Source organism: Phyllostomus hastatus, unplaced genomic scaffold, assembly GCF_019186645.2.
Source record: "Phyllostomus hastatus isolate PE091 unplaced genomic scaffold, TTU_PhHast_1.1 phas_scaffold_78, whole genome shotgun sequence".
NCBI lineage: Eukaryota > Metazoa > Chordata > Mammalia > Chiroptera > Phyllostomidae > Phyllostomus > Phyllostomus hastatus.
In genome coordinates this window covers 84646245-84763024 of record NW_025334041.1, presented here as the reverse complement: position 1 = coordinate 84763024, position 116780 = coordinate 84646245, and the positions used below count along the sequence as shown (strand labels likewise).

At 38.4% G+C, this 116780-nt stretch overlaps 3 protein-coding genes and 2 pseudogenes across 3 annotated transcripts; all 5 read right to left on the bottom strand.

The window, feature by feature from the left end:
- Nucleotides 1-1071: 1071 nt before the first annotated feature.
- Nucleotides 1072-26331, bottom strand: MXD1 (MAX dimerization protein 1). Its single transcript, XM_045827016.1, has 6 exons — nt 26000-26331; nt 25164-25263; nt 20565-20594; nt 7918-8032; nt 6008-6167; nt 1072-5747 (listed from the first exon to the last, which is right to left on the bottom strand). Exons 1-6 carry the CDS (start codon nt 26070-26072, stop codon nt 5560-5562), a joined length of 666 nt encoding a protein of 221 aa, XP_045682972.1. The 5' UTR covers nt 26073-26331; the 3' UTR covers nt 1072-5559.
- A 12064-nt stretch (nt 26332-38395) lies between these two features.
- SNRNP27 (small nuclear ribonucleoprotein U4/U6.U5 subunit 27) lies at nt 38396-49538 on the bottom strand. Its single transcript, XM_045827017.1, has 6 exons — nt 49473-49538; nt 48228-48348; nt 47382-47494; nt 46780-46859; nt 40979-41043; nt 38396-38820 (listed from the first exon to the last, which is right to left on the bottom strand). Exons 1-6 carry the CDS (start codon nt 49504-49506, stop codon nt 38766-38768), a joined length of 468 nt encoding a protein of 155 aa, XP_045682973.1. The 5' UTR covers nt 49507-49538; the 3' UTR covers nt 38396-38765.
- Nucleotides 39816-40298, bottom strand: LOC123811084 (annotated as a pseudogene).
- On the bottom strand, nt 45140-45263 carry LOC123812311 (annotated as a pseudogene).
- Nucleotides 49539-54578: 5040 nt separating the features above from the next.
- Nucleotides 54579-112169, bottom strand: GMCL1 (germ cell-less 1, spermatogenesis associated). Its single transcript, XM_045827001.1, has 14 exons — nt 111687-112169; nt 98005-98128; nt 95957-96053; nt 94705-94802; nt 92498-92610; nt 91812-91877; nt 87336-87420; nt 84460-84550; nt 74926-75063; nt 70496-70565; nt 68144-68219; nt 63891-64036; nt 61940-62027; nt 54579-55911 (listed from the first exon to the last, which is right to left on the bottom strand). Exons 1-14 carry the CDS (start codon nt 111944-111946, stop codon nt 55783-55785), a joined length of 1581 nt encoding a protein of 526 aa, XP_045682957.1. The 5' UTR covers nt 111947-112169; the 3' UTR covers nt 54579-55782.
- Nucleotides 112170-116780: the final 4611 nt, after the last annotated feature.

The window sequence follows — 116780 nt, the reverse complement described above, 5'->3', positions numbered from 1 at the left end:
AGACCCACAGGCTGCATGCCACGTAGGTAACTTTGAGGTGCCATAAAATCTTTTAAAAAACTTTAGCAGTTAAAATAAGTTGTTGCTGGTCAAGAAGGAGAAAGCCACCTTTTTTTCTTCCTCTCAACTCCAAGCAAGTGCTCTCTTGGGGGAGCAAGAGAAGTCAGGTCAGGGTGGTGTGCTCAGCTCAGCAAACTTTGCCAGGCTGAGGGCAGGAGCTCCAATGAGCTCCAGCATGTCAGTTTACACTGGAAAGACAGCTCCAGAGGGCAGAGTTTTATGCTTTGTTCATTGGTTTGTCTTCAGCTGTATGACCAAACCTGGTACAGAGCAGGTGTTCAACCCCTGCTGTTAAATGAATTAATAAATTTAAAATAACTCAAGGGGTCAATATGGAAAAGAACCTGAACTGGGTGCCTTTCCTTCTCTTGATAAATTGTGCCGTACATGAGGTCTTTCACAGTATGGTGTCCTCTCCACACAGGTCCCACTCCCCACTACATGCTCCCAGCCTACAGGCCACACCCAAACCCCAAGGAGCTATTCCTTTCCCCAAACACCTGCCTCATTGTACTGAATGTCTTCTTTCTCTGCAAGTCTCCTCTCCTAGCAAATACCCACTCTTTCTCCGGGGCCCAGCTCAAATGCCACCACCTATGTGATTTCTCATAGCATGTCCCTGTACAACTTTATTCTGCAACTAACTATATTGGTGTCATCTTTCCCATTAAACCATGGGCTGCTGGAAAGAAAAGGAAGTCCTGTTTGTCTTGCAGCCCCAGCATGCTGCCTTCATAGGAGGGGTCACAATGAAGGAGCCAAGAGTGAGTGCAAGAACAGGGGACACTGATGGGAAGTGGAGTGGCCTGTACTGTTACTAGTTCTGATCAACAAACAGGCTCAACCAAAGCCACACAACTGAAATTTTTATCACAGGATCCAAGGGCTAAAAACTTTTGGCTGGTGAATTTTCCATGAAATTGAAAGAAAAAAGGAATCTGATTAATTCAGTTTTGTAAGTAAAAAGCATGAGAAGTTAAACTGGGGTACAAAACATCAGGAGGACCAAGATTTCTTTAATAATGAAATAATTTATTATTTGTTAACAGTTGAACAATACAGAGGTTTACATATACACAGCAAAGATTCTCTAAAACACGTGGTCGTTCTAAAAATGCATGTGCTAACTGTAGTAAAAAGCACCATTCTCTATGTCTTGACACAGGATTTACATTGGCGTATTTACATAAAGAAACATCTGGAAAACAGAACTGCATACTCTCATCTTCTGCCCCCTGTTTAGGCTGTGTTTACCACTAGGAAGATGGCCCCCAACGTTGGTGGTTAACAGCAACATTCCCAGAGCACCAATTCTAGAGACAAGGGGTAAAGGCAAGTTTGGTTCTCAGGTAAAATGAAGAACATCCCCTTCAACCCCTGCCCCCCTAGAGAGAATAGGAAGTCAAAATAAAAAATCTGGATGTTAGAATTGGGTGTCTTACTGATTCTCATTGTATGATTTTTGAGAGGAGACAAAGATACTCGGTTTCTTCAGCCATTCAATAGCTGACTGGTAGTGACAGGCAATTATTTCTTCTTTCAAGAGAATGTAAGAGGATCACCCATGTACTATTAATGAAAAAAAAATGATAAATCACATATTACACCCCTTCCCCCAACTTCCAGGTATCTTCAAAAACAAAGAGATCTGATCATGTAGAATAAATACCACCTCGTCTAAAAGGGCCTTTGGGTTGTCTTCTCTCAGAAAAGATTTTGAAAATCATGAATAGCCAGCTACCTAAACATACTGCATCTAAGAGACATAGAAAAATAATCTGTAGATCACCATGCAGGAAATTGCCTTGCAGCCTTTGACTTCCTGGTGGCTCAACACACAGGGCAGGTGAAGGAGAAGACAAAAACTTGGCGAAACAAGTGAAGATCAAGATTTGGGGGAATAAATAGATTATAAAGCACAATGAAAGTGATACTCTTGCCAATATAGTATAGTATAAAAACCTAAATAATAGTATGTATGTATATACTTTGCAAAAATAAGTTTTCTCTCTAAAGGACGAAGAAAGGCAAGAAGAAAAAAGTCCAAAATCCATTAGCAAGCCCCAAGATGTTGCTAGACAGTCATTTTGAATCCTACCCAGTTGATACTTTGTTTTCCCCATACCCTAAGATTTGCTCTTGGCCACTTCAGAGATGAAGCAGAGAGGCCCGTTGGGAGCCTAGGTAAGGTCCTTTTGTTTCTTTTGAAAAAAGTAGAGGTTAAAGGAAAATGCCCATCTTAAAAAACCCAAAACCACTCAAGTGGCCAATTGCAGGGTCTGGGCCTACTTAGTCCTTAATTCTGAATGGACACTGAAATTATTTTAGTCTTGGGTTGACAGGGAGAAGAATCTAGGTCCTGCTAAAAAAAAATGTGATGTTCTTTGAATCACTACCTAGCATTAGGTCTGTGACTAGAGAAAGGTGCCAGCAGTTGCTATTGGCACCTTGAAAAATTCAAAATCTCTGCTTAGCAATAAAAAACTCAAACAAAAATGCCCCGGGTGCTCGGCCCACGATTCTAAGTCACCAGGCATGGACAGTTATGTTTTCTGGGATGTTAAAAAAAGCACACATATATTTTCTCACTGCATAAAATTAACCTGGACTACATATGCTAATTTTCCATTGCAATGGTATCAGTAAGAATGTAGTTTAGATTTCTTTTAGTTTAAAATCAATTTTCACATAAAAATATGCACATGCCTATATTTATACACACCTCTATTACATACAATTGTCAAAATCTTAAAGGCTGGGGTTTATATCTTTGCCCATCCCCTCCCCCCAACAACCCTAATAAAAGGTTTTTCATTTTGCTGGAAAAAAACCCCAAAACAACCAAAAAGACTGTATAGCTCTTAACAGTCAAGCTGGTGGATCAGTGAATGGGAGGACAGATTGGTGAATCAAGGCTGTCCATCAGCCATGGAGGGAAGGGGATTAGCTGCCTTGGGCTGAGTTTGCTGGTCCTGAAGGCTACAGTTTTGGTCAGAGAGAGTGGCCCATCTAGCATGCTGATTCAGTCTACCCCGAGTTTTGAAAGTAATGTCTAACCCTAGTGTCAGTCTATCACAAGTGCATTAAAAATATAGCGATCTATCAAGTTCCACATTGCTAAGCAGTCAAATTGAAAAGGACCAGACAAACAGTGCAAAGGTCAAATAATTACTGTTTTATATTGGGACAGTACATTTCATATTTCAACCAAAAGACAAAAATGCAGTTTAACTCAAAGGCACAACAATTAAAACACAGAAAATAATGGCATATCTCAGATGCCTTATTTCTAAATTAAACAAGTACACAAATTTTTTCCCTTCCCTCCCCCAATGCAAGCCCACAAGCTTTCCCCAAAGTCTTGAGTTTTTGATGCCATCCAGCATCATTATTGTGGACTTGTGAGGCGCTTGAATGTAGCAATTAAACAAAATGCTTGAGAGGTCTGGCGAACGGCATTCGAAAGGGACCTCAAAGTGCAGATACATCTTTTTCAAACATACTACAGGCTGAACTGGTTCTTTGAACACTATCACTCTGCTTAAATTCTGGAAGCAGGCTTTAAAAATGCAAAGGCATACAAGTTGTATTTCAGTGCAAATCTTCAGCTGGTAATTGGAAAAGGTTCCAATAATGAAAAAAAAAAAAATCCTTCGTGTCTCTTGCCCCTCCCCCACCCCACCCCACCCCACCCAAAGCCCAAATGAAGGAAAAACCAGAACAGAAGCAGAAGAGTTACACATGACTTTGGGATCATTTAGCAATCCCCTACTTCCAATTTAAATTTTTTAAATATATTGAATTATTAAAAACACAAAAGTAATCTTGCTTTGTTTACATTGCTCTTCACATCTAGAATGAGCTTCTGTATAGAGTGTGTTTGAACGTTTAGTTGTGGGGAAGGTGGAGGTGATGGAGGAGGTGTGAGGCTGTGGCATGCTAGAGACCGCAGGCCAGTGGGGGCACAGGGTGGCCGCCCGCTACTGTTTCAGCCCTTGAGCCCTTAGGTTGCAGTGCGTCTGTGGATTTTAGGAATGTTCTCATCACTTTGTGACATACACTCTGTTTCAGCATCACAGATTTTACAAATGGTTTAAATTCAATGAAAAAGATTAGCCAGAGGCTGAAAACATCAAGACCTCAAAAATATGAATGCAAAAATAAGGGGAATGAACCAATTTGGTAGATACTTACATACAAAGTTTCTAGAACATCTATAAAAGCACAAAGTCATAAGAATTTATTTTCCATTACATTAGTTTATATAAAATGAATAAATAGTATTTATAGATTTAATGTGTCTTATGTACATATACATGTGCTCTGTTTTAGCTTAAATAAAAATGCTACAAAGTGGGAGACCACTTAAGGGAGAAATCATAACCAAAAAGAAAAATCAGTCTTTTAAACTATCAACCCAAAAACCTCCATAAAGAAGTTTCTGGGTGCATCCAAAAATAATGAGAGGAATTCTAGTAACACTGTACCAGCCCCTCCTGTTCACCTGCAACACAGAGTAGAAATGTGGACTTTTCCTTTCACTGATGATGGCTACTAGCTCAACTAGTGCCAAAGCTCAGTTATTGCTGAAAGTTAAATAGGAAAATAGATTAGAGTTGGACCAAATGTCACTTATTTGGGGGAAAAAAGAGGCATAATCACTGTTAAGTGGGAAATGGAGATCTCCTTTATCTCTGAGGTAGGAAAAAAAAAATGTTCCAGAGACAAGTAGCATACAAACTTTGAGAAGAAATGAGCCTTGGGGTAGCAGTACACAGCGTGGTCCCAAAAGCATCGCACAAAAATAGTTTGTACCATTTTGTTTGTGAGAACAAACAATATTGGAACTTTTATAAGCTGTGCAACCCCAAAGCCATGCTCTCCAGGTGTCCATTTTAGAGTGAGAAATACTGCTCCCATCCACACGCGAGTCTGGGGAATAAGCACAGGGGTGTGTGAAGGGTGTTTTCTGGAGGTATTCCTGACTCCTCACTCTGGTGAGGTTCATGGTTAAGTGCTCTTAAATGCCCCTTTCAAAGCTTACTTTGGAGTGCTGAGATCAGGATCTCAACTTTAGAAGCTTGTTTCCTTCAGTTTCCTAAGCACAAGACACATTCGTACATTTCTGCTAGGCAAATAACATAGTAAGCCAGAAAACTTTTAAAAGGTCTGGTAGGCTACACATGGGGACAGTAAACAAGAGGGAGAAATTGCTGAGATGTGAAAGTTGCTTATTCGCTCTAAGAATTTTGGGGTGCTTCAAATTGATTGGAATGTACAGTCTCTCAGAGACGAATTTTATGGAGAAAGAGAAGCTAGTGGATGAAATCAGAAACCCACAATCCTAAGCACTTCCTTGAAAATGTTTACAAAACTGGTTTTGGTAAGGGTAGTACACTGAAGTTTACGTGCAAGGGGATTGTGGGCTGGTCCAATACACTACCTAATCAGATCCAATAGGGAGAACCACCTGGGGGCAGCCGAAGTGACCACTCTCTCTTATAGGCTAAGACACGTCTTGCGATTGTCCTGGAGTTTTATTCTCTTGACGCTGGAGCTGGAGTAGCCCTCATCACTGCCGAGGCTCTGCATGCTTCCCCGTTCATCAGAATCACTCACGCTGCTGCTGCTCCAGTCCAACTCGCCTGTGAGATAGTCTGTGCTTTCAACATCCACATCGATTTCTTCTGTGGAAGGACAAAAGACAGAGACTGTGGTGAAGGCACTCTTCAGAAAACTCAGGCTGAAAATCAGAGTGACTCCAGTCAAGCCCTTCTTTGGACACTGGTGTCTAACTGCTAAAAGGAAAGAGGCAGTAGTTACTGAAGGCCACACTACTCAACTTTTCTAAATCACAAGCAGGTTCTTAGCTCCTTCTCTGTGCTGCCCCTGGCAGGTGGGAGAGAAAAAGGGAGAGGGTGGTTGAGGTTTCAGGGAGAGGGCTCACCCCTGTCAGAATCTGAGCGCTCTGAGGAGACCGGGGAGCCGATGCTGTCCATCCGTATCCTCTCAATGCCCAGTTTCTCCAGCTGCCTCTTCAGGTGTCGCTGCTCTCGCTGAAGCTGGTCTATTTGGTGAATGGCTTTTCTGTCACAATCTTCAAGTTTCTGCAAGTCAGAGGGGTAGTTGTTGGAGCTCACAGGGAGATTTCAAAATTAGCAATGACCCTGCATCTTCCTCTCTAGCAGTGAAATCTGCCAATTTTCTCAGAAGCCATTTAGTGTGTCACTTGTCCAGCTTCTCACAGAGACAGGAATTTGACTGGCTAGTGAGTGACTCCTGTCTTCACTAACATCTTCAGCATTGACAGTGCTGTAGCTGTGCTGTCATAGGGATTCTAGGGATAAGCTCCAACACTGTAGCATCTTGGTACCCCTCCATTTTGATACTGAAAAGACTGCAAGCAGGAACCCCTAACCTGGTCCCCCTTGTCTGCAGTGACACCCTGAACACCTCATCTCCGAACTAGAGCACTGCATGTGGTGGGAGCTTAAGAAACAGACCTCCCCTTAAATGTGTGTTTATTCAAGTACATGTCCCCATCACAGAAGCACTTTCTTTGTGTCATGCCAAATCTCAATTAACTTCTGTTTGTTAGCAGGAAATAATAGTCCCTTTTGAAGTCCTGATTCCAAATTGTCCAAAATAAGAGCTTAGAAAATACATTTCCATAGACCACTTGTTTTTACAAATCTGTCCTCTAGCTTCTCATATTCTTCAGATAATTAAGAAGATTGTTTAATTGTGATTGTTTTGTTCTAAAGAGAGAGTCTCCCCGCCCCCAGAACTGTCATGTATGCAGGCTACTAACTATATTTAAAGTGATATTTATCCAATCTTGACTATAAAAACAAGCTACAGAGTGATTCGGGCTGTGCTTCTCAAAAGCCTGAATACAATTCACGCACTCTTTGCTATTTCAGCTACGTGCTAAAGTCACCTCTGTGCCAGACCCTCTGGGAAGTGCTAGGGACACAAGGTGAACACAAAGAACTGGGCCCCTCCCTATGGAGTCTACAATCTCAGGATGGGGACAACCAAACAGTCATGTAAACCACCATTGGATGCCAGCTGTGACAAGTGCTGAAGAGAGAGAGAGACATCCAATATTGGACCACCTGGCACAGGAAGAAGGTAACCAGGTCAGGGAAGGTTTCCCTGCACTAGTAATACCTGTGCTGGCATATGAAGGATGATAAGAGGTTAACTGGGGAAAGAAAGGAGGGGAAGCATGTACAAATACCCTGTAGTCAGAGAGCATGGCAAGTGCTAGGGACTGGAGGAAGGGCTGGGGCAGAGAGGGTAGTGTAATGCCACAGGAGGCTGCTGCACACAGGTGCGGGTCAGGCACAGCAGGGGCAGAGTGTGCCCTGACCACAGCATCGCAAACAGAGTGACATGCAGACTTGAGCTCAGGGAGAACTGTTCTTGGGAAGCATGGGGATAAGCTCAGAGGGAGGCCTTGAGGGGTTTATCACAGCAGATGATGATGGGGTGAAAAGGGAATGAAACAAGGCTGTGAAATATTCCCTTGACTCAGAAGAGAATGAGACAAGGCTATCTTGGAGACAACTTAAGATATATGGCTAGAAGCAAGAGCTAACAAGGATGACCCTGAGTTTCTGGCTTATATAATCAGATGGCAGTTGGATGGACCACTGAACTTCTGGTGCCTAGGGTAAGAAATACTCAGATGGGTCTGGACATGTTGAGTTTGGGGTACTTGTGATTCATCCAAGAGATAGGATGGAAGAGCTCAGAGGAGACTGTCCTGCAGATATATATTTGCTGGCCTCGTAACAAACAAACCCATACTAGATAGGTAAAGATAAAAAGATATCTCAAGGACACACTTACCTTTATGTGCAATTTGGCTTTTGTTAATAAGCTCAATGTAGTATGTCGATTTGATTCAGGCCCAAGTGGCACTAGCCCCTTCAACTTCTCCAGGCACAAGCGAAGATGGGCTCGTCTGTGAAAACAAGATCACAGTAGCATTTGAGAATCTCATGGTGGGCCAGAAGGTTCCCCTAAAGAACAAATTCTAAGAGTATGAAGTTGCCCAGGCCCAGTGGTGGCAAATGCCCCTGGTGACCCCTTACCAAATATATATCTTTTAAAACCAGACAACTCTAGTGAAAACCAGGGAGAAGCAAAATCCATGGTTTTCTATAGTTAAATCTATTTTTAATATATGTGTCAAGATAGGAACTAATATCTGCTATTATTAGGCATGTTATTACGAGATAACCAGGTTATCTCCAGGTTTCTGGATAATGACGTGACCCATACAGAACATCCAAATTCAGAAAATTGTGACACGCCGGGTGAAAATCCTTTGAAGCCATACTTCTCTTTTCCCAGTCAGGACCACTGAGTCACTATAACCGTATCATTGCTGTACACATGTAAATGATGTGTGTGTAGTTATTCATGACAGCTTTATTTGGAACAGCAAAGCCTGAAACAACCTAAAAGTCTATCAGTAGGGAACTGATTAAATAAATTGTGGCACATCTATACAGTGGAATACTATGCAGCTGTAAAAAGAGAGTAAGAATGTGCTCTATGTACTATTAGGAAAGAACTCTCAGATATATCAAGTGAAGAAAAGCAAACTGTGCATATAACATGGAGGAAAACTTATATGTGTTTTCTTGGACACAAAGTCTAGAATGATACATAAGAAACTAGGAACAGTAGCTGGGCGGGGAGAAGTCAGCGAATAGTCAGATTGGGACAAGGAAAGGGGGGTAATTTGTTTACTGAATAATGTATTATACTTTTTGGTTTTTCAACCATGTAAACTACTGCTATTCAAAAGTTAAATATATTTTTCAAAAATAATGAGAAAGTACATCCTTGTATTGCTGTATTCACAAGCATGCTGAGCAGTTGGAGATAACCAGGTGTATCTTGTTGAGTGGCAGACTAGAGCCACGGGACAGAGTGTGAGAGGGAGAAAGGCTGTGTGAGACAGAAGCCACGGTCAACACACTAAACAGAGAGCCTTCAGTCACAGACTGACCAGAAGTATAAAAGTTCCTAAATTTTTGGAAATCAACACTTCACTGAAATCTTGTTTTGGGCATTATTCTAAAACCTGTGAGATTCTATGAATGTGAGAAATGGCCAAGAGTCAGAGTTTTTTCTTCAGCCCACTACTTTCTTAAAGCCTTCATAGGCCATTCCAGCCCAAGGAAATTCCTTTTTAAGAAAAAAATTTTTTTTTAAATTGGTGAGAGAGAGATATCAAATTGTTGTTCCACTTATTTATGCATTCATTGGCTGATTCTTGTATGTGTCCTGACTGGGGACCAAACCCACAATCTTGGTGTATTGGAGACGATGCTCCCACCAACTGAGCTAACCAGCCAGGAAGCAATTCCATTTTCTGAGTACTTATTTGTTCATATTATTCATTGGAAAGTTCACTGTTCTGCCTGAATTTTTTGGCATTGTTACTTAAGCATTCATTGCAAAAATTCCTTAGAAAGTTGGGACTGTGGCTTAATCACTGATGTTCTGCCACAGTGCCTCCTCCTTCCACATGCTTATTAATAAATGTTTGCTGAGTGGATTATGCCATCTAGTCAACTAGACTTTAAGCTTCTCGAGGACAGAGTCCATCTCTACTACATCTTTACACCTTCAGCAGTGCTCAGGATCCTGGGGTTTTAGACACATGGCCACTGCCCACACACAACGACCTGAGCAGAGCCCCTAGGAGCCTGGGAGGCTATCCTCAGCTGAACTTGAAGAAAACCTTAAAAATTAGTTTTTCCCTCTTAAAAATTTTACTGTATTAACAAAAGTTGGGAATGCAGACCAAAAGAAGAAAATTGCTTCAGAAAGCTCTACAGCAGGTCAATGTGCATGGTACTGACCAAGGAAGTCAACTCACACCTTTCAGATCAAGACTTCAGACGCTCCCCCGCAAGGCAGATGAAACAAGTGGTACATTAGACATACTTTGAGCCCCTGCCTCATCTGCTTCTGAGCCTTCTTCCTCTGGATCTTGAAGGAGCTGTCCTAGATATTCCAAGGGCCCCCCTATGTCTTGACAAGCTCAAGACGAACAGCATTCATTCCTGAACTAGGAAGATTTAATGGGACAAATGTCTTACTACAACATAAGACTTCCACTTGCTCTGAAAACCTATCCATGTGTTCTGGTCACAAGCAGAGACTCACATTAGGTGTTTGTTCCTTCCACTACTGCATTGGTCGGGGGGGGCGAGGGGTGGGTAGGGAAAAGCAGAACCTATGTGTAAAATGTACTTGCTCAATGTGGATAATAATATTCTTCCAAAAGAGCAGTGAAAATAGACGTTACTAGAAATGCCATTGGAAACTATAATCAGTCACTTATACAGTTATCCAACTATTCCTTACTACTTAATATAAAGTTTACAGACTAATTGTTGAGTTAGGAAAAAAGCTCAAAAATTAAAATTTGGACATTTTTAGTCTGCTTGGTATTTGCAAAGACTGCATGATTCAGAACAGTGTCATAATTAGTCTTTTTATGATGTGGGTTTATCTACAGATATGAGTATGTAAATTTTTAAGGAAGTTTGTCTACTGATAAAAGTATAATAAAGTCATCTGTCCATGCATCGTCATTTCTAGTTACACAGGGAGCCTAGCCCAGAAAGTATGATTTTCACTACCCAAATGTGGGTTTCTGAGGAACACTCCCAGTTGTGAAACTAGAAATAGGCAATTTGACTAATTTGAGCTGAGGACAATACATGTTCGTTCAGTGTTTTCTGGCCTCGTTTTATGAAAATAGGGCCAAAATGCTCTCTGGATTTTGTAGAGATCCAGAGCCAGCTTCTGGTTGTGGCAGTGCCTGCCTTCACCTCTTCCAGCACCTCACTCCTGCAGCCTGATGGCTGCCCTGCCCACCTGCCACCTGCCTGCAGACACAGCCCCAGTTGGTGTCTGGGCCACACATAGGACAGGAATGAGGTATGTGAAGCAAGCTCAGTTCCATCACATTGTAGTGAAATTCAATTCTTGAACCAGATAAAAGAATAAACAGATTAACAGCTCCCATTGGGGATCCTCAACCCTGAGACACAGACACATACTCATACACTCATTCCACCCTGGGAACTGGACTCCTTGAGCTAGCCCTGAGCACCCATGGAGCTCCCAGATCCAGAGCAAACTGGACAAGCACTTGTCTCAGCTCTTCCTCCTCAGTCCTGACTAGTCTGCCCGGAGCTCTGGTCTTGTAGGAGGGGCCTACTGTCCCATTTTGAACCAGGTCTAACTTCCTTTTGGGGAATAGGCAGGGGTTTTGCCATGCATCCTTCATAGGAAGCCACTAGATATCTTGATCTGACGCTTCCTTGGATCTCCTCCCATCATATCTTCTTTAGACAGGCCTCCTTCTGTTGCCAAGAGCTGCCTCCCAACTCCCTCCCCCAGCAGAAAAGTTTTGCCAAATCCTGGCTCCCTCCTGTCCCCGACTGCCTCTTCTTATTGTAGTGATCCAAATGTTTTGTCCCTAGGTCATGAACTTTGACCAACTTCACCTGCTGACTCTTCAGAAATATTGCTTTAATTATTCTGAATGGGCTGATATACTTTTGGTTTACAGTAGCATGAAAAAAACCCATCTTTGATCTGAGTTATCATTAGTAACAAAGTGTGGCCTATATCTAAATTAGATACAAACTATAATTTTTCTTCAGTAAGTTTTTTTAGTATCTAAAATTTTATTTATTTTTAATTATTTTTAATTCTGAATCTGTCAATCTCTATATAACCAAATGTTAGTAAAGTGATTAAGAGTAAAGATGTGGGATCCCTCATCCCTGTGTGACCTTGAGCGAATTTCTTTACTCCATGTAGCATCCGTTTCCTCAGCAGTAGGAGGAGGATGACAGTGCCCACCTGAGAGGGCTGTTGTATTAACTAAGACAAGGTAGGGAAGCCCCTCAGACAGAGTCTGACATGGGGTGCTCCATATATAGTAGTAGTTATTCTTTCAATCCTAGCTTTCTGTGTAGAAGGATAATTACTGGGGGCAAATACAGATCATCATAGCACTATAATATTCCCTTTAAAATTGGTAGGGAACTCCAAGTGTCTCACTAGGTAAATAGAGGCTATCTGGTAAAATCCAGTCACTAAGCTCTTCCTTAAAATAGACATCTTTTGTCATTAAAAGATTTCATGGAAATTCTAACCCATTTTCTGTGGAAACAAGGTCTTGCTTATGTTAAAGATCCTTTTTTCTTTTTACATTGAAAAGTTAACAAGGAGTTTGTAAAGCTATTGCATGCAAAAGGAAAGACTCCTTTGTGGGCACCCACATCATGTAGAAGCGGGGGAAGGAGGGACATCAGCACTGGGCAGGAAGCATCCAAAATGCCCTGGGCCTCCCTCTTATATCTCTACTGTGATGGCCAAAAGAAACAAAAATAGGGGCAAATAGTCTTGATCTTGGAAATCCAAGCACATCTCCAGATGTGCATCCATATCCAGAGACCCTAAAATATCTCATGTACAATAGCAAGAAGAAAGGATAGTATATTTAAGAACAAACTTAAAACAGTTTGGGAAGGATCCCTGGGAAGAACACTACAAAACTTTGCTGAGACACATAGGAAATTTGAATAAATGGAAAAAATAACACATTCCTAGATATGAATTCTCAAAGTAAAAATGTCAATCTTACCAAGTCTGTACAAATTTAATGTAACTCCAAAAAAATGCCAACAGTACTCTTTTTAATACTGGGAAATTAGTATAAACTTCATGTACAAGAAGAAATTTATGAGTGATTACTAAAATTTTTGAGAAAGAAGAATGAGGAGGAATGTGCTATACTAGATATTAAATTATATTACAAAGCTTCAACAATTAAAAACACTGTATAATAATATAGGACTAGACAGACAAATCAAGTGAACAGAATAAAAAATTACCAGGAAGAAACCTAGGAATAGACATGAGTCTAGCATATAATGGAGATAATAACTGCAAATCCTTGGGGAAAGAATGGATTAGTCAGAAAATGGCAAGGGAGTGGGGAGATTAATATCAAAATAAACTCCAAATACATTAAAGATTTAAATATAAAATGTATTTTGATGCCACACAATTGTGTTGTTAGTTTTCCTTACCTCTTGTCAGCCATGAATCATAAAACTAAACAAGTAAAGGAAATCATTATTAAAGCGGCTCTGGGCTGTTTGAGGCGTACCTCCTAGCAGAGCTCTGGCAGTGACAGAGGCACCTGGGCTAATGGGCGTGCTCTTAGACAATCCTCAATGCTGATCTTTTTATTCTGCCTCCAGACTCAAGCTTCCTTGATTCTACCCATGTCTCTCTCTCAGGCCAGCAGATCTGGTAAGCTGGGGAACAGATGCAACAACAAGAGTAAGTCTATAGGTAGATTGTGCTATATCTGCAGGTAGGCTCCTGAACTTACTGTGTTAAACCTAAAGTTCTTCCTGATGTGGATATAGTCAAGACTGGGAATGATATCAAATCAAGTGTATGCATGTGTGTGTGTGTCTGTGTTGTGAGGGATGTATTATTATCAGAGATTAGTCTTCTTCACTGAAGCTGTAAATGAGTTCTCTCCCTCAGATTTTCATCATAAAGTGAAAAAAGATATAAAAAGAATTATAAGGTCAGGGTGGAACAAACAGGATGGAAGCCTGTGAGTGAAGAAGGTAGATAATTATTAGGTTCACAGGTGGAAATCTTGAAACATACACTGGACTCTTTCATTCATTTACTCCACCAGCATTTCTCAAAGGATTACTATGCGCTGCAACCTTCCTAGGTGCAGGTGATACAATGTTGAGTAAGAAAGACCAAGTCCCTCCCCTGGAGATACTTAAAATCACTTGGAGTGATAGAACATGGAGTAAACAAGTATTGCAGAATTATTTAACTGAGCAACCTTCAGACCATGACAAATATCAGCTCCCACTGGAAGTTCTAGAATGGACTGCCTTTGCCCTCTTTCTTCATTTGCCTCAACTACATCTTGTTTGACTTAACTTCTCCATAAAGGTTTTTAAGCTGTCATAGCCTATAATAAGTTTTTTTTCCTTTCCAAATAGGTCACATCCATTTATTCACATGCTGGAGACCTATGTGTCTAACTGTTCTATTTCTTTCGTTACCAAATAATGGAAGAGACCAAGTCTTCCATTTTGTATTAAAATAGAAATAATAATGTATCTGCTGACCTAAGAGTAGAATCTTGTATCTTTAGTAATTCACATCCCTGCTCTTTGAGGAAAGCCTTATTTAAGGAATATGATACACTGGACCTGAGTTCTAGTTTTTATTAAAATTGGGCCTATGTTTATTAACCAAAGCAGGAAAAAAGTTACATAAACAGTAACCTATTTAACACTAAGGTTTCTCCATTTTATCTCCTACCTTTGTGTGGACTTAGCCAATGAAATAGCTTTATAAATCTTACAGGATAATTGGAGGTGAATAAAAATAATATCAGATATTGGTATATATAAGCTGTATAATGAGAGAAATAAGTTATTTAGTATAAGATAAGAAAAAATCTTACAGATCAAAAATTACTCCCTCAAAGTGATGATAGGTTCTAACCTTACCTAGATTTTGGGTTTAGAACAGAGCCTTAATGGGTTAAACAGAAAATCTTAATGAAGGCTACAAATTATGTTTTGACAAAAAACAGTACTCTCTTCCTTTTTCTAAAATGATCCATTCATATAAAATTGCCAAATGTGTAATTATTACTAACTTAATTAAAACTCTGGAAGGTTTTGAAGATTTTTCAGAATTCTGATAGTAATCTTGGTAAAAAAAAATACAAAGGCTGTTATGTATGCTGGCTATGTGGGAATGACACTCAGTGAACAATGCATAAGTAGCAATTGAGGGTGGCTACATTTAAGTTATAAAATCACTTCTCTATTAAAAGTATGAAATACATAAGTATGTCTCATTAATAGTTCCTTTCTAGAACCCAGTTAAAAAATACAAAATATGTATGATAATTAGCACTAGCTAGCTCCATCTCACCCTTTGACTATTAATGTCTATGGCAAAAAGTCAGGGAATGCCCCCTAATATTCCAGGTAGGGGACTGGAAATTGATTGAATAACCAGTGTATATCTCTTCTCTGAGTTCTTCCAAGGACAGATGCCATCTACCCATGAAGAAAGATGGATTCTAGTGATACAAATCTGAGTGCTCCTCTACACCATCCACATGGGCCATATTAACATACCTATATTTTCCCCTTGTAATAACCAGGCCTTGACCTTAGCCTAATGTGGCAACAAGGCAATGTGGATTTGTTGCAGCATCCTAGAGTGAAATCTGAATGTGCTTAAGGTGTTCAGAAGCAGTAAGAATGGTGCAATGTATACCACAATTCAGGCCTAGTGCAAAGTCAGGCTCCCTATCCCTTTGAGTAAAGGAGCTCAGCTATTTGAAGAGCCAAACCCCAAAAGAAACAAGTACAGGGACCTGCAATAAACTAGAATACCCTGCCAGAAGAGACCTGACTGAAATGGTTTCACATGGCAGACCAGATGCCACTGAAATACTGTTCAACCAAATGAAAATAACAGCTTACGTCAGGCTGCTGATTCCTCCCCACAGAACACACACACAAATCTTTTGTCATGGGGTTCAGAAGACTTTGGCAGAGGTAATCTCTGTAGACCAGCTGCCTAATTCCAGCTAGCACATGTACCATTCCAGAAAAACGAGTGTCTACTATTAAGGGAGGTGCTAGAGTCTTCTTTTGAAAAAGGAGTCCATTCTAGCACCTGACCCCTGAACTACTGGCTGCAGCTTAAATGCATTCACTCAGCCTCCACTTGCTAAAGGCTCATCGAAAGGCACTCAAACCCAGAAGAGTTCCCAGTGAAGAGAAGGAAACAGAGGTATTATCAACAAAGGGCATGTAACTACAATAAAAGATTAAAATTGTTCTTTTTTCCAATAGTAATTAATTAGTAATTATAATGGGAAACCAATAGCAATTTAAAAATATGTAAATCCAGGAATAACTTTTACAAGAAATGTGCAAGATCAACACAAAAACACTACAAAATTTAGAGACAGAAAAGAGATCTGAATAAATGAAGACACACACCAAATCCTGGGTGGAAAGATCTAATGTGTAAATATTAACTTTTTAAGGCTAATTTGTATTGGAATTATTTGATTTTGAAAATCCCAAAACAATTTGGGGGATGAGGAATTGAGCTGATTATAAAAATTATCAGGAAAAACAAACTGAAGAAAATAGCTAATAATATGGTAAAATAAAAAAAAAGAAGGGAGGAGGTATCGAAATTTGCTTTACCAGATCCTGAAGTGCATGATAAAACTTCAGTGATTCAAACAATGTACACTGGCACAGGACGAGCAGACTGATCAGTGGAACAGAAGTCTAGAAACGGACTTAGCCTTAAACAAAAACTTAGTACACAATAGAGGCACTGACTTCAAATAGTGAGAGAAGATTGATTCCATAAAGGTAAATAATAAACTGGACAATTATGTGATACACAAAGGGGCAATCTCTTTCAGATACATCCTTTATAGTGTAGAATATTTTCAAAATAAAGGAAAAGATAAACTGAGCAGAAAACTGGGCAAAGGTTTAACAGGCAATTCTCCCTCCCTCTCTCTCTCTCTCTCTCTCTCTCTCACACACACACACACAGAAAGATGTCAAAATTGTTAAACTGTGCTAGTAATATAAGAAATGCAAATTTAAACAAGTTGTGTGTTTTTGTTTTTTACTTACAAAACTTATAAAAGTCTTAAAATTACAAACTTGTGAATGTATAAGGAAAATAAAGCCTAGAACCTGCTTGGTGGGCAACCCAGCAGTCAACATCAAAACCCAGTAATTCCACAACTATAAATTTATCCTAAGGAAATAATTATGATGTTGGACAGAGGTTTACCTACAAGGTAGACTCAGGAAGCATTGCTTACATTAGCAAAATCCTGGGGAGAACCTTAAGTAGGAAATTGGTTATATGCGTCATGGCACATCCATATGATACAATACTGGGCATTCACTAAAAGTAGTGTTAAAAAAAGATTTAATGACACTGGAAAACACTCATAGTGTAGCTTAAAGAGATTAAAAATTATTTACTATATGATCTGATATTGATTTTAAAAAGTATGCACAAATGTCTAGATAAATAGAGAACTTAGCAGGAATGTTAGCAGTTCACTGTTGCAAGGTCTATTATAGGTGATTTTTTAATATTCTTTGTGCTTTTCTGAACTTTCCAATTTTCTAAGCTAAACTATATTTTTAAAAAGTTATTTTTCCAAAACCAATTGGAAAGATTTCAAAGGTTCCTTGGTTTCCTCTGGTTGCTAGAATTCATGGGTGATTTAATTTTTTAGTATGATTTTAAATATTTCTCAGAAACTTCTACAAGATTAGCTTTTTTAAAAAAGAAACACCATGTACTCACAGAGGGTGTTTCCTTATGAGGCCAGACCCACAAAATTAGTTAAAATGTAGAGAAGCCTAGGTCAATTATCAAGAGTGATAATAAACCAGCTCTTTCACTCTAGGGGCCAGGTCTGTATTGGGCTCTCTATTCCCAGCACCTAATTTCATGGCATCTCTGGTGGTCACGGATACCCAATCTAGTGCCTGGAAAGTACCGCTGCCACCACCACCACCAACTCTCACCTCCACCATTCTGGAAGTATTTTCTCTTCTCACCAATGCCAACATTATTTAAATAGTATTGTTTGTTAAGTATAGTGTCCTCAGAGTGGAGTCCTGATGAATACCAATTATTCAGAATATCTAAAGTGCCACAGAAAAGATTTCTGTGTTAAAAAAACCCCACAAAATCCTAACCCAAGTATAATCAACTCTGTAATATCAAAAAGAAAAAAAAATCCCACTGTTAGTTTTTTCCCCTAAGTTGCTACCTTTTTTTTTTCCCCAGCTGTGCCAATCTTTTTATGTGATGTTAAGGTAAAAAAATAGCTCACATGTAGTAGCATTTAGCAAAGCAGTACTTTTTTATGACATTCAGCTACTAAAACCAGGGAGACTATAAGAGCAACTCTTCCACTGACCTCAAAACCCCCAAATCTTAAGCAAGCACACTAACAAGGGAGAAGTGCCTGACAACTTTAATCTCCTCCCCTGGACTGTGGCAACAATGCCTGGTTAAATTAAGTAAATTTGAGTCCTTACTTCCTTCTCTTCTGTTCACAGGCTCTAGGCTAGAGGAAGAATTATCCAGACCTTAGAAGACCAAATTCCAAAAAAGAAAGGACAATAAGGAAACTAGATAAGTAACCCTTCAATGAGCAGAAGTTGACTAGTCATACAGAAGCAGTCTGAATTATAAGCAGCTTGCCCAGTGGTGACTTCAAGTCCAGTTTTCTAGACCCTTTGCCTCCACAGCCACCTGTAGATACCTTAATCTTAGGACTCAGTATATTAACTGAAACTCTGTGTCCCTCTCATTAACAAACCACATTTCTCAAAGATGGGGACCATGCTGATTTAATACTCCCATACAAACTCTTTGAATGCCCAATGCTGAGCACAAGTTCTTGGGCCACTGTAGGTAGAAAACAAACATCTTTCAACTGCTATAATAAATGATAAAATTGACATTCTGAGGCATTCCTGCAGAGTTGAAAGGTACAAAGCTATAGTAAGCCTAAGAGCCCTTATGTGAAGGGATGAAATTTTAATAATTAAAGTAAATGCCTACCTAAGCAAAATGTTAGAAGGGAGAAGGAGAAATAGAAGAATTTTCAGTGGAAAAACTTCCAGTTTATCCAGTTCACTTCAAAGGCAGGAAGGTGGAAGAGAATCTAAAGGTGAAAAACAGTAGCCACATCTCACTCCCTTTCCACCTTAAGAGATACTTTTCAGTTTCCAGTTCATGATATATATATCCCTAAAGAATAAAGGAAGCTCTGCCTTAAAACACAGCCAGTCACAATCACAGAGAGATTAAAAGGGAAGAAGGGGTGGAGAGCAGCATGTGTGTGGTGAGACACACTCCCTGTCCCTCACTCTCTCACACACAGAATTACATAGTCACACAGTGGGATGATATTAAATGTTTGTCCTGTCTCAAGATGTCCCTTCCTAGTAAGGGTCTGGTCTGCCCTTTTATGATGAAACATGCTATTCAGATCCTGACTTTCAGAGTCAGGCTCCCCTGTCAAAGAGGGAATGTACGATATAACCACATGTATTTACAGAGCCATATTACACGTCACCATCTCATTCGTGCAGGGCATCAACAAAGTCAGTCAATTGGAATAGGTCACCCGTATTTCAAGATGAAGAGAGCTCTGAGATCAGAGTGAGGTTTGTTCAGTGATTCTTGGTCCTGGAAGGACATGACAATCACCTGGGGAGCTTTAAAAAACAAACAAACTGGTATACTGTCTCAACCCAAACCAATTAAATCAGAATTGCTAGGACTGAGGTCTGGGTATTGAGTTTTTTTTTTTTTTCCTTTTAAAGCTCCACAAAGAATTATCATGATTTTTTTTAGTATAGTAAAAGCAAGTGATTTTGTATTTTGTAAACAGTCTACTAGATTTGCTTTAAGATATCCCATGAGAAAGGGTGGTTTTAATTATACATGAGTGGCAAAATGTTGATAATTGTTGAAGCTGGGTGATGGATACATAGGAGTTGATTACATTATTCATTCTATTTTTGTATGTCTGAAAAATTCTGTAATAAAAAGTGTCAGTGTGTATGTATAATGTATTGAACATTAAAAATAATTTTTGAAAACAACAACAAAAGCTTTACAAGTGATTCTAATGTACAAACAGAGTTGAGAACCACCAGGCTACATCATTGAGGAGGGGCAAACTTAATTTGGAAAATAAAGATTTAAATAAGCTGTTATTATATCTTTGGCTTATTAAAAAAAGAGATTTAAATAAGCAGCAAGAGGCACTCCAGGTGAGAGAGATTAAATAAAGCTTGTGGCACGACGGAGCCCAGTGAGGACACAGGGCTCCTCTACTGAGTCAGTATCTCCGATTTCTGCTGTGCATGTATTTACCTGAATTTTGAGAATCTTTATTCACAAGTAAATTGTAACTACACACATACGTGTATGTGGTGTGTATATATACATGTGTGTATGCACACACATGATTTGAGACAGCCCTGCCAATTATATTCATGGCATGTCATTTTTTAAAACACAATGTGCAGAAACTGCTGAGGGCCTAAAATACTCTAGCTTGTGGAACAGTCGCACAGAAAGGCATTCCTCAAGAGACTGCAGGGGTGAGGGTGGGGTCTTTAGAACTGGCAAACCCTTCATGCACCTAAGTGACTTCTGGGCAATGCTGCTTAGAGGGCCTGAAGTGAATTCTTTAATCAGGTGCTACCTGTGAGAGGAATCAAGAGGAGCAAACAATTCTCAATTTAATTAATAGAAAATGCATCAAAAGTCCCCCAGTTCCACCCTCCAAATCCCCAACTCACCGATTCTTCTCCATTTCGTTGTGAGTTGATCTGAAAGAGGGAACAATAAGAAGAGTAAGATTGTTTTTGTCTTAAAGGACTACTTCAATACCAACAGAATTATTTTAATTTCTTCTCTCCAAAGGAGAGAAGACAGAGAAAGGGAGAAAAACCTCAATGGGCTCTAATAAAGAAATCAGTCCCTTTGGGGAGTTAGATAAATGTAAATATCTAAAATAGAGTTCAAGGAGAAGTGACAAACTAAGAGGCATGCATTCCCTAGTGGGAAAGCAATCCATTTTAAGAAAGGAAATAAAAGGAGTGTATTTATACAAAAACAGCTACACAATGTGATGTGAATTGGGGTTATATAATTCCACAAAACTTTCTTTAGGTTGAGAGTACAACAGTGGAAATGGTACCCGCACCTCAGCCCTGCACCTACACCTCAGGTGTAGTATACACCAAGTTTTTATGCTAAGCTGTTTGGCTACAGGATACAGTTTTAAATGGGTAAAAATACCCATCAATCTTTCCTATTCCCTGAAGTAACTATTTTATCATGTACAACCTCCTGAAAGACACTACTATTGAACAGCTACAAAATGATTTCAGGAAGGGGCTTCCAAAACTCATTTCAATATAAAGATAATAGCCAGGTTAAAGCAGCAGTAAGGGTGAAATCTGAAATCCAGCTTTGCCACTGACTGGTACTGTAGAAGACATAAAATTTTTTTTTGCCCTCTAGTCTTCAGTTAATCCCTCTGTAAAATGGAATAAAACTTATTGTTAATTATCTTCTGAACAAGCGTGGGTCACTGAGGTAGCAACTGTAACAGTGATTAGAGAGCCTTGGATGAAAGCTGTGGTGGATGTGAAATCATATTCTTAGTGTATTTATAGCTGACCTTGGATATAAAGTCTAGTCCAAGAGTTTATGGACTGGTTTCCACAAAGGTCCCAAGAAGTCAGACAATGTGGGCACTTCAATATCCTGCTCACACAATTCCTCTCTGACTAGTTACAAATAAACTTGAGGAACACCTCAGTGTTATAAAGACACTGAATCCTGACCTTTCTTATGGAAATTCTCCACAATCTAACCAGTTCAGGAGAATATGCCCTAGCTCAGGCCATGAATTCTGTGGGACCATAATCAGAAACTTAACTGGGCCTAGGAGATAAATTCTCATAGTAACATGGAGGATCACTGCTCCCATGAATGCTCAGCCACTCATTTACATCAGGGGGGCAACACCAAATCTGTTCACACCAGTGACTGAGCATGTGTGTGTGCATGCGTGCATGCATGCATGTGTGTGTAGTTTTGAAATGGGAAATTTCCAATCTGGCACTGGAAGTTCTCTTCCATGAGGCTCTTGGGGATACAAAATTTTTATTCACAAGAAAATAATTACAGTACTTTCAGTTTTACAATATGTTTTCTAGATAAAGGATATGTGATAAAGGATATGTTAACTTTAAAACTGGTTAACTTAAAAGCTTAGAATTGATTCACGTGATTATTCCTCAGTGTTCTCAGCTATATTTTTCTGAAGGTTTACTCTTGCAATGGCCAGCAGGATATCATAGTTAACAAGAATCTGGCCTGCAATGCAAACCTTTGGCTTAAAAGCATGTGGCATTTTAGTTTTAATAGAGAATAACAAGTTCAAAGTCTGACAGATTTTTTAAATGATTGAAATTATATGACAACTGGTCAAGATTTCCTTGTTTGATTGTAGATAAGGGCTGCCCTCAAGTACCATCCTTGGAAGGTGGTGGAGAGGGGAGTGGGTATTTGAAAAGGACGTGGTCTCTGCATAGAGAAAATAACAGCACACAGGACACTCTTACCAAAAACTTCTGGATTCTTTGAAGAAGCCTATTAAAAAATCCTGAATCCTCAAAATAAACTTTTTAATAAATTCTATAGGAGGCAGAATTCCTTCCAAATTTTGAGCAGAATTTGGGAAACTACAGATCTTACTTGATTACTTAACGGTGTTGAACACATTGCGATTTTTACAAGGGGACTTACACCTGATGGCTAGGGCATTACTGCAGTGCATTTGGTGCACTGAAACTGAGTTTGTCTTTAATAAAAAAGCAGACTTTCAAAAAATACTCAGTTCAGAGCTGCCTGCTAACTCTATTGATAGGTTAACATTTATTATTTTTAGTTACAGCACTGTAAGATATATAGATACTTTGTACCAAAATCATTTTCCATGTGATTACTTGAAATATTTGATAACTCAACTCTGGAATCATTGATGAAGGTCAAATATCACCATTTAAAACTACATTCTAACAAAAAGATAACTAAGTCAAACTACTAAGTATTTGAGAATGAGAAAAGTCCTTGGTTCAGAAAGATTCCCCCTGTCAGGTCAGCTCTATGGCACTGTCTCATCAAAGAATTGGGTGCAAGTCCTGAACTTCCTCTTTCAAATGAGGACCAAAGCCTGCTTTACCAATTTAACATATTTTAAAAACTCTAGGTTTCAATTCTAAATAATTAGTAACTGATTTCAAAAAGGAAAGGAAAGGAAAGGAAAAAAAAAAAAGGTCCCACCTCCCTGTATTCCATTAGTTCTCTGAATGATTCTAAAGCAATCAATATTCACAATTCATTTGTTTTGTTATTTTTTTAAACAAGCAATTAGCGATACTCAAGACTTTATTTTTAGTTCCCAAGAAGTTTGATATGTGGCTAAATCTTATTTTATATCGTCCAAGGAAAAGTACCCCCAGCCCCCAGACTCTACAAGCAAAGAGCACAGCATTTCCACCTGAATTAACAAGAATAAACTGTTATCCAATGGTTATGTAAACCAGCAGCAATCTCTCCATAGCCCTTACTTCAGTTCAAAATCCTGATGATATAAAACCTTGCATATAAGTCTAATTCAAATCAAGGGATCAAAGTGCTTTCTCTGGGGCGATGTCTCACTGTTCAGGTAAGTGTCATTCCACACAGGTCATGAAGGAAATGATCACATTTAAACACGACAACCTGCTTCTGCTTCATATGATTGCTTGGTGCCTTCTCCACGTTTAATCATGGTCTCTTGGAGAGGCTTGCATTACTGAAGATATTGCACTAATTCATTATTAGCCAAGAATATGGACAACCGTCATAGCCGCCTGTCTCTAACCACACAAAGAAAACCAAACCCATTAATAGAATAGAGCTTTTCCAAAAATCAGGAGTTGCAGCCATTTTTCAGAAATAATGTTTCATAATAAAGAGAAAGACTGTTGTCTTGAAATTCTCAACTATCATTATTTGTCTTTCCTAATTATCTTCTGCGACCCAGCCACTTCTTTACCAATATCCTCTTCAGTTCCTCTCCCTACCACTGAACATTCCCTGACAACTTTCCTGTGAAACTTAGGAAAAAATAAAGTGTTAAGGATTAAGCCTTGACTATTAATGAGGACAATTCCTCTCAAATCATAAATAGGCAAGAATAAAAACAATAAATGAACTACACTTTCCCAGAAATTAAACCAAAAGGGTTCGTTTTTTTTCCAAACAAAACTTGAAAACTACTGTAACAAAATCCAACATAGCTAAATTGTTTTATATCATTGTATAATCCAAGTCAGTATTAGCATCTTTCTTCAAGGCCCATAGTATCCATGCGCAGACCTACTGGCTACCACTTTCAGGTAATGCTGAAGATGGGAAGGAAGGGAAAAACCACCAGGTAATTAATTACCAGGCTCATCCTTCAGGTGCCTTCCTATTCAAGAGCTCAGCACATGTGTGCCGCTCTCATCCTGTGGTTCTACCAACACTAAGGACAATGGGGTGAATCAAGGACAGAAGAGGCAGGAAGAACGAGTTAACGTTTAAATAGGAAGCTTCTGGTTTTTAGTGGTCTGTGTTATGCCATAGAGGCTAACCAAGTATAGTCACTTGTAGGATAAAGGGATAAGGGTTCTAAATCAGTTATGAAAATATCAATGAGTTTAATTTACTGGCATGAAAGGTATAATTGAATGGATTTAATAAAACAGATTTCCTAGCTAACATTTCAAGAGCAAAGAGGGAAAAAAGGGTAATAGTATTAATACAGTACTCTTATGTACCAGGAACTATGTTCAGGGCTTTAATGTGTGATTTCACTGACCATTAACCAAATATTTCCTAGTGAAATTCAGAGATTTTTAAGAACTATAAGGCTAAGGTAAAAGCATTGTGGCATATTAATATTTTAATATTATTTGTTTCTCATTACCAAAAGGCAGATTTTAATCTCACTCATTCTTCTGTACCATTATAAATAGATGTGGCATACTAGTTTTTCAGGCAAACCACATATCAAATATGAAATCCTACTACCTATGCCAAGTCAGATACTTTAACATGTTTATAAATTTTTCATTATGAAAAGTAAAAGAAATGGATAATTTCCTCTTCTTTTTCCAATCCCTTCAACCCAAAACAGAGCGGTTGCTTCCTCCTATGGCTTAAGACCATGTGTGCTTACTGAATCAAGATCGCCACTTAATTTACTGGGTTCTGATCACAATAGGTAACTTCCATTCTGCAGTTTATGTCATCTGCAGTATAATCTAAAAGGGAAAGAGAAATATCTCCTAAATTACCTGCTATTGCTGTTATTCTTCTTGGATTTATTCCTCCGTTTTAAGGCATCTCTGTCCTTGTTATTGTATGGTAACATGGAGGCATAACCATGCTCAGCTTCTAGAAAACCGGAGGATCCAGTTAATGAATGAGCCTAGAACATTCAATACTCTCTCCTCTCCACAGGATTTCCTTTTTAAAATTTATTTATTTTTTTAATGGAAAGAATATGGGGGAATAATTAAACGGAGCAAGATGGAATTCTTAGAACAGTGATTATTTTTTAAATTGTGTGAATACCTCAGTTCAGGGCAGGTGTAGGGAGAATTCCAGCTGCTCATTGTTGTGAAAGACCCAGCAAGTCGCTAAGCGCATGGAGCCCGGGTTTCCCATTGGCAACATCCAGCAGGTGTGTTAAGCGAGCCCAGCCTCAGGCGAAGGTGCGGGGCAAACACCCGGAGCGGGGGTTGGGGGGACAGGGGAGGCGCTGCTTCTCCGGCTGAGAGATGGGGCGCCAGGTCCACTTGGGAGTCAGCTGGTAAGAGCCCCGGTGAGGTAAACCAAGGGACTGGCTATGGGGCCCCCTGGTACCTCACACGCGACGGACTGGGGAGAGGGTGACACTGGGACCCCGGAGTGCAGCAGCCCCCTTTCCACCCCTATTCACTGCCTTTGGGGTTGCGGGTGTCCTCCCTTAAGACCGCGCCTGGGGAAAGCTGGAGGGGTTAGGAGCGCTCGCGGTCGCGCTCTCCGCGCCTCCAACTACCCACGGAGCGGCTGGGCGCCCGCACTCGCAGCGCGGCCCCTCAGAGCCCCCGGCCCCTGTTTGGGCCGGACCCCTCCCGTCCCCGTGCACCTCTCTCCCGCCGCTCTAGGTAGTCAGCCGCTTCCAGCAGCATCTGGATGTTCATCCGAACCGCCGTCGCCATTCTGCACCGGGGGCCGGAGCCACGGGACCAACCCCCACTGCCCACGGGCTCGCCGCCGCCGCCGCCGCCGCCGGACACCCGCTCCCGGCTTTGGAGTCGGCAGAGCAGGGTTGAGAAAGCCTCTCTGGCGACCACGCTGGCCAGAAGGGGGAGGGGACTGGTGAGCTGGGTACCGCCGACACCGTGACAGAACCCGAAGACAAGCAGCAGCCGCCCCCGCCGCGGAGTGTTTATCTCCGACTCACCGTCTCCCCGCCCCCAGTCCCTTCTCTTGACAGGCCCGCTTCGGCTGCTTTTCTCATTGGGTACTCCAAAGACTGCCCCACCTCTAGCTTTGTCCGATTGGGGGACGGCCTTACGACCCTCTTTCCAATTGGTACCAGGATTCGCAACTCCGCCTCGTGCTCCTTTCCTGTTTTCTATTGGTTCTATACCGACAACCGGGCCCCCTTTTGCTTTGTTAGTATTGGCCAAGAGCTACAGAAAGCAGCCACTTCTCCTGTCTCCCGTTGGCGAAGCCTTCCGAAACCTCCCAGCTACGATGACGTCACCCTTCCCCAAGCCGGGCGATCCCTGAGTGGCTGGTGGTCAAGGGCCCCCGCTGCTCCTCCCCATATCCAGGGTGGGCTGGGAGGGCAACCGGGGCGTGGGGGGGCGCTGATTCACCCGCTGTCGCGGACCTTGGCTCCACCCGGTCCCTCTCGGTCTCCACGGGGACCTGTTGCCAGGACCTGTCCCAGGGGAAAAGTTCCGGGGACCTGCCGGACGTCCCTTGAGTATAAGCCTGGAACCGCGCCTCTCCTGGGCAATCAGCCTGGATCGGGTTCGGGGTCAGAGCCCTGAGCCTGGAGGCTGCGGCTCCAGACGTTCCAAGGCTTCTCGGGATCCGGCAGCTGAGGGCCTCCCGCAGTGAATCCCTCTGAATGGAGAGTGATGATGGCAGCCCGGCAAGTGGCTGGTGAGCTCAGAGCTCCGGCAGGCGCCACGTAGTTGTGGGGTTTGAATGAAAAAGCCTGGCTTTCAGTTGCGTTAAATAATCTCCCAGCGTTTTTTCTTAGAAAGCGCTCGAACCGGGGCTGCTGTATTCAGTACGGAGCTCCACCACCCAAAGTGCTGGCATTAATTATTCCCTCACATCAGTGGGGTTTAAAAGCTCAGAAACTTCCTGAACCTACAGATTGACGTTGAATCCCGAGATATCTTAATCTAAATCTCTTTTAGGATCTTTCCTTCTCTTTTGATTCTAGATGAAAATGTTAAAAAAATACTTTTCAAGAAGGCTATAAATGGTGTGTTTGTGTGTAGGGGTGATACCAATATTAGTGTGTAGAACTAAAAAGTTTATTAAGGATTGTTCCATAAGCCTGTCAAGATTTCTGAGATGAAGAGTTATTTTGAGACCCAAGTACCGTTAATATACTGACATCTCTATCTTAATAAGTAAAAATAAAACTTGGTAAATTGAGAGTCCTGAATATACAGACGAGTTTAAAAAGTTTTTAACTGTTGCCAGTATACGAAAATAGCTTATTTCGCGTCGGGTAGTTTACGTACATTATCTAGGCCCACAGAAGCTAAGACTTTCCAAGTCTCCAACCAGAGGGGAAGTGAACCTTGATCTGTTTCACCCAGAGCCCATGCTACCAATGCTCCCATTGGTAGTCTATTCTAAAGACAATACATTTAAGAAATAAATTTCTAGACCAAGTCACAAAACACTGACACTCAAACACTGGGGAAAAGGAAAGAAAAGCATTTAAAGGTAATTATGATGGGAAGTTTTAAAAGGGCCCTTTCTTTTATGTTTGACAGATCCATTAAAATTACATAAACTTCACAGAATATGTAAAATAAATGTAGTAAACTATGCCTACTACATAGGAAACACTTTCTGGTTTTAATGGTTAATTGGATCTAAAAGCTGATTCTTAATAAAAACACTAGTAAATACATATACTGAAGGTAAGGTTTGCAAAAAACTGGAAATGAGAATGCGGATATACAAATTTTAAAGACTATTTTAAGACTGTTTTTGAAATTTCAAGTTATTTGTAAAATAAACTTGAAAACTCATAATACAATTCTACTAAAGTACCAAAACTGACAATAGTAAAAATGCTTTCATTTCATTATCTTAATTTCGGATATTGTATACTTTTGTATTTTCCCTTTGCTTTTATTATGATCATTCAGAATATCGTTATTCTTTCTCTTGCCCTCAAGTCTTTTAACCTAGTCTTATTTCAGTATTACAACCCTGCTAGAATCACCCACTGAAAATCAATTACAAAAAATTAAAAAGGAGAAAAGGTTGAAATCTGAGTCAAAAAGAGCAAATTTGAACACTAACAGGACTATCTTACACTCTACACAAAATACAGTTATGTAACAATCAGAATTAGATGAAAGAATGGAGCATTACTGTTCCCTGGTGGTAGTAGAAGAAATGATCAAGTAACCAACTAGGAATTCTTATCACTTCAGAACTTTAAAGGGTATTTGGTGCCATCTACTGGAAATCAAGCAGTAAGCATAAAACAAAGGTTTGATTTGTTTTTCTAGAAATTTTACAGAAATCTATACAATTACCAGTTAAATAAGATATTCTGAAGATACAGGTTTTGAAAAAAAACTGAAAATCTTAAAGTAGAAGTGGTGACCCCCAGCACCTAGAACCTCAAAGGCATTGCATAACCATTGACTGATAGGCACAATCCCCAAAATTAAAATTAGTAATTCCAGAAAGTTTGAACCTAAATTTTATGACCAGAATTTTAAATAAAGTTATGTGTAATAGCATATATATGAGATGACAATAGTTTACCTTATATATCTTTGAGCAAGCATTAAGATCAGCTAAGCCCTCACTGGTGTGGCTCAGTGCCTTGGGCGTCATTGCAAACAGAAAGGTCAGCTGGTTGGAATCCCAGTCAGGGCACATGCCTGGGTTGCAGGCTGGGCCTCAGGGGCAAGCGAGAGGCAATGAATTGATGTTTTTCTTGCATGTCGGTATTTCTCTTCCTCTCTTTCTCCCTCCCTTTCCCTTTCTAAGGGATTTTATTTTTAAAAATGATCAACTAATAGAATTGGGAAGTAAAAGAAAATGTTGAAAATGGGAAACACAAAGACATACTTATATGACCCCTCAGATAATCTTTACTGCATCTTTTAGAAAGCTAAGACTCAGTTTCCTGCTTTGGGGAGGCATATGTACTGCAGGTGGGCACAGGATAGTATGCAAATGCTGACTGAGCAGCAGGTTCATTAAATGCAACAGGAGTTCTGACAGGCAGCTAATTCTTTTTTTAAAAAATATATATTTCATTGATTTTGCTATTACAGTTGTCCCATTAACCACCCCCCTCCCCATTTTATTCCCCTCCACCCTGCACCTCTCCTCCCACCCGCATTCCCCCACTTAGTTCATGTCCATGGGTCATACATAAAAGTTTTTTGGCTTTTCCATTTCCCATACTATTCTTAACCTCCCCGTCTATTATGTACCTACTATTTAATGCTTCTTACTTTCTGTACCTTTTCCTTCATTCACACTCCTCCCCACTGATAACTGTCCATATGATCTCCACCTGTGATTCTGTTTCTGTTTAGTTGTTTGCTTAATTTGTTTTTGTTTTTTAGGTTCGGTTGTTGATAGTTGTGAGTTTGTTGTCATTTTACTGTTCATAGGTTTTGACCCTCTTCTTTTTCTTAGATAAGTCCTTTTAACCTTTCATATAATAAGGGTTTGGTAAAGATGAACTCCTTTAACTTGACCTTACCTGGGAAGCACTTTATCTGCCCTTGCATTCTAAATGATAGCTTTGCTGGGTGGAGTAATCTTGGATGTAGGTCCTTGCCTTTCATGGCTTCGAATACTTCTTTCCAGCCCTTTCCAGTATGCAAGGCTTCTTTTGAGAAATCAGCTGATAGTCTAAATGGGAACTCCTTTGTAGGTAACTGTTGCCTTTTCTCTTGCTGATTCTAGGATTCTCTACTTCATTTTTACCTTGGCTAATGTAATTATGATGTGTCTTGGTGTGTTCCTCCTTGGGTCCCACTTTTTTGGGACTCTCTGAGCTTCCTGGACTTCCCAGAAGGCTATTTCCTTTGCTAGATTGGGGAAGGTCTCCTTCATTGTATTTTCAAATAATTTTTCAATTTCTTGCTCTTTCTCTTCTCCTTCTGGCACCCTTATGATTTGGATGTTGGAATATTTAAAGTTTTCCGAGAGGTTCCTAAGCCTCTCCCCATATTTTTTTAATTCTTGTTCTTCATTCTATTCTGGTTGAATGTTTATTTCTTCCTTCTGCTCCAAACTGTTGGTTTGAGTCCCAGTTTCCTTCCTTTCACCATTGGTTCCCTGTACATTTTCCTGTATCTCACTTTGCATGGCCTTCACTCTTTCCTCTATTTTGCAATCATGCTCAAGCACTTCTGTGAGCATACTGATAACCAGTGTTTTGAAGTCTGCATCTGAGAGGTTGGCTAGTTCTTCATCGCTTAGTTGTTTTTTCTGGAGCTTTGATCTGTTCTTTCATTTGGACCATTCTTCTTTGTCTCAGCAGGCCTGTTATGTGGTAAGAGGAAGAGCCTTAGGTATTTGCCAGGGTGGGGCATCCCATGTTGCTGCACTGAGACACTGTATGTGGGGGAGAGGCCCAAGAGGGAACAATGCCCCTTGCTCAGCTCTTGGTTGGCTTTCAGTCACTTCTTTCGCTACCCACAAGCAAAATGGGCCCTTCTGGTGCTGATTCCTAGGGTTGGGGGTGGTATGTGTACATTTTAGAACCCTATGGGTGTCTCCAATAAACTCTCCTGAGAGGCTGGGAGTTTCTCCTGCCACCTCAACCCCCACAGGTTTTTTTAGTCAGAGGTTTAGAGGCTTCCCTGCACTGGAACCCTGGGTTGTGCAGTCTGTCTTGCTCCCCAGTTGTTCCAGTTTATCTGCATGCAAATGTGGGACTGCCTGCTCCACCAGCTGCTGCCTCACCCACCCTGGTCCTCCAGTTGCCACCTTGCCATGAATCCTCTCCACTCCAGCTGCCCGTTCTGCCCCTCCTACCGGTCTGGATGAATTTTCTTCTTTAACTCCTTGGTTGGTGGACTCCATACAGTTCGATTTTCTGGCAGTTCTGGTCATGTTTTGTTTTTAAATTTATTGTCCTTCGGTTGTGCGAGGAGGCAAAGTGTATCTACCTGCACCTCCATCTTGGCTGGAAGTCCGGAGAGCTAATTCTTCAGTCAGTACCTCAAAGAGTGGCAGGAAAAAGGAAACTGGTATATTATAACCCTTAAATGTCTAAAAAGTTCCAAAACTGGAAGCAAAACACCTTATTTGTAACTCAGTTTGATATTTCCTAACCACTATAACATTAAAGTAAAATTTTTTAAATAAAAATTTTGAGAAAATAATTTTGTTCTTCAAAGTACAAAAATCAGGACTGGAATTTCCTGCTTCAATAACATCAATCCCCTTCTTTGTGGCTACTTTGGACACTCCCATATCACATCTAATATCATATTAATTTTAAAAACCTTTAAGAATATTACTCTGCAAAAACTAGCTACTCCACAAATATTTATCATTTTAAAAACAGAGCAATGGCTAAACAAACAATAGCATATGAGGTTTGTCTGGAAAAAGTCCAACCATTGTTAATATAATGAGAACAGTTTGTATGAGATTGATGCAACTTGGCAGCCAAGGAGAGTGGACTGGGATGTGCATGTGTGAACAGTAACAACTTCACTGTACAACTCAGTGGAGGTGGCAGACACTGTTGAGTGAGCATGTGTACTGTGTGGCTGTCTGATTCAAAGTGACTGAGTGAGAAGAGCTATAGATCTGCAATAAATTTTGCGATAAGCTTGACCATCCCTCCATGGAAACTGTTAGGACGATTCAGAAGGCTGCAGCTATGAGAAACTCATGATTGGTAGCTTCATCACAACACGCCTGCTCATACATCACAACTCCTACAAAGTTTTTTGGTGAAACATCAAATCACCTAGGTGATTCAACTCCCCTACAGCCCAAGTTTGGTGCCTTGTGACTTCTGGCTTTTCCCAAAACTAAATTTACCTTTGAAAGGGAATAGATTTCAGACTGTCAGTGAGATTCAGGAAAATATGACAGGGAAGATGATGGTGACTGAAGAACTGTGTGAGGTCCCGAGGTGCTACTTTGAAGGGGACTGAAGCATCATTGTCCTATGTACAATGTTTCTTGTAACTTCTTCAATACATGTCTCTATTTTTCATAGTGCATGGCTGGATGCCTTCTGGACAGACTTAGTATATATTATACAAAACCCTATGTAGCAGTTAAAAAAAAACAGATGTACATAAACTGGCATGGAAAGATCTCCAAAGCAGTATTGAATGAATTATAAAATGAGCCCTACAGCTTACTACTAGTATTTTTAAAACCCAAACAATGTATTTTCCTCATTTCCAACTCTAACTCTGTTGTTTACATTCATGCACAGACAAACGTCTGGAAAGGTACAGTGCAAAGGGGCAACAGGACCAGGAATGAGGGGTTTAGCTTTGTGATGTTTTAAAATTTTTACAGGGAAAATGTGTTCATTTATTACTTTAGTAACTAAAAGTTAACATAAAAAGCAAGGGAAGTAGCCAAGTGAGAAAAGATCACTACATTATGTTCACAAATTCAACAGATATTTATTGACTGCCTTACTCTGTGTCAGGAGTTGTGTGGTGCTGGGGCTACAGGAACAAACAAGACAGAAGCCCCCATTACTTCTTGTCTAGTGGAAGAACCAGAAAATAATAAGGAAAACTATGACAGGGCAGATGATTTCCTTAGTTACAAGGAAAAGCAAACTTTGCTGAACATGTGGAAAAACTGGAACCCCCAAACATTCCTGGGGAGAATGTAAGAGTGTAGCTGTGCCGGTTTGACAGCGCCTCAGAAAGTTAAACACAGAATGATTGTATTTTGTGTTTAACTGCACTGCAATTCCACTTCTAGTTATACACCCAAGGGAATTAAACAGAAACTTGTATACAAATGATCATAGCAGTATTATTTGTAATAGTCAAAATGTTGAACAACCCAAATGCCCATCAACTGATAAATTATGAAGAAAAATGTATGTAATAGAATAGAATATTATTCAGCCACAAAAAGTAATAAAGTACTGGTACATCTTACGGCACGGACACCTTGAAAACATTATGCTAAGTGAAACCAAGCCAGACACAAAAGACCAAATTACTGTATGATTCCATTTATATAAAATATCCATTTATATAAAAATGTCTAGATTAAACACGTCTTTAGAGACAGAAAGTACGTTAGTGGTTTCTGTGGTAGGAGGGATGAGGCATGTATGTTAATGGGTACAATTTCTTTTTGGGGTGATGAAAATGTTTTGGTATTAGTGTTGAAGGATACATAGCTCTATGAATACACTAAAAAACCACTGAAATGGTATACGTTAAAAGGGTAAATCATATCTCAACTTTTTAAACATTAAAAAAAGGTAAAGCAGAATTAATAGAGGGAAGGGGGATTTGATATTTTGGATAAAATGTTCAGGAACAACCTTATTTTGACCAGACCTGAACAACATGAAGAAGCCATCCATGCAAAACTGAAGGTGGGGGTGTTTGTGGGGGAGGAATGCTTTTGGGAGGAATAAGTCTTCAGGCAGATGTAGAACTGTTCTGAAGGAACAGCAAGGAGGGCCAGCAGTGTGACTTAGTGCAGTAGCAAGGGGGTGAGGCTGTGAGATGCCAGGGTCCAGACTGTTCAGGCTTCTGGACCACAGTAAGGACTGGACTTTATTCTAAGTGACAGGAAAATGCCAGAGGCAGCAGCAATGTGATTTGATGCACAATTAAAAAGGTCCACTTCTGCTGCAATAAACTGAGGCAGCAAGAGGAGGAAGGAGACCTACTAGGAGGCTACTGCAGTAGTCCTGGCAGAGCGATGGCTTCAGTTAGTATAGGTGGTGAACAGTTTCAACATATCAAATCACTACAATGTATACTTGAAGTATTTTACAATTTTATGTCAAGTATACCTCAATGGATTGAAAAAAGTGCATCCAAAATATACTCTCAGATTAGAGTAAAAAAGTTTGCATAGGAGAAAGGAGTCAAGGATGACCCTAATGATTTGGTCTGAGCAAAGAAGTGAGTGGAGGAATGAGCTACTCACTGAGATGAGGAAGCCTCAGAGAAGGCTGGGCAGGGAAATGGGAGAAATTTGAGATGTCTAATAATCTAGGTGCATATACAAGCATGGAGCTCAGTAAAATGGTCAGGCTGGAGTATAAATTTGGAACCAAGACAGATATTTGAAGTCATGCAAATACATGACTTACCAGGGCAGAAATTGGAAAGTCCAGGGATGGAACCCCAGAACACTCTTAACATTTAAATACTTAGAAATAGAAGATTTGGCATAATTTATGCCCGCTGAGAGGCAGCAGCTGGTTAGAAGACAAGGCTATCCTTCCATCTTTGTTATTCCTACAGAATCAGACAATCTGATGGATAAAAGATCCTTTAAACCAAGACTTCTCAGGATCAGAGGTGTCTTATCTCTAAATTTTCATACTTCCTCCTTCTCTATTTCTTTGATGTTGGCTGATGGTGTACAAATCTACTGAGCCACCAGATATTCTCAGATTATTTCCTTACAGAATGTGCTGCCTTGAGGATCTCAAGTCAAATCTTTACTAACACCATACTAAGAGGACAATTCAAAGACCTGTAATTCGGTTTGGGGTATATATTTTATTCAAAAATTTTGGCTTTCCTATTAAAACAATTGGGTCTGATTTCCTTGGGTATGCACATATGTGGTTAGAAACAGTCCTTGTTATGGATAATGACAAATACACAAGCTTTTGGAGAGTAGGGGTATGCGATTCCATTTAGCTCAGTTGGCAAAAAGTCCAACAAAATAATCCAACTGCCTGAGGCAGTGACACTTGTGCAACGGATGTAGCACTTTCAAATATTTAGGTACAGAAGGCATAGTTATTGGCATAAATACCAATGATTTCTGCCTTCGTGGTCTGAAAAGCCTCAGCTTTTTCATCTGGAAAATGGAGATAATACCTGTATATTTCACAGGGAATAACTTACCAGAAGAGTTTTTAAAGAACTATAATAGATGGTCAAATTTCAAATGCAATGAAGGATTTTAAGATTTTATTTATTTATTTTTGGAGAGGGAAGGGAGGGAGATAGACAGAGAGAGAAACATCAATGTGCGGTTGCTGGGGGTTATGGCCTGCAACCCAGGCATGTACCCTGGCTGGGAATCGAACCTGGGACACTTTGGTTCCCAGCCCGCGCTCAATCCACTGAGCTACACCAGCCAGGGCTGCAATGAAGGATTTTAAAATCCAGCTAAAGACACTTACAAAATCAGGTACTTGTAGTGATTACAGAAATTTTTAAAAATAGTAAAAATTAGAAACAACTTAAATGTCCATTAAATGGGGCATTATATAAAACAAATTATAGTCTATTCTACAATAGACTGTAATCACTGTCCTTAAAAAAAAAGAGGCAGAAGGTAGAGTAGGTCAACACTGTGCTCACCTCCTCCCAGGACCACATCAAATTACAAGTAAATTACAGAAGAGCCAACCGCCCGAAGACCAGCTGCAGAGAGTCCTACAACAGGATATACAGAAGCAGCCATGTGGATACCGTGAATTGCATTATTTCTCTCTAAATTTCTGGAATAAACCCTACTTGGTGATAAAAAGAAAAAAGTGGGAATATTACATGTACTGATAAGAAGCAATCTTAAGATGTACAAGTAAGTGAAAAAAGGCTAGGTGCAAAATAGTGTGTAAAGTTTGCTTACATATGATTAATAAAATAGGATATATCTTTGTGTACATAAGGAATATTTCTGGAAAAAAAAACACAATGCCCTTTATGTCAGGGGTGTCAAACTAATTTTCACCAGGGGCCACATCAGCCTCACAATTGCCTTCAAAGGGCCAAAATAATTTTAGGACTGTATAAATGTAACCACTCCTTAACTGTTAAGGAGTTGAAATCACATTTGGCCCTTTGAAGGCGACCGTGAGGTGATGTGGCCCCTGGTGAAAATGAGTTTGACCCCCTTGCTTTTTGCTGTCTGAACTATGCTTGTATTAGTTACTTAAAAAAAGAAAGAAACCTCTCAAATTTAAAAGTTAACCACAGTGTCAAATATCAGTGGAATAGAATGGGTAATGATTATTATCTTCAATATAAAAAGAGCTTCCTTCAAATAAGAAAAGCTTGCTAAAACACAAATGGATCCAAGATATGGAATTAGCATTTCACAAAAGAAATATACATGGCTCACATGTTTCTAAAATGTTCTTCCTCCCTAGAAATTAAATAAATTGAAACCAAACACCAGTATTTTACTCATCAGATTAGAAACTTAAAAAAAATTATTACACCCAATATTAGTGCACATGTGGGAATGCTCACACTTCAAAGGGGAGAGTCGACTGTTACCTTTCTAGCCATACATATCAAAAACCTTAAAATATGCACCTGCACACACACACACATACCCCTTTATCTCACATATAAGAAATAATAACTACTACTCACAGCAAATCATGGGAGGGAAGCCAATGTTCATCAAAGAATTAGTTAATAATAAATTATGGTAAAACCAAGTACCTACTAAAAGCTAACTTTCCAAAGAATATGTAAAAATATTAAGAAACTGCTCTGGTTGGTGTGGCTTAGTAGACTGAGCCTGGCCTGTGAACTGAAAGGTCGCCAGTTTGATTCCTGGGTAGTGCACATGCTTGGGTTGCAGGACAGGTCCCCCGAGTTGGGGGTGTGCGAGAGGCGAGAGATAAATGTACCATATTTTTTTGTTTATAACGTGCACTTTTTGCCTACATTTCTGAGGGAAAAATAAGGATGTGTATCATGCATAGGTAGTGCCTGAAATACTTTGTATCTGTTCTTGTGTTTTGTAATTGTTTGTTATATAAAATTTCTTGTACCATAATATGTTCAAAAAATATTAAAATTCCTTTATAACAAGCCCTGGCTGGCGTAGCTCAGTGGATTGAGCGCGGGCTGGGAACCAAAGTGTCCCAGGTTCGATTCCCAGTCAGGGTACATTCCAGGGTTGCAGGCCATAACCCCCAGCAATCGCACATTGATGTTTCTCTCTCTCTCTCTCTCTCTCTCTCTCTCTCTCTCTCTCCCCCCCTTCCCTCCCTAAAAATGGATGAATAAAATCTTTAAAAAAAAAAAATTCCTTTATAACAAACAAGTACCTAAATATAAACAAACAAACAAATAATTGAATTAAAAAATTGAAGTGAAAGATTTTTTTCCTGAAAGTTCGGGCCTAAAATGTGGGTGTCCATTATACATAGGAGTGTATTATACACTACAAAATACAGTATCTCTTGCACACTGATGTTTCTCTCCCTGTCTTTCTCCCTCCCTTCCCCTCTCTCTAAAAGTAAATAAAACCTTTAAAAAATATTCACAACACATGGGAGAAAAAGGGTTAGTAAAAGAGAGCAGCATATACATCCCGATCTCATGGATGCAAGTAAGAAATATACACCCATAGGCACTTGGAAAGACATATAGTGATCCCTCACCTTTTGCGGGAGTTACGTTCCAGAGACCCTCAGGATACAGGTGAAAATCCGGGAAGTAGCGATGTTATATTTATTTTATTATTTATGTATATTTTAAGGCTTTATAAATCCTTCCCACACTCCTATAAACCTTTCTCACTCTCTTATTAACCTTTCCCACACTCTTGTAAACACTTCACATGCTCTTAAACACTTTCTACACTCTTAAACCTATGTAATTTTAACAACATATAAAATTCTATGTGGGTACAGTATATTGCAAAATCCCACAATACAATGAAAACTCCAAGATACAGAATTAGATATATATATTTTTTAAAACCCATGATACAGTGAAGCCTCAATAAGTGAACTGCGATATAGTGAGGGACAACTGTATACCGAAATATTAACATTACTTCTGGGGGTAGATTATAGGTGATTTTGGCTTTTCTTTTACTGTTTGGTTTCTCCCATTTTTTAATAAGCATGTACTGCTTTTAAAATAGGTGCAAAGTAATAAATGGTATTGAAAAAAACCCTCAGAAGATAAAAAATCTAGTTATACATTTTCATCTAATTTTTTGATAACATCTTTTTAAATTGTTCATTCTTTTAATTTTTAAATGTCTAAGAATCATATCTAAATCTATGTATGAAAAAAGAAAATGTGTAGGAAGATACTTTTATATAGTAATAAAACAGTTATCAAATACAAAGGGGTAGAAATATTGCTTTATTTGAGTGACTTACATCCAAATTAATTTATGTGTTCAAAAAAGTCCTAATGAGCATCCAAACAAAACAAAACAAAACAAACCATACATAGCTTCCACAGGAATAAGAACAAAAGAAAATGGGGTTAATGACTGCCCCAAGTGATATTTCCTAAAAGAAAAAAATGTAATTATTTAACCTTTCTTCTTCTGAGGCAGGATAAGTGACCTGCACCCATCATAAATAAAATTTTCTTACTTTACAAGGAGGAAAGACTGTGATCCTGCTTTGATGAGTATGAAATATAAAATATAACATCCACTCTTCTGATCACAATGAGGGAAAAAATCATTCTTCAACATTTCAATTCTCATGCAATGAAATCCAAAGGTCTGTTGAATCCACCCTTTCGATTCATGTATTGCCTATGACAAAAAAAAAATTCAATGTTTATTTAAAAAAATTCTGAACTCCTCTTATAAAAAATAACCACATGCTTCAGAGAATAAACCTATAAATCACCTTTAAGGTGGCAAAGTTTAGGATAAGAAGTATTCAAGATTACTTAATGTACATTAAGAAAAGACTACTTCACTTTCAAAATAAGCCAAAGTATTTTAGATTTCCATAAAATCCAAAAAGAAATATGGAAATATACTTTCAAAACTATTTGGGAAGGTCCCAAAGACTTTTAAAAAATGAACTGAAAATCCTTACTTATTTCAGGTAACACTAAACACCTAGTGTAAGGAAATAGAGCAGAGTTCCAAAATAGGTACCCATCAAGTAAATCCAATTGCATACTGTACTGGTTTTCTCCATAAAACTTTCACACACACATACAGTAATTCTACAGTTGTTTTTGAATAGTTGTTCAAGACAATCCTGAATTACAACTTTGACTTAAAGAATTCACAAAGTTTGCTACTCCACTTTGTCATACTGAATTTCAAGAGTATCTGACCTTATAGATCATCTATAAAATGTGAAAAGTGTTAAATATTCTTCATTTGATATTATACTCGAACCACACTAAAATGACTTTCATCAGGTAAAAGGCAACAGCTTAGATAAAGGAAATTTTAATTAAATTGGCATAGTTCGGACCAAAAAGATAAAATGGACAATGACAGCTTAGCTTCAGCTATTTACTTTTAACAGAGTAATGAACACAATTTGAAACACAAGTGAGTCTTGCTGCTTTAAGAAACAGTGAAGGGGACTTCCTCAGTATTTAAACATGTTAGTACAGTTACAGAAATTTAAATACGAAACCAATCTCCTACAGGTTTTTAGATGGCATTCACCATCTCTGAAAAGTTGAACATAGAATCAAGTCCAACCACCTTTTTAGAAAGTGAAAATAGTGATAGAATTTGGTGAACCAAAATTACCATCAAAGTGCAAAAAGCTGATCATATTCATTTAACTACAAGCCCATCTTACTTAAATCAGAACTGCCCAAAAGAAATGTTCTATCAGCCATTCATGAGCTGAATGCTGATGTATGAGATCAATGTAAATATGGTACACATAAAAAAGGTCATGAGACATTTGTAATAATAAGGCAGTGGTCAACTGTTACTCATTAGTTGCTTTTTTTTTTAAGATAAGCTATCAAGTCTTCCCTTTATGTACTTTTCTTAATGCCAATGAAGATAATTTTTGTTCCAGGGATATACTTGACGGGATTCTCCAAATACTCCATAAGTGCAGCCTCTCCTCAGGTTATGCCTTTGTTCTTGTTGGCATCCACGTAAGAAAATCCAGGGGTCTGACCTGTCTTTCGCCCAAACAGACCATGGAGATTTGGCCCAGTCTTGTGCTTGCTTCCTTTCCCCACAGTATGGCACCGGGCACACTTCAGAACAAAAACCTTCTTGCCCTTCTCAACACCACCCATTTTAAACCACTGTTTGTTACACACAACACAGAGGTTCCCACTCCCAAACCTGATGTCCTGTTCTTTCCTAAAATTTTATTTGAAGGTAACTTTACAAAGGAATGCCAATGATGGTTCTGGTTCCTTAACTCGCAGCATTCTCAAAACACATTATTTATATTGTAAATTAACTGGAATGTTAGTCTCTTGTCAGTAGTAAAGGTAGAGGTAATGTTTGAAGATGTCTTGACTTTTCCACTCATCAGGATTTCACTCAGATTTCAACTATGAATTGGTTTGTCCTGTGGTATTGATAAAATCTCTGTACTTAACAGAAGAATGTATTTACAACTGAAATCCTAACATAACCAATGTAAGTAAGTAATTCAGGAGGGATGTATTTTAAGTCTATAATTATAATGAAATTAAAGCCTAAAGCCTTTTTAAAAAATAATGTTTTAAAGAAAGAACTATCTATACAGTCCTAAAACATTAAGCCAACTATCCTTCTCTATAATAATGAATAGTTCACATGTAAATTGGAAATTAACACACCAGACTATAAACAAGAAGATTCAAACAAGGGACTATATGGAATACTGCTACATTTCCTACAAACACAATTATCCCATAATAAATTCTTTCCCAAGAACATAATTTATATCATCAGTTCAAACTTAATAATGGGGGTTAATGCATACCTGTACTTCCTCTTCTGAGACACATTTATGGCATAGGCATTTACAGAGCCATCCACCTTTTTTCCCTGGAGAAAAGCAATAAAAAAATACAAAAAACAGAAGGATATATTATTCCTGCCAAGGTGGAGGTGTAGGTAGACACTGTGCCTCCTCACACAACCAAATTAAGGACAACAACAAATTAAAAACAAAATAACAACCAGAACGGACAGAAATTTGAACTGTATGGAAGTTGGACAACCAAGGAGTTAAAATAGACACATTCATCCAGACCGGTAGGAAGGGCAGAGTCAGGCAGGCGGGCGGAGAGGGGTCTTGGCACAAAAAGTGGTGGCACTGAGTGCGTAAGGCACCCTGGGCACGCAGGTGGTGGCTGGCAGACCCCAGCTAGGCGCGGGGTGGCAATGGGCAGACCCAGCGAGGTGGTGACTGTGAAGTGAGGAACTGCGCGCAAGGCGGCTGGCTGACTGGGCAGTCCCACATGCACATGCAGATAAACCGGGCAAGGCTGGGGAGCGAGACAGACCAAGCAACCCTGGGTCCCAGCGCGGGGAAATAAAGCCTCAAAACACCGATCGAAAACACCTGTGGGGGTTGAGGCGCAGGGAGACTCCCAAGCCTCACAGGAGAGTTCTTTGGAGAGACCCACAGGGTCCTAGAATGTACACAGGCCCACCCACACGGGAATTAGCACCAGAAAGGCCCAGTTTGCTTGGGGGAAGTGGCGGAAGGGACTGAAATCCCACAAAGAGCATAGGAGGCACCATTGTTCCCTCTTGGCCCCCTCCCCCACATGCAGCATCACAACCCAGCAACAGGGTTGCTCTGCCCTGGTGAACACCTAAGGTTCTGCCCCTCATACATAACAGGTGTGACAAGCCCCCCCCCCCCCCCCCACCAAAGGCCCAAATGGAAGAATGGATCAAAGCTCAACAGAAAATACAACTAAGTGACTAAGAGATAGCCAACCCATCAGGTGCACAGTTCAAAGCACTGGTGATCAGGATGCTCACAGAATTGGTTGAATTTGGTCACAAATTAGATGAACAAATGAAGGCTACGCTAAGTGAAATGAAGGAAAATGCACAGGGAACCAATAGTGACAGAAAGAAAACTAGGACTCAAGTCAATGGAGTGGACCAGAAGAAAGAAACAACCAACCAAACAGAAAAGAATGAAGAAACAAGAATTCAAAAACATGAGGAGAGGCTTAGGAATTTCCAGGACATCTTTAAACGTTCCAACATCCAAATTATAGGAGTACCAGAAGGGGAAGAGGAAGAACAAGTGGACAAGTTATTTGAACAAATAATAAAGGAGAACTTCCCCACTCTGGCAAAGGAAATAGATTTTCAGGAAGTCCAGGAAGCTCAGAGTCCCAAAGAAGCTGGACCCAAGGAAGAACACACCAAGGCACATCATAATTACATTACCCAAGATTAAAATGAAGGTGAGAATACTAGAAGCAGCAAGAGATAAGGAGACAGTAACCTACAAAGGAGTTCCCATAAGACTGTCAGCTGATTTCTCAAAAGAGACCTTATAGATAAGAAGGGGCTGGAAAGAAGTATTCCAAGTCATGAAAGGCAAGGACCTACATCCCAGATTACTCTATCCAGCAAAGCTTTCATTTAGCTTTCATTTCAATGGAAGGGCAGATAAAGTGCTTCTCAGATAAGGTCAAGTTAAAGGAGTTCATCATCACCAAGCCCTTATTTTATGAAATGTTAAAGGGACTTATCTAAGGAAAAGAAGATAAAAAACATGTACAGTAAAATGACAGTAAACTCACAATTATTAACAACCACACCTAAAACAAAAACAAAAACAAACTAAGCAAACAACTAGAACAGGAACAGAACCACAGAAATGGAGATCACATGGAGGGTTAGCAACAGGAGAGTGGGAGGAGGAGAGAGGGGGAAAAGGCACAGAGAATAAGTAGCATAGATGGTAAATACAAAATAGACAGCGGGAGGGCAAGAGTAGTATGGGAAATGTAGAAGCTAAAGAAGTTATGACACATGGACTTGAACTAAAGGGGGGAATGTGGGTGGGAGAGGGTGTGCAGGGTGGAGGGGAATGAAGGGGGGGAAATGGGACAACTGTAATAGCATAATCAGTAAAATATATTAAAAAAAAAGGATGTATTAAATGCCTCAATTCAAAGAGCTGGACCCCACAGACATACTTAAATGACAAGACACATCCAAGAATGAGGTAGTCCAATGAGAGAGAATTTTCAGATCCTGATGCTATCCCATGAGCTCCCAAGTATTACAATTTTGTTCACCTTTTTAGAGTCACAGGTAAGCAAATAATACAATATTCAAACCTACAAACATTGAAGGTTTATGTATTATATGTAAGGCATGCAGGGAAATAGAGGAACAAATCCTAACCTTTTTTGGTCAAAGAATTCTTTGAAACCACATACAAGTTAAGGATAGTTTATCTAGAAAAATTCTTGTTCTCAAATCACGGCTGATCAGTCACCATTTACTTAGATCTCATTCATTGCATGGGCCTTGTAATTTGGATTTTTAAATAAAAAATTAGAACACAGAACCAGATGATAATGTTGAGTGTCACTTGTATCTTGGCCTTTTCTCATGTGGCATCTATACTCTTTTTCATTAATTCTTTTGATTCAGCCAAGTTAACTATCTCACCACTTGCTGTTCATCATGCCTGAATCACCATCCCACCTCCCAACCAATCTTCAACTATTGGGTTCTTACATATAGTTCAAGGCCCAATTCAAATGATCCAGCTGGCAGGAAGGGCTCTCTTCTCTAGCTCCCACAGAACGTTAACTGGGCTTTCCTCCCAATACTGTCCATGTTCTAACCTGCATCATCACGATGTACAGTATATACTTCATGTTATTTTTCCTATGAGACTGAAATTTTCTTGATGGAGGGATATGACTGTGAGTCATCTTTTCATTCTCACATCTTAGGCCACTGAACTTGCAAGCGCTCAGAAAATGATTTTAAGTGTGTGAGCATCATTGGTTGCTCAATCTCTCTCTCTCTCTCATACATACCACGCACATGACCCTTAACCTCCTCCTTCCCCTACTGTTACTCATGGGAATGTACCATATCTGTGTAGCATACTTGTTAAACATCTGTGTTAGGACAAAAAAAGGATTCTTATTCACTGGCCTACAGGCATGTACAAATGAGGTACATATTTGAAGTGGAGCTAAAATAAATACATTTGGTTTTAATTTTCTATTCCTATTTTCACTACATTTTCGGGAAGGGGAGAATACCGGGTAAATTACTTGAGGTGTATGATTTTGACTTCTAAAGAACAGGAGATAGGCATGAGTTGGAAAGACTGGCTTGGAAAAAAAGTAAATAATGCTAACCTTGTACTAAGTTCAATGGCTAAAGTCTTAATGATTTTTGAAAAACTATTTGTGGAATTCTATATTAATAGCCCTATTTTCTTTTACATGATGTGATAAAAAATTATCTGTTAATAAATACAACCAAACTTTGAATTTTTCTAAAATGTTAAAATGGAAGAGAAAATAAGTGACTACACTGGCATATGAAAAGGTCCCACTATAGATCTATGATGAAATATAACAAGATATACACTGCTAAAAAACACAAATAAGCTTATAACACTGTATATAAACTAAATTAGCATTCTTATAGATGTCATTAAAAAGCAACTCATATCATTTATTCTGATAGTACTCAATAATTTTATGGGATCTATAAATTTTCACCTAATTTTTCCTTTATAAACAAACACCTTCACTATAGACTACATTTTAAAGCAAGTAAGACTTCATCTTTACATCTGACTCTCAGGAATTTCAAACACTGAGCAATAGTAACCCCACTGCCCAAAAAAGAAAATAATTCTGGTAAGTTCCCTCTCTATTCTCCTAAGAACAATAAAATTAGTGTTGCTTTACTTCAGAGATATTATTATGTATCCTATATACATTAGTAAATAGTTTCACTTATAAAATACTCTTTGGAAAACAAATATTCAAGGGAAAAAAAGCTGACACATAAATTGCACTAAATCCCAAAGTGGGATTCACATAACCATTTGTGAGAATCAGAGTTCATTCTTAATTTTCTCACTTCAAAATAGTCATGCCTGAGTTATACACTGTCTTTTTTTTTGCCAGGGGAAAATGCAAATGCAGTCTCCTATTCCCACAAAGTATGCACTTGGCTTTCCACATTTGGATAAGGCTCACCCTGGGAAAACTACCTTCATGATCATAGTATCTCCCCTGTCAGGTAAGCAGGGAGGGAGAAAGAGTGGGAAAGAAACATCAATGTGTGAAAGAAACATGGATTGGTTGTCTCTTGCACACACCCACCTGGAGACCTGGCCCGCAACCCAGCCATGTGCTCTGATGGGAATCGAACCAGAGACCTTTTGGTTCGCAGACTGGTGTTCAATCCACTGAGCTACACCAGCCAGGGCTATGCTGTCGTTAAAAACAAAACAAAACAAAACATGTGCACCCTACACAATCACATTGGTTAGAAACTCTTACAACATATGAAACTATACCACTCCATTCACAACTCAATGGAATACAAAATTAGGGCAAGAGCATTATTTTTGTCTAAAATCTCAATTTTCATTTAGAAAACTAAACAGACTTAAAATTCTAGAGAAGAAAAAGTTTTTAAAATGTATTTTCTCTCCAAACACACTCTCCCTTTTTTGTATCCTTACTAGCCCCCTCTTTCCTCCTCCCCTTTCCATTTCCTCTCTCCAACTCCCCTTTCCTCTATTTCTCTCTTTACCCATATCTCCCTGTCTCTGCTCTCTCCCCTCTTCCTCCCTATAACTGACTTTATGTCGTTCCACAATCCCTTCCTTTTTCCTCCCCCATTTCCTCATTCTTTCCAGTGTTACGGTGAAGGCTAGATAGCGTTCAATCTCTAATCCACCCTCTTCTGAGCTGTGAGATATGTGTACAGCTACCCAATGTCATCTTTTTCGGGCAGCTGAATTTCCCTCTTCTGTTTCCTGGCACTTCCCCTTCCCATAACCTTTTCTTGGTTAACCCTTCAGCCTGTCACCTTAGAGTCATCACTGACTGCTCACTCCCACTCCTACCACTAACTCTGGCTCCTGAATGGTTCTCAACATTACAGCCCCTCCTGTCAGTTTGGGTCTTCATTATCTTTCACTTACACAGCTCAGCAGTTCTCCCTGAATCTTCAATCTAACCTGCCTCCCATCTACACTCCAATGCTGCCCTGGGTCATTTTTCTAAAGCACACATATAATCCTGTCTCTCCTTTTCTTAAAAATCACTGCTTTCTCTCAACACCTAAAGAATCAATTCTAAATTCCTTAACATGGCTAAGAGTAGCAAAAGCCCCTCCACAATTTGCTTTCTACTTCTATTTCCAGCTTAATTGTAGCCACTAGCCCATCAGCATCCTTTTACCAGTCACTGAATTTGAAACTCCCACAATACACCATGCTCCTTCATGCCTACATGGCATTTTCATGAGCTCTTCCTTTTACTTCAAATGATTTTCCTCCTCTTTTTCGTACTGGCCCTTTAAGACCTAACTCAACAGCATCCTAGGCAAACACTTCCTGGATCAAACAGCACCTCACTGCTTCCTCTCCATGCTTTCAAAGCCCTTTATACAGAGAGTTATTGTCTTTTAACTGAACAAACTTATAACAGCAGAAGAAATTATACTAGTGATAGTAAAGAATATGGAAAAAGGGGACAGTCATAATGAATTAATTCAACTCAGAATGCTTAACGGGCTGCATATTTTACTTACTTTTGTGGAGTCAAAGGAGGCAAATCCCATTAACTTCATCATTTCTATTTCTTCCTCTGTTTTGCCCTCCAAGTCTTCCTCTGCAAAAGTAACTTATAATTTTTAAAACTCTTATCATTTTATATATAACAGGAAAAGTGGTAATAGACTAAGAGTCATTCTACCTTCCCAGCAGAGAATATTTAAAACAATTAGCTTAATGATTGAGTCTAACAAAAAAAGATCCTCTTCAATTTGGGCAGAATATAAGTTAAGGTGCAACAAAGGAATGTGCTCCCTACCTTCCACAGGAGAGACTGCTTAAAAGGACATGGCTGAAGCCTTCAAGCAGTACCACCTTTAATATCAGACATGACACTTGTTTCCAAGGTACTTCCAAAATAGAATATGCTCACATTTTTAACTTTCCTTCCTATGTCAGGAGCATGACAGATAACCAGGAACTCACTAAAGTACAATTAAAAATCTCAAAGCCATATGCAATGAACACTATAAAAAACTTAATATATTTCAATGTTCAAAAATTATACAATTATCAAAATGACTGAAGTTATCTAAACAAGGCCGTATTCTTCCTATAGTTATTTATCAGATAACTTTACCAGTAATCTGACGTTCTTTGCTCTTTGTTTCTTTTGCTTCTTTCTTTTCCTCATCTCTCCTTTCTTTCAGTCGAGAAGGGGAAGGAGATGTGGATCTATGTCGCCTTGGGGACCTAATATTTTAATAAGTGAAGAAGTCAGAAACAGAGACATACCTGGTCACTTGTGTCAGTTAGCAGAGATGCACATGAGTGCCAGAAAGGTAAAAGCTGGACAAAAGCCAGACTCCAGAGAAGTCTGAGGGGTCTAGTTCTTATAGAAGAATAAGTTAGAAGGTTCTGCCTAGGCCCTGATTGTTAGCTAGGGCTAAAATTTGTTTTTGTACAGCAGAAAAATGTAACTAAACAGTTTCTAACAATTACACATAAATATGCAAAAAGTTGACTTAAACAGCAATTGATGCTTATTAAGTAAAAGGTTAAAGATTTATACAATCTGAAGAGAAACCAGAGTACTGATGCTTACTAAGAATCAAGAGTCCATTCTAAGGTTCTTCCAAGATCTCATATTCTTGGTTATATACTTGACTAAACCATTATCACAAAAAGTTAAAACAAAACAAAAACAAAACAATATAAAACAAAACAAATCCTTATTTCTTATTCTTGTTAAGGACCATAAGTGCTTTTCCCACATCATTTCTCTTTACTCCTAAAGGCAACTCGAGGAGTACTGATTTACTAATCCATTTATCAATGGGGATGTTAGGTTTAGAATGAAGTGGGCTTAAGTTCCCTTCATTTCGTGACACTTAAACCGCCTTATAAGTGATGAAAACAAAGTCAGAGGGAACAACTAGTTTCTTTGGGATTTGTGGTAAAACCCTTGGTTATTTTCTGCACTTACCTGGAGCGTCTTCTGTGCGGGGATCGTGAGCGGCTCCTTCTCCGATCTCTCTCCCGGGACCGGGACCTTTCTCGGCGCCTGCGTTCTCTCTCCCGGGAGGTGGACCGGGACCGCCTGCGCTCTAATACAAACGCAAAATTGCAGAGCCAAAATTACCTAAAATTCTTGGAGCCATGCTGTTCAATACACATATAATGTGAGCCATTTCTGGTAGCCACATTAAAAAAGTAAAAACAACAACAAAAAAACCCCAACAGGTGAAACTAATTTTAACAGAATATTGTTTGACTAAACACATATATTTCCAAACTATTATTTCAACATATAAAAATTACTGAGATTGTTACTTTTTTTTGGTAGTAAATTAAGGAAATCTGGTTCTATGGTTACACAGCACTGCATAATTCTGATTGAGCACATCTTAAGGCAGGGGTGTCAAACTCATTTTGACGGGGGTGGAGGTGGTGCACATCAGCCTCCAGGTTTCCTTCAAATGACTGAAATAATTTTAGGACTGTATAAATATAACTACTCCTTAACTGTTAAGAAGTTGAAATTATATTGGGCCCTACTGAGACTTAGGTGACTCAGCAACCATGTGGGGAATGGTAGCCTCATTTAACTTTTAAGAACATCAAGTCTTGACTAGTCGAAGGTGGTAGAAACTGACTAGGGGGCAGAGCCAAAGGTCTAAGATCTGCTGCACGTCTTGCGTCCTTTACATCGCTCTGCTTCACTTATGGCCGTGGGGACCAGAAGACCTTACCACGTGAGCTCCCTGGGCGCAATATTCTAAATATCAATTTCCCTAATATAAGTGGGGCATTTGAGGTCCTGGCTGTACCACATGCTGAGTGTTATGGAATGTGACATTAATATTCCCATCAGTTTTTAAAGCTAGGTAATAGCACCTCCAGTGTCTAATTACGGGAATTCAGTCTCAAAAAGGTTGGATGACTTGCACACATTCACTCAGAAATTAAATGAGGGAACCGTGGTCTGATTCTCAAACAGCCAGTCACAAGAATAACAACAGTTACTATAAAAGGCTGTCAAAGAGTCAGCGAAACCAATTTATTAGAGGAAAAAAACTGCTTTAAATCCGGAGGGCCAGGTACTCCTCTCCCCTCCATCCCCCACTCTTCTCAGGAATAAAGGGCCTGTCTCTCCGTGGCCCTAGTACTGAAAAAAGTGGGGTGCGCCTCCAATAGACCCCCCGACCCTCCCATTTGCTTCTGGACTCACCCCTCCGCGGGGAGCGGCTGCGGCTGCGACCCATTCGGAGATCTCTTCTACCTCACACTGCCCCGGAAACGAAAGTGCGACAACTTCCGGGAGAGCCGGAACTGCGCTTTCACTTGCCGACTGGAAAACGTTCACACGGTTCGCAAGGGTTCCGGCTTCTAAAGAAGTGGGTTTGAGCTAAACCATCTGAGGTCAGAAATGCTGGTGAGAACCAAGTTCTTCTCTCTGGTCTTCCAGCCCCATTTTTGCCATGGCTTTTGTGTTCACGGTGGGCATTAAAGTATGCTAATTGATATTATTATAGAAATCTGGAAAAAACCCGTATCCCTCCCCCCCTCATTTTCCTTTCTAGTTCTTGCCCACATGCACAAAAGGTTTCTTATCAAACCAATTCTAAACACAGCGTTCGCAGTTTAAGTCCACAGGGGGAAGCATCAGGGTGGATCAGGAGGCAGAGGGAGCGAGGGGGAAAGCATGGATAAGAGACTTTATTGTGGTTTTTGCTGGAAGAAATGGGGGAAGCAGGGTAAGCAAGTTTATAATTGGCGAGTTTGAATACTTTTAAGGGATTTTGGGATGTAGGGGCTTTCCGGAATTGTTTGGTACCTGGCCCTGGGGTTGTTAGGGCAGAGGAATAATTGTCTGGCTTGTAAGAGTTTAGTAAAGAAGGTGGTTGGAGAGTATAGGATGCCAGTTCAAAGGCAGGCTTCCAAGTTGTCAAAGCATCAGAAAAAAAAATGAAAGAAAAAGGCATGATTAATGCAATTATTCACATGAACATTTATTGCACACCTGTATGCCAGACGCTTAGTCAGTGAAAAAGATATGCCTGCTCTTGAGTAGACTGCTGGCCACTGAGGGACACAAACAAGTAAACAGTGTGAATGTGCACTGATAGAAGAACATTATGAGGGCACATAAGACCGGTACCTAACTGGTTTTGAGGGGGAAGGTTGTCAAGAAAAGTTTCCAGAAGGAAATGATGTCCAAACAAGACCTTAAAGATAAGTAGAAATTAGCCAGGTGAAATAGGGTGACATTTGTAGTAGAGGGAGGTGGAAGAGATTGTCAGACAGAGGAGGCTGCACATACAAAGGTGAGGATGGGCTATGCAGAGAACTGAAAGTATGACAGCCACTTAGGGAACAAGAAGTGGAAATGTAAAGAAAAGGCTAGAATAGACTTGTAAACTGACAGTTATCTTGAGACAAAGGCAGTAGTGAACCTTTGAAGGTTTTAAGGATGGCAGGGAATCAGATTTGAATTTATTAAGAGAACACTGAGTAATGTAGAGATTTGACTGGGGGAATATAATAATAGGCTGGTACAATAATCTAGATGGGAAATTGCACTGACATGTACTAAAATGGTGTAAGTAGGTATGGTGGAAAGTGCTTAAATTTAAGAAATAGTTGGTGAACCTAGAAAAACTTGGTGATTTTTGGATGCAGAGGATGAGGGTATTAGAAGACTTATTTGGGTTTCTCATTTGTGAAACTAGGTAGATGATGTCATTATTTGATAAAGTATGTAAGATACATTTTGGTAAGAATATACATTCAGATTGTTAGGTAGATAGATAGCAAACCAGGGCAGGGAGGAGGGAGGCAAGTCTCAACCACTAACTCAGCAGTCCTGAGCCTGGTCCAATGATATTGCCAGGTGTTCCAGCATCACAAGAAACAACAGGCTAGCACTGGAGGAGGGGAGCCCTTGAAACTCTCTATGTATTGTTTCATTTATCTGGGAAAGAAAGCCTTTGAAACTGTGCTCATCCCAAGGCCTGGAAGGTGGGAGAGGGTTCACAGCATTCAAAGAAGCAGCCCATAAAACAAGTTTGGTTAATTGCCTGCCTCTGGTTACAGAGTCCCTGATGGTTACAAAAAGAGCCCATAAGTAACTTTGGGTAACTGCCTCAACTTTAATTAACTACCTCCTGTCACCTATCTGTTTTACAACAAGATGACCAAACTGTGGTCTGGAGCAAGGGTTCAGGCTAACATAACAGATCTCCACACATACATTTGGGTAGTCATGTATCCTGGGGGAGGCTGGCACCACCTTTACCTGCCAATCAATATGTAACTTCACCCCGATCCTGCCAATTATATAAGTCCTCAGGATAAAGGAACTGATGCTTTTGTCATTGCTGCTTTTTGCTGCCCTTACCTTTCCCTCCCTTGAACCTACTATGCCTTTCAATCCCCACCTTGGCAAGGCCCATTCTTTTCTAGAAGAACATATCACTAATAAACCCTCCTTACATACTAATAGACTTGCCGATCTGTAATTCTTTACTGCATCGGCAAGAACTGAGTTTCTTCCATAACAAGATCAGGACATGCTAATTTCAGGTGTCATTTTGAACACCCAAGAGATGCCAACTAGATGTGCATCTGGAAATGCAGAAGGCAGATTTAGGTTGGAACTACAAAAAAAGTGATCATTGGAATGCAGATGTTCATTTGAAGCCCTAAGAGTACATGGAATCAGCTGGTGCAAGCTTGGGAAAGAAAATGGCCTGGAGATAGCCAGAGGAAGAGCCCCACAGAAGACTAAGGAATGGCCAGAAAAACAAGAAAAACTGGGGGAGTGTGATATCAAAGAAGCTTAAGAGAAGGCTGCTTTTTTAAAGGAGAACAAAGTGGTTAATTTTAAATATTCATTAAAAGGAGTGAAGAAAAAATCCCAAACACATGAAACCTACAGGATTTAGCAACTGTTTGTTGACTAGGAAAGTTTTAGTGAAGTTGAGTTGTGAATGGCTTTTGAAGTGAAGGCAATTTGGAGAACTGTCTGAAGTGTGATGGAGGCAGGGAAAAATGTGGTAGTGGGTAGAGGTGAAGGTGTGACTGATGGTTTTTCAAAGATGGGAGAAACTTAAGCCCGCTTAAATGTTGGAGTGACTGAGTGAGTATAGTGAAAAAAAAAAAGTAAAGAGAAAGGAAAAACAAAGGATTAAGTCCATAATGGGACGTGAGATCAACCTTTGCCAGGAAAAGAAATGGCGTCTCTACAAGTGGCTCCTCCCCTTTAAAATATGGGATAGAAGTTGGGTTCTGCTAGGGCTTTCCTTATTTACTGATCAAGCAGCTCTCTCTCAGGGTGTAGATTATCCAGCAGTGTAAGTCTTCAGCATTGTATCTGGAAGAAAGCCCTCTATGTTTCCAATACATGGTTTGAACTTCTCTCTTTCTAAAGGCTATTTAGGTAGAATTTGAGTGGGGAGGGTGGGGTTAAGTCAATACCTGTGATCATACGTACATATAAATTTTTTCCAACCTTTTTCATTAAAGGCAAACTGTATTTAACCATCTGTGATTCTCTGCAAATCTACTACCTCTAGCCTTGGTTACATTTTGTTTTATATTTCTAGTCCTGTTTCATATAAAATCATGAGCCTTCACAAAAGTATCCTACTTCATCATTACATATGGACACCCACTGTTGAGTCAGTAGTATTCCCCCTAATTAAATGTAGTCTGATCACTTGTTAACAGTGATTGATGATGTTTGAGATTTTGCTTTTATACCCCATACCTCGGACCGTGGGAAGAGTTTCAGATTCTCTGGTTGGGGAAGGACCTGTACTATATGCCTTCTGTTTTTTAATGCAGTCAAGCAATTAGATCCACATTGCTTGAAATTATGACTCAACATATCATTTTAGGTGCTTGACAAGTAACCATTTGCACCTCTGGTTCTGTTAACTTTTCTGTTCTTTACATGGGTTCATCTCTAGGTGAATGAAGCTTTTGACATAGTTTCAATATTGACAGTCCAATATTCTAGACCAAATCTATTTGATAGAGCTTTCTGCAGTGATGGGAATATTCTATATCTGCACTGTCTGGTATGGTAGCCACTATTTACATGTGATTAACTAAGCACTTTGATGTGCCTATTGCAACTGAGGAAGTAAATTTTAAATTTTATTTAATTTTAATTAGCTTAAATTTAGATAGCCACAGTGACTTTTTGGAGCCCTATTTTTGCATGTGATGTTGAAAACTGTTCCTTAATACTATTCAAAGATTTCAAATCTGATATAATGTGGGCTGCTAAACACTTGGTAAAAAAATAGCTAGTGACTACCACTGTTCATTTAATTTTGGCTTGCTAAGTTTCAAGACACACACACACACACACACACACACATTTTTAAAAGTGAGGTGCATTCATATCCCTCTTTAATTATTTAGCGTTAGACTCTAGAACATTTCCTCTCTTAAGGAGGACCCCTTCTTTACTGACAGCCAAGTTAAAATAATTATTACTTGGTGTTGTTTTCTATCCCTAGCAGCTTAAGAAAAAGACTTGGCAAAGACTATAAGACAAAAACCTTCATATATAATAGTTTATACAGTATGTCAGCTGACACTATTAATGCTTTATTGCAAATATTCTTATTAAAAAGAGTAAAAAGTATGCAAACATTAAAGTATTTGGTAAGAAAACAAAAGCAGATCTTTGATATCAATGTGAAGAACTAATTATCAGTTTTTCAAATAAGAACACAACCTACTTATTACTAAAGAAATTATTGTTTGTGGGTGACACAAGCAATGAACCAATGGACAAGAACCCATACATAATTCCAATGTGATCAGTTTATATAAGTGAAATTAAATAATTCATGAATATACTCAAAACTACTTATCTTTCCTCCCAAGATTTGAAAAAATTCAACTAGTAAAATACTTCAAGATTGGTATTTACATGTTTTAATATATACAGGGTAAGGAACCTCTGATGCAGCAAGTAGGAGAAAACCAAAAGCATCTTGTGAGATATAATTATAGCCAAATATAAAAATAAGAAATGTAGCCTCTTGATGCAGCTAAACTATTGTATTAGAAACACTTAAAACTGCAGTTCTGGGGGACAAAGAAGATGGAAGCATTTAAGATCTTCCTTTAAATTAACCAGGAGAATGAATTTTGAAAGGACAAAAGCAATTTGTAAACCTATAGACATATTACTGGGAAGAAAAACTATCAATAAATTCCAAAAGTTAAATCTAATTGGAAAATATCTAACTTCAAAGAAAAAAGTTCTGGTTTCAATTAAGTTTTTTTTTGGTCCATTTCATAAAAGACGTTTTTATTCTTTTTCCAAATGGGTATTTATTATATGTACAGATACATAAAAGTGATTGCCATTTTTTTAAAACATACTAAAAATATACATTAACCACAAAAAAGTATTCACTTTGACGGGAAAGACAAGGAGCATGGCTATTTTCAAAATGACGGTAAACACAAGAAGCCAACATATATAAATCATGACAAGTGTACATCTCATTTTTGACAAAAATAAGTTCTATTTTACATTAATGCTTTATTACCAGCTTCTATGACATCCTTCAACTTTATTTACAATTACTATGAAACTTCTATTAGCATGTGTAACTCAAAGGCACTCAATTCAGAGGTTATAAAGTCCTGAGCTTAAGTAGGAAATAGGATTCCCAACCAAAATTTGAACATAAATACTTCTAAAGATTAGACTATAAAATGTTTAAAGTGTGATGTTTGATACATAAATAATCTTTGACATAATAATAAAGTTGTACAGCATGTCAAAGAAGAGACCATGTAAGGCAAAGCAATATACTCAGAGTCACACTGACTTCTCCCATTCCAGTTCATCTGAAAGTCTGAAACTGATTTATTGTTGTTGTGGTGGTTAAAAGACTAAAAAAACAAAATTAAAATAGCATACAAATGGGTAAGTTAAATAAAAAGTTTCCTCAGCTTAGTCTCCAAAGCCATGAAAAAAGTATTTAATGACTAAAAACAACTACATATTAGAAGGATAGTAGGAGGAATCATAAAGAGCAATTGAAAAAAATTAAATGACAGCTTTAAATACATCAACTGAAAGATCATTGATAATTGGCCTTTCAAATTGTTTCTTTAGTCTTCTTTCAGACAAACAAAATAAATTTACAGATGGATAACTGAGTACATTAACATTAGGTAGGATCAAAGTTTAAGCTAAAAATTAACTCTATATTTGGTTGCAGAGAAACATGAAATACACCTATAGTGATTTTCTACTGATGGTAAATTAAAAGCATGAGCTGACATGTTTATAGCAGAAATGGATTGACAGATATCTTCTTGGCTTCAATTTTTTTTTAATGTATGTATAGAAATGTGATGAAGAATAGTCTTCCGTATTACCTGTACAGTTCATAAGGCCTTTGTCATTGTTAGTCACCTTAGATGTGAACATCATAGGGCCATTAAGTTAAAGCTGGCTGAAAAAGTTTTCAAAGTGCTACTGTTTCCAATCAATAAGATCCTCAGTTTTCTGGATTTTCTGGATGACGATTATTTTCAGTTCTTTTTTCTGGTGATATATACAGGAAATTACAGCAGATATACAGAGGGAAGATCAGAAGCCTGCTGTCCAAATTCATCACTACTTGTTCCTATAAAACAAATTTGTTTTTAATGACAAGAAGGTATAATATTAAAAACCAACAAACCAACTAACATAAAACCGAATTCTTGAACTGAATGAACTGAAGGAAATAGTATGGTAGATAAGGGCTTGCATCTGTAGTCTGAGAGCTACTGCTCACATCTCAAAACTCCCACCCACAAGCTGTGTGACCTGGGGCAAGTCACCGGCCTTGTCAACTGCAGCGTCCTCACTGTTACATGAGTACCATAAGAGTACCCCCTTCACAGGATTACGTGAGACCATGACACAGAGGGCTCAGCAAAGCCAGCCATGTATGAAGTACTCAACAATAGTAGCTGTTTTCATCATTGAAAAATTTCTATCAAGTACCTACATATTTTATGAACAGGTAAAAGTCCAGAACAGGTAAGAGTCCAGAAATATGTAGACTTCTCATTTGACTTCAGTTTGAAAACCCTTAGGTATATAGCAAACAATTAGGATGAAGGTGGGGAGTCAACAATCCTGGTTCCCATTCTTATCTAATATTTCTCACGGTTTCTAATGCCGACATGTTATCTGTCTCTTGGAATATAAAGTACCATGTAAAATCAATTTCAAATTCAGAGAGTGCCTGGAAATTCCAAAGAGAAAGGAGCTGATAATATACCCGAGAGCCAGAACTGCAACCAGCACGCTACAGATCTGTTTGGAACCCTTTACAGCACTTGGTGAGCAAAATAAATCACCAGAGTAGGAGCAGCAGTACTGAAATGATAACTTGTACTTTTTAAATATCTGGATACATTCTCTGCAATGATATGCATCAGTTTCACCTTATATATATTTTTGAGAATATGTCACTAAACACTGTTTAAATCTAGAGTTTTAAATTTTTTACTGAAGTAGGTGCTTCTAGAATGTATTTCTGGAATAAAGAGGGACTGAAACTGGAATATTTGCATGACTAATGTAGTCTCACTTGGACATAGTTTCTGTGTTGGGGGAGCAGCAAGATACATTTGGACAAAGGAGGTTGAGAATACAAAATGTCTCCCCTGCATCCCCCAAAACAGGTGCAATTTCTCTATATTTTCAAAAACAGGGAAAGTGAGTAAGATAGGTAAGATGATGGGTCAGGTGAGGCATCACCTGGGCTGATGGTACTAAGGGACAGCAGAGAAGAATGATGTCAAATCACAGGTAGCCTTTTGCTTCCTGACTCACCGTGGCATGGTCAGAGTTTGTAGCAATATATAACCCAAGTGAAGGCATATTTAAAAATGGACTCCCTGTCTCAGTTCTTGAATGTCTTACTGGATTACTTTTTTTGGACACCCACCCCTTAAATACCAGTGTTCCCTAGGTTTCCAACCTGTCACATTCTCTACACACTTCCTGTAGGTTATCTCATCCAATCATTATTTCTAGCCCAGGCATTGCCTGAAAACTCTAGATCCAATGACCTACCCGCCTATCAAATTTTCACCTCAATGCTTCCCCTTTTTTAAAAAAGGATTTTGTTTTTAGAGAGGGGAAGGGAGGGAGAAACACAGGGAGAGAAACATCAATGTGTGGTTGCCTTTTGTGTGGTTGGGCAGCCAATGTGTGGTTGCCCAATTGGGGGCCTGGCCCACAACTCAGGCATGTGCCCTGAATGGGAACTAAACTGACGACCCTTTGGTTCACAGGCTGGCACTCAATCCACTAAGCCACACAAGCCAGGGCAATATCTTTAAACTAAATATACCTAAACTGAATTCATCATCTCTTCATCCTCACTTTAAGTTACATTCATTTTCATTTCCACAATTCGAATCTCAGGAAATACTACTATAAATCAAGTTGCCCAAGTCAGAAAGCCAGGATTACTTTTGACCACTTCCTTTCTTACCCTCACAATTAGGAACCATATTCTTTCAACTGCACTGCTTTGTTTCTAGAACCCATCAACACTTCTTCATCGCCACTGCTACCTTCCGTAAGTTAAGGTTCTCATCATTTACCTGGATTATAGCAATAGCTGCTAAATTGTCTTCCTGCCATTATCATGTCTCTCATCCTTCTTACACAGGCTGAGAGGTCCTTCTTAATGCAGATCTAGTTAGCAGAGTCTTATAAGATGGATAGTTATAAAATATGCAAAAAAAATCACTAGCTTTCCTACATGTCATCAAAAACTGTTAGAAAAAAAGATTCATTTTTCATATTAACAATTAAAATTTAAATACTTAGCATTATACTTCCAGGAAATATACAGGGATAATATGGGGGAACAAATGATAAATTTTAGAGACCTAAGAGAAAACTAAATAAATGTAGGAAAAAACATATTCTAGAAAGATATTAATTTTCCCCAAATTACTGTATATATTTAACAAATATCAATCTAAGTCCTCTTCTAACAGTGGAAAATCGTTATGGTGGGAATCCATAATGATCCACCCACCATTCTTTTGACATTGTAAGTATTAACTCTAATATGTGTCTTACACAGGAACAGCATGTTTGTATGTGAATCCTAGGAACTAACTTCAAAAGACAGACTCCCAACTTCAGGCATCTCAGCTCCAGAAAATTTGCTGACCTTCAGCTATGAAGCCAGGACGACATGAAGCCGGGATAATGTGAAGCCAGGATGACTACACCAGCATGATGCACACCAGACCATCACTTGCCGTATTGGAATGGGCTATGCTTGTAAGCACAGAGAGAACTTTGCAACCCCCTACCTTCATCTCTTTGTTCTGTTCCCCTTTCTGTCCTTATAAAAAATCTCTGCCTCCAATGAGAGGGGGAAATGGGCTTTGTGACGTAAGTCCCCCATCTTCCACAAAACAGGCTTTGAGACATGAGTCGCCCATCTTCCAAATGGCCAGCATCCGCAAATAAACCACTTTCTTTCACATCAGCACCTGCCTCTGGAGTACTGGCTTTCATATTGGCAGGCAGTCGGACCTGCGTTTGGTTACACTCAGGAATGTTTGAGAGGAAATGTGACAAAATGATTCTATACCCCAAACAGAATAATCGTGCACAAAGAACCCAGAGATTTTTGAAAAGAGAAGAATGAAAGTGGGTTTCATTACTAGGTGTTCAAATTAATTTTAAAGTTAGTCTAAAAACAATGTGTTGCTGTCTCCACAACACGGAAATCAATAAAACATAACAAAGTTAAGAAATGAAGCCAAGTATATAAGGATGTAGTACATGATAAAAATGGCATTTCAAATACATTGATACATCTGATACACTTTAGATATATCATAAAAATACTCAAATGTGAAAAATTAAAGGAGTAGAAAAAGCACAGATGACTATTTATATAATCTTAATTATTAGGACTAAGCATCACACCAAATGAAGAAATCATTAAATAAATAGATAGATTATTTTAAGAAGTTTGAGAGATAAATGACAAAATGGGAAAACTCTAGTATATCACAGATGTTAATAACTCTCAAAATATCAAAGCTGTTAAAAATTAACAAGAAAACAAACACCTTAATAAAAATATAAACATAAACAGTATAAATTATTAATTTACACAGTATGTTCAATAAGCATACAAAAATGCCAACTATACCAGTAACCAAGGGAATGAAAATTAAATATAATTTGTTTTCACTTTTCATACTGGGGACGGATGAGGAAGGATGACAGTGCATGGGCGCTCGGCATGCTCTCCTGCCGGAGGGAATATAACGTGGATGGTATTACTGGAAGGCAATCTGGTTACTAGGAAATATATACACTATCTGACAAGAACTCTACTTCTTGGAATTGATCATTTAAAAATCAGAAAAATGTGGAAAGACATAGCATATACACTTTTAATAATAGTGATAAAACCCCCCAAACCCCAAAAAGCAAGGATTATTTAAATAATGATATATCCAAAACAACATTATGCAGTAATAAAAATGATGTGTGGATATATATTTATTGACAAGAAAAGCAATGCAAAACAAAGTGGGGAAAAAGCAGGGTACAAAATAACAGTAAGATCTAATTTTGGTATAACCTCTAACTGGAGTTTGTATGATTTTTATTTTCACTTACATTTTCTAATTTTCCACAGCAAACATCTATAACCTGTGTGAAACATACATATAAAATTCCCCAAATAAAGCCCTTCTATAACTCTCTACAGATCTCAGGAAAAAGTTTAAACTCTGTCCACAGCCCATCATGCCCTGGCTCTGGTCCTACTGACCTCCTCCAAACCTCATTCAGTTCCTTGAATGACCCAGGTGCTCCCCTGTCTCATTATCTGACTCATCATTTGAGTCTTTGTTCAGATACCCATTCACTTGCCAACTTCCCCAGGAGAGGAGGTTTTCCCTGAGCTGTCTTCCGTTCTCCTACACCCCTAATGACCACACCTGTCCCCCAACCTCATATAAGGGTTGAGGACTGCTCCCTCAATGTTGCACACTACTCTGAGCCCATCTCTACCATGCTACTTAGACCAAGATACATAATATAAATTTCTCTTTATTTCCTCTATTCCTAGCATAGAAACTGGCATGTGGTACAGACACAAATGTTTGCTGAATGAACAAATCAAGGAATGCTTGGAATACAACTACTACCTTGATCTAGTCTTGTTTTTTAAGTCTGGCTGCTTTGAGCCATGACAATATGTTTTTTAAAGATTTTATTTATTTTTAGAGAGAGGGGAAGGGAAGGAGAAAGAGACAGAAATATCAACATGTGGTTGCCTCTCACATGCCCCCCTAGTGGGGACCTGGCCCGCAACCCAGGCATGTGCCCTGACTGGGAATCCAACAGGCAACCCTTTGGTTTGCAGGCCCGTGCTCAATCCACTTAGCTACACCAGCCAGGGCTGACAATATTTTTTAATGAAGTTCTAGGTACCAGGTAAAGACAGTCATTTTCTATGCATCTCCAGAGGGCACAATAGAGAATTCCAATAGAGCCACATTTGAACTTTATTATGTAGCTACCTTCTCAAATAGTTTCCACCACCTGAGAGAGTCAACTCCATCACCAGGGGTTGGAGGACCCTCTGTCAGAATGCTGTCACAGAGCATGTAAAGCTGCTAGAATGATCACTTCCAGTGTTCCTTGTGATGCTAAATTCTGATATTCCATGAGAGTCTCTTTAGTTTGAGGAATATTGCTAACTTCTAATAATTTATGTGAACTATAGGCTCTGAATCCTTTAATAAAAGACCATGTTTTTTGGAATGGTGGTTAGTTTTAATAGCAATAAACTTCAGTAGTATTTTAATGGCTCTCATTTTACTTTTAGAAAATGGTTTACTTTCTCATCATGACATTTTAAAACATTGATGTGCATGTGAAAAATGAAGAAACAAATGGCTTTAGAGAATTTGGGAACATTACAGATGTCTGTTATTTCAGAAATCTATTGTGCTAGCACTGGCTGGTGTGGCTCAGTGGATTGAACACTCGCCTGTGAACCCGAAAAGTCACTGCTTTGATTCCCAGGCACATGCCTAGGTTGTGGGCCAGGTCCCCAACTGGGGGCATGTGAGAGCAAGAGGCAACTAATCAATGTATCCTCACACACTGATGTTCTTCTCCCTCTCTTTCTCCCTCCCTTCACTTTTCTCTAAAATAAATAAATAAATAAAAGAAACCTATTGTGCTAGAGGATAATGTTCTCTTAATATTCAGGAACTATATAGAAACCTACTGGATTGTCTTCAAGGTATCTGGTATCAATGTATAAATAAATGCGCTTACAAACACGGTGGATGAAGCAATTAAGATTCATAACTTTTTGAAGATAATATTTAGGATAAACAATTATTGCCCTTTTAAAGATTTTTCCCTGCCCCTCAAAATCAAATTGTGCAGAGATTTTGGTCTCAGTTGCACTTCCAGCAGAATGTGGTAAACTGTGCAGAAGTAAACATGGTACTTGCATCTTTACCTTCAAAAAAACTTTCAAACCAACCTTAAATCAAATGTTAATTCTACTTAATTTTAATTCTAATTAAGATAAGAGGCTTCAAAAGACAAATACTATAATCAAACAACAGAAAAGCAATCAAACATACCTGATCCTTTTCAAGTGTAAGTATTTGATAGCCAGTTGTTCTACTACATATTAGTTTTCCACTACTATCAAAAGAGGCCAAACGTAATCTACAATAAAAAAACCCCACAAATATAAAATAAACATACAAATTTTTAAACTACCATTTAAATAAGCCTTCCCTTACTTTAGTATTTAATTTTGTCTTCCATATTCTCTAAGTCTTTTATGTTTGATAAAACTTTTAAAGTCTTTTCAAACTATAAACTGATTCCATTTAGATTTATAACCTTGTGCTATTACATATATCTTAGATATAAAAATAACTTATAAGTACCTTTTTATTGTAGTATATACATAAAATTTACCATTTTAACCACCTTTAAGTGTACAGTTGGCATTAAATACAATTTCTGCAATCATCACCACCATCCATCTCCCAAACTTTTTCACTCATCCCACCAGAAATTCTGTACTCAGTAAACACAAATTCCCTACTTCTCCTTACCCCAGCCCCTGACAACCACTATCCTACTTTCTGTATAAACTTGTCTACTCTAGACCCCTTGTGTGAGTGGAATAATACAGTATTTATTCCTTTGTGACTGGCTTATTTCACTTAGCAGAATGTCCTCAAGGTTGCACCTGTCAGGATTTCCTTCCATTTTAAGGCTGAATAATATTCCATTGTATGGACATGCCACATTTTATCTGTTCATCTGTCAATGGACACTGGGTTGCTTCTACCTTTTGGCTATTGTGAATAATGCTATAATGAGTATACAAATCTGTTCAAGTCCCTGCTTTTAATTATTTTGTGTAAATACCCAGAAGAATTGCTGGATCTCACGGTAATACTATTTAATTTTGGAGGAAATGCCATACCATTTTCCACAAAAGATGCACCATTTTACATTCCCACCAGCAATGTACAAGGGTCCAGTTTCTCTAGATCCTCACCAACACTGCTTTGTTTCCGACAATAGCCATCCTATATGGGTATGAGGTAGTACCTTATTGTGGTTTTGATTTGCATTTCCCTGATCAGTGGTGCTGAGCATCTTTTCATGTGCTTATTGACCATCTGTCTGTCTCCTATGGAGAAATGTTTATTTTAGTAAGTCCTTTGCCCATTTTTAAATCTGGCTGTTTGTTTGCTTTTTTGGTTGTGAAGTTTTAGGACTTTTTTATATATTCTGGATATTAACTCCTTATCAGATGCATGGTTAGCAAATATATTATCTCACTCTATGGGCTGTGTTTTCACTCTGTTGATAATGCCCTTTGGTGCAGTTCTTAATTCTGATGAAGTCCAATCAACCTTTTTCTTTCGCTGCTTATGCTCTGGTGTCACACTGTAGAAATCACTGACAAATCCAATGTCAATGAGCTTTCCCCCAATATTTTCTTCCAAGAGTTAGTTTATAGTTTTAGCTCTCATGTTTAGGTTTTTGCTCCATTTTGAGTTAATTTTTGTATATGGTGTATGGTAAGTACAAACATGGGACTTTAAGAAAAATTTGTTCATTAAGCTATTTTCCAATTTGTCAGCATCCTCTCCAGAAAAATATTGCCAGCTCAACTATTAGATAAAACTGGACATATTAAATTTTATAGAATGTGAAGGATAATACCAGGCATGTTTTTGTGGAAAAATACCTTGCTGTGTTTCCAGTTTGAACCTCTCATTTGATAGGAATAGCAGCAAGGCAGCAGCTTCAGTTTCAAGCCATGTATCGATCCTGTATCATTCATATTATAGCCTGTTTTTTCTCCCTGACACACTAGATCTAGATCTTATGATTTTGATTATTAATACATTATAGGAATGGGGTCTTATCATTTCCTTGCACATTCATATATATTGTAGTTTATCAAAGTTCTACCATTATTGGTGTAAATTATCAAGGTTTTATTTCATTTTTTAATATTTCTTTGGGAATGAGGAACGGAGTGGGGAAATCTCAACCTACCTAAATGCTATGCTCCTTCGAGGTTGTAAACTGACAGATCCACTACATGGCTGATTCAGTGTATTGCGTTTGAAAATGATGTATCGATTGGTATAAGTTACAAGCAGGTCAAAGCCGAAGTTAAAACCTGTCCACCGCCAGCAGTACTAAGAAATACAAAAGAGAAAGATTTACTTCAGTTTATCATGCTAGCAAATTGAAGTTAAAAATATTTTTTCTCTAACTTATTCCAAACATTTCTCTCTCATGGGTCCATAATTTTTGTCAGTGTCTTTCCCTTAAGGCTTCCCACACAGAATATATCTGTAAATACACATAGAGGTTTACCATACAGATATAATATACATCAAAGGCAAAAAAAGCAGCCTTTATGATCATTGTTTCTTACTTTCCTAATATTGCCTCTTCATGACCTATTTAATTGTATCTCCATGTTGTAATTCTACCATAAGTAATACGGCTTTTCACTGTAACTCTAAGGTACAGTTTAGAGGACCAAGAGTCTAGATGGAGATAGTAAGAATCCATTAAATCTACCTTGCTTTAAAATACTCTAAAATACCTTAAGTAACACCAACAGATATACAACTGAGTAATTTTACATACCATCATAAGATTCATGTGTATGTTTATTCTAATATTTAATAATGAAAGACTATTAATATTAAGTAAGATGGTGTGGTACAGTGAAGTAAAGTTAGGGCTTCAAGTATCTGGCTGACACTCTGAATTACAACACTAATTCAACAGTTCACTGATTTATAGAGCACATATTACGTGCCAGGTACTGCTCTAGGTATTGAAGAAATAGCAGTAAATTAGGTTTCTGTCTTAGTAGAATACATATTTTAATATGTTTATATGTTTGTGTGGAAGGAGTGGATAAATAATACACAGAATGAAATGGAATAGAAGGGAACAGAACAGAATGTTAGGAGAGAGAACCGGGTAGAGGAGCGGGGCTTGCTGGTTCAGACAGGTGGTAGGGAAAGTCTAGGGAAATGCTAGGTAAGTGGAGTCTTGAGTCAACTAAGAAGTGGATTAGGTAGCTATCTGGGGAAAGAGTGACTTCAGTAGAACAGCAAGTACAAAGCTGTGGAGGGAAAAACATGCTTGGCATATAGGAGGAATAACAACAATGGCTATGTGGCTAGAGCAGCAACTGAGGGGGACAGAAGCTGGAGATGAGTTCAAAAAGGCTGTCAGGGGCCAGAAAATGTAGTGCCTAGTAGTCCACGATTAGGAAAAGTTTGGATTTCTTCTAAGAGTGGTATGAGGCTAAAGGAAAGTTTGAGGGAAGGAACTGACATGATCTAACTTGCATTTTAGAAAGATGACTTTGGCTGTCATGTGGAAAATGGAATGTAGAGGAACAAAAGTAAAAACAGGGAGGGAGAGCAGTTATGAGGCTAGCACAACAGCCCAGGCAAGAGAGAAGGTTGGCTTGGACTTGGTGGTAGTGGTAGACATGTGAAGAATGTATTTTGAAGGTAGAGCCCAGAGGAATTTCTTATGGACACCGGGTACAGTATGAAAGAAAGAAGAATCCAAAATTTGGAGCTTATGCAATATGAATAGATAAACCATTTATGGGTTGGAGGATATTTGGGAAGGAAGAAGTTTAGGGATGAAAATGGAAGAGTTCAGCTTGGGGTTCTTGGGATATGTGAGATGCTACTAGGATTCTAAGAAAGATGTTAAGTGAGTAGCTGGATATATGAATCTGGAGTTAGAAGTCATCGCTATTAAGTCATGGAACAAGGTGAGATCACTTAGGGGTGAGCACAGATAGGGAAGAAGTCCAAGTACTGAGCCTTTATTCACACCAACATTTGTTCAGAAAGAGAAGGATCTAACAAAGACTCAGGAGCAGTCAGTGAAGTAGGAAGAAAATCGGTAAAGTCTGTAGTCCTGGAAGTCCAAAGGAGAATATCTCCAAGAAGAAGTGAGATGTGTCATATTGCCAAATGCTTTCTGAAGACTATAAACTAACTACCTGATTTGGCAATGCGGAAATCACTGGTGACAGTGGCACAGCAGCTTCACTAGAGTTTTACTAGAGTAAATAAATTGGAATGGATTCAAGAGAGCATCTGAAAACAGGAAGTAGCCCTGGCTGGTGTGGCTCAGTGGATTGAACGCCAGCCTGTGCACCAAAGGGTCACTGGTTCCATACCTAGTCTAGGGCACATGCCTGGGTTGCAGGCCAGATCCCTGGTTGGGGGATGTGTGAGGGAAAACCACACATTGGTGTTTCTCTCCCTCTCTTTCTCCCTCTCTTACCTTCTCTAAAAATAAATAGATAAAATCTTAGAAAAAGGAAAAGAAAACAGGAAGTAGAGACAACAAACACATTCAACTTTTTCTCTAAGAGTTTTGCTTCAAAGAGGTGTAGAGAAATGGAGTGGTAGCTAGAGGGGAATGTGGGATCAGAATATAGTTTAAGATGGGTGATGCTGTGGCATGTTATATGCTAAATGAGAATGATCCAATAGAAGAGAAAAATTGATGCAGGAGAGGGAGCTCTGCAGGAACAAAGCTTTTGAACAGGTGAGAAGGGGTGAAGTCCAGGAGGGGATGGGCCAGGATAGAAGCAGAGGGTTCATGTATTCTAATAAGAGGAAAAGCATGGCACATAGCTACAGATGCAGCTAGAGTGGTAGAATTATTGGTAGGAGGATGTACAGATTCTCTTCCTCTTGATTTTACTTTCCAAATGAAGGAGTAAGGTCATCAATAATAATGGGGGTAGTAGCAATGCTCTTTTGAGAAAGTATGAGAGTTACTGAAAGATTGGGAGGATAAATTCACTAGGGAAATTTAGAAGGATCACCATGTGACACTAAGGATCTGCTTAAAATTTATAGGCACCTGCTGGGGAATGTTTAGTCACATTCATCTGTTTGGAAGCAGGCAAGGAGTGCATGGAAAGTTGGGATTTTAATAAGAATTGGGGTTTAGCCGAGTGAATTTGACAGAGGGACATTAATAGTACAAGCCAAGGGATCAATTTTAAGAGGGAACACAGACTATAAGTAAAGAAAGATGTAGGGATGTGGTGAGAGGGTGAGGGGGAAGAGGTAGTAAGCACAATGTACTGTACATCTCAGTGGAGTTAAAAAAACTATTGATTGGAGTTAGGTTCTAGAGGAAGAAGGCTAAAAAGATAATAGAAGGTAAAGTCTAAAAATGGCATGCTTGAAATGGAGATTTTGAAGAGGGTGGAGATTTAAAAAATGTAGTTCCTGCCCCAGAGTGGATTATAAAATCAATTTAATGAATCACGATCAGCTTTACAAAATCTGTTTTTTAATCCTCACCTGAGGACATGTTTTCATTGCTTTTAGAGAAACATCAATGGGAAAGAGAAATATCATTTGGTAGCCTCCCATAAGCACCTGGACTGATGATCATACATGCCCAGACGGGGGATCAAACCTGCAACCTCGGTTTGTACCCTGACTGGGAATTGAACCCACAACTTTGTGGTTACAGAACAACATTTCAACCCACTGAGCCACACTGACCAGGGCACAATCAGCTTTTTAAAGATTTTATACATTTATTTTTTTTTAAGACAGGGAAAGGGAGGGAGAAAGAGGAGAGAAACATCAGTGTGTGAGGGAAAGGAAACATCAATCTCTTGTACACCCGCAACTGGGGACCTGGCCTGCAGCTCAGACATGTGCCCTGAATGGGAACCCAATCAGCAACCTTTTGGTTCCCAGGCTGACGCTCAATCCACTGACCACACCAGCCAGGGCTAATCAGCTTTTTAAAAATTTAAATAGAAAATAGGATCTTTGGACACAGCAGCAGTATTGATTCATAACACTTTTGTTTCACTTATATATATTTATATTGCTTGGTAATGAAAAAATGTAATTCTTAATATGGGAAGCAATTAAAGGGTCTGAATGCCTTTGATTTAGGGTAATTGTAAAATAGAATAAATTTTAACACTATGTAACATTTCCCATATAATTGCTTATTTATCTTAATTTCTGTATTGCTGAGGGATCCTCTTCTCTTCTCTTTTATCTGGACCCATAAAGTTTTACACTCTGATGTAAGGCTGAATAATCAACCACCACTGAATGTATAACTTCTTGTCCAGGAGATCACGCTACAGAAACTGTATCAAAAAACTCTTCTGGATTATGATAGGTGTCATGATTATAACTGAAAGTGTATTTTGCACTAATAGTAGAGCAATTTTATGAGAATTATTAAGAATCACAATGCATACTTACTTCACCATCTTTGGTAAGCTTTCTACCACACCTCATGCTATTTGCCTCTAGTTCTTCCTTATTGATTTCTTGAGGCCTAGAAATATACATAAAACATGAAATCTCATAGGAAAAGGCAACTAATAATTGCAAAAGAATTGTAAGTTAAAAAGAACGGAAAAACTTGCCGCTAGATTTAAAACACAAATATTCTGTGGTGTAGATAAAATTAAGAATGCATTGATTAAATATAGTCCTCACTTTAGTAGTCCTGCAGGAGTGAGCAAATGTTCAATATCATGGACAGAGTGCTTCATGAGGAACAGTATACTTAATTATATACTTCTAGGACAAGAAAAACACCTATTCTCCCTTAGGTGAGATTCTATATTAAACTCAGTAAGGATACAGATGAGAAAAACCTTTAAAAAAATGAACATTCAACATTTAAAAACTGAATACACAAAAGAAGAAGATTTATAAAGAATTTTATCTATTACGAAATGCTTTAAATCTGAATTTGATGAAAGAGTTAACTTTCATTTTTTAGTTTTTGATTTATTATTTCTGTTTCAACAATCTTATGCTTGTGCAAGATAAGTATGCTGTGAATCTATTTGGGAAAAGATGGGTATAAATTAAATAAAGTAGGATTAGCCAAAGAGCGTATATGCATAGCCACAGACACAGACAACAGTGTGATGATGGCCTGAGGGAAGGGGAATGAAGGTTAAGGGGAGGTAAGCAAAGGGGGAGGGGGAAATGGGGACATCTACAGTAGTGTAAACAATAAAAATAAAGTTAAAAAAATAAAGTAGAACTAAAAACCGTGGACAATCTCATAATTATTATCATGAATTCATACATTTTCATACACTCACTGTTTGGATATAAACATAACTAGGTCATTATTTTAGTAAGTTCTTTGGTATGTAAAAGGGGTTAAAGGGCATCAAAGGCAAAAAATATTCAACTTCTTAAGACCTCTTCTATATACTGCATTTGGATTATTTCTTCACCCTTTCCATACCAAGGAGCTAGTAGTAAATGTGGAAGTACTTCTGTAAACTGCAAAGCAGTATGAATTGAAAGCGATAATTTACTTTTCCATAAATATTTTGTAGGGGAACATATGCTTTTGGGTAAAGCATCTATAACCAGATGATGTTAATTGATTTTAGACTCAAACATCCTCAAAAATCTATTAATTAGAATCTGACAACACTACCACAAATAAGAAAATTAGTTTTACCTATACATAAGATGAAAATCATGCTCTATGAAAATATCATTCCAAGTAATATTTCAATATGTTGAAAGAAAATCATAATATAACACTAGGTGAAACAAAGTATATGAATTACTCAATTTCACTAATATAGCAAATAGCAATTCAAATATTTCATTTATTAAATGACCAAAGAAATATTTACAAGATTAATAATGTTATAGAAATATAAGAATTAAAGCTGATTACTGTATTTTGCTGTGTATAATGTATGTCTTTTTGCCCAAATTTTTGAGGGAAAAATAAGGATGCACATTACACATGGGTAAACATACTATAGGTGTAATAATGGGCATAATAATTCCGTGTATATAGGGAACTGTTTTGTGTGGTATGGGAAATGTAGCCCAGCCTTTGATTTGGAAAACTGATGGGGAGTGAGGTTGGCACACAGGACCCAAGCCCACGGATAGGTTTTCCCATGGGGAATCAGGTCTGCATTGTACCTGGGTTGCTACGAGCATTACTTTTGTTAAAGCTCTCTCACCCTGGATTGAGGCAGCAAATGTTTACTGCGTATCTTTAAAATGGCTTCCTAAAGTCTTTGCTAAACCTCCCAAGTATGGAGTGTAACCAGTTCAACCACTTTCCCCCTTGATCTGCAACATCCTTTTCTTCGAAGTAATTAGCAACATTCTTTCCTTTGTTATCTGTAAAAGGTAATCATCTACAGTGAACTTGTGCATAGTAAATGAGGACCATCCTCCATGTAATGTACCCAGAAAAGCAATAAAAGCCTGTCCAGCCAGGGGTTGGGGCACTCTCTCACTTAGAGAGCGGCCATGCTGTCCCTTTTTCTCCACAGGACTTCTGCAGTCCGTGTGCATTTGTTCATCGCAGCCACCACACATGGACCCTGGGGGCCGGAGTCTGCATCACGTGTACAAGGTGCACAAAAATGTGGGTGCACGTTATACATGGGAGTGGTATTACACACAGAAAAATATGTGTACAATACTGTACTTTCCTCTAATAGCACTTGATGTTTCAATATTGTTACTGATCTTTCAATATAATGAATGCACTAAAAAATTTATAGGTAAAGTTTTTTTCTGATCAGCAGTGACGTGATATAACATACTTACCCCACCTCATTGTCTTGTTCTGCCCGGAGCATGGCAAGCCACTGCTGTTTATACACAGAAGACAGCCATCCTAAAATGTAAAAATAAATAAATATAATAATAAGAATAGTAAGAAACATAGAAGAATATAAAGGAGTTAAAAATTTTAAGAGGTTTATGAAATTGTTACTATTTCTAAATTCAAGTTTAGAATAGCAATAAATAAATAAAGCTGATAGTTTGTATTTTATACATATGCTGTAACAATATGGCTTAACAATTTTCAAAGAGGTAAGTGCTATTTTGCTTTTTGCCTCAGGATGGCTTCTACTTAGATTATATACATTTAAATTAGAATTTAAGTCTTTAGTTAAAAGTGTATTGCTGCATTTAATAGTTTCCTTTTCATAACTCATAATAATTTTTTGACAATGTCTTAAACGAGGGAGTGGTGGCAGGCAATGGAAGGAAATAATTTTGAGAATTATCCATGAAAAATATCTACAGGACCAGTGAATGGACGTGGAGAAAGTGCTTGGGAAGACTATAGGATGACTTCCAGGATTCTGCCTTTTTTGTGAGGCTGGGTTATTAATGATGTTAATTATTGATACAGGAAACAAAGGAAGAAAAAAAGGGCAGGGATTGGGGCTGTAAGGGAAAGATATGTACTGTTTTGAACAGATGAACTGAAGCAATTAGTGGCCAGCAGTTGCATATCCAGGTATGAAACTCAGGGCAGAGGCCAGAACTGGAACCTTAATAGGAATGAAGGAGACCACTCTGGGACACTGTATAGAATGAAAAGATCAATGGGCCAAAAGCACCCTCAGGAAATTAGGAGACGGGCAGAGTAAGGGAAGCTTAAAAATGAACAAGAGAAGGAACAGTCAGAGAGAGAGGAAAAGGATTGGGAGAGTATATCATTTCTAAACTAAGGTAGTACAATAGAGAATTTAAAGAAAAAACTAATGATCCATGATAAAAATGCTAAAGAAGTTAAAATAAGGCCACTAGATTTTGCAGAAAGGACAATCTTAACTTTTGCTAGTTAACTGAGTAGTGAAATAGTGAGGGAAAACAGATCAGTGAGTTGAGAAATGACTGAAAGTAAGGAGATAGAGACAGCATCTATAGGTTACTCAGAAGGTATCTTAGAAAGGAAAGAATAGTTGCTGTAGGGGGAAACTCAAGAGTCAAAGGAAGATATTTTTTTGTTTTGTTTTGTTTTTTTTTTAAATAAAAGAGATCTGAATATACTGCATAGGCTGAGGGAAATTAGGTGGGGAAAAGTTTCAAGATAGAGATTATATGATAAAGCAAAATTCCAGAACAAATAGGAAGTGACAGGATTATGAACAAGGTTGAAATGAAGGCTGGCTTGAAACGGGAAGGAGCACCTCAACTTCTGGGACAGGAGGGGGAAGAATGGCCTAGTGGGAAGACTAGGACTGAAAAAACATTATTGCCTGATTACCTCAAATTTACATAAAAAGCAGAGAGTTTCTATGCTGACAGTTGAGGTGATTAGATAGGAAGCTTGAACAGAGTGGCAGAGGTTTGATATAATTGCTAAAAAGAATGAAAAAGAGGACTGATCAAGTAAAAGTAGTGTAAGGAGTCCCCAAGATCCAGGCTTAGTGTTGAAATGTGAATTTGCAGTATCATCAATAGAAAAGCTGTAGAATGCTCTGCAGTGGTAGTTTGCAGAGAATAGAGGGTATAGGAACAAAAAAGGTTTAATTTAGTTTTAGGGTTTGCCAAATAAATAACAGGAGTTGAAGGCAACTGTGAGAGAGTGGCTGACATCTATCATGACATCCAGGGCTAAAACCAGCAAGTGAGGTCTGAAAGACTGGTTGAAAATGTAGGGCTTAGAATGGATTGGAAATCAAACAACAATGTAAAGGGAATGAGGCTGTGAACCTTCTGGGTTATATATAGCCTGAAAACTATCAGATTTCTCATATTAAGAAATTCTGGATAACAAGGTTCATGGTGTTTCTATGGGTAGTGAGGGCCTAATGTTCAGCAAACCTATGTTACTGGAGTTGGGGTCAAATTACTAGGAAGGTAGAGTATTAAATGGAATGATCATATAAACTCACTATGTGACTGTACAGGAGTGGAGAGATAGACAGTAAATCAGGTATCCGAGTCATAAATGAATGTGGAGAAGCCAAGAGAGAAAGGCTAGAGGGTTAGTTGGATCATATGCAATAATGTTTGGAAAGGACATTGAGGGACTAGGACTATCTGGCCTCCCACCCCTATACTGGGGCAGGGTGTCTCAGTGGAAACAAAGTCCTCTAGAGAGAAAATAGTCCTCTGGGAGAACTAAATACATGGAGGGAAGAGATGGAAGACATGGGAGTTAGTTGATCCTAATTCCAGAGCACATAACAGAAAGGTTTGGGAGGAATGGTAAGACAGGTCAGAGGTATCGAGAGAGGGGGAAGTAGGACAAGGAAAAGAATATGGAATAAAACAAACTTAATGATCTGATGTAAGATAGATCTAATTCCTTTAAATAATGGAGTTCAATTGTGCTTGACACAGTTAAATCCTAATATAGAATATTTCTATACAGAACCCTGACTTAAGTTGGAATTAGACATATCTAAGATTTTTTACCTAAAGGTGGTCAAAATGGAGATAGTAAAATTCCCCAGAATACATACCTTTGAATAATGTTAACATGTGTTTGGCACTATTTCTAAAAAATAATGAATTTCAGCCCTGGCTGGCGTAGCTCAGTGGATTGAGCGCAGGCTTCGAACCAAAATGTCGCAGGTTCGATTCCTAGTCAGGGTACATACCTGGGTTGCAGGCCATGACCCCCAGCAACCACACATTGATGTTTCTCTCTATCTCCCTCCCTTCCCTCTCTAAAAATAAATAAGTAAAATTAAAAAAAAAAAAAGAATTTCAGCTAGGTAATCAAAATTATTTTAATTTATTTCAAATCTAGGATCTACTCCTATTGAAAGCACACACCAACTATCTAGATAATTTGAGTTCTGTGGCCACTTTGTAGCCCTTCACAAACAGCATAGGATAAAATTTTAATTTATATTCTGCTTTTGAAACTATAACTCTTATTGGGATATAGGAAAACCTACTTATCTATTTGTAACTGTAAGATGGGGTACATTAAAATGAAAAAGAAAAAGTTCTACTATAATTTTAAGTAAAACAAAATGGCTAAAGTCTAGTCAGAAATACAGGGTCTAAATTCTTTTCAATGTTACATTGAATAAAATACTGCAGACTAAAAATACTAATACCCACCTTGCATTCCCAAAATACAAAGCTTATCCACTTGCATCACAGACATGCCTAAATTAAATTACTTTAGAATAGACTTTCTTTTTTTAACCTCTTCCAAAATTCATTTCTAAAGAACCTTAAAAAGAAGTATGATTAGAGTGTAATTGGCCTTGGTATCTCATATTGCACCACTGCTAGAGCCTGGTGTATAATACATACTAAAACTACTATAGAACTGCTACACTACAGGGAATATAATCTTCAGAGAAACTGTGTTTAAAAAAACCCCACAACCATGCAAATATAATACATATTCTCTCATCTTGGCTCTCTAAAATTAATATTATAAAAATAGTTTTTGTAAAATTAATAGAAAAAACAGTGTCTATAAACCTATTTAAGAGTAATTTTATAAAAATGCATTCCTTTCAAATATAGCAGAAATAGGTCATTGGTTCATTTCTAGGTTTGCTTTACATTAAATACCTTTCTAAATAAGTATATAAAGTATACAGATTACAAGGACAATTTATATACACACAGCTATATAAAAAATTGAAGTAACAGATAATTACAACCTTTCAGATAAACCTATTACTAATGTTTACAAATTTACAAATAAATCTTCAAACAGAAATTCTATTTTATACTTCTTATATGCATATATGGTACTAAACTGAGTCTTATGTAAGCATTAGAAATTTAACTTAGAATATTAAATTATTGTTTCAAAAAATTTAAATTATAATTAGCAAAGATATTACATTGGCTTTGACATGAGGTTTAAGACTAGAATAATAAAAAAGAAAACAAGCAGACTTAAGGAGTATTAATAGAAAAAGTAGTTATAATCTTTACATAATTCTACAAAAATCATTTTTAAAAGTATGATCCAAAATAGTGTACTAGTTATTCAAATTAAAGAACACCCATATAACAGAAAACTATATAGCTACTTAAATATTATGGAGAGTATTTAATGATATGGAAAAATACCCAAGATATATAATGTGAACACAGAAAATTACTTCCAAGTATGATTCATTCAGCTTTCAGTATAAAAATCTGTACCTTCTTGGGATTAAGGATAATTTCTATTAATTATTATTTTCTATGATAAATATTACTATTAGAATCAGGTAGATATTAGTTAAAATCATAACTTCATCATATTCTCTTACCTGAAGGTACTAGAGAATCTTGTTCAATAATCCTTGCAGAGGCCAAATCACTGATAATGTACTGTAACCTCAAATGTCTGAATACTGACACAAATGGTTTTCCTTGCTCAGTTTCAAGAAAGGTCATACCTTCAAAATCTATAAAAAACAGTTTAAATTAAATAGCCATTCTTTTCAAATATACTAATTTATTTTTTCTTAAATGGTTTTATGCTTCAAGAATACACACACGTACATCTATTGGAATCAGCCAATTTCAAAGTTTTCAAAGATTTTATAAACCTCAGGGATATGGATAAAAACTTGGGAAGATTTAGAAAAAAGCTCCAGGAAATTGACTTTGGTCCTAAGCAGACCCTTACAATTCAGCTGTATACCTTTCTGTGGTTTGGAGCTTACAGTGCAACAAGGGCAAAAGGAATGCTTGAGAATGATACTTAGGATTGCAGTATCTCTTCAGGACACTCTTTCCATGGCAATGAAAACACCAGTGGAGCCCTGCCTAGTGTGGCTCAGTGGACTGAGTGCTGGCCTGTGAACCAAAGGGCTGCCGATTTGATTTCCAATCAGGGCACATGCCTGGGCTGCAGGCCAGGTCCCCAGTGGGGTCGGGATTCCATGAGAGGCAACCACACATTGGACACTTGGACAACCATCCAAGAGACGGTTTCTCTCTGTCTCTTTCTTCCTCCCTTTCCCTCTCTCTAAAAATAAATAAATAAAAACATTAAAAAAAAGTCCAGTGGAACTCTAGAGCCCAAATGCCTCACTCAAAGGTCTTCAAAAGATACACAGGTCATTAAATGTCTCTTGGGATTCTTCTAACTTATGCTTTAGCTACATGTGATGAACACTAGTTAATTTATTAATTCTCTATTCAAATACAAAATAAGATACATAGACATTGGAGCCATAGATTTGTGATATGTGGGTGGTATTTATTGTTAAAATAATTCATGTTTAATAAATACGTGGCTTAACCAGTCAAGATGGTGGAGGAGGTAGATGCAGTACTCGAATCCTCCCACAACCACATTGAAATTATAGCTAAACTACAGAACAGTTATTATTCAGAACCACCTGAAATCTAGCTGAACAGAAATCCTACAGCTAAATATGTAAAAAGGGAGCCACACAGAGAATAGTCAGAGGGGAGGAGACATGGAATGGGGTGGTCTTAAATCCACAAGTGGCAGATAAAAATCAGGAGGGATATCTCGGATGCTGAGTCCTCCCTAAGGAGTGAGGGGTCCCAGACCCATAGCAGGCCCCATAGCCCAGGATTCCATTGCCAGGAAGAGAAGTCTTCATAACTGCTAGCTGTAAAAACCAGCTTGGATTGTGGCTGAGTGAGACAGAGGGCTTCTGGAGTCACAGGTGTTTCTCTGAAAGGGACAGTACACAGACTTAGTCTCACTTGCTCTGAATTCCAGCACTGGGGGACCAGGGACATACTGAGAAGAACTGAGTGGTCTGGCATCATGGTGAGAGCCAAAGGAGCAGCTTTCTCCTAAACAGAAGTGCTGGCAGATGCCATTGTTCCTTTTTTGCACCATCCTCCCAAAGAGCTGGCAGGCGAGAGCCCTATCTGAGTCTTCGTCAATCTAACTTAAAGACCCCACCACCCCCAACTTGCAGGTCCATCCAAGTCATTTCCAGTGTCTTTTCCATACAAATAGCCTATCTAGGTTCATGCTTTGGGCTTTCCTAAAATCCCTCAAACAAGTGGCATCTGGCCTTGGCATGCCACATACCTCTCACTAAATGGCCTCAGGCCTGACACTAGCAGCAGCTGGCCTTAGTTGCTGCTTGGCCTCTCCTGGGCACCTCCAAGCCCAGCATATATAGCTGCCATCTGCAGATCACTTTTTTACTCATGGTAGGTAGCACCAGGCAGAGCACAGGTGGCAGGTGACCTTGGCCTGAACCTCCCGGGAGGCCCCAGAGCCAGCACACCTGGTGGATAGCTTCAGACTATGTCAGGGCACCACCCAACCACCTCTACAAGTGACACACTCAGGGGGCAGACCCAGTGGGCACCAGAACACTGCTGCTCTGTGGGGTCAGTCCCTGCACAGCTGATCCTCTATGGTTGTTGCAACCAGTCCTCACTGGTTGGCCTGGGGGTAAATTCCTCCCCTTGAGGTGCCAACAGCAATCAAGGCTCAACTACACCAGGAGGGTGTACACAGCCCATATGGGGTACAGACATGGAGTGCACAGCTCTGGTAATCAGGGAGGATGTGCCACTGGACCCTATAGGACACCTACTACCTTAGGCCACTCTACCAAGCCTGAAAGATGTAGCAGCTCTACCTAGTGCACAGAAACAAACACAAGGAGGCAGCCAAAATGAGGAGACAAAGAAACATGCCCCAAATGAAAGAGCTGAACAAATTCCAGAAAAAGAACTAAACAAATGGAGACAATCTAATAGATGCCTAGTTTAAAACACTGGTTCTAAGGCTGATCAATGAGCTTAAGGGAAGAGTAAATGAATTTAATAAGAACATCAACAAGGAGCTAGGGAACATAAAAACAGAGACAGAAAATATAAAAAAGAACCAGTCAGAAATGAAGAGTACACTAACTGAAATGAAGAATACATTACAGGGAATCAACAGTGGAGTAGATGAAGCAGATCAAATCAGAGATTTAGAAGATAAGGAAGCAGAAAACGCCCAATTAGAACAACAAAAAGAAAAAAGAATCCCCCCAAATGAGGATAGTACAATCAGCCTCTGGGACAACTTTAAGCACACCAACATTTACATCATGATGGTGGCAGAAGGAGAAGGGTGAGAGCAAGGAATTGAAAACCTATATGAAAAAATAATGATGGAAAACTTCCCTAACCTGGTAAAGGAAATAGACACACAAGTCCAGGAAGCACAGAGTTCCATATAAGATGAATCCAAAGAGGCCCACACCAAAACATATCATAATTAAAATGCAAGAGGTTAAATACAAAGAGAGGCTCTTAGCAACAAGAGAAAAGCAATTATCTAAAAGGGAGCTCTCATGAGACAGACTGTCAGCTGATTTCTCAACTGAAACTTTGTAGGCCAGAAGGACTGGCAAGAAATATTCAAAGTGATGAAAACCAAGGACCTACAACCAAAACTACCCTACTCAGCAAAGCAAACATTTAAAATCAAAGGAAAGATGAAGAGTTTCCCAGACAAGAAAAAGCTAAACGAGTTCATCACCCCCAAACCAGTATTATAAGAAATGTTAAATGGTCCTCTTTAAGACAAAAAGATAAAAAATATGAATAATAAAATGGCAATAAATACCTATCAACAATTACTTTAAATGGAAATAGATTAAATGCTCCAATCAAGACACATGGAGGTTAAATGATAACAAAACAAGACCTTATATAGGCTGTCCACAAGAGATTCACGTCACATCCAAAGACACACACACAGGCTGAAAGTAAAGGCATGGAAAAAGATATTTCAAGAAAATGGAAACAAATGAAAAAAGCTGGGGTAGCAATATTTACACCACACAAAACAGATCTAAAAGACAAAATTAATGAATAAGCAGAACAGAAACAGAATCATAGATACAAAGTACATTCTGACAGTTGCTAGGAGAGGGATTGAGGGGGTAGGTAAAAAAGGTGAGAGGTTACAAATTTGTAGTTATAAAATTAGTCATGGGGATGTAAAATATAGCATAGGGAATACAGTCAATAAAGTTGTAGTAATGATATATGGTGTCAGACAGGTATTTAGTAAGTTATATAATGTCTAATCACTGGGTTGTACTCATAAAACTAATATAAGATGATATGTCAACTGTCATTGAAAAATAAAAATTATTTAAAATCTAAAAAGGCCATTAATTTTTTTCTTTTTGGGAGAATTTAAAATTACTTCTAAAAATAGTTACTCTCAGTTGCATTCCAATGTACTTTCATGAGTGGGAAGGAAAGATGGAGTTACTGCTATCAAACAAGGGCAAAAGCCCTAGTCTGTTTTCTATTCAACAAGGTCTACCCATGAGAACACACTAAGTCCTACTGCTATTAAAGACAGGGAAAAGAAGTTGGGAGCTGCTATTGCAGACTATTATGCCTTAAACTATGCTTCACATGGAACACAGGTTTACTGTGAAGGAGGTATTGCCCATTAAAATATTTTTTCTTTCTTTAAAGTTACAAAAAGACAGTCAAGTTAATGAAAAGAATTTTCACAATTTTCAAGCTTTTATCCCATTTTTTTGGTATTCCTTTGGTAACTACCTGGTGTCAAATAAAGCAAACAAGAAAGAAGTTAAGCTCATTAAAAAAATTAATAGTTAACTTTGCTTACTTATGCAACAAGCATATAACTGTGGATCTACATGTCTTATCTTTTTAGTTACTTCTAGTTCTTATGTTGCATTATGTGTGCCAATTTCATGGGGTGTACTAAAATACCACTATAGCCCTGGCTGGGTGGCTCCTTTGGTTGGAGTATTGTCCCATCACCAAAAGGTTGTAGGTTCAATCCCCGGTCAGAGCACATAGCTAAGGTTGAGGGTTCAATCCCTGAGTAGGGGCGCATAAGGGAGGCAGCCAATCAATGTTTCTCTCTTACAATGAACTTTCTCTCTTTCCTCCTTCCCCTCTCTCTAAAATCGATAAACATATTCTTGCCCTGGCTGGTATAGCTCAGTGGATTGAGCATGGGCTATGAACTAAAGGGCCGGTGGTTCAATTCCCAGTCAGGGCACATGCCTGGGTTGTGGGCAGGTCCTCAGTAGGGGGTGTGCAAGAGGCAACCACACATGGATGTTTCTCTCCTTCTCTTTTTCCTTCCATTCCCCTCTGTCTAAAAATAAAATAAAATCTTTAAACAAATTAAAATTAAAATTAAAAAAATTAACATATTCTTGGGTGAGGATTTAAAAAATATATAAATAAAAATACCATTATGTTCCTATGGATGCTCCATCACAGGAACAAGTTATAAAAATCTAATTCTAGACTGTCTCACAGACATCTGGAAATTATCCCATGAAGCCTTTTATTCAAGGGCACAGAAGAGATTGCCTCATTTACTTTTGTAAGAATTCATGGAATTAAAAAACTGTTTTAAAGATTCTATCTTTTCATTTTTTCTTTTTTAAAATATATTTTATTGATTATGCTATTACAGTTGTCCCATTCTCCCCCTTCACTCCCCTCCCCCCTGCCCACCCCCTCCCACCCCCCATCCCCCCCCTTTAGTTCATGTCCATGTGTCATAAGTTCTTTCGCTTCTACATTTCCCACACCATTCCTGCCCTCCCCTGTTTATTTTCTACTTATTGTCTATGCTAGTTATTCTCTATATCTTTCCCCCCTCTCCTCCTCCCACTTCCCTGTTGCTAACCCTCCGTGTGATCTCCATTTCTGTGGTTCCGCTCCTGTTCTCTTTGTTTGCTTAGTTTGCTTTTGTTTTAGGTGTACTTGTTACTAACTGTGAGTTTGATGTCTTTTTTTACTGTTCATATTTTTTACCTTCTTTTTCTTAGATAAGTCCCTTTAACATTTCATATAATAAGGGCTTGGTGATAATGAACTCCTTTAACTTGACCTTATCTGAGAAGCACTTTATCTCCCCTTCCATGCTAAATGAAAGCTTTGCTGGATAGAGTATTCTTGGCTGTAGATCCTTGCCTTTCATGACTTGGAATACTTCTTTCCAGCCCCTTCTTGCCTGCAAGGTCTCTTTTGAGAAACCAGCTGACATTCTGATGGGAACTCCTTTGTAGGTAACTGTCCCCTTATCTCTTGCTGCTTCTAGAATTCTCTCCTTCATTTTTACCTTGGCTAATGTAATTATGATGTGCTTTGGCATGTTCCTCCTTGGGTCTACCCTCTTTGGGACTTTCTGAGCTTCCTGGACTTCCTGGAAGTCTATTTCCCTTGCCAGATTGGGGAAGTTCTCCTTTATTATTTGTTCAAATAACTTTTCCACTTGTTGTGGTTCCTCTTCCACTTCTGGTACCCCTATAATTTGGATATTGGAATGTTTAAAGGTATCCTGGAGGTCCCTAAGCCTCTCATTTTTTTGAATTCATGTTTCTTCATTCTTTTCTGTTTGGTTGTTCCTTTCCTCCTTCTGGTCCCTTCCATTGATTTGAAACCCAGTTTTCTTTCCATCACTATTGGTTCCATGTGCATTTTTCTTCATTTCACTTATTGTAATCTGCATTTTTTCATTTAATTTGTGACCAAAATCAACCAATTCTGTGAGCATCCTGATCATCAGTGCTTTGAACTGTGCATCTGATAGGTTGGCTATTTCTCAGTTGCTTAACAAAATTGGCTCTGGGGCTTTTAACTCTGTTTGAGCCATCTTTTTAATTTAATTTTTTTCCTTTGGTCTGGTTGTACCTGTTACATATGAGGGGTGGAGCCTTAGGTGTTCACCAGGGTGGGGCACCTCAGTTGCTGACGTTGTATGTGGGGGCGGGGCCCGAGAGGGAACACTGGCGCCTGCTCCACTCTCACCAGGATTCCAGTCTCCCTTGCTGCTTCCCACAAGCAAATTGGTCCCCTCTGGTGCTGGCTCCTGGGGCGGGTGGGCTTGTGCACTCTCTCGGACTCTGTGGGTTTCTGCAAGGAGCCTCCTGTGAGGCGGATAGAATCTCCCAGTCTCAACTTCCAGAGGTATTTTTAATCGGTGCCTTCAGGCTTTGTTTCCCGGCACTGGGTCCCTTGGATGCGTGGTCTGTGTCTTGCTGCCCATTTTCACTAAGTTCTGTGCACGAATGTGCGGCTGCGGACAGCCAGCTGCCTTGCGCACCTCACTGGGTCTGCTCGCTGCCTCCTGCACCCAGGGTTTGCCACCAGCCCGTCAGCTGCGGTCGGCGGTCTGTGCCCTAGCATCTGCCAGCCACCAATTTTTCCTGCCGGTACCCGTGGACCCCTCTCAGTAGGCCTCCGATTCCGCCCCTCCTTACCAGACTGGATGTATGGTATTCAGACTTCTGTTGGGTTCATTTCTCTCTGTTCTGGTTGTTTTTTGTTTATAAATTCTTGTTGTCCTTAGTTTTGGTTGCGCGAGGAGGTATAGTGCGACCACCTATGCCTCCATTTTGGATCCTCTCTTAAAGATTCTATCTTTTCAAAGTGTTGCTATACTAAGTGCACCTGCCAAATTTGATAGAAATCTAAACATATAATTGTCTAAAAAAAAAACAGGTCTGAATTTCTATTTTTTCTGTAGTCCTGATCCATATATATCTGAAAATCAAATAATTACAAAAACCTAAGAGAAATACACCAAAATATAATGGGTAAAGGGACAAGTGATTTCTGTTTTATTTCCTCAGTATCCATCACTTTTATAATTTTAAAACAGTATGAAATGACCTCAAAATCCTCACTGAAAATCAAGAGCATTAGATATATATTTTTGCTTTATGCAATAAATGTCCCCCTGAAAAGTCATCTTAAACTGTTTACTTTTACACTATGAAAGCTGAGTTTAAGACCCCACGGTAAGAAAACCAAAAATGGACCACAGCTACTTATTCTGGTTTCTGCCACTTCGGCTACAGAATAATTTCCCTCATGCTGGACTGCTATGGTTAATCCATCTGGAGCTAAAATGAGGATAAGTTTATGTTAACTTTTACCTAACATCTGTTTCTACAGAGTCCCCTTGTCTTTTTAGCTTCTCCACACTCATCTCTTTCAATTTTTATCTCTCTCCCTCTGTTTAAATTTTCTCCCTGTAAATGGTCCTTTAGGCATGCTTGGTTCATGAGCATGACAGAAAAATAATTCATTTGGCTCTAAGCTAGGAAATCTTACTACATAAAATAATTCTACAACATTTATTTAAACAAGGCACAAAGAGCAATAAATTTTAAAATTAAGAATTTCTTTTAATTAGCCCTGGCTGGAAAAGTCAGTGGATTGAGCTCAGGCTGCGAACCAAAAGGTCACCAGTTCAATTCCCAGTCAGGGCACATGCCTGGTTTATGGGTCAGGTCCCCAGTGGGGGGGCATGTGAGAGGAAACCACATATTGTTGTTTCTCTCCCTCCTTGCCCCTCTCTCCAAAAATAAATAAATAAAATATTTAAAAATAAAATATTAAAAAAAGAACTTTTAATTAAATGACACCTTTAAGAAAGTAAAAATGATAGTCTATAAACTCTATAGAAGATAAGTGTACACATATTTATGACAAAGAATTGATTTTAAGAATATATAAAGAATGCTTATAAATCATTAAGAAAAGAAATACAATATTAAAATAGGAAAATAAATAAAGAAAGAAAAATAAAATAGGAAAACAACCTAAATAGATATTTCACAGAAGAGGAAACATATGACCAATAAACATATAAAGACCTGTTCAATCTCTTTGTTTTAAAGAAATAAAAATCAAGTCAAGTTCACAATATGAAATAGTTCAGTGACAACTAAAACAAAATGACACATTGTCCAGGGGTGTGCTGGAGCTGGCTCGTACTGGCTCATAGGGGCTGCTATATTTCTTCCCAACTCCATATGCAGTGATGTCATGTTGGTAGCTTGAAGTCAGCCATGTTGGGAGAATTTGTAAAATGGAAATTTAAAAAGTGCTAGGAGTCAGGAATTATGTTTTTTAGAGAGCCAGTTTACCAGCACACTACTGTATTATGTTAATACATACATACATACATACATACATACATACATATATGCAGTAACATTTTTTAAAACAAGGGAACAACAAACTCAAAATTCAAGACAGTAGTTGGGGAAAGTCAAAAGGACACAACAAACAATAAACACATGAACCAACTACAGTTATTAATGTTCTAGTACTTGAGGATTAATTTCTGGAGGTTTGATATAGTATTAAAAATAAACAAAAAAGCTGGCCATAAATGGGTCAAAAATGATAGTAAAGTAAGAAAATCATGAACTAGGATTATGAGTGATTTATTCCTTACACCTGAGGGCCATTAACTTTTTTTCCTGTACCTTTTTTATCAAAGTAAAAAAATAAATATATTGCATGCTCTACCTCTGTCCAGGTAAGAAAGATGTATTGGCAATTGATCTTAACCAATTTTGGATCAGCCTCTCCTGGGAATCTGATAAAAGGTATGGAGAATCTACTATGCCACCCCCACGCTGCCTGCCACATGCAACAGACACAGACACATAAAATTTTGCATCCACTTCCAGTGTTCACACACAGAAGCCTGTCCATGGCCCCCCATATTAAGAATTGTTGCCTAATACACAGGATTTAATTTGCTAGGGAAAATTCAATGTGGTCAAACAAAAGATAAATTTAATTAGCAATATCTGTTGGGGATAAAATGAGAAAAGCAATTGTTTGGGGGAATCAAAACATGGTTTAAGAAGTAATAATTCAGTTAATTGAGGAATTTTTCTTATTCAGTCTCAATTTCCTCAGTGGAAATGAGGAGTTGAATTAGATAATTGCTAAGGTCCTCTCCAGCACTAAAATTCTCTAGGTCTATAATGATTTTAATAACTTTCAATAAAAAAAAAACAAATAAGTTCTCAATAAAAATTCAGGTATACCTTTTCTCCTCTTAGAAAACCAGACATCTGTTTCAGTCAAAAGTTGTTTTAAAGATCCATTCCAAGAAGGCACAAGTTGAAGGAACATCCACTAGATTAAAAAAGTAAATGAGAAAACAATGACAAGATTTCATCATACTATGATTTTACATTTTCAACATGCTTCCACCTTAAAATATAATACCTAAAAATTTTAATTTTCATTACAAGCAACTGGAAGACATAGAACTATTACATGACATGCTTGCAAGCTTTAAATTAATCATGGCATTAATCATTGTCTAATAATAAAAACTAGGTGAGTGTGTGATAAAGAATAAACTAATCCTTTAAAGTATTTATGGTTTCAAATATACTGTAGTTACACTATTAAAAAGGTAAAGGTTTAATATCACATTACCAAATTTATACTAATTTTATACTAATTTATTCTATTCACCAATTAACTCAATTTTACTACATAGTATGTGAGATTTAAAATGTAAGAAACTAAACAAGGGAAAAAGGAGTTTCTTACTCTCTTAGTGTTTCTTATTGTCTTATAGCTATTGAGACAGTATGCTTGTAGCAAAGACCATGGACTTTTAAGTCCTGACCCTACTACTTAATAGCTGGGCAAACTACCTAATTTCTCCAGGCCTAAATTTCTTCATTTGTTTAATGAGCGGGATTAATATATATGTCTACCTCACAGGACATTAAAAAAATTAATATGTGTAACATACTTTGAATAGTCCTTGACTCACAGTAAGCATTTATCATTTCTGGCATAACAGCAGTTACATCAGTAAGAAAATATGAATGCTACCAATGGCTCAGGGAGAATTGAGCTGTCTACCACTCCTTTAATGGTTAGACAACCTCATTACTAAACTTCCTTGAAGAAAAATAGTAAAAGAATCTCATCGTACTGTAAAAACAAACAACCACAATGATATAACTAGCAGGTGTCTCATTCCAAGATTTCACAACTGTGTTAAATGCACACTCCATGCTGGTGACAGAAGGCTGAAGGCAAAATTATGCAGTGGGAAAAGCAATGCATTTGGCTCATAATACCTGGGTTCTGACTCAAGTTTGCCACTTAGTAATTGTTAAGAATTCTAAGACTCAGTATCTACAGAACAAAAATAATAATGACAATAATAACAATTTAAAAGTAAAAAAATTACAAAAAAACAAGAGCCAATTTGTCTTTTCAGAGAGATGTAAAAATAAAATTACATTTAAAATGTTGAAAACTTTTGAAAGGGTGAGAAAATATATGCCTGAAGTGCAAATGAAGTCTTTAAAAGAAGAATTTCAACATTTTCTGGAAAAAATAAGTGGGAAAATTTCATCATATTCATTAATGCAACTAAAGCTCAACTCTGAGAACATTTCTGAAAACCATGTACAGTTGACCCTTGAACAACACAGGTTTGAACTGGGTGAGTCCACTTATTTGTGGATTTTTTTTCAATAAATACTGTAAATGTATTTTCTCTTCCTTATGATTTTCTTCATATTTTTGTTGTTGTTGTTGTTGGGAACTAACTGCCCTGCCTGGTTTCAAAGCTGTAACCCCCCATGGCTAAGGTTGAGTGAGAGACCTTGGGACCATAAGCCACTAACAAGACAAAGCTTATCTCCCTGGCAGAGGCGCTGCCTCTGCCCCTTTTACTCCACCCTGCTTGGCCCTGGGCAGATGACTGGTTACTCAATGACAGGTAAGATTCCTCACAAGAGGGATGACCTAAGACAGGCATGGTTATGGGGGGGCCCTCAGGGAAGGACTTGGGGGGCTATTGAGAAAGGGGGTGACGGACCCTTGCCCCTTGGATTTGACATAGCCTGAGTCCTCATTCTGTCTGCAAGAAGTCTCCTAATCTCTTGGCTGCCTTATTTCCCCTGCCTGACTTAAGCCTGAAACAATGTGAGAGGGAGTTGCAGTCCTGTGCTGGAAAGGGCAGGTTCCCCAGGGTGATCAGGCCTATGAAAGAATGCGTAAAATCCTGTGAAACCTGCTTTGCTAAGAATGCTCTCAATTTTCTGATAAGGGTCTGATCAGGAAATGAGTTTGTTTCCCCAAAGTTTCATAGCCCTTTAGCTAACAGACCCTGACTCAGAATAAGCCCTTGTAGTTCTTTGTATGCTATCTATTATTTGATCCTTACTGCCTGACAATGATTGATGAGTTTTACCTGTATTCCTGTGCAAACTGAACCCAGTAAAAGCCCACTGAGGAAAAGGCTCTTGGTCCTTCTCCTTTGAGAGATCGGCCACCCTTCCTCCCCAGGCAGATCATGTCTTGGTAGACTTATTCTCATCCATGGTGGCCAGGGGGCGCCCTGTGGGCAGAGCACCCTCCCCAATTTTTTTCTGTAGCTTACTGTATTGTAAAAATACAGATTACATGGCATACAAAATACGTGTTAACTGACTGTTTATGTTATTGGTAAGGCTTCTTTTTGGTCAACAGGAGGCTATTAGTAGTTATGAGTAGCTAAGTTTTGGGGGAATCAAATTTTGACTGCAGGGTTAGGGGAAGTCGGTTCAATGCCCCTAACCCCTGAGTGATTCAAGAGTCAACTGTAAAACATTTAACATTTCTGACTATGTAAATAACATAACAATAACATATTTGTTGTTGAAAAAACCTGCAAAAAACAAATGGAATCTAGGACACAAGAGTATGGAGAACGAAATTAAAATCACTCATCGTAATAGCAAGTCCCTAAATATAAAGACTTTTTTTTAAACATTCTGGCGTATTTCCTTTTACTTTTCTCACATTTATAACCATTCCCTATCACTGGACATTAGCTGTTTCCAGTTTTTCACTATTATAGTTAATGCTGAGATGACATCCTAAACACATTGTATTACATCAATACCTTTTTAAGAGCTGTGTATACATCCATCTCCACTTGCATCACAAATAAGTTAGATGAACCAATGAGCTGTTTCATGACATTTATACTAGAAAAGATAAAATAGAGGTAGTAAGTTTATCTTCATAAACAGGCTAAAAGAAAATATGGTATTAAAAATTAAATTAGTCTTTTTGGCCAACACAAAGTATCTTAGAAAATAATTTATCTGAACACAGGTAAAATTCAGATAGTATGCTGTGAAAAGACTTAAAAAATTTTTTTTAAGGTTTATTTGTTTGTTTGTTTATTTATTTATTTTTAGAGAGAGGGGAAGAGAAGGAGAAAGAGGAGAACTATCAACGTGTGGTTGCTTCTTGGGCACCCCGTACTGGGACCTGGCCTGCAACCCAGGCATGTGCCCTGACTGGGAATTGAACTGGCGACACTCTGGTTTGCAGTCCATGCTCAATCCACTGAGCTACACCAGTCATGGCTGAAAAGACTTTTTTTTTACACTGTTAGAATAAAAAGTGTTCTCATCTGCTAAGTGATCCAGTTAAAGTAAGGTCCCAATAAGATAACTTTTGGTATACTCTGATAAGGTGATAGTCTTCTTTTTCCTCTTCTCCCCATTCAATGTTTATAAAAACAGACACTTGTCAAAATACACTGAAACCAATAGATATTCAAAATAACCTTTACACTCTAGGCTTAAGAGAATTGCTTAGTCATAAAACATGTTTTTATTATTATAAAAGAGAGTAAGATTAAGAATATATGCTAATTTAAATTCAGAGTGAAAATAATATCACCAGTTGTTTTCCTTTTTCTTTTCACTTTAAGTCAGAATAAGAGAAAGCATCTGGGTCTTTTTTGTTGTTGTTGTTCAAGTACAGTTGTCTCCATTTCCCTCCCACCCATCCCTACCTCCCACCCTCGATCCTACCCCTTTTTGGCTTTGTCCATGTGTCCTTTATACATGTTTCTTGACAATCCTTCCACTTCTTTCCCCCGTTACCCACCTCCCCTATCCCCTCTGCTTACTGTTAGTTTGTTCTTTATTTCAATGTCTCTGGTTATATTTTACTTGCTTATTTGTTTTGTTGCTTAGGTTCCACTTTTTGGTGAGATCATATGGTATTTGTCTTTCACTGCCTGGCTTATTTCACTTAGCATAACGCTTTCGAGTTCCATCCATGCTGTTGTGAAGCGTAGGAGCTCCTTCTTTCTTCCTGATGTGTAGTACTTCATTATGTAAATGTACATAGTTTTTTGATCCACTCATTTACTAATGGGCACTTAGGTTGCTCCCAACACTTGGCTATTATAAATTGTATTGCTGTGAACATTGGGGTGCATAAGTTCTTTTGGTGTTTCAGGACTCTTAGGGTATAATCCCAGCAGTGGAATTGCCAGGTCAAAAGGCAGTTCGACTTTTAGTTTTCTGAGCTTTTAAGATGACCATTGTGATTTACCTTTCTTTTGAAAAAGCTCAATGAGAAATTATAAAAGAAAAAAATTAGTTTCTAATGATATTTTTCTTTTTTATACAACATAATTCTTCTTTTTTTGTTTTAGTATATTTTATTGATTATGCTATTACAGTTGTCTTATTTTTTTCTCCCCTTTATTATCCTCTACCCTGTCCTCCCTCCTTCCAGAATCCCCCACTCTTAGTTTATGGCCATGGGTTGCACATAAGTTCTCTGGCTTCTCCATTTCCTATGCTATTCTTAACCTCTTCCTGTCTATTTTGTACCTACCAATTATGCTTTTTATTCCTTGTTCCTTTCTCCCCATTCTCCCTTCTCCCCACTGATAACCCTACATGTCATCTCCAATTCTGTTCCTGTTCTAGTTGTTTGCTTAGTTTTTGTTTTTTAGGTTCTGTTGCTGATAGTTATGAGTTTGTTGTCATTTTATTGTTCATAGTTTTTGATCTTCTGTTTCCTCAGAAGAGTCCCTTTAACATTTCATATAATAAGGGCTTGGTGATGATGAACTCCTTTAACTTGACCTTATCTGGGAAGCACTTTATCTGCCCTTCCATTCTAAATGATAGCTTTGCTGGATAGAGTAATCTTGGATGTAGGTCCTTGCCCTTCCTGACTTGGAATACTTCTTTCCAGCCACTTCTTGTATGTAAGGTTTCTTTTGAGAAATCAGCTGACAGTCTGATGGGAACTCCTTTGTAGGTAACTGTCTCCTTTTCTCTTGCTGCTTTTAAGATTCTCTCTTTCTCTAATCTTGGGTAACTTAATAATGATGTGCCTTGGTATGTTCTTCTTTGGGTCCAAATTCTTTGGGATTCTCTGGGCTCCCTGAACTTTCTGGAAGTCTATTTCCTTCACCAGATTGGGGAAGTTTTCCTTCATTATTTTTTCAAATAAGCTTTCAGTTTCTTGCTCTTCCTCTTCTCCTTCTGGCACCCCTATGATTCGGATGTTGGAACACTTAAAGTTGTCCAGAGATTCCTAAGCCTCTCATTTTTTTTTTTTTAGTTCTTGCTTCTTCCTTTTGTTCCAAATCATGGATTTGAGTCCCAGTTCCCTTCACTGTTGGTTCCCTGTATGTTTTTCTTTATTTCACTTTGTATAGCCTTCACTTCTTCCTTTATCTTGCTGCCATATTCAACCATTTCTGTAAGCATCCCGATGACCAGTATTTTGAACTCTGCATCTGAAAGTTTGACTATCTCTTCATTACTTAGTTATTTTTCTGGTGTTTTGATCTATTCTTTCATTTGGGTCAGATTTCTTCATCTTGGCAAACCTGTTACACTGTAAGGGGGGTGGTCTTAGGTACTCACCAGGGTGGAGCAACCCCCTTCATTGCCTTGTGGTGCTATATGTGGAGGAGGGTACGGCGAGGGAATAATGCCACTTGTTCAGCTCTTGCCACTTTCAGTCACTTTCCTGGCTACTCACAAGCAAATTGGGCCCTTCTGGTGCCAATTCCTGAGTGGCTGGGCTTGTTTACATTTTAGGATCTCATGGGTCCCTCCCATGGGCTTTCCTGGGAGACTGAGTTTTCTCCTGCTGCTACAATCCCCATAGGTTTTTACAGTCAGAGGTTTTGAGGCTTTATTTCCCCACACTGGAACCCTGAGTTGCACAGTCTGTCTCACTCCCCAGTTGTTCCTCCTAGTTTATCTGCACTCAAATGTGGGACTGCCTGGTCGACCAGCTGCCGTCTTTCCCACCCAGTTCACCAGCCATCCTGGCTCACCATCTCCATCCCTTCTACCAGTCTGTATGAATATTTCTTCTTTAATTCCTTGGTTGTCAGATTTCCATAAAGTTCAATTTTCTGGCAGTTCTGGTTATTTCTTTGTTTTTAAATTGGTTGTTATCTTTCTTTTGGTTGTATGAAGAAGCAAAGCATATCTACCTACACCTCCTTCTTGATGGGAAGTCTGCTTCTAATAATTTTCAACCCAAACATATTGCAGAGCTTTATTTATGCCATGACATCACTAGGGGATTTTTTTTTTTTTTTGAGAGAATGATACTTCTCAAACTTTTCTCCCAAAGTACCTCTTCAGGGCAAAGGAAGGAACACAGGAATCCAGAAGGTGGTCTAGTCATAAAAATAACATTTCTATTAATTCTTGTATTTTATTTTGAAAGTTCAAAGAAATTTGAATTCTCTCTTTTCCATAATGTTTAAATAACATAAAAGTGTTTCATTATTTCCTATGTCTCTCCATGCTCCCCCCTTCACCCCACCTTTACCCAGTAAAACTGACATCCAGGAAGTTAAGTCATTGGTTTTATACATTTCCATTGGCATGTCACATAATACTTAGGGACATTTGTACCCTTGTCTCAGAAGCACCACTACAAAGGAAATGCAAACCTGAAAATGACTACAAAGCCTACTGGCCCCTCAAAGATCATTCCCACCCATAATTTCTCAGATTCCCCCATTACTACAAATAATCTTCTTGAGGGCACAGACCATGACATAATTAGTTCTGTGTTGTTCAGAGCCCCTAACAGAGTACCTTCACATACAGTGGACACTCTAGAAGTATTAATATTTGTAGATGGAAGGAAGAAAGGAATAGTAAGCAGACTTAATTTAAAAGGCCAGCCTAACAGTGAATTTAATTTCATTAGGCTTAGCAAAAATTTATAATTTCCTCAAATTTAATTTCTCAATGGTAAAGACAGTTTTTAAAATAAACTCTTAGGTTCTCTAAGAGCCTAGCAAAAGTGAGGTGACTCTGTAAAATTTTCTATAATTTTATAGCAGCAATGAATTTTGCTATTAAAATTAGTAAAAACAGTTGACATAATATACATTACATCATTTAAACAAAGAAATTTGTGTAGTATTTCATTAGTTCATGGATGTAGTCAAGATATTGTTCATTAAATTGTTCAGTTTTTCATAAGTAATATTTTGTTTTATACAAAAATGTCTTGCATACTTTGGAAAATGAAAAACAATATTTTAATAAAATGATTATAAAGTTACTTAGAAGTCAAATACCTAAGTTCTTTAAAAAGTTCAACATTCTGATGAGTCATCAAATTGTTTAGAAGCCATTCAAGGCACCTGAAATTAAAACATAGAGTTATTACATTATGTTTCACATATTTATGATTTATTAAGTATGACTTACAGTTAAAAACTGAATATTAGTAGTCTTGCTAGGACATGCTCAAAATTTCTAATTTAACAATCAAAAATTTAGTATTATTTTTGTCAGCAGTTATTAAGGGAATATTCCCTTTATATTAATAAAAGCATTGCCAATTAAGAAAAACCTCATTTCAAGTTTGTGTTAAATTGTATATGAAAGAGTTTACATACTTCCATTACCTTCTTATAATTTAAAAATGGGTACTACAATTCTCAAGAGCTAAAAACACTGTCAGTAATTGCACCGATACAATGCCTAGCATGCCTACAATTTGAAAGATTTGATAGACAAGTCTACTATAAAGAGTGACCATAGTTTCTACAAGCATGTATAATCCACTCATGGTCACTTACAAAGACAACACTTTTGAGAAATTTATTAATTTGTCCAAATGTAAAAAGGAGCTTTTTATAACAAAATTCTATTCCCCTATCTTTTTTCTTCTTTCTTATCACTACACATTCTTTTAGAAAACCAAAGCAGCCAAACTCCCAAAAGTGAGATGGAAGGAAAAGCAAAAAGGGTAACTCACTTTTTCTTTACAGAATCTAATCCATAGGTCCCTGCTGATGTGTAATAGCCACATACAGTTTTCACATTAATTGTTTCCTTCATTGTCTCACCACACTGCTGTATTAAACCATCCTGTAAATATAAATAAGCACTGGAAAGGCCCATTTCACATGGGAAAAATTAGTTCTGAACACGTGCTTTTACATATTAAAAATATTAAAAAAGGAAGAAAGAAAAGAAAGAAAACTCATTAAGTGCAGCAAGCCTAAGTTTTTCATAAGTCCAGGAAAAATACTGAAAAAAATCCAGCAAGTATTCAACTAAATACTTGAAACTGAAAATGGAAGGGAGGGGATAAAAGCAGTAAGGTAGAAATGATATTGTTTTTCTCTTTCTTCTATTCTTCCTTTCCCTGGGACCTTTGCTAATTTAAGCAACATTTGGTCTGTTTTGCCAGATCTTTTTCAATTAAGACCTCTTTACATAACCATGTGATGGGTTAGGCAAGTAACCTATGAATCATCAGAGAGTGTTTACTGAAGTTTAAAATATTTAATCAATATCTGATGCACCTAAATTGAATATATTATTGTTTTAAACTTACATTGAAATTTTAGTCTGAAATGTTTACACAGAAGATTTAAAACAAACTTTATTCAATATATGGAGAGAATACTGTCACTTTTTACTCAAGTTTCTGAAATATATTCATGCAGGTGTATTATTAGGTTAAATAGTTAAGTCATAAAGATAACACAGAAAGTGGATTTAGAATAAAACCAAAAAAGGACTAAAGTTAGCAAATAAAGTATACTTAATGGAAATAAGAATTGTAGGGATCAAAACATTTTAAAAATCAAATATCCTCAACTAAGTACATTTAGCAAGCTATTAACTAATTTCAAATAAATCAGTATACAAATGCCACATAAAAGGAAATTAACTTTTGTTAAAGATCAAAATAAATCGTTGACTCTATTAGGATTTTAAACTTACCTGAAATTCATTCTAGACTTTCCTCCCCTTTCCCCTTAACATCTTCTTTGTCACCAAGCCCAGTGGATTATCCCTGTTTGATCTCTCTGGTATTCAGTTTTTCCTCTCCGTTCTTAACTTTACAACCCTAATTTAGACCCTCTTTGGATTATTACAATAGGTTTTATACTCATATTCCCTTCAATCCATCCTTCACATTGTTTCTGAAGCTTTCTTTCCAAAACGTAACTTTGTCTTTCTCCCAACTACAATCTTCCAAAAGTACTCAAACATAAAGTCCAAGCTTTTTAAAAGGTATAGAGGACTTTCATGATCTGGCCTCTGCCTCCCTCTCTCCAACCTTTCTTATGTTCTATGCTAGAGCCATGTTCCACTCAGATTCTCTAATTCTCCACAGTTTCACACCACTAGGTCTTAGTTTAATATCTGAAGTCCTCTCCTTCCCCTCCCTTGTACTTTGCAAAAGAAATACATTTTTTTGGTTTTCAAGACTCAGCCTCAAACACAATTTCTTTCTTTAACACCACCAGGTTGAAATGACCAATTTGTGCATCCACAAAATCCTATAAGATATTTATTATTGTTCCTATAATATTGGACAGCTCTGACATTACCTTTGGGTCTGCATATCAAGCCTCCCTCTCCCACTTGACATATTATATTGTGAGCTTCTTAAAGGCGGGGACAATATTTTAATTTACCTTTGGATCTTTTTACCTGATTTGGCACACTGCTTAATATACTTCTATTAAAGAAACAAATCTGTCCTTCTACCAATAGGTCATGTATATTTATACAGTTATTTCATAATTAGGAAAAAGTTTACATTATAATCACTTGATGTTTTTTGAACCCTTGAACTAAATGAATTACAGTTCATTACTAAATGAATTAGTAATTATAAGCTATCTGCTTTATAACAGTCAAAATAAGTCATTAATAAATAGAAATCTATAAATCGACTTAGACAAGTACATTTTTTTCCACATTAGGCATTCTTAGATGTCTATATAGAAATAGCTTGCATTCATTTTACATAGACATCATGACCTCTTCAGTTGTAATCAACTGCTTTTGGTCAAGCATTTTAGATAATGTCACAAATGGCATATTTATATAATTCATTTTTATTTTAAAAATTGTAAAAAGCTAAAATTTTTATTTTTAGAATAGATATTTTGAAACAAAGATATAACAATGATACTTTCTTTGAATAATGTGCATACTTACCAACTGTAGCATACAAGCTGCTGCCAGAATGGCAACAACTCGACTGGGCTTTATTAAAACATCATCTCGATACAGTGACCCAAATGCAACCTGTAGTGCTGAAGGCAAAAGGACATGTGTAGAAGGAACTAACAATTATATCTATAAGAGTATTACAAAAATAACAATGACTATCTTCACACACTAAGACATATGTATGAAGATACATATGTCTAGTATGTACTTAAAAGATAAGACACATATCACTAATTAAAATGCTAATAATGATTTACTGATTAATGATGCTAATTTAATGTTATACTAATAACATTAGTTATGCTAATGTTATAAATTTCCATTTATTTTACTAAATCAAGCTGGATTCTTCTAGATCTAATCTTGATGTTAATTGGTGGTCAGAATTCAAGCACCCTTGGGAAAAGTTTTAAAAGACACCCCTGGGTAGACCACTTTTTAAGTATAAGTGCAGACATAATGATAATCTTAACCCTGATGCTTCCAGTGCTTCACCACTGGCAAGTGTGGAACAGCTCATGGTCTTATCCATGTCACACTCTCACCCAGCCACCAGAGCTATCTAAGCCTGTCCATCCTGCTCTCCACTATACTTGTATCTATGTCCCACATGGTTTGCTTTATAAATATTCTTAACTTTTTTCTTTGTCTGTGGTGAGCACTGGGTACTTCAACTTGGGCTATCAAAGAGGGGAGAAGAAAGCACTGGAATAGCAATTAGGAGTACTATCGTCTAATCTAGGCTTATTAAACTGCTCTGAAACATAAAATAAGCCCCTTAAATCCTCTGGACCTCAGCTTCCTCATCTAAGAAACTTTATAGTGCTAAATCAACACTGATCATATAATTCATATCCTTTTGTTTCCATAAAAGGTCTTCATATATAGGGAATAATCAATGAATATTATTTCCAGCTTTTTTATAAAATAAAGTAATTAAAATAAATGGTCATACTTTTCCTTCCTACACCCTACATCCTTCATAGACCATGCAGATATATTTACAAACATAAGTAAAAAGATTAATATGGCCCATGTGACTAAAAAGATTAGAGACAAGTAGAACAGAACTGATAAACTACGGAGTAAATCAATATAATGTTGTCACCTTGGGGTATTAAATGGAGCTCTTTTCTAGTTTCCAAAGTTAGAAGAAAGTATTTATTTTCTACCAAAAGAATAAAAAGATTATGTTTTCATTATTTTGCATAATAGTAATAATTATGGTGGTACTTACCTTCTATATCAATATTCTGGTCAGGAATCTCCAATTCAATAGTATTCATGCCAGATTCTTTCCAAGAACCACTGAACATACTAGAAAAGTAGCCAGACTTAAAAAAAAAACCACCAAAACAATTATGCATTACTTTCTGTGTCTTCCAAATTATTTCCCTATTTTTAATGTTAAGCCTACCATTCTATCAAAACTAATCTGTCATAATATTTTAAGAGATAAAGAATTGCCAAGGAGAACAGAAATTGAGATGAGGGCACTTTAGGTATTTCAAAATATTTTCAGTTTAGTACTAATTTAATGAAAACTAAACCAAATTCTCATATCACTATCTGAACTGAATTCCTATACAGTTGAACTTCATTAGCTTTTTACTTAGAAACAATTTTTGGGCATATTTCATGTATATGTTTCCTTATCAATGACATTCTAAATTCAAACTTAGAAACTATGTTATATATCCATTTAAGTATCTCTTATAAACATATGATAACACACAAAGTGGACAAATGAAAATGTACCAAAGGAAGGGAACAGACTAAAAACCCTCAAACTGTTAAATCCTATTGTACCTCAGTGGCTGTAAAAAGGGTCAGACCAGTCCCAAGCCAATACTAACAGGATGATTCCCTAGAAACTAGGGAAAAGCCAACGTTTAGTTTTATTTAATCAGAAAATTCAAGAATGAACCTGAATTCTTGGGAAGGTTCCAGAATGGATGCAGTCTTTAGTTACTTACTGGATAGCACCTCTCACAGAATTACTTTGGAATAGATCAAATATGAACTAATTTATTTAAAAATTTTTTCTGGCTGGGTGGGTGGGTTGGAATGGGAGTGAAAGATAGAAAATTGTACTGCAACAACAATTAAAATAAAATTAAAAAATAAAAATAGAACATATTTATACCAGAAAAAAAATAATTTTTTTTTCTGAGTACTTAGTATAGACAAGGCACTATGAACATAGCAGTAAATAAAACATACAGTTTCTGCCCTCAGGGGGCTTATAGTTTAGCATGTGGCTTGCACTATTATCAATCCAGTTTCTCCTGAGAGGGAAGGAGGCATTTCATCCTTAAATTCACAAAACTGCTTTTGAGAGACTGAAAAGAAAGATATGGACTATTTCCTCAAGTTGAAACCAATATTCTGACATATTCTCTAGGCTATATACTTTAAGGCAAAATAAAAGTGTTCAAAAAATTAAATAAAAAAACTGTAGTTAAAATGTTAGAAGAAATTTTCTTTCAACTATTTCTACTAAAAAAAAATCTTAAACTATACTGTCTTACCAGTAATTATTGTCAAATGGTGAAAAAGAGAGGGAAAAATATTAAGCTCCACAGGATAAGAACTGAATTGTTCACTGCTCTATTCCCAGTGCCTAGAACAATGATTTGAAGAAAAGACAGATTTGATGAAGAAATAAAATATTTGAGCTATCAGAGTAATATTTATTTTAGTTAGAAAGTTTTGAATGTTTAAAATGGGCTGGCAGATAGTAATATTATCAGCACAGAAATCAAATAGGTGTATCAGCTAAATAAGTCTATAAACTTTTTAAAAATGTTGTCTTTAATTTAACTGCATTTTCCAGGATAGAAGGAAGAGTAAGTGTCAAGAACTTTCAACTTTAACTACAGAGCAACATTGCATCTGAATTCACCCAGTTAAATAATCATTTACATATTAAACAAATTTGGCAACCTTAACTTTAATGTTAAACATTTTTTTCCCATAATTTTTTCCCTTTTGTCAACAGAAGGCACCAAAATTAGCACCTAACTGAAGTAATGACAAAAAGGTATCTATTGCTATGGTAGTATGACAATGAAAATTCAAAATCTACTTTCCTAGACCAAACTAAGTTTTCACTAACAATGTTTGCTATATTGCTAATAAAACAAAACTTTTAATCAGATGCTAGGGCTTAATCACTGCTCATATAAAAGATTATTGTAAAATGCAAATATAAAGAACATGACTTAAAGGAGTCTGAGTTTTTTTAAATGACTACCTTGGTTATTCAAAAAGAAAAATACTTACTTGACATAAATATATTTTGTGTAAGCTCCACTCTTCTCCTAGAGCGCAAATCTTAATGTCACTATTTTCACCATTCAAAAATAATGTTTGATAAATATATTTGGATGTACTCTTTAATTTTTTCCTGTTAAAAGAAATGTAGGTGTTACATATGTGTACAACTGAACTTTTTACTGATTTTACATATAATTCAAAATATTCCTTTTGTTCAATTTCTATTAAATAGAGTCAACCTGTGTAAAAGGACAGAGGGATACGACATATTTAAATTTGCTCATGTACAGAAGAATTAATTTAAAAATGAATAGCAGTGGTTATTTCTGAGGTAATTCATTCCCAAAAGGGGTAATAGAGGATAGATGGAGGAAGAAGCATGAGAGGGAGACCTTTCACATCTTTTTACAACTTTCAATTTTTGAACGAAGTCAATTACCCATTCAATAAATTAAGAGAAGTCAGAGTGATTTTTCCTTATTTCCTTTTAGAAATCTGCACTGTGAAGGATTTCAACGCAACAACAATAATACTGCTATAGAATTACAAAATGAAGAACATGAGTAAAAATTTCACCTGTCTAGGTAATTTTAAAAATAACTTACATTTAACATTAGTTTGGTACCAAACTATTCTAAAAACTAGTTAAAATGTCCTCCCTCCTCCCTGCCCCCCAATTGACAATTGGTTCTCAACCTTACACCAAAGGTTCTCAAAACTATGTTCAATGGGAAACTGGCTACCAGCGAGAGCTGAGAAGTAAATGCTGGGCATCCCACCTAACTTCAACCAGGGCAGCATCACACACTCTATCTGCTAACATCTTGGAATTCTGCATAAGGTTTAATTTAAACAAATAAATTTTTTGAAGTTTGATAATCATTGCATAAGGCGATCCAGTAGATAAGAAAAGCCCTAGATAGAGGATGATCCATATCTTTTATATTCCTGGCTAAGCCTGAGAGCTTTCCTGGTAGTTTAAAATTTTTAGTCTTTTAAAAAATGAAATAACTGTTTCAGATAGTGTCTTGAACCAGTATATTTAACATCTCTTCCCAAAAGACAGTAAAAATAGCATCTGCTTTGGTGGTAGACATACTGGGGTTTGAGTCCCAGCTTCACCACAGCTCAATTACCCCAGATGTAAAGAGGGTACCAATAGAACCCCCTTCAGTGGGTTACTGTGAGAAATAAATGACACTATAAAGTTTCCAGTACCTGGTAGCACCCTCTCCAACTTACATTAAAAGATTAAAAGTACAGAAAGGAGTAAGTCCACAACAGCAAAAAGTGAGGGTGGGCTTATTTCCTGCTGAGAGAACTCTATGAATCTGAAAGTTAGAAAATAGATGAATGGAAAAGAGCATTGAAAGCTACATCCAGGACTTCCGGCAAGATGGAGGAATAGGTGGACGCACCGTACCTCCTCGCACAACCAAGATTAGAACAACAATAATTTACAGACAAAATAACACTCAGAACTGATAGAGGATTTATCTGAATGGCAGTCGGGCAGCCAAGAAGTTGAAGTAGGCCCGTACATCCAGACTGGTAGGAGACAACGAGCTGGGCGGGCGCGGGGCTGGTGCGGGTCGGCGGCGCATGGAGGTCGGGGAAAATTTGGCTCAAAATCGGTGCGACAGCCATCCGGGGCGCAAACACAGCGGTGATCCCTGAGTACGCAAGCTGCAGCTGGTGGACTCAGTGAGGCAGTGATTGTGGACCAGGGCAGAGTTCGCAGCCCAGAATCCCAGAGAAGGGTCTGAGCCCAGGAGAACGGATCTACCGCCATTGTTCCATCCCGTCCCCACTCCCGCCCCTGCCCCCACATATAACGTCACAATCTAGCGACTGGGGTGCCCAGCTCTGGTGAACACCTAAGGCTCCGCCCCGCACTGTAACAAGAACGACCAGACCGGGAAAAAAAAAAAAAGGAGAGACAGGGAAAGACATAAGACATGTTTCCAACAGAACAGATCAGTCCCCCAGGACTCATCCTTTTGAGCGACCAAGAAATAGCCAATCTATCAGATGCACAGTTCAAAACACTGGTGATCAGAAAGCTCATGGAATTGGTTGATTTTGGGTGCAATTTAGATGAAAGGATGCAGGTTACCATAAAAGAGATGCAGGAAGATACGCGGAGGAGAGCCAATAGTGAAAGGAAGGGATCTGAGTCTCAAAATAATACAGTGGACCAGAAGGAAGATAGAATCAACCAAGCAGGAAAGCATGATGAAATAAGAATTCAAAAAATCGAGGAAAAGCTTAAGAGCATCCAGGACACCTTTAAACGTTCCAACATCCGAATTATAGGGGGTACCAGAAGGGGAGGAGCAACAAGTGGAAAAGTTATTTGAACAAATAATAAAGGAGAACTTCCCCATTCTGGCAAAGGGAACAGTCTTCCAAGAAATCCAAGAAGCTCAGAGAGCCCCAAAGAAGTTGGACCCAAGAAGAAACACACCAAGGCACATCATAATTACATTAGCCAAGGTAAAAATGAAGGAGAGAATCCTAGAAGTAGCAAGAGATAAGGGGACAGTAACCTACCAAGGAGTTCCCATCAGACTGTCAGCTGATTTCTCCAAAGAGACCTTACAGGCAAGAAGGGGCTGGAAAGAAATATTCCAAGTCATGAAAGACAAGGACCTACATCCCAGATTGCTCTATCCAGCAAAGCTCTCATTTAGAATGGAAGGGAAGATAAAGTGCCTTTTAGACAAGGTCAAATTAAAGGAGTTCATCATCACCAAGCCCTTATTTTATGAAATGCTAAAAGGACTTATCTAAGAAAAGAAGATAAAGAAAAGACATGTATAGTAAAAGGACAGCAAACTCACAATTATTAACAACCACACCTAAAGGAAAACAAAAACAAACTAAGTAAACAACTAGAACAGGAACAGAACCACAGAAATGGAGGGCACATGGAGGGCAAGCAGCAGGGGGGGGGGTGGGAGGAGGAGAGGGGGAAAAAGGTATAGAGAATAAGTAGCATAGAATGTAGGTTGAAAATAGATAGGGGGAGGGCAAGAATAGTACGGGAAATGTAGAAGCTAAAGAACTCATAAGTATGACACATGGACATGAACTAAAGGGGGGGGGGAACGTGGGTGGGAGAGGGGGTACAGGGTGGAGGGGAGAGAAGGGGGGAAATGGGGCAACTGTAATAGCATAATCAATAAAATATATTAAAAAAAAAGAAAGCTACATCCAAAATATATCATGAAGTTCTAGGATGGAGACTGAAGCCCATTCGCCCTTCAGGACCTGTGTAGATGTTTGTAGGTGTATGCTGGGAGGATGAGGTCTCAGGGGAAACAAAAGGTAAAAGTAGAAAGTGAGGCGGAAAATGGGAAGCTTGTTCCCTTAAAGGCCTTCTCCATTCTCTATGAACACAGAGTACAGATAACTAAGGTATAAAGATTCCAAGGATCTTCTAGAAAGAAAAAAAGCAAATCATCAGAAAGATCTGACTTTATAGGTATTGTGCCTCAGACAAAGCAATCCCTCTTCTGGCATATGAAGAATCTGTAGCCTGATAGGTTCCAACCTATTCACCCTAAATCACGGTCCCCATACTGTATGTCAAAGCACCTAGAGCACCACAGCAAACTCAGGTAGGCATGTGGAATATTCTAAATTTGAAGGAAACACAGCAATATTTTTCAGATATCATATAGTCTACTACTATTAAGTTGGTTGGACAAAACTACGAGGTATTTCTTTAGGACCCAAGGTGCCATGAAGAAAATTAGTGAGAGGACTTCTGGTTAAGATGGAGGCATAAGTAGGTACACTGTGCCTCCTCACACAACCACAAGAAGGACAACAATTTAAAAACAAAAGACAACCAGTACCGACAGAAAATCAAACAGTATGGAAGTCCGGCAACCAAGGAGTTAAAGAAGAAACATTCATCTGGACGGGTATCGGGTGGAGATGAGCAGCTGGGCAGAGAGGACTCTCGGTGAGGTGGATTTCGGACTGGGTGGTCCCACATTTGCATGCAGGTAGACCAGGAGGAACAACTGGGGCACGAGACAAACTGCACAACCCAGGGTTCCAATGTGGGGAAATAAAGCCTCAAACCTTTGATTGAAAACACCTGTGCGGGTTGAGGTGGCAGTGAGAGAAACTCCCAGCCTCACAGGAGAGTTCATTGGAGAGATCCACAGGGCCCTAGAATGTACACAAACCCACCCATCCACCCACCCAGGAATCAGCAGCAGAGGGGCCAAATTTGCTTGTGGGTAGCAGGGGAAATGGCTGAAAACCAGCAGAGAGCGTAGCAAGCAGCACGGTTCCCTTTTGGACCCCTCCCTGACATACAGCATCACAAGGCAGCGAGGTGGGTTGCCCCACCCTGGTGAACACCTAAGGCTCCACCCCTTATTATGTAACAAGTGTGCAGAGACAAAAAAAAAAAGGGCCCAAATGAAAGAACATATCAAAGCTCCAGAAAAAAATATAACTAAGTGATGAATAGATAGCCAACCTATCAGATGCACAGTTCAAAATACTGGTTATCAGGACGCTCACAGGATTGGTTGAATATGGTCACAAATTAGAGGAAAAAATGAAGGTTATGATAAGTGAAATAAAGGAAAATGCACAGGGAACCAATAGTGATGGGAATGAAACTGGGACTCAAATCAATGGTGTGGACGAGAAGGAAGAAAGAAACATTCAACCAGAATAGAATGAACAAAACAATGAAGAGAGGCTTAAGAACCTCCAGGACATCTTTAAACGTTCCAACATCAGAATTGTAGGGGTGCCAGAAGGAGAAGAGGAAGACTAAGAAATTGAAAACTTATTTGAACAAATAATGAAGGAAAACTTTCCCAATCTGGCAAAGGAAATAGACTTTCAGGAAGTCCAGGAAACTCAGAGAGTCCCAAAGAAGTTGGACCCAACGAGGAACATACCAAGGCACATCATAATTACATTACCCAAGATTTAAGATAAGGAGAGAATCTTAAAAGCAGCAAGAGAAAAGGAGACAGTTACCTACAAAGGAATTCCCATAAGACTGTTATCTGATTTTTCAAAAGAAACCTTACACACAAAAAGTGGCTGGAAAGAAGTGTTCAAAGTCATGAAAGGCAAGGACCTACATCCAAGATTGCTCTGTCCTGCAAAGCTATCATTTAGAATGGAAGGGCAGATAAAGTGCTTCCCAGATAAGGTCAAGTAAAGGAGTTCATCATCACCCAGCCCTTATTGTATGAAATGTTAAAGGGATTTATCTAAGCAAAAGAAGATAAAAAATATGAACAGTAAAGTGACAACAAACTCATAGCTATTAATAACCACACTTAAAACAAAAACAAACAACTAGAACAGGAACAGAATCAGAGAAATAGAGATCACATGGAGGGTTATCAGTGGAGGAGTCGGGGGGTGGACAGAGGGGTAAAAGGTACAGAGAATAAGTAGCATAAATGGTACATAGAAAATAGGGGGAGGTTAAGAATAGTATAGGACATGTAGAAAACAAAGAACTTATATGTATGACCCATGGACATGAACTAAAGGTGGGGAATATGGGTGGGAGGGGGTGTGCAGGGTGGAGGGCAATAAAGGGGGGAAAATGGGACAACTATAATAGCATAATCAATAAAATATATTTTTAAAAAGCCAATTTTCCACATTAATGCATAAATTTTTAAAATCCTCTAAAAGTTCAAACAGAATTTAAAAATGTATATAATAAAATAAAAAAAAGAAAATTACTGAGACACCAAGGGTACTGTAAACAAAGTTTAGGAATCTCTGCTCTAAAACAAAGCATGCCCCACCCATATCCAACTTAGCAGTCAGTCTTCCTACTCAAAGGGGAGGCTTTGTAGAATCAGATCTACTTACTCAATTAACACATAACACACACATACATGCAGAGCAGCTATTCTTAAACATAAGCAAACAATCAAGGATCACCCAACTGGAGGAAATATAATTCAGGGAAAAGAAAACTTAAAAACAAAACACTCTAATGAATACACTTAGAGATTGAGAATATTATCTTTATAAAATAACAGGATGCTATGATAAAGCATTATGCAGAACAAGAGCTTAGACACCCAAAATATGGTTGCTGAAATTAAAAAGCCATAAGAAAGGATGAATGATAAAATTAAGGAAATTTCTCAGAATATAAAGCAAAAAAGAGCTAGAATGATAAAAAAAAAAGAGAAAAAGGTGCAATCCAAGAAACCCCAAATCCAATATAAAGGGATCCAAGAAATAAAACAAAAATAACAGAAGAAAGAAAATTATGGAAGAAATTAATTAAAAACAGTTTCTTCCAACTAAAATAAGATTGTAACAAAAATTAAAAAAGGATATGCCAGTACTAAGACTATTAACTTAGAACATTAGGTAAATCCCAAAACAGAAAAAAAATTACAAAAGTTCCAGAAAGAAAAAAAATGGTCACCTAAACAGAAAAGAAAATTAGCCTTGAGCAGTGTAGCTCAGTTGGTTGAGCATCATCCAGCAAAACAAAAAGTCATAGGTTTGATTCCTGGTCAGAGCACATGACTGGGTTGTGGGCATGGTCTCCGGTTGGGGCATATGTGAGAGGCAACTGAGTGACATTTCTCTCACACGTCGATGTTGCTCTTTCTCTCTCTCTTCCCCTCTCTCTAAAAATATATAAAATATTTTTATTTTAAAAAAGAAAATTAGACCAGCGTCAAATTTCTCATGACCACTGTGACCTATGTGAAGACCACGAAGTAACATAATCAAAGACTTGAAAAGTTACTTTAGATTACATTTGCAAGAGACTAAATTTACATTCAGATAAGCACAAATTACCTTCTTTTACACCCATTTTTAAGAAAATATTTCAAGCCCTGGCTGGTGTAGCTCAATGGATTGAGCGCGGGCTGCGAACCAAAGTGTCGCAGGTTCGATTCCCAGTCAGGGAACATACCTGGGTTGCAGACCATGACACCCAGCAATCGCACATTGATGTTTCTCTCTCTCTCTCTTTCTCCCTCCCTTCTCTCTCTAAAAATAAATAAATAAAATCTTAAAAAAAAAGAAAATATTTCAGCATGCAGTAAATGAGTGAGAAAGAAAAAAATACAGGCTACAGAAAACAGTGGCCCCAATCTAGAGATGGAGTAAAAGTAAGTCCTAGGACAAATGCAGACCTAGAGAGAAATGGATCCAGATTGGAAAAGGAGGATGGAGGGACCCAAGAGGGAAGCTTTGGGGTTACAGTAGAAGGAATCCATATAGGCATGTTTGGAAAGATAGACAAACCTGAAGATGTGGTGAAGGAATATAACTGTATTTTGTCGTGCATAATATGCACTTTTGTGCCCAAATTTTTTAGGGAAAATATGAATGCACATTATACATAGGTAATACTAATTCCATATCTATAGATAAAATTCTTGTACCTTGTATCTGTTCTTGTGTTTTGTAATTATATGTTACATAAAGTTTCTTGTACCATAGTATATTCAAAAATAAATGCTGACATTCCCTTATAATACAAAAAAAACAAGCATCTAAATATAAATAAATTTTTTTTTATTTTACTTATTTTTAGAGAGAGGGGAAGGGAAGGTGAACGAGAGGAAGAGAAACATCATGTGTGGTTGCCTCTCATGTGGCCCCATCTAGGGACCTGGCCTGCAACCCAGGCATGTGCCCTGATTGGGAATCGAACTGGCAACCCTTTGACTCACAGGCCCGCACTCAATCTGCTGAGCTACACCAGCCAGGGCTAACTATAAATAAATAACTGAACTAAAAAATTAGAAATGCACTGAAAGATTTTTTTCCTCAAAGTTTGGGACAAAAACATGGGTGTGTATTATATATGGAAGTGCATTATACATGACAAAATATGGTATTCTTTTGTCAACAAAAGGGATATAGGTGGAAAGAGACAGAAACTCCAGGAAGAGGACTTCAAGTCAAGATGGTGGTATAGGTAAACATGCAACCTCCTCACACAACTGCATCAAAATTACAACCAAACTATAGAACAACCATCATTCAGAACCATCAGAAATTAAGCTGAATGGAAGCCCTACAACTATGGAGTTAAAAAAGAAACTACACTGAGACTGGGAGAAGGAGCAGAGACAAGGAATGGGCTGGTACCATAGACATGTGTACTGAATAAAAATCAGGAGGAATATCTCAGTATCAAGGGGTCCCAGACCCACATCAGGTCCCCCAGCCCACGGTCCCAGTGCCAGGAAGGTAAATTTCCATAACTTCTGGCTATAAAAATCAGTGGGGATTGAGGCTGTGGAAGACAAACTGCTCAAGTTTCAGGCAGTTCCTCTTAAAGGACTCACACAGACTTACTTGAACTCATTCTTTCCGAACTCCAGAACCGAGGCAGCAGATATGAGAGGCATCAGGGACACACAGGAAGGAAATGAATTGTCCAGCATCAGGGTGAAAGATGAGGGGGCAGCTTTCTCCCAGAAAGAAATGGTGGCAGAGGCCACTGTTCCTTTTCTGAGCCCTCCTCCCACAAAGGCACAGAGCCATATCTGAGACTCTATTAACCTGCCTCATACTGTTTGACCCACCTTGGTGATTCCCTGAGGCCCTGCCCCACCCAACTTTCAGGTTCACCCAAGCTGTTTCCAGTGGCTTTTCCATATGAATGGCTTGTCATACCATGCTTCAGAGTTTCTTAAGTTCTCTCAAACAAGCAAACCTTTCACTAAGTTGCCTTAGGCTTGGCCCTAGCAGAAGCCAGCCTTAGTTCACAGCTTGGTCTCTTCTGGGCATCTCTCAGCCCAGCACAAGTAGTGACCATCTGAAGACTGCTTTATAGCTAATGCTGTGAACCCTGAACAGAACACAGGCAATGGCTGAAACTGGATGTGCCAACAGCAATCAAGGCTCAACTACAACAGGAGAGTTTACAGAGCCCCACAGTGGGTGCACATTAAGTACCCAGTTTGAGTAACAGGGGAGGCTGTGCCACTGGGCCTGACAGGATATCTACTACATTAAGCTACTCTATCAAGCCTGGGAGACATAGTAGCTCTATATAGTATATAAAAACAAATACAGGGAGGCTGCCAAAATGAGGAGACAAAGAAATGTGACCCAAATGAAAAAAAACAGATCAAAACTTCAGGAAAAGAAATAAACTCTATGGAGATAAGCAATCTATCAGAGTCAGAGTTCAAAACAGTGGTTATAAGGATGCTCAAGGAACTTAGTGAGGACCTCAGCAGTATAAAAAAGATCCAGTCAGAGATGAATGATATACTAACTGAAATAAAGAACAATTTACAGGGAATCAACAGTAGAGTGGATGAAAACAAGAATCAAATCAGATATTTGGAACATAAGGAAGCAAAAAATAACCAATCAGAACAGCAAGAAGAAAAAGGAATAAAAAGAAAATGAGGATAGTGTAAGGAGCCTGTGGGACAACTTCAAGCACACCAACATTTGCATCATAGGGGTGCCAGAAGCAGAAGAGAAAAAGCAAGAAACTGAAAACCTATTTGAAAACATAATGAAAGAAAACATTCCTAACTTGGTGAAGGAAATAGGCAAGTTTAGGAAGCACAGAGAGTCCCAAACAAGATGGATACAAAGAGGCCCACTCCAAGACACATCATAATTAAAATGCAAACAGTTAAAAACAAAGAATTTTAAAAGCAGCAAGAAAAAAGCAGTTAGTTACCTACAGGGGAATTCCCATAAGACTATTAGCTGCTTTCTCAAAAGAAACTTTGCAGCCTAGAAGGCGTTGGGAAGAAATATTCAAAGTGATGAAAAGCAAGGACCTGCAACCAAGATTACTCCACCCACCAAAGCTATCATTTAGAATCAAAGGATGGGATAAAGAGCTTCCCAGACAAAAAGCTAAAGGAGTTCATTATACCAAATCAGTATTTAAAAAAAAAAAATTTAATTTTAATTGTTGTTTAAGTACAGTTTTCTGCCTTTTGCCACCATCCCAGCCCACCACCACAGCCCTCCCTACCTCACTCCTATTTCCACCCCCCCTCCTTGTTATTGTCCATGTGTCCTTTAAACTTGTTCCTGCAAACCCTTCCCCTTTTCCCCTGAAATTCCCTCCCCTCTCCCCTCTGGTCACTGTCAGCCTGTTCTCTATTTCAGTGTCTTTGGTTGTATTTTGCTTGCTTTTTTGTTTTGTTGATTAGGTTCCTGTTAAAGGTGAGATCATATGGTATTTGTCTTTTACTGCCTGGCTTACTTCGTTTAGCATAATGCTTTCCAGTTCCATCCATGCTGTCACAAAGGGTAGGAACTCCTTCTTTCTTTCTGCTGCATAGAATCCCATTGTGTAAATGTACCATAGTTTTTTAATCTAAATCAGTATTATATGAAATGTTGAAGGGTCTTCTTTAAGAAGAAGAATATAAAAACTATGAATAATAAAATGGAAATAAATACATATCTATCAACAATTTAACCTAAAAAACAAAATAAACAAAGAGAACAGAAATGGAATCATAGATACAGAGAACGTTTTGATGGATGGCAGATGGAAGGGGATGGGGGGATGGGTGAAAAAGGTGAAGGGATTAAGAAGTACAATATGGTAGTTACAGAATAGTCATGGGGATGTAAAGTACAGCATAGGGAACAGAGTAGCCAAAGAACATATAGGCAGGAAAAATGGACAATGGTATGGTGATTGCCTGATGGAGTGGGGGTGCGGATGGGTATAAGGGAGCATAGGAAAAAAAATTGGGACAACTGTGATGTCATCAACAATAAAATATAATTTTAAAAACAGAAAGAACCTCCAGGAAAATAAAGCAATAAAAAAAGGCTTTTTCTCAATAAGATAACACATGAAAACAGGGTGTGACTTAATGCACTTCATGGAATATAAGAGATTCCATTTGACTATGAGGTTAGAAAATTTCTCCAAGAGAAAAACAGGGGGTGAGAGTTGTGACATTGGGCCCATAAAGTATGATTTATGGTCCTAGCACACTATTTGACTCTGGAGTGAACATTATTTACATAGTTATAAGAACAAATACTATTGCTAGATTTCAATATTTAGAGGCAATCCAAGGACAAAACACTCAAGATCTAGTTGCAGAAAAGCTGAGTTTTAATAATTTTGTTAATGTAAAGTAAAACATGCAGGTGAGAAAAGGTATGAGGTAGAAGGTGGGCATGGAAACCAAAGCTTTTCAAGAAATAGTTGGTTAAAGTGGGAAAGCATGCCAGACAACCTCAGGAAGTATATCAGTGCCAAAATTCTAGGTCTTAATATTTTTGTAATTAATCTTTTAAAGAGAGAGAGCAAGAAACATCAACTTGTTCCACTTATTTATGCATTCACTGGTTGCTTCTTGTATGTTCCCTGACTGGAGATCTTGGCATATCAAGACAACACTCTAACCAACTCAGTTTCCCAGCCAGGGCCTTAATATTTTCTTCTACCTTTCAACCATACTGAGCTAAATAAGACAGGCATCTTCCACTGATATATACACATAATAAACTCTGATATGCACTTTCTAATAAAAGTTTGCTTTAAAGACTTTGCATTCCAGTCCACTCATGTAATCCAGGGTTTGGCAAACTTCTGTAAAGGCCTAGACCAGGGGTGTCAGATTCATTTTCCCTGGGTGCCACATCAGCCTAGCAGTTGCCTTCAAAGGGCCGAATGTAATTTCAACTCCTTAACAGTTAAGGAGTAGTTACATTATACACTCCTAAAATTATTTTGGCCCTTTGAAGGCAACTGCTAGGCTGATGTGGCCCCTGGTGAAAATGAGTTTGACACCTCTTGCCTTGACAGTACTTTCAGCTTGGTAAGCCAGGCAGCCTCCAAGCCAATTTTGTCAGTACCTTAATGGGCAGTTTCCTGCTTGCCAGCCTCAGCCTACCACATCCCAGCAAACTTCACTATTTCTGGGCTACAAGCATACCTCCTCCAACATCAGAATCTTAGCCTGGATATGGCAGCACTATTCCAAATTTGTTCCTTCCTTAGGTATTCTGTCTCAGACCTAGAAGGAGTAACTACTTTCGATATTCTCTGTCTTTTTTATAGATCTCTTTACCTTAGTAGTTTGCCTTCAGAAGTCAATTTCCAGTTACTTGCTGTTAATAGTTATATTAAATTTTCCCCAATCAAATTACTGTGTGACTTCTTTCTTTTAAATGGACCATAACACATATATTTCAACAATGACATATTAAATGTAAGTGTCCTAAATACTAATTAGAAAGCAGACATTATCCTATTGGACTCAAAATATTTTAAAAAACAACCAAGACCTAACTTTATCTACAAGATAATACTTTAAATATAAAGACACAGGTAAAAAGGGAAGGATGGAAAAAGATACACCTTTCAAACAATTATTAAAATAAAGTGATAGTATACTACTATATTACCAGAGATAAAGAGGCATTTTGTAATAATATAGAGTCAGTTCATCATGGAGATAATATTTACTGAGTGCTTCTATACCAGGCACTATTCATTGTATGCATTCTAATATTTGTGAAGCCCTATAAGGCAATTATTAGTATCTCCATTTTACTTATAAGGAAAAAAAGTCTATTATGTGCAGAATACAAGCTAACCTCAGAATATGAGCTGTTAAAACTATATTATGCTGACTCTCCAAAAAGGTTACAATTTGACATGGGGGGTTCATTTCGGGGCATTCTTACATAAAACGTATGAAAGATTTTATGAATAAATTAACATAAGATCTCTACAACATTTTTATTTTACAATATATAACATTTGTGTAGCAAAAAAAATTTTAATCATTTTTAAAATTTCACTTAAAAATTTAAGTCTATGTGACCCCAGTCAACTGGTTGGGTGTCAGCCTACAAACTGAAAGGTCACCCAGGATTCCCGGTAGGGCACATGTGTGGGTTGTGGGTTCAGTATAACAACAATTGATCCTGTTTCTCTCTCACATCGATGTTTCTCTTCCTCTCTCCCTCTCTACCCCCTTTCTAAAATAAAAAAATTAAAATAAATTTTAAGAAAACAGACCAACCATATTGTTTATGTGAAAACACATCCTACTTAGAAACTATATTCCAGTTCACAAGTAAATATCCTGGTTGTTTCAACTCTTTGAAAAAAGGTCAAGCAAGCTGCAGCACATATCCACAGTGTATGTTCAAGTACTAGAGACGTTAAAAGACTGTTCCTACTAAGGAACATATGTGAACTATATTGATAAAGTTCACCTTTACAGTTAAGAACTATAATCACTTCCGCTACACTGAGTGGACGACAATGGGAGTGCCCATCTCAGACTAAATTTACTCGTCTGTACCATTTAAGGCAGCCGGATGAAAAACAACTTATCCTACTGCCACCTACTCAGAGAGGACAAAGATGTATCACGGAAGGCCGGCCAGCCAGTCGTGTCTAAGATTTAATGAGACGCAAGCTTCGGCTTGGCGTTTCTGAGTCTCATCTTGGGGCCATAACATCATCCTGGCAGCGTCTGTGGTTTATAATCCAGAATACCAAGCGTCTCCCAAGGCACTTCCCATCCGCCCTGCATCGGAGGGCTCCTACCTTGTCAAGGACACGTCCGCTTTTCACAGGCTGGGACAGTGCAGCAACCCCCCAAGCACACCGGATGCCAGGCTAGTCCCCAGGCCAGGCCGCTGAAGCCACCCAACAGGTGCGGGCGCGTCCCACCACATACCTTCGAGGAGTGTTGAGGAGACGCTGCTGCTCATTCCCTTCCTCCTCATCCTCCTCTGTCTCGGAGTCGGGGTGACAGTAGCAGAGGGCCCCGCTGCTCCGCTTGCGCTTGCGGCTGCCGGAGCAGTAACAGAAACCTTGGCCGGCCGCGTCGCCACCAGTCTCCGGCCTTCGGGCCGAGCCCCCAGTCCTGGAACCCGGCTCCTGCTGGGCATGGGTTCGCCCCGGTTGGCGCAGCACTCGGCTGCTCAGCGATCCCATGGGCTACGGCTCCCCGGGGTTTCAGGGAGCGCACCTCAGGGAACCCAGCGGACCCGGTCTCCCGCCATGCAGTCCCTGCTGCTGCTTCGATCTCTAAGTGCCTACACGGCTACTTTTTCACCCGCAGCCCCGACCGTTGCTGCGGACGCCACCGCCTCCATCCAGTGCCCCACCCGCTGCGTCTATCCTCGCGGCGTCTCAGGACTACACAGGACCTGCCCCAAGCTTTCGCAAATAAGCGCGGACCGGATGGCGCATGCGCTCGGCGAGCCTCCGGAAGGGGCGGGGAAAGGTGGGTGTGCTTGGCGGGTGAAGTTGGTGCAGAGCGACTGTGGGAAGAAGGGTGATTCGTGATTCGTGCGTGCAAGCTGGTGTTGTAGTCTTCCAGTATCTCATACCCACCTTAATTTGGTGGTCTGCCTAGCACTTAGCATTATTCCACACACCCCGTTTGTTAACTAGATCAGGAATTGCAACTCATTCATACTTTCTGCAAAAGTTATTTGAGCTCCAAATGTCCACTGGGCCTTGTGCTAGGTAAGGGGGGAAAAAAGACGGTACTGTTTGAGCTCTTCTGTGGAGGAATCACCACGTGCTGGGGTCGCACCCTGCGGGGGCAGAGCCTAACTTTCTGAGGGAAGAGGATCTAGAATGTGAGTTTTAGAGTGCTAGGCCCTTGGATTCCTAAGTATCAACTCTACGCTTCCTAGACGGATTATGGTAAATGATCCCTGCACTTTCCTTTCCACCCAGCAGCAGTGGGATATCTGAATAGGGTCTGAACTGGGGCTGTCAAGGCTTGAGGTGTCTTCTGGAGGCCGGAGCAAAATTTACAGGTGTCTGAATAAAGACAGATGTCTGCCTGGAGTATGTCTGCCTGGAGTATGCAGGCAGATGTCTGCCTGGAGTATGCAGGCCTTGGTATGGACTCTGGACTTTCATTCCCTGGCTCCCTCCTGCTACTTTTTAAATAAAATATTTATAAAGAATTACTCAGAGTAATATGATAAATACCCATGGACCCACCACAACTATGATAACAAAGTTTTTAAAAGATTTTATTTATTTTTTAGAGAGGGAAGGGAGGAAGAGAGAGAGAAACATCAATGTGCGGTTGCTGGGGGCCATGTGCTCTGACTGGGAATTGAACCTGCGATGCTTTGGTTCGCAGCCTGAGCTCAATCCACTGAGCTACGCCAGCCAGGGCATGACAACAAATTTTAACAAAAACTTAATTATACTAGCTTTGATTCATTCTTTTATATAGAATATGGACAGGTAGAAGCTCTCCATTTTGGTTTGTTTCTCTCCTATAGTGTGACCAGTTGAGAATGGTGTATAACATTATTCCCATGCATGTTCTTATACATATACACATTAGCAATATGTTTTCTTTTGCACAGTTAGACATGTCATTAAATGGAATTATACCTATCATTCTATACCTTTCTCTTTTCTCAAAATTATATTTTTGAAATTTATCCAATCGACAAATCTCTATAAAACTATTTTTGCTGCTCATTGTGTGACTAACCCATAGTTTATTTTTACCCTTGCTGAAGCAGTTAGGAGTTTTCCTACTTTATTGCTCTTGTAGAGAAGCAATGTGCACCACATGCAAGAGATTCGCCAAGCAGATCCCCAGAAGTGAAGTTGCTGGGAACTTTCAACTTTATTAACTGCAGTGGAATTGCTCTCTGAAATGATTGCACCAATAATATATGTAGTTTTGGGCCCCAATTGACTGGAATCTTACCCTGAGAAATCTTAACTGAGAAAGGCTGGCTGGGGCAGCTTGAAGGAGGGGCCAGAGGAGGAGCAGAGAATGATAGCTGCAAGGGGATCAGCCTGCATGCCCAGAATTTGCCAACACAAAGGATGTGCAAGTGTGAGCCACCATTAGATATACAGCATGGGATCATCTCAGCCTGCACAAGAGGCCTGGGTGGAAGGACAAACTTCAGCACAGAGAACCTGAAGGTATCATCAAAGTCCTAAAGGCTGAAAAAGGAGAACTACATTTGCCTTGCCAAAAGAACCAAAAATGAGTAGTTCCCCAGTGATGGGGTTGATAAAAGAACCTAAGAGAACGTCCACAAAAAATCAGCTTTAAACATCTGCCAACATCACACAAAACTGACCATCAATGCCAGAGCAGTCAGGTAAGAACTTTTCTGTTCCCCTTACTGTCCACACTTCTACTATAACCCTGGCTAGGTTGGAGGCTTGGGGAGTGGGGGGTGTAGGGTATGGAAGGAAGCTTTGGAGGACAGAGAAGCCTACCATACCCCATCCCTAATATCTAGTAGTAGGCCAGAGCTGAATGAGGGAAGAAGCCGCAACTATAAATCAAGTTTAATTTTGACTGGACATATCAATTATGGAAATGACACTGTTTTATGACCTTAAGTCACTGCACAGTAGGACTTTTTATAACCTAAGAGTGACCAAAAGAGTTATAACTCTGTCCTCTGTCTGAATTTTCATCTAAAGACAGGACAAGAATTAGGCCCAATAAATAAATGTAAATGGGGTGTGGGAGAGAAAAATAAAGTTGTCACAATACACAGTGTGGGGGGCAAAGGTAGGTTTACAGTTGTTCATATGGAAAATAATACAATAGTTAATAAAGAATGATATAAGAATAAACTTTTATGTAATCACAACTGTGAACCTACTTTTGCCCCATTTTGTATTACATCACCCATGTTCAATATAACAAACATTTCTTCAGGGAAGCTTTATATTGCCCTCTAGAAAGCTTCCAGTCAACAAATGCAATTTGTTTTAAAATTTTGGCTAATCCTCCATGGAAGGTGGTAAGTGGTTATAGCCAATTCTTGCAGCTGACTGGCCTGGGTAAATCCCACCCAATGATCTGCCAAGAGCAACCAAGGCTCAACTACAAGAGGAGGGTGTACTCAGCCAACATGAAGGGTACACCTACAGTATACCCTTAGGTTATAGGGGAAGCTGAGCCACTGGACCCTACAGGACACGTACTACATTAGGCCACACTACCAAGACATGGAATCAAAGCAGCTGTACCTAATACATAGAAACAAACACAGGGAGACAAAGAAATATGGCCCAAATGAAAGAACAGATCAAAACTCCAGACAAAGAGCTAAATGAAATGGTGAGTAGCAATCTATTAGACACAGAGTGTCTGTGATATAAAGAGTTCAAAACACTCTTTATAAGGATGCTCAAGGAGCTTGGTGAGGACCCCAGCAGCATAAAAAAAGACCCAATCGGAAACAAAGGATACACTAATTGAAATAAAGAACAATTTACAGGGAAATAACAGTACAGTGGATGAAGCCGAGAATCAAACCAATGATTTGGAACATAAGGAAGTGAAAAACAACCAATCAGAACAACAAGAAGGAAAAAGAATCCAAAAAAAAAAAAAATGAGGATAGTATAAACAGCCTCTGGGACCACTTCAAGCTTACCAACATTTGCATCATAGGTGTGTCAGAAGAAGAGACAGAGCAAGAAATTAGAAATCTATCTGAAAAAATAGTGAAAGAGAACTTCCCTATTGGTGAGGAAATGAGACATGCAAGTCCAGGAAGCACAGAGTCTCAATTATGATGGATGTGAAAAGCCCATACCAGGATACATCATAATTAAAAGGCCAAAGGTTAAAGATAAAGAGAGACTCTGAAAAGCAGCAAGAGAAAAGAAGTTAGTTACCAGATGGTTGCCAGATTGAGGGGAGAAGGCGAGAGTGGGTGAAGAGGTGAGGGGATTAAGAAGTACAAATAGGTAGTTGCAGAGTAGCCACGGGGAAATGGAGATGCCAAGAACTTACAGGCATGACCCATGGACATGACCAACAGTGGGAGGATTGCCAAGGGAGCAGGGGGTGCTGGGTTGGGGGGGCGGGCAAAGAGAAAAATCAGGACAACAGTAATAGTATAATCAATAAATATAGTAAAAATAAGTAAAATTTTGATTAAGTTATGTGCAATTTAAAGATAAAACTACACACACACACAAATGCCTCGGTCAGTGTGGTTCAGTTGGTTGGGTGTCATCCTACAAACTGAAAGGTTGCTGGTTTGATTCCTGGTCAGGGCACATACTTGGTTGCTGGTTCAGTTCCAGTTAGGGCACATACAGAAGGCAAACCAATAGATGTTTTTCTCTCACATCCATGTTTCCTCTCTCTCTCTTTCTCCTTCCATTCCCTCTCTGTAAAAATTAAAAATTTTAAAAATAAAAATAAACTACCAAAAAATTGTAATGTTCCCCAAACCAAATAAAGTTATTTGGAAATACCATCCTCTTTTGGGTAAGAATCAAAGCAGCAGTACTTTTTCTTATAATTAACTAGAATTATTAAGTATTGACATAAATAGTTTTCACCAATTGCTTGAGCACTTATAATAAGCAAGTAAAAACAAACTGAAAAACAAATCCAGATATTTCATCCAACAAGATACAATAGATAGTATAGAACAAAGACAAGTACTCTTATCTAATATATATGTTCTACTTAAAATGGAGAGCATCACTCATTTTCAGAGAATAAATTAACTATTTTATATCATGAAGTAATAACACTGTTTAGTATATGTGAACATTATTTTTACAGCAGTAGGTTCACATAAGGCTAAATATGTTATTTTTGTTTAATGTTGTAGTTCCTAATGGAAACTGAGTAATACAAGTCCTTTAAAAATTCCTTCCGGGGTCCAGGATGAAAAACTCACAAGCAAAAAAACAAACACACACAAAAAAACCAGATAAAGAGAGTTCTGGCCAAGATGGAGGCGTGGGTAGAAACCCTTCCCTTCCTCACACAACCAAAGGGAGGATAACA

Excerpts from the sequence above, each read along its gene's own strand:
- MXD1 (XM_045827016.1), bottom strand. The coding sequence starts at position 26,072 with ATGGCGACGGCGGTTCGGATGAACATCCAGATGCTGCTGGAAGCGGCT. Across the intron at positions 8,033-20,564 it reads AACGAAATGGAGAAGAATCG|ACGAGCCCATCTTCGCTTGT; the intron begins GTGAGTTGGGGA and ends TTGTTTTCACAG. Across the intron at positions 5,748-6,007 it reads GCGCTCAGATTCTGACAGGG|AAGAAATCGATGTGGATGTT; the intron begins GTGAGCCCTCTC and ends GTCCTTCCACAG.
- SNRNP27 (XM_045827017.1), bottom strand. The coding sequence starts at position 49,506 with ATGGGTCGCAGCCGCAGCCGCTCCCCGCGGAGGG. Across the intron at positions 48,349-49,472 it reads CAGCCGCTCCCCGCGGAGGG|AGCGCAGGCGGTCCCGGTCC; the intron begins GTGAGTCCAGAA and ends CGTTTGTATTAG. Across the intron at positions 41,044-46,779 it reads CCTCCTTTGACTCCACAAAA|GGAAAAAAGGTGGATGGCTC; the intron begins GTAAGTAAAATA and ends GCTTTTCTCCAG.
- GMCL1 (XM_045827001.1), bottom strand. The coding sequence starts at position 111,946 with ATGGGATCGCTGAGCAGCCGAGTGCTGCGCCAACCGGGGCGAACCCAT. Across the intron at positions 94,803-95,956 it reads CCAGAATATTGATATAGAAG|CACTACAGGTTGCATTTGGG; the intron begins GTAAGTACCACC and ends TTTTGCCTTCAG. Across the intron at positions 55,912-61,939 it reads TTACACTTGAAAAGGATCAG|GAACAAGTAGTGATGAATTT; the intron begins GTATGTTTGATT and ends TTTGTTTTATAG.